General features: G+C 40.1%; 2 protein-coding genes across 3 annotated transcripts; one reads left to right on the forward strand and one right to left on the reverse strand.

The window, feature by feature from the left end:
- Nucleotides 1-295: 295 nt before the first annotated feature.
- On the reverse strand, nt 296-21,494 carry PHF24 (PHD finger protein 24). Of its 2 annotated transcripts, XM_047831225.1 has the most exons (8): nt 21,354-21,494; nt 7,784-8,165; nt 6,956-7,141; nt 3,525-3,603; nt 3,004-3,209; nt 2,496-2,656; nt 1,886-1,981; nt 296-1,565 (listed from the first exon to the last, which is right to left on the reverse strand). In XM_047831225.1, the coding sequence occupies exons 2-8, from the start codon at nt 8,159-8,161 to the stop codon at nt 1,469-1,471; spliced, it is 1,203 nt and encodes a 400-aa protein (XP_047687181.1). In that variant the 5' UTR covers nt 8,162-8,165; nt 21,354-21,494; the 3' UTR covers nt 296-1,468. The 2 variants fall into 2 exon arrangements, with proteins under 2 accessions (XP_047687181.1, XP_047687182.1); XM_047831226.1 differs by lacking the exon at nt 21,354-21,494 and having other exon boundaries at nt 6,956-7,076; nt 7,784-7,911.
- Nucleotides 17,989-113,729, forward strand: SPATA31F3 (SPATA31 subfamily F member 3). Its single transcript, XM_047829014.1, has 7 exons — nt 17,989-18,054; nt 18,517-18,609; nt 21,247-21,930; nt 107,716-107,761; nt 108,260-108,320; nt 109,350-109,837; nt 113,191-113,729. Exons 1-7 carry the CDS (start codon nt 17,989-17,991, stop codon nt 113,652-113,654), a joined length of 1,902 nt encoding a protein of 633 aa, XP_047684970.1. The 3' UTR covers nt 113,655-113,729.
- The last annotated feature ends 30,450 nt before the right edge of the window (nt 113,730-144,179 follow it).

A 144,179-nucleotide genomic window follows, 5' to 3' on the forward strand; every position in this document is an offset into this window, starting at 1 on the left:
GTTAGCTTCTACATGATCAAGCCAACCCCCTCTCTAGTATTCAAATTTGGCTAAACCTAAGTTGTCAGGCTGGAAACAGAACCTGGACTCTGGGGCCAGGGCTGACCCACAACATGCAGTGACTTGAGAACTTAATGAGAACTTAGTAAGGACAGCTGGGGCTCAGACATGTAGGGAGAAGCAGCAACTCAGGCCCTATCTCAGTGATGGGGAGAAGAATGAATCTTCTTCTGTGAGGCCTTGCTCAGACTTTCTCTGATCAAGAGCTGAGATGCAAATCTTCTTCTTAGCTCCAGCTTCTTACCCTCATTGTCAGTGTGGTTGAAAGGAGTCCTCACTGAGGGCTTCTGTGGAACTGCTCTTTCTTGGGCTGTGGGAGAGGCTGGCTCTTGTTCTTTATGCAATGGCACACTTTTTTTTTTCCAGGTCTACAGGTGAGTTGAGGTGGAAAGATGGAAAAGCACAAGGCTTCTCTTTCCTTTTTCCATCCAGACCTTGTCCTCACTGGAGATCAAGCTTCGGGTCTCTGTGGTAGCCAACTTGGATGAGGCATCTAATACAGAGGCCTGTGGTTCTTGCCATCATACTTGTTCTATTCAGGCCCCCTGGGCTCTAGGCCATGTGTTCCCATATGCAAAGCAGGGGCCAGGGTGGCTCATCTTGGTTTTTAACTGTTCTAAAGACTTTTGGACTTGAAAGATGTGGTGAGAGGTTCCTAGAATTCTGGGTTCCTGGGAAGGGCTGCCTTCCCCTCTTCTAATTAGGACTCCACAGACTAGTTACCTTCTCTGTCTCTAGAAATTAGAATTTAAATAAATAAAGGGCTGAAGTGCCAGTGGTGGTCTTCAATAATTTTGTCACCCCAACATACCTGAGGGACATAGCACACACCTACCAGAACAGTGGCTCACCACAGAAGGGATTTTCATTTGGGGAAGAGGGAACCTGTCAGCATCTCTAGGACAACACGTGAGTCTGATGTGCCCTATTATCAAGAATCACTTGGCCAGAGACTTGTCTATAGGAAATCAGAACCGGCCAATAGAAGGAGTAAACAGAGACCCCCCGCCCCCCAATCTATAACCAGGAGCTTCACAAAGGAATTTTGATCCTTTTTCAATGAAGAAGAACCAGGTCTCTGAAGGCATGGACAGCTAGGCATGGGTATATGTGTGTGTATGCACATATGTGTGCAGTGGCAGGTCCAGTCTGTGATGTGAGGGTAGGGGGGTGGGTCCAGGAGTGGATACTGCCACAACTCCCAGGGCTTTTCCTGGTGGCAATGCATTTACTGCCTCTGTTGTGAGGGGAAGAGTGATTTCAGTTCCATAAAGCTTAGTGGCAAATTGAGATGCTGGCAGTGCTCCATCCCCGTAAGTCTCAGGCAGAGGATGGTGGGGGGAAGGGGGAAAGGGCAAAAGGAAAGGAGGGAGAGAACATCACTGTCCCCCAGCTTCTCTGCTCCATGCTATCCTGGGGGTTTCAGATGAATTGCTGCACTGTTGGGGCGAGCGGCCAAGATGTAGACAACATTTTCCTGCAGGAAGGTAGGCCAATCCACAAATCTGGAGTGGGAGCAAAGAACAGGTTTGTGAGATTGGCTGTAGAGCCTGAAGGCTCGTGAGACCTGGTCCCAGTGACAGTACAGCTTGAGCTGAGCAAAACTCAGAGAAGCCCTGGCTTTTGGCTGACATAGGTATTACTGGCTGTGCTTCCAAGTTGACAGACCAGCCAACTGATCCTATATATCTGTGGTCAAATGTATATTCTTGGAGCCTGGTTTTTGGGATAGGCACTTGCTGTTTTGGGGTGGCAGTTAGTAATGCCCACTTATGTGTGTTAAAGGGTAGGGGTGCAGACAGCCCCTTAAGGAGGTTCTACTCACCTGGACTCCTGTTCTGTTGGCAGCAGAGCCTTGTCCTGACTCTTGCTGCTGCTGCTGGCTGGGCTACTATCTGCTATGGGACCCACATGGCTGATACTGTTGGACACAATGATATGTGGTTAGCAGTGGGAAAGTGAAAGGTCTGGCTCCTCCCAAACTCTGGTGAACCCATCCATGGCTCTGGACATGCATGTCCAGGCTTTTCTAATGTTTATTTAGTTTTGAAAGAGAGAGAGACAGAGAGAGACAGACAGACAGCATGAATGGGGGAGGGGCAGAGAGAGGGAGACCACAGAATCTGAAGCAGGCTCCAGGCTCTGAGCTGCCAGCACAGAGTCGGACGTGGGGCTTGAACTCACAAACAGTGAGATCATGACCTAAGCCCAAGTCGGATGCTTGAGCCCCCAGGCTTTTCTGATATGGGGCCACAGTTTGGAGGAGGGGATGCCCTATGCCTTGGCCCAACAGGAGTCACTGTCTAATGCACAGGAGGATCCTCTCCTATCCGTTGACAGAAGAAACAGAGAGGTACCTTTTATGCCAAGGGCCATTTGGCATGGAAAAAGGATAAGGGCATGTGAGTGGGGGCAGGGATTGGCAGGCAGCAAACCTGACACTGCAGGATGGAGCCTCTGCAAGGCGTTTGCAGAACCAAGAATGCTGGGCTCCGCGGCATTCTGCCTCACTGATAGTGTTCCCACTGCCCCGTGCCAGGAAGATGGCCCGGGCTCGCTCCCGCTCCTTGACTGTCAGAAGCCTTAACAGAGAGTTCTGGGGAAGAAGAGACAAGTTAAGATCTTGGAGCTGAAAATATTTTGTAAAATGTCAAGCCATAGAGAATCCTACCTCCATTACCACCTTGGCAGCCTCCCTTTGAAGCTGCCCAGAGGCTTTCTGGTAGCATTAACATTTACAGTTGGGTTCAATGCAAATCAATCTTCCTTGGGCAGTTTCCCCAGCTTAGGCACTGGACCACCTGTTACTGGGTAGAAGGTGAGCCCTTTCCTGGTACTGGTCCCTGCTAAGACAGTACCTAGTGCTCCCCCAACCTACCTGGCATGCTTCCCAGGTCTCTGTCACCCAGTATCCCATCGACATTAACCCCAGCTGGCCCTCACCTGGGGACGCAATTGCTGCAGAAGCAGGAGGGACTCATGGGACAAGAAGTCAGGCCACTCTATGTGTCCTCGATGTTCAGGGTCCAGGGCTGCAAACTGGCGGGCTGCCTGCTCTTCTTGCTCCTCGCTTAGAGCCCTGTCACTGTCCCCCCGCTTTGCTGCTTGGTGGCGGTAGCGCAGGAAGTCCTCCAGTGTCAGGGAGCAATCTGTGGGAGGCACCCCATGCTAGCCATGCCAACCCTTTCCTCAGCCTCTGGGGCATCTGCATTCACCCCTAGGCTACCCTCCAGAGCCCCTACATCCATAGCTTTTGTGGAGTCTTTTTCTCCCATAGCCAGGATAACTGAGGCTGTGGTGGGTGGGGGGGAATGGGTAGGTGTGTGGGTGCCCCTGCTGGCCAACAGGGACCTATTTACCCCTACCCTCCAAATTCCAGAATACTCCTTTTATGGTTCATCCTAGAAAGTATGGAGGAAAAATGTGCCAGCCCCTCTGCATCTGACAGCCCTGTGCAGCCTTACCAGGGATGACTTTACACTGCTGAAAGGTCTCTGTGAGGCTGTACATTTCCTCCTCAGTTAGCAGCAAGTTGAGGTTGTCCTGAAAAAAGAGAAGAGCTGAGTCAGTGGCCATATAGACCAGCAAGAAAGAAAAGCCATGGATCAAGAAGGATGGAAATGGTATTTCAATTTGAAGGCAATTCTGGGATCATCTAATCCCAGCCTCTAATCAGAATCAAGGAGACTGAGTTTCTAGAAAGGGGAAAGGACTTGCTCAGAGTTGACCAACTCTGTGGCAGAATCTTCCCCAGAAGCCTGGTATCCTGATTCTAGACCTGAGTCCCTTTTACGAATACAGGAGTTTAAAAATTATTCTGAGATACCCTAGGGATTCCTTGGAAGTGCCTTAGGAAGCTGCTTCAAGGGAAAAGGAGACAAGTGGGCAAGGTTGTGAATCCCCAACTCCATCAACCACAGCAGCTCCATCTTTATTCATTTTATGTACCTGGCTTCTGTGTTAGACTGTGCTCAAAGAGGATTTCAGTTAAAAAAGAAGTTTAATTCTAACTGATCCTAGTAGGCTGTATTACTTTAAATAATACATAACGGTTTTAAAAGAGATGACATAATGACAAAGTCCCTAAAACCAAATGAGTTTTTTTTGTGGTGCCACAGAAGCTTTAATTCTAAAACAGCACTGATATGTTATTTTCTTAACACTTATATACACTTTTATAGTCTTTAAATTATCAAAGATTGTCTCTAGTAGGTTATTTCTCTCCTAAAATACCAACAAAGAACAGGAACAGACATATCATGAGTATTCATTTGCAGATTTCATAAAGAACTCAAACAATTCTTTCAATAAATGTGGTGTAACACTGTGAGATGTTCAGTGGGGCAGGAGTGTAGGGTGTGTGTGTGTGTGTGTGTGTGTGTGTGTGTGTGTAAGGAAAATAAAGAGGAATGATAAAAGATAAGGGACAGGTAGGCCAAAGCCTGACTGTGAAGTGCCTCAAATGCCCTTTATTTAAGGGCCTCAAATTCCCTTTATTTCTGAGCCTTTATTCAAATGAGCCTTTATTTTGGGGCAAAGAGGAGTCACCAAATGTTTTTTTTAATGTTCATTTACTTTTTAGAGAGAAAGAGAGAGAGAACAAGCAGGGAAGGGGCAGAGATAGGGGGACAGAGGATCCAAAGTAGGCTCTGCACTGATAGCCGAGAGCCTGATGTGGGGCTTGAACTCACAAACCATGAGATAACGACTGATCTGAAGTTGGACACCTAACCGACTGAGCCACCCAGGGGCCCCACCAAATGGGTTTTAAGGGCAGAGTGCCATGGTCAACTCTTTGCTGTATGGAGAATGAATTAGAGGGGCAAAGTCTAGATGCATGGAGAAGTTAGTTGGCTGTCACTATAGTGCAGGTAAAAAAAGATGAGTGGCTAAACTAAGACTTGAGCATGGAGAAGAGAGGAGAGATTGGAGGTATTAGGAGACAGAATCACTTACTGGATGTGAAGGATGAAAGAGAGAAATGAGTTGGTTTTGGTACCTGGGGAGCGGTGGTGGTGGTATTACTATTGACAGAGGCAATAAATGGATGGAGAACAGGTTTTGGGGAAAAGGGGAGTTCGTTTTGGGGCATGCTGAATGTGAAGTACCTGTGAGGCAACAAGATGGATGTAAATCCAAGAGATAAGAAATTCAGGTCTGGACACACAGGTTTGGGAATCATTAGGTTTAGACAGTAGCTGTAGCCACTGAAGTGGATGAAGTAACCCAGGCAGAGAGTGTGTACAATGAGAAAAGATAAATGTAACAACAGAGCCCCAAGAAAGCATTTAGGACTACAGCAAGAAATTAACTAAAGTCATTCAGAATGGTCAGAGAAGATAGGAAGAGTATCAGTAGAGGATACGAGAAGCCAAGAAAAGAGAGTTGCACAATGTAGAAGGTTATATTAACAGTGGTTATACAAATATGATAGGACTTTACTGATTTTCTATTTTCTCTAGTTTCCATATTTTACATAATAACTCTCATAAATACTCAAATCCCTCCAAAAGAGAAGAGGCAATAAGGAAGTGCTACATACCCCAGAGAGGTCAAGTAAGAAGATACCTGAGAAAAAGTCACTAGACTTGACAATTAGGTCACTGGTGACTTAAGAAAGAAACAATTCAGCAGAATGATGGATGCAGAAGCTGAATTATAGGTGGGTGAGTAGCCACAAGGAGCTAATGGAGTCTTTTCAAGAAGCCTGGCTATGAAGGGAAGGAAATAAAGGGGAAGAGCTTGGAAGAAGCCTTTGTAAAAAGTCTGGAAAGTGTTAGTAATGATGGTAGGACCATGACAGAAAGCCAAGAAGGGGGCCATATATTCTGGGGTGGGGGTGGGGGTTAGGACAGAGACACCTTCAACCTGGTCCCACATCAGAATACTGCAGAGCAGAGTTGCTGGGAGTGAAAAGGCTGGTGTTTGGAGGGGTGGTGACTAGAGAAGATGGTGTGTAGAGCAGGGTCTACCATGACATACTTCAGCTGGGGAAAAGATGTGTAAGTGGCTGGAAATAACTGTCCTATACTTCAATTTTGCTTTCTTCTAGGCAGTGGGAAGAAGAGGGGGGATCTGCTGAGATGCTCCTTATTCTGAAATCCGTGAATAATGAAGACACCTGCAGGATAACAGATCAATAAAGCAAGAGTTAAACTCTATTCAGATGTGCTGAGAAATGGATATGAATCTGGCTTTTGTCTTTTTAAAAGTTAGAAGGCATTTATATAGAATTTGCAAAGTTCTGAATCAATAGACCGTTGTTATTTAATTTACATAATGATCATATTAGAGATAAAGAACAAATGCTCCTAAGAATTAGGTGGTAGACCAAATGACAATCTTAGGACTAAGAAGTAAGTGTTCCTATGTTAGAGCCTACACCTATTGGAGGCAAGCTGGTTAGGATTTCAGGTTGGATTTTCAGATGAGTACAATGAATGACAACCACAGACTTAGAGAGAAAGCACTGTTCCAAACAAAAGACTTTTTAGTAATTAAGCCTCATCCTACCCATTGATTCTTCTAGCTCAGTGGTTCTCAACTGGGGATAAGTTTTCTCCCCTAGGACACACTTGGGAGTATCTGGAAACATTTTTGGTTGTTACAACTGGGGTTGGGTGCCACTGACATCTAATGGGGGTAGAGGCCAGGGATGCTGCTAAATATCCTACAATGTATACACTCCCCACAACAAAAAATTATGTCCAAAAATGTCATAATGCTGAGGTAGAGAAAGCCTGTCCTCAAGAGAAAGCTTGAGGATCCATGTGTCTACTATTGGAAACCTCTTTAGGTCACTGCCTAGAAACCAGTGTTCCAAGACTGGGTCTCTAGTAAAAGTGCCAAGTTCCCTGCAGTGAGGCAGCCTACTGTCCCTGTAGTCCAGGCTCACACAGTAGTGGCAGCTCCAGCCGGTTTCTGTGTGGGCTGTCTCGGTCACCTCCGCTGCACTATCTCCTTGGATGTAGCCCATGCGGCGCAGGCAGCCATCATGGAAAACCCTGGTGCAGATCCTGCATGGGAAGAGGCTCTCAGCTGTCCAGACCTCACAGACATCACACATCTCATCATTGACAACCTGAGGAAAGGAATAAATAGGGAGTGTATTCATTCCAGTGTAGGCAGCAAGATCCTATGACCACCAAACACAGAGCTACCTACACGGGGCTGAGTATCCCTGGAGAAGCCCAGAGAAACAGCTCCAACTGAAGGCAGTGTTGAGGTGATGGAGCTTTCTCTTGGAGAGACAAGAATCAGTAAGCTTTTCCATATGCTCAGGCTTCTGTGATCATGTTTCTGAAGAGGGATGCTACTAGGATTTTTGGGGAAAAAAATCTGTTCTGAAAGACTGTCCCAAGCATTGCAGGACACTTAGCATCCCTGGTTTTCTTGGCATCAAAAACCAGTAGCAATTTCCACTCACTGTGACCTTCTTGAATGCCCACAAATTTCTAAATGCCTCCTACAGGGAATACTACTATCCTTGCTATCGTGTCATTCCTTATCACCACTGCCTCATGTCTCTCACAAAACCAATCCAGGATGTAACGTTTTTATTCTTGTAGAAGAAATTCTTTAAGATTGTTCTGGACTCAACTGCACCTTTCTGGAGTTCTTTTGTTTTTGAGTCTCATTTTAACTATACTCAGGCCGTCCTATCCTGCTCTCTGATCCTCAGAAAGTCTAAGACTTGAGGATTGTGCCTTAACTGGATACTCACATGTTCTCTGGGCTCCAAGCAGATATCAGGAGGCTTGTCATCATCCAGCTTCCGGGTAGGGCGGATGAACGCAGGGGGCGTGAAACGATTAGTCCTGTCAAACTCCTCAGGCTCCACTCCACGCCCATCTCGGAGCCTCTCCCAGGCTGCACGGTTGACACTGCTCTCTTCTTGGAGCACTGGAGTGCTTGCCTCTGCTTCTTTCTCCTCCTGTACCTCCTGGACAGAGCCCTCTACGGTGCCACGGCGGGACCCTGGAAGCTCACCGGTGCGTCGGATGGAAGGCCTGTCCCGTAGCCCATCCTTGAAGGCAGACACAGCCAAGCTCACCTTCTGCACCTGCTCCACTGTCTGCCGCTTGGACATCAACACCCCCATGGCTCTGTGGACCAAAAGCAGAGGGGCCCAGACTCAACCAATGGCCATGTTGGGCCAATCAGTTTCAACCATTCACCTAAATGGCAAGATTTTCTGGAGCTTAGTGGCATGGTGAGGTGGAGAGAACACTTGTTAAGGAGTCAAAAGACTCTGCTATTTTTAACTAGCTCTGTGAGTTTGTTTTTCTCATTTATAAAAATGGAAGCTATCTGCCCAGTGCACTTCACAGGGCTGTCATGAGGATAACATTAAAAAATGAGCTTAAAAAGTGCTTAGTAGACTGGGAAGTATTCTACAAATGTGAAATTGTATCTCTGTCTTTCTTGGTGTCCCAAAGCCAATTAGGTCTAGGGGTCCCACGCATTTGTTGAGAAAGTTAGAAACTTCAGAGCCCAAGTCTTTCCTCTGCCCCATGAGACGACCCAAGGCTTAAAGCAAGACTGCAGCAATACATTTCAGACTTCTGACAAGAAACACTCCTCCACTAAGTGCTGTGCACAGTGCATCCAGGGATAATCCACATAAAATGCTCATTTTTTCAGTCACAGTGAATGATCTCCTATTTTTAGGGGACTCCTAATTAGATAGGAAACTCTACCACCCGATCCGTATGGTTAAGGTCACAAACAATCCTTTGCCCCCTCTAATTGCCCCCTCTTCTTTGTGGGTGTGTTTCTCTTTTATAGACAACCTGACCATTACAAGTGCTAAGGTGCTGCTCACATTTTTAAAACTTCACTGTTTTTTTTAAATTTAATGTTTATTTATTTTTGAAAGAGAGACAGAGCACGAGTGGGGGAGGGGCAGAAAGAAAAGGAGACACAGAATCTGAAGCAGGGTCCAGGCTCCAAGCTGTTAGGACAGAGCCCAATGCGGGGCTTGAACCCACAAACCACGAGATCTAAGCCCATCAGACACTTAGAACCTATTTGAACCGATCGGTTTGAACCGATTGAGCCACCCAGGCACCCCACTAGTGTTATTTTTTTTAATGAACTGTTCAATAAAACCTTTACAGATTAAGAAGTAACATTATCCCTGCTCTTCCTTTGCAGTACCAGGGTACCGCACTGTTAAGTGAGGGCATGACATGGCACATTGCAAAGCTGGTTTGCTATTTCCTAGCCTGAAAGGTCTTAGTGGAATTCAGCTGGGGAATGCTTCTTCTAAGTAAAGTGAAAAAGAGAGTCCATTTTAGCCTTTTTCTCAATCCATTATAATCAAGGCTTATTGAACAGCACAATGTGCAAAGCACTAACTACTCATCATAAGACATAGAAGACAGGAGAACAGTCTCACCACTAAAGCTACTTAATATCAGAACTCAAAGAAGAGTGAGACAAAGTACTGGAAATGCCTAAAGGGAGGTTAAGACTACACTACTGGGAGTCAAAGTGGACCCTGAAGAACGGGTAGGAAGCTATTTTCAGTTTGTGTGGGTGAAGAGGTGGCAAAGGGTAGGAGGAAAGGTTAGGGCCAATTAGAAGGCTACTATAATAGTCCAGGCAAGATGTAGAGGATTTAAACTGAAATGATGACAGCAAGAATAATGCTGACGGAGTCTATTTGATACCCTGGAAACAAAATTAGAGAAATTGGTAACTGACTAGATAAAGGGTAAAGGGAGAGAGGGCAGTTTTACGTTCATTTATTTCCCAGCTTTATTGAGATATCATTGACATACAACACGATATAAATTTAAAGTGTACAACGTGATGATTTGATACTTATATATCGCAAAAATGTTTACAATAAGGCTAGTTAACACATCCTTTACCTCACATAATTACCATTTTGTCATTCTTATATTAAGAACATTATAGCTGTACTCTTGTAGCATATTTCAAATATACAAAATAGTATTAACTATGGTCACCTTGCTGTACCTGAGATCCCCAGAACTTACTTATTTTATAACTGAACGTTTGTACCCTTTGACCAGTGCTTCCCCATTTCCCCCTATTCTCAGCCTTTGGCAACCATAATTGTACTCTGTTTCTATGAGTTCAATATTTTTAAAGTTTTATTTATTTATTTTGGGGGGGGCAGAGAGGGAAGGAGAGGGGCAGAGAGAGAGAGAGAGAGAGAGGGAGAGAGAGAGAATCTCAAGCAGGCTCTGTACTGTTAGCATGGAGCCTGATGTGGGGTTTGAACTCATGAACCTCAATATCATGACTTAATCTGAAATCAAGAGTCGGATGCTTAGATGGCAAACAGACACATGAAAAGATGCTCAACATTGCTCATCATCAGGGAAATGCAAATCAAAACCACATTGGGATACCACCTCACACTGGTCAGAGTGGCTAAAATTAACAACTTGGGAAACAACAGATGTTGGCGAGGATGTAGAGAAAGGGGAACCCTCTTGACTGCTGGTGGGAATGCAAACTGGTGCAGCCACTCTGGAAAACAGTATAGAGGTTCCTCAAAAAATTAAAAATAGAATTACCCTAAGATCCAGCAATTGCAATACTAGGAATTTATCCAAAGGATATAGGAATGTTGATTCAAAGGGACACATGCACCTGAATGTTTATAGAGGCACTATCAACAATAGCCAAATTATGGAAAGAGCTCAAATATCCATCAACTGAATGGATAAAGAAGATGTGGTATACATATACAATGGAATACTACTTGGTGATGAAAAAGAATGAAATCTCTGCAACAACATGGATGGAACTAGAGGGTATTATCCTAAAGGAAATAAGTCTGTCAGAGAAAGACAGATATCATATGATTTCACTCATATGTGAAATTTGAGAAACACAATAGATGAACATAGGGGAATGGAAGGAAAAATAAGATACAAACAGAGAGGGAGGCAAACCATAAGAGATTCTTAAATATAGAGAACTGAGGGTTGATGGGGGTGGGCGGTTGGGGGGACAGGGAAAATGGGCGATGGGCTTGAGGAGGGCACTTGTTGGGATGAGCACTGGGTGTTGTATGTAAGTGATTAGTTATGGAAAACTACTGAAGTAGACCATACTGTATATTAGCTAAGTTGGCAAAAAAAAAAAAAAAAAAAAAGAGTTGGATGCTTAACCAACTGTACTCAGGTGCCCTGACTTCAAGGAATTCAGTGTTTTTAGATTCCCTGTATGTGAAATCATACAGTATTTTATTCAGCTTTTCTCTGACTGATTTACTGAGAGGGCAGGAGGGTTTGTTTGTTTTTCTGTTTTTGTTTTTTCCTGACAGGGCAGTTTGAAATCAACTAACTAGTGGAATTTAAGAAACAAAATAACTTGTTCTAGTTCTGGATCTGCTGTGATCCAGGACACCTTCCTTTACTGCCTTGGGCTTTAGCTCTCTGTTAATGATCATGTTTGGATTATGTAGTCTTAAACATTTATAATGTTCATGTTCTTTTATCATATTCTTTTACAAGTAACCCAAACAGGTATCTAGTATGGGTGGGCCTAGGAGTAGAGAGGAGAATGTGTGTATGTTAGTGCTTTTGCTGAGGCTATGGATCCAGAGTATTCTTGAAGAGGCTGGGTCTATGGTCTCCAGACACTGCTCACATGCCTCAAGAGCACCAGCTGTGCTATGGATAGGTAGGAAGCAAGTCTCCCACTTAGAGCAAGAGGTACAGACACACCACACCAAGAGGGAGAATGTAAAACTGACACACAACCCTTTACTGTAGACCTTCTTCACGATCAATTATTTCCAAGGCTACAGGGTTTTCCTCAGAAAACTTTCATGGTATGTTTTTCAAAAGTTTTGACTGTGACCCATAGTAAGAAATATAGTTTATGATGTGACTCTGTAGACATATGGTTATAAACATGTATTCATAAATCTAGAACTGAACCCGTAGTTTTGTGAAACAATCCTACTTATACTACATGTGATGCCCCCTGATATTTTCTATCCTTTCTATCCTATTTCATTGAAACAATCCTGATAGTGACTCTCCCAAATGATTTCATGACTTCGCAATGAGTCTGGACCTGCGATTTGAAAAATACAGCCTTTGAATAATTTTACATTTTTGATTAAAGAACCACATTTTTGTCTTTTGATTTAAAGATGGTTACTTCTAAAAGACAAGGACAACATTGTGGAGTAGTAAGCTTTCCCCGTGACTGCTGTGGTACAAGAACAGAATTCTCAAGCTTGTTATAAGAGTCTGTGGTTCTAGGGGGTGCCTGGCTGGCTCAGTTGGTGGAGCATGCAACTCTTGATCTCGGGGTTGTTTGAGCCCCACATTGGGTGTGGATCCTATTTAAAAAAAGTCTGTGGTTCTAAAACTGATGGTTTCAGAGGGAAGGTGGATGAGGAAATGGGCAAAATAGGTGATGGGGATTAAAGAGTGCACATGTCATGATGGGCACTGGGTGATGCATGAAATTGTTAAATCACTATATTGTTCACCTGAAACTAATATAATACTATGTTAAGTATACTAGAATTAAAATAAAATGATATAAAAGAGTCTGTGGTTCTAACAGAGATGGACAGCTACTAACATATCTTTGACTGAAGAAGACCCTACTGAGAGGCTGATCCTCTTTGACTTGTGCATAAAGGTAAAAGAATATTTACCGGCTAATTTTTTACAATTATAAAAAGGTGGAAATAATGTCAATAGGAGGATTATTAAAAAACCTGTGATATATTCATGCCATAAATAAAGAGAAAAAACTGATTTAATCCAATAGGAACACAAAGATCAGAGCAATGATTCTCACTGGCTGGATCCTGGGGGCAGGTGGGGGATATATATTTGAACTCCAAGAGGAGAGAAGATAGAAGAAGTGAATAAATTATAATACATATTTATATCTGTAAAGAAAATATTAAAGTCATCACTTTTTTTTTTTGTAAAATAGACTACAAAACAGCAGAGCTTGACAGTGTCCTCTTGGTTCTTCGGGAGATACAAAAAGTACTATTGGGAGTAGCCTCCTTCCAGAAGTTGTATTATAAATTTTAGGGATTAGTTACAAGACATTTAAGTTTCTTAGCAAGAAAGTATAGGTTGAAACAAAGTTGAGAAATGCTTATTTGGAGACCTAAAATAACTATACGAAAGTCATTTTTTTAAGAATGATTCATTGGAGGAAAATCAATGGTATGTATTTGGTTCCCACTGGCTTTTTCAGATAATGCAGTAAGAGTTCTCAACAAAGGCCAGCCAATGAAGAGGGTTGCTCTATAAGTGAATTGACTCATTAATAGTGTATCAGCAAATTAACCACAGGCATCTCCCAACACGTTGTAGTCCTGCTACAACCCATTATTCTCTGTAAGGATAACAAGAATCACTATTAAGCTATCTCAACTGTTAATGATGTCACTGCAGTGGTTTGGGGAGTTTATCTTTAAAGGAACTTCAATGAAGACTGAAGATGACATCCACCAGCAAAACAAACATAAAAACAAATTAAAAACCACTTTCCATCCCTGACCACAGGATCCTGGAGTACTTCTATTGCTTTTACCTGAGATGGTTCAGTTTTCTAGGCCACTTTATGTCCCTAAGGACGGAAAATGTAGAGCAGAACCATTAAAAAGAAACCGCCAAAATCCAAACAAGGCCCAAAGTCATTTTGAATAAACATGACTTTGATTTTAAGAGTAAACTGTGAGGACACAATAGAAGTAGGCTTCAAAGAGTGAGGTTTAAACCCTTAATGCTTAACAGAGAGGACCAAACCTGTATACAAAAGACACCTTGATTAAAAGCAAGTGTGTTGAAATATCCATGATGTGCAACTGGGTGTTTGAGAAATTAACAAAATCAGCTCTAATTTCTAGAGAAACAAGTGGTAGTGATTAGTGATGGGTAAAAACAAATGCCTGCTGAGAAAAACCTGGCCCTTCCTGTGCTGGAAGAAGTCGTAGGAAGAAGAGTGAGTTAAAAGGAAATCAAGTTGTAAAGATTCCGCAAATGGTAACTAATGATTACTTCTTTGGCTGATGGGTGGAATTGGGTTTTCCACCTCCTTAACAAAGATGAAAGAAAAATAAAAAGACATTGTCTCAAGAATGATGTTACTGCCAGAGAATTTGTGGTATCTAAGGAAGGCTTGGAAAATAACCTCAGAGGGCAGGAGCAGGGGGGTGGTGAATAACAGGGACCAGAAGGTAGAATAGAGCTGTTTGGCTATATGATCTGGAGGAAATGAAAACAGATGACAAAACCAAAATCCTTCTTTGGGTAAGAGAAGTTGGTCTAGATGTATTTGTCAGGCAGTAAGACATATGTGAGGAGCTTGGTGTGTGTACAAGACACACCCATTCACTGCAGAGCACATGCTTAGAACACAGTGATAATATTTATAAGGGCAAAGTAGTGGGAGTAAGAGGAGGAAGGGTTGCTTCATAGAAGGAGCTGGTGGAGAAGTAAGGAAGGGGAAGGCAGCTAGGGAACCTCTTCCCAAGCTCTCTATAAAGATTTGTACCTATGAGAAGACTGGGAAATAGCCCTCCTAATAGGCAGGAGTCTCCTCATTTGGCATGCTAAATGTAAGGTACATTTACGGTACTTGCTTTCATCGGATTCTTTTTTTATTTTTATGAAAAATTTTTTAATGTTTATTATTTTTGAGAGAGGGAAAGAGAGAGAGCACGCACGCAGGGGAGGGGCAGAGAGAGAGGGAGACACAGAATTGGAAGCAGGCTCCAGGATCTGAGCTGTCAGCACAAAGCCCCGATGCAGGGCTCGAACTCACAGACCATGAGATCATGACCTGAGCTGAAGTCGGCTGCTTAACCCACTGAGCCACCCAGGGGCCCCTGATTCTTTTTTTTAAATTAATTTTGTATCCTGTGACTGTACTGAATTCATTTATCAGTTATTGTAGTTTTTTGGTGGATTCTTCAGGGTTTTCTATATATAATATCATGTCATGTGCAAATAGTGAAAGTTTTACTTCTTTACCAATCTGGATGCTTTTTATTTCTTTCATCTGATTCTTGATATAGGGCTGGCAACTGTTTGAAAAAGGCTCAAAAGCATCTAAAAGTGATTGCTTAGAGGTTACGAGGGCTTTCCTAGGTTGCAACAAGGCAAAGAAAACCTCTGAGTGGAGGGACAAAGGAAAATAACCAGAAAGTGGGTTGAACAGGTGGAAAAAGGAATTTCAGGTTTCCAGTGACATCAAAAGAGAAAAAAAATTATATGGTTCCCATGGTCTTCCACAGAGCATGGGTTCTATAAATCTTTGTTAAATAAATGTTGCAGAGATGACTGAACAACATAAGAAGTTTATTTGAGATCATGGTGTCAGTACCCTTTCTCTTCCTCAACATTGTCCAGAGAGACAACTAAATCTTCAGAACTCAGTTCTAAAAACTACAGACTCATCCGCTCATCTCATCATATCTACTCTGCTTCTCCAGAGGTGGACCCTGAATGGTGGTGGTTCAGGGCTAGCAGGGATGAGAACAAGTAACCATATAGTAGTTATGGGTAATTTCTCTGACCACAGGGGAGAGCTATAGAATTCTGGAATTTAGCCAGTTTGTATAACCACAGTAAGAAAAGAGAGAATATTATCAAGATCAATGGTCTCCTGCATTTATGGTGTGTCCTGTGGCACTATGGCCTGGCCCACAGGGCTGTTGCCGTAAGGGCACAAGTAGGAAGCTTGAAAATCTATATCTTCCCCACTGGAAGATATTTGGGCTGGAGAAATTTAGCATGTGCAGCATCTGCACATGAGAGTGAAAAATTTCAAGGTGGTTGACAGTTGGTTCCAGGAAGCATGTGCCTAAAAGATTGAGAGCCTCAGGGAAAGTCACATACTTAACGTAGAAGGTAATTAGCCACAAGGGTATGGAAAATCAGCAGAACCAGAGTCTAAAAAATGCAAAATGCATAGCACAGACTCTAAGCTCACTGTGGACATCAACATCAATCTCAAGACTTTAAACAAAAGCCATCAAAGAGTTTTGCTTTAGGAATGCAGTGTCTCATGACAGTGCTCTGGGAGCCTGTTCATAATCAACCATTCCTGTTGACTAGTGGTAATTTACAGATTACTTTTAGTTTTCATATCTGCGGACTCTGAAAGGGTCTACCTGGTACCTCCCTCTCTTCTTTCATTCTATTTATCCAGCACAGCAGCACTGGCTTCAGTCAGTCCAGAGAGACATAGTCAGCCTCAACTGCACAGGGCTCCTTTGGGGTTTCCGAGCAGCAGAAGGGCTAAAGAGTGAATAAAAACTGTCTTCCTGAACTCTGCTCAAGAGAGTGATACATGAAGGAGGTCCTGTTTTTAATATTTACTAAAAGCCATCAAAGCTCTAATATACATGAGAACACAATTATGGCATGATCCTTAGCCTCTGGGGGCTTGGGATGAGTCTTCATGAAAAGCTACAGTGCTGGCTTCCCACAGAAGCAGAGCAACAGTTAAGAAATAGCACATCATTAGTGACTGGCTGGTGTGACTGCACTTAGCAAGCAGAGCTTTTCAGCAAGATGGAGAGGCACTCCTGTTCTCTGCTGTAGGCCCCTGAAGCACAGATTCAACCCCATTTAATAAACTTATTACACCTTAATTATATTTACTTGTTTATCGATTCTACAAATATTTGCTGAGTGCAGCCTAGTATGTATCAGGCACAAATCAGGCACTTAATAACTGTTGGTAGAATGAACAAATGGAATCTCACTCAGCCTGTGAGAATGCAGTGTATATGTGTGTGTAGGGGGCATGAGTGTAGGATTTTAAAAAAAGGTGTTGCTTGAGCTAAATTTTGAAATATGAGTGGGAGTTACCCGAGTGGCTAAGGAAAAAAAAAAAAAAGAATTCCAGGAAGAGGTAAAAGCACATGCCAAGGCATGGATTGCTATATGGGGACTCCATCATAGCTCAGGAGGTATGAAGCCAGCTGGTTGCTGGATAGAAATAGGCAAGCAAAACTGCCTTCACATATGAATCAGCCCCACAAAACTTGTTTGAGACAGTATGCTTAAAATATTTGTTTAGAAGGGAATATGTATTTGGATTTCAAGAGGCAAAAAACCCAGATAATTTAATTTTCTGAGGTCAGGTGGTAGGATAGCCCTGATAAGTTACAAAACTGACCAGTGAGCATGTTGCTTGGCTTTTGGACCCATCAGGAAACTCTTCTCCATAGCCTAAGAGCTGGTAGGTGGTGACTGTAGTGAATCACTGGCGCTTTCCCTCTGGGAGACCCATAAATTTGATTAGGAGACTCCAAAAAGGAAAAAAAAACAAACAGGAAAAAGAGAAAGTGAGCCAGGCACCCCACACACTGTTGCTTTAGTAAGAAGACCCCAGGAAGATGAATCATTCCTCAAAAACAAATAGAATCATGTATGTAAAAGGGCTCTAACTGTAACAAGTTATCCAAATATAAGGTATTGTCATTATCATAAGAAGCTAAGAGTGTGGGAAGTTCACTCAAAGCGTATGGGCAAAAGTAATTTGGGGAGGGTAATGTCAGGGGGGTTAACAGTGTAGCTGCCAGAGGAGGCACATAACCTATAGGTACTCTGTAAAGCTATAATTTCCCCTTACTTTTCTTACTCTATAGTAAATGATTAGAGACATGCAGACTGATTCTATGTAACTCCTCAAGGGCAAGCAACTATCATACATATCTAGCATAGTGCCTGGCAAGTAGGTTGCACTTAGTAAATATATATGAATCTCTGAGGGAATTGGAGAGGGATGTTATAATGGAAAAAGTAATCATGTCTCCATCGATAAACTGACGGTCTTGGTTTCTTGGTCCAAAGCTGGTAAGCAATTCCTGTCAGAACTTGGTCATTAAGACTCAGGGTGGAATGGATAATGATATTCCCATCAGGAATGAATAAATCAATCTGGGAAATGAAGACAACAGAAACCAAGAGCATTGTTGGAGAAAAGCAGGTGGGACTAGAAGATAAAGATTCTGTAACTAAAGACAAATGAAATTATTTGCATAAATATGATCCACTTAGGAACAGGTGTACTGGAAAAAATGGAGTATGGGAAATGGGCTGAGGAAAGTCCCATTCATGTTTGAGGAAAAGGAAGCACTGTCAAAAATATGGCAAATGTAGGAAGAAGAAAACTAAGAACATGATCAGAGAAGATGTGGAAGACTAAAGGCTAAGAATGTGATCAGAGAAGATGTGGAAGATTAAAGTCCATAAGTAAAACCCAGGTATATCAGTACATGCACGTGAAGTTCTCTCCCATTTTATTTCCCTTTGGAGAGAGCTTTTTTTTTTTTTTTTAAATGAGTAGATTAAGGCCACCAGGTGACATCCTTCACATCCATTCTGGAATGATTTTACTTATGTTGTGTTTAGCGGAGAGTTAGTACTCTTACGATTTTTGTAATCTTTATGTTTACCCAATGCTGGACATCAGGGAGATGATATTCAAAGTGCAATATTTGGGGAGCACCTGAAGCCACCTAGCAATTTTTCCAGGGACATGAGAGGGTGTGATACCAAGAAGAATGTAAGGAAAAAAACCCCAATGACATATTCTGAATTGGAGCAAAGGTCATATTTCCAGATTTGCAGGCTTGCTCCTTCCTCTTCTTCTTCTTCTTCTTTTTTTTTTAAGTTTATTTATTTTGAAAGAGAAAGCGGGGAGGGCAGAGAGAGGAAATAGAATCCCAAGCACCATCAGTGCAGAGCCCAATGAGGGCCTTGAACTCATGAACAATGAGATCATGACCTGGGCCGAAATCAAGAGTCAGATGCTTAACTGAATGAGCCACCCAGGCACCCCTCCTTCTGATTTTCTTTAAAAAAAAAAAGGGGGCATCTGGGTGGGTCAGTCAGTTGAGTGTCTGACTTCACCTCAGGTCCTGATCTCACAGTTTATGAGTTCAAGCCCCACATCGGGCTCACTGCTGTCAGCTCTGAGCTGGCTTTGGATCCTCTGTCCCCCTCTCTCTGCCCCTCCCCAGCTTGCACTCTCCCCAAAATAAATAAATATTAAACACACACACACACACACACACACACACACACACACACACACATAACCCTATTTATTTTGGTGTGTTAAACTGATGAGAGGGGTGTAAACTGAAAGGGGGATTTTAAACACTTTGTAATGGAGAAGTGATGAACTAATGTAAACCTTTGTCAGAATTTACTCCATTGAGGGAGCTGTGCCTGAGGTGCCACACCCATGCATCAGGCAACCACTGAGTTTAAAAAGAAAAGCTAACAATTGGCAAATCAGCTTGTTTTGTTTTCTCACAAGCCTGATCTTTCCTAAGTAACCCCAGGAGCCAAAGACAGCCACTTCTATTAAGGGAGGATGTCACTAGGTTTGGCTATGTGGAAGAAGGATAATAGGGGAACAGGAAAACTCTTTCAGAATGGTTCTCTGATGAATACATTGCTTACTTCCCTCACCACCCCATTTTTGGACAAGAAACCAGACTCTATCCTTGGTCCCAAATTTGCACCCTTAGGATTCAGGTGGAATGAAAGCACTAACACAGCCAAAGGGGTGAGATGAGGATGCATCACTGTGTTAGGTGCAGACCCTTTGTCCCCCCAGAAAATGGACTCCCAATAAACCTTCCTTGGCTCTGCACCTTTTCTGCCCTCCTCATCATCATGCAGAAGCACTTTGGGGAAAAAGTGTCCTGCATGTTATCTGTGGACCAAAGTCTGTTGGTGCATGTAGTCAGAGGGCCACAAAGCTACTATGAATCATGTTTCCTAAAAGTGACCCTGTCTCTCCCACCTCTCCCCCAAGGATTCTGCAAGCTGGGAGGGTAGTCTTAGAACACCATCCTCTGAAGCATTCCTCTTGTTCCCCAGCCAAATCCTATCAAAGACCACACCCAGAGGCTTCTTCCCAGCCTCAATTAAGTCCAGAGACAACCAGAGGCCTCCTTACAGTGGGGTTGCCAGTGAAGGAAGCCACACCCTGAAATCTGGGGAAATCAGTTCCTGCAGCAGTCTCATCCCCAATTAAACACTCCTCATTCACTTATTTAGGCATCACATTTACTGACCATGTCCTATTGCATATATATTGCATATACTATTGCATTTTTTTTTTTTACTATTGCATATACCATATACTATGCCTGGTATCTTAATGCAACTTAACAAATATACATTCTTGCTTCTGCCTCTCCTTGACACTTTTTCCCAAATAAAATTTGAAAACCGATCTCAGGATTCCAAGCTTTGTGACCTTGGGCAAATTGCTAAACCTCTCTGAGTCTAAAGGCCTAACGTTGAAAAGGGGATAATTGCATAATGCTGTTGTAAGGATTATATGAGATGTTAAACACCTCTGGCATTGTACTTGGTATATGGGTGCTCAATAATCCTACATATCTTTTCTTCCTTCCTTCAAAGGACTTTCTCTTCCAGGACCTGCCAGCATCAATTATTCCACCTATCTTACTGCTTGCTTATGGATAGTCAAGCCCAGGGCCCCAAGTCTCCTATCTTAGCTTCAGAGGGCTCACTTGTCCTCCCTTCCCTTATGTCCTTTGCTCTAATAGAAGTTCCTGCCTCCACAAATATCCAGCTTCGAGACAACCTGGGCTACCACGGAAAATACATTTTCTAATGGGGTCGGGGAAGGAATGGACAAAGGCAGCAGCCCCACAGGGCCCCAGCCTCTCGATCACCTTGGAGGGGCACAATTTAGGGCACACTGAGCCCTAAAAAGGTCAAGGCTAAAGTCCTTTGGGCATATGGGAAGTTACTCCTGGCCTAGATCCCGCAGCAGGGTCCTCTCCTTCCAGTCAGAGGTTCATTCCAGGCAGTTCCAGGGCACAGTCTAAGGTATTCCTTTATACAGCGGTCCTCTGTGGGGTCCATCCCCACCGCGCAGGCTCCTGAGGCTCCCCTGTGTTCTCAAACGGTCTTCCACTGAGACACCACCAGAGACCACCCTTGCCCTCCGGTAGTTACACAGAAGGTCTCTGTGGGTAGACAGTGCCTCCACGCTGTGCCTCCCCATGGCAGCAAATGCAGAGACAGCCCTGGGAGTCTCCGTTCACACAGGGGTCCTCCATGGGGGCGGCTCCCTGCACGCCTCCGGAACTTTCCCAAGGGGCAGAGGCAGGGACACTCGGGGGGTTATCTACTTACACAGGGACTCCCTTAGGGGCGGCTCCCGCACAACACCTCAGAGTCCCCGGAGGGTTGTCCGCGGCCCGCAGACCCGTCCCGTAGGGTGCCTGCCGTGTCCCCGCCGCCCCCGCCCCCGCTTACCGGGACCGTCAGGGTGCGGGACGCGGGTCCGGGTCCGGCGGACTCTACACCGCGGACCCCGCGCCGCCCATGGCCACTCGGGAGCCGGCGTGCTGGGGCCGAGCGCCGGGAGCAGGCGGCGCAGGCGGAGCAGCAGGCTGAGGCGGCGGCGGCGGCGGCGGCGCGCGCGCTCCCCAAGCACGCACACCCACCCTCCCTGTCTCCCGCCCCGTGCGGCTGCGGCGCGTGCGCCCGCGCCAGAAGACCTCCGCGGGCCGGTGGGCGCGCGTCGCGCTCCGCCCTCCCGCGCCTCGAGGCACGGCCCTCGCAGCTTAGCTTGGCGACCTCGCGCAGGAATGAGGCGCTGAGGGACCGCAGGAAGGCGGCGCCCGGCTCCGACGACCTGTGGGTCCGGGTGCCAGTGGGCGCCCCCGACCAGCTCCCCGCTCTGCGGCGCCGGGTCTTCGGCAGCCGGGCAGCCGACGGCAAGGTCAGTGCCGGCCCGAGGAGGCGTCTCGGAAGGGGGCTCCGCGGCGGCTCGTGGCTCCTGCCCGCCCGCCGAGGCGAAGCGTCCTGCAGCCCGCACCTGCCTGGGGAGGTGAGAATGACTCATCCAAGCGGCCTCGGCCGGGGGGCCCTCTCCTCTCTCGCCAAGCCCAGCTGCCCAGTCAGGCCTCCGGGGGGACGACCCGCGCGTTAGGGCACTCACCTTCGCAGTACCCCACTGCGGAGTGTCTGAATGAGGCTTCACAAAGCGCCCTGCTGCCCCCACTCTTCCTGCGTGCTGCTTTCAGAGGTTATTGGTCTTCCATCTCCAGCAGCAGGCAGTACTGTAATGTAACCCACTTTTTGCTGCAGAAGCCTCATCCCTCAGACTATCAGAATAGCCAGCTTGTCAGGAGGCCAGAAGTCCTGAGAGCTATAACACGCATTACACCAAACAAACTGTATACTCTGAAGAGGGCAAGAAAAAGATCAAGTCATAAAGCACTTAGCAACAAATTATAAAGAAATAATTGAAGTTATGCAAATGATATGCCAAAAACCCTCTGTAATTTCATTTACATTTTTAAAAATATACTTTATTGTCAAATTGGCTTCCATACAACACCCAGTGCTCATCCCAACATCATTTTTAACATACCTTCATTTTCTTGTGCATTCAAATACTATCTCAAATACAATTCACATTTTCTGAGCATCTAGTATTTGTCCTACACTGTACTAGGTGCTATAGGGGATTTAAAAAAAAGGGGGGGGGACTCGTTTTGTCCTTAAGATCATGGCACTTACCAAAAGGGAATATAAGGTCGATACAGTACAATATATTGCTGTCACTTTTAAACAAAGTGCCAGATGCTATTCTAAAAACTTTATATTAAGTCATTAATTTTTATTCCATTCCTTTGAGGGACTGTACGTTGTTTCTGCATTTTGCTGGTGATGAGAATAAGGCACAGAGAAATTAAACAATTTGCCTAAGGTCACATAGCTAATATATAGTGGAGATGAGACTGAAGTCTCTAAATTCTGACTTCAGACCCCCAAGTTTCTAACTATTTTACTGTACTGCCAATGAGAAGGGAAAGGATACTAATCATTAATGTATGGAATTCTAAAATTAGTACTTATTTCTGGGGAACCAGTATTCTTTTTTGCTTGTGAAAGTAACACAAAAGAACAAACAGCTTTCCATATAGTCTGGAAGCCCCAAACCTTCTTTAGAATTACATCATACTAACAGTTTCACATATATGGTTGTCTGAACTGTTTTCAGTAACTTTTATTTCCAGGCTGTTTGACAGGCTTATATGGAAGAAGAGGCTGTAATAATATCACCAGAGAAATGTCTGGTGGTTAATACCTTCATTCAAAAAAATGTATTTTGTGCTCCTACAGTATGTCGGGCATTGAGCTGAGAACCGGAAGGGGTGCAAATAAGATTAAGACACAGTACGTTCCTTCAAGAAGTTGTAATCTCACAGAGGAAGCAAGCATTGACAGAAAACCATAATATAAAACAGAATGAGTTGTGCTCAGTGGAGGAATGAAATGCAATGGGAGTTCCAAGGAAGAGGGAGACCGATTACTTCATGAAGGGAGGAGCTTGGGTTAGGGAAAACACATGATTGTCATTTATTTTTAAAAGTTTTTATCTATTTTGAAAGAGAGAAAGAGCATGCGAGTGGGGGAGGGGCAGAGAGCGAGGGAGAGAGAGAATCCTAAGCAGGCTCCATGTTGTTAGTGCAGAGCCCAACGCGGGACTCAGTCTCACAAACTGAGATCATGACCTGAGCCGGTATCAAGAGTCGGTCACTTAACCACCCAACTGAGCCACCCAGGTACCCCACACAATTGTCATTTAATTTATTGTTGATATTTAAGTATTACAAACAGGATAAAAATTTATCAAATTCCTTTATTTCTTCTTTTAAATGTTTATTTATGTTTGAGAGAGCACAAACTGGGGAGGGGCAGAGAGAGAGGGAGGGAGGGAGACACAGAATCTGAAACAGGCTCCAGGCTCTGAGCTGTCAGCGCAGAACTGACAGCTTGAACTGTGAGATCATGACCTCAGCCAGTCAGAAGCTCAAGCCACTGAGCTACGCAGGCGCTCCTAAATTCCTTTATTTTTTAAAAATTACATGCAGGGTCCTCATTTTCAGAAAAGAGCTTTTTACTATAAGGATTGTTTTGAGTATGGAGAGGTTAGTCAGTGCAAACTTTTTATTTTTTAAGTTTATTTTGAGAGAGAATGAGAGCACAATCAGGGGAGGATCAGAGAGAGAGAGAGGGAAAGAGAGAGAGAGTTCTAAGCAGGCTCTGTACTTCCAGTGCACAGCCCAATGAGGGCCTTGAACTCACTAACCATGAGATCATGATCTGAACTGAAACCAAGAGTCCACCACTTAACCTACTGAGCCACCCAGGCACCCCCAGTCAGTGCAAACTTTTTGAAGATGGTTTGCCTTATCTCCTCTAGTGAGGGGGACAGAATAGAATTATGATGCACAAGATAAATTTCAAGGTCAATGGAATAGCAAAAGAAGCAGCAAGTGGTTTGCATTTCCCTGACAATTAGTGATTTTAAAACATCTTTTCATATGAATACTTCATATGTCAGCCATCTGTGTGTCTTCCTTGGAAAAATGTCCGTTCAGGTCCTCTGCCCATTTTTAAGTGGGCTCCACACCCAACATAGGGCTTGAACTCATGACCTGAGATCAAGAGTTGCATGCTCTACTGACTGAGCCAGCCAGGCACAGCACTCTAGCCATTTTTAGTTGGATTACTTGCTTGTTTGTCTTTGGTGTTGATTGTATAAGTTCTTTATATATTTTGGATATTAACCCCTTTAGATATATCATTTGCAAATATCTTCTCCTATTCAGTAGGTTGTCTTTTTATTTTGTTGATGGATCCCTTTCTGTGAAGAAACTTTTATTTTGGTATAGTCCCAATAGTTTATTTTTGCCTTTGTTTCCCTTGCCTGAGAAGACTTATCCATAAGTATGTTGCTAAGACCAATGTCCCAGAGATTACTCCCTATGTTTTATTTTAGGACTTTTATGGTTTCAGGTCTTACATTTAGGTCTTTAGTACATTTTGCATTTGGTTTTGTGTATGGTGCAAGAAAGTGGTCCAGTTTCATTCTTTGAAATAGCACCTCAGACTGGTTAAAATGACTAGTATTCATTAAAAAAATTTTTTTTAATATGAAATTTATTGTCAAATTGGTTTAAAATGACTAGTATTCAAAAGACAAGAAACAACAAATGTTGGCAAGGATGTAGAGAAAAGGGAACCCTGAATAAATTGTTAGTGGGAATGTGTGTTGGTGTAACCACTGTGGAAAACAGCATGGAGCCTCCTCAAAAAATTAAAAATAGAAATAGCACATGATTCAGTAATTCCACTACTAGGTATTTACCCAAAGAAAGCAAAAACATTAATTTGAAAAGATATATGCACACCTATGTTTATTGCAGCATTATTTATAATAGCCAAGATATGAAAGCAATCCAAGTGCCCATTGGTAGATGAATGGATAAAGAAGATGTAGTGTGTGTATACACACACACACACGCACACATATATGCACACACTACAGTATTACTCAGCCATAGAAAAGAATGTAATCTTGTCATTTGTGACAGACAGCATGGATATACCTAGAGGATATTATGCTAAGTGAAATAAGTCAGAGAAAGACAAATACCATATGATTTCACTTATATGTGGAATCTAAAAAACAAAATAAGTGAATAAACAACAAACAAACAAATAACAGACTTGTAAATGAAGCGAACAAACTGGTGGTTACCAGAGGGGTAGGTGGGTGGGCAGATGGTAAAATAGGTGAAGAGGATTAAGAGGTACACACTTCCAGTAATAAAATAAATCATGGAGATTAAAATTATAGCATGGGGAATATAGTCAGTAATATTGTGATAACATTATATGGTGACAGATGGTGACTACACTTACTGTGGTGAGCATTGAATAATGTATACAACTGTCAAATCACTATATTGTACACCTGAAGGTAATACAGCATTGTATGTCAACAGTACTTCAGTAATAAGTATGTATTTTTAAAAAAGAAAAAGCAGGGTGGAAGTGAACAATGTAAGTCTGGGGGCAGCCAGGACTCTGACTAGACAGAGTCAAAGTTTGCTAGAGAGTGGCCTGTAACACAGAACTGCTCTTGCAAGATAGGGATTGTGTTTTCAGCTGTTTTTTACTTCATCTTTTAATTATGACGAACATATGCCACAAATATTCTGGGATGGTCTGTGTTTAGAAATTAGATGCCATTGGGGCGCCTGGGTGGCTCAGTCGGTTAAGTGTCCGACTTCAGCTCAGGTCACGATCTCGCGGTCCACGAGTTCGGGCCCTGCGTTGGGCTCTGGGCTGATGGCTCGGAGCCTGGAGCCTGCTTCCGATTCTGTGCCTCCCTCTCTCTCTGCCCCTCCCCCGTTCGTGCTCTGTCTCTCTCTGTCTCAAAAATAAATAAACGTTAAAAAAAAAAAAAAAAGAAATTAGATGCCATTATGCCCATAAGTTCCTGTCAGTAAGATTGACAAATAATGGTCAGCATATCCATGTTAGTGTCTGGAGAGTAGAAAGCATTGTCTATTCAACAAATATTTAATAAGGAGTTTGGAAAGGCAGAGAAAGGCTATTTGATAAAGAACTCTAAATACTTAGATGTTTTAATAGGGTAGGTGATAGGGAGCCCATTCAAGTTTTTGAGCAGGTAGGTAGTTGTATGTTGAAGTCTACCGTAAACACTTAGAAGTGTTATCTTTTAGATAAAGGACTGAATGAAAGTGCATATGATTTTCTGTCTGTTCAAACAAAATTTTAAAATATAAATACGAGAATGAGTGTATTTTCTCTTAGTTCTTAGAAAACTCCCTGTTGGAATATTGAGGAGACTATGGGGGGTGGGAAGTAATCAGAATGCCACTGAATCCTATTTTGTCCTTTTCATATTCTGGTGGGTGACCTCCAGTGGAAGATAATCAGTGCACCCTTTTTGCTTACAATACACATCTGTTGGGGGCAACTACCTAGCACACAGTTCCCCTTTGCTGTGAGTGCCTGTAGTACACAAAGATAAGATCCCAGTCACCTTTTCAGACTTAGGCACCTCATCACCTTGCTGCTGCCTATTGATCCAGAAGTAGACACCCAACTTAAATTTGGTGCTGTTATAGTATATCCTAGGAATTTGAAACTCAGAACCAAGCAACACATGGTAATTCTATGTTTAACTTTTTGAGGAACTGTCAAACTGTTTTCCACAATGGCTGAACCATTTTACATTCCCACTGGAACTGTATGAGAATTCCCTTTTTTTCTATACCCTTAACAACACCTATTATTTTTCTATCTTTTTTTTCTTGTTATAGACATTGTAGTGGATATAAGTGGTGCCTCATGGTGGTTTTGATCTCCCTCATGACAAGTCAAGTAGTGCTGAGCATCTTTTCATGTGCTTGTTGGCTATTCTTATGTTGTCTTTAGAGAAATGCCTGTTTAAGTCATTTGCCCAGTTTTTGTTTGCTTTTTGTTGTTGATGACTTCTAAGAACTCTTTATGTATTCTGGATACTAGATTGTTATCATACATTTAATTTGTAAATATTTCTCTCAATCTGTAGATTGTTTTTTTAAAAATTTTTTAATGTTTATTTTTGAGAGAGAGAGAGAGCAGGGGAGGGGCAGAGAGAGAGGGAGACACAGAATCCAAAGCAGGTTCCAGGCTCTGAGCTGTCAGCACAGAACCCTACATGGGGCCCCAACTCACGAACTGTGAGATCATGCCCTGAGCTGAAGTTGGTCACTTAACTGACTGAGCCACCCAGGCGTGCTTCATTCTGTAGATTGTGAATATACTGTAAATCACTGAATTGTTCTCTTAAAATGTTTAAATTTGTGTTATGTGAATTTCCTCTCAATTAAACAAAACAAAAACAAAAAACAAAGCAAAAGAACATGCAGCACAGAGCTTGGGAATTGCTAGAGTTAGTGGGCATCCTGAAGAGAAGACTCACCCACTGTTGCTGCTGGGGCCCCAGGGCTATGTTGGTCAGTCCCTGCTCTTCCTGCATGTTGGTTCTTCTCTTTCCATTTCTTTTCCTCATGCTTCCAGTCAGTTGAGGGACAGTTTGGCTATTTCCAGTTTTTGGTGACTATGAATAAAGTCACTATAAACATTTACATACAGGTTTTTCTGTAGTAAGTTTTCATTTCACCTGGGTAAATACCTAGGTGTATGATTGCTGGGTGTTATGGTAAGTGTATGTTTGACTTGATAAGGAACTTACAAAGTGTTTTCCAAAACGGATATATCTTTTTGCATTCCCATCAGCAATGTATGAGTGTTACAGTTGTTCTACATCCTCTCCAGTACTTGGTATTGTCAGTTTTTTGTTTTGTTTTTGGCCATTATAATAAGTTTGTATCTGTATCTCATTGACTAGTGATGCTGAGTTTTTTTCCTATGCTTATTTGCCATCCATTTAACATTTTTGATGAGGTGTCTGCTTAAGTCTTTTGCCTGTTTTAAAAATTGGGTTGTCTTCTTATGTTTGAGTTTCAAGAGTTCTTTATATATTTTGGATACAAGTTCTTTTTTAGTTAATGATTTACAAAAATTGTCTCCCAATTGATAGCTCATCCTTTCATTATCTCAACAGTGTCTTTTGCAGAGCAGAATTTTTAATTTGATAAAATCCAATTTATCAATTTTATCTTTTATAGGTATACTCTTGGTGCCATATCTCAGAACTTTTTGCCTAACCCAAGATCACAAAAGAGTTTGTCCTGTGTTTTACAGGAAAGAAAGAAAAGAAGTTTATAGTTTTATGATTACATTTAGGTCTGTCATCCATTTTGAATTAATTTTTGTATAACGTATGTGGAATGGTTTGACATTCATTCATTTATATATGGATGTCTAACTGTTCTGGCACCCTGTATAGAAAAGGCTTTCTTCTTTGAATTACCTTTTCACTTTGTCAGAACTCAATTGGCCATTTTTATGTGGGTCAATTTCTGGACTCTTTATTCTGCTTTATTTTTTATTTAAAAAATTTTTTTAGGGGTGCCTGAGTGGCTCAGTCAGTTAAGCGTCCAGCTTCACCTCAGGTCATGATCTCGCGGTCTGTGAATTCAAGCCCTGCATCAGGATCTGTGCTGACAGCTTGGAGCCTGGAGCCTGCTTCAGATTCTGAGTCTCCCTCTCTCTCTTCTCCTCCCCTGCTCATGCTCTGTATCTCTCTCAAAAATAAATAAACATTAAAAAAATTTATTAAAAAAGTTAAAAAAAATTTTTTAAAGTGTTTATTTATTTTTGAGAGAGATACAGAGCATGAATAGGGGAGAGGCAGAGACAGAGAGGGAGACACAGAATCTGAAATAGGCTCCAGGCTCTGAGCTGCCAGCACAGAGCCCAACATGGGGCTTGAACTTGGGAATTGGGAACAGTGAGATCATGACCTGAGCTGAAGTCAGATGCTTAACTGACTGAGCCACCCAGGTGCCCCTCTCTTCTCCCTTATCGATCTATGTCTTCATCCTTTTGTCTTTAGCATGTTGTCATCTTTATTAGTATAACTTTATAGTAAGTCTTAAAAGTCAGGTAGTGTGAGTCCCCAACTTTATTCTTTTTCAAAATGGGTTTGGATATTCTAGTTCCTTTGCCTTTCTGTATACATTTTAGAGTCAGCTTATTTATTTGTACAAAAAAAATACTGTTGGAATTTTAAATGTAATTGTGTTAAATCTTTAGATCAGTTTGGGGAAAATTGTGAACATTAACTCTTACAAACCTATTAACATGGTATATCTCTTAATTTATTTAGGTTTCCTCTGATTTCTTTTATTGGTGTTTTGTGTTTTCAATATATAGATCCTGCACATATTTGTTATACTTACATATTTCATATTTCTTGTGCAGTTTTCAGAATTTTAATTTTTGATTACTTATTGCTAGCATAGGGACATACAATTGGTTTTTATTGTTTCTGTATCCTCTGACCTTGATAAACTCATATGTTCTAGGGACTTTTTTTTAATGTTTTTATTTATTTTTGAGAGAGAGACAGAGTACCAGAAGGGGAATGGCAGAGAGAGAGAGACACACACAGAATCTGTAGCAGGCTCCAGGCTCTGAGCTGTCAGCACAGAACCCGATGTGGGGCTCAAACCCATGAACTGTGAGTTCATGACCTGAGCCGAAGTCAGATGCTTAACTGACTGAGCCACCCAGGCGCCCTTCTAGGAATTTTTTTGTAGATTCCTTGAGGTTTTTCATGTAGACAATCTTATTGTCTGTGAACAGAAACAGTTTTATTTATTACTTTTCAATCTGTATGCTTTTAATTTTTTTCTTTTATTATTGTACTGGCTAGGATTTCAGGATGATGTTGAATAAGGGTGGTAAGCTCAGACATCCAATCTTACAGGAAAAGCATTCATGTTTTCAACATTAAGTTATGTTAGCTGTAGGTTTTTTTAAATAAAAGTTCTCTCTCAGTTTCAGGGAGGCCACAGTGGCTGAGGATGGCCTCCAACAATAGCCAGCAAGAATCTAGGGCCTTCAATTTTCTAGCCACAGGAAATAATTCTGCCAACCATCTGAGTGAGTTTGGAAGCTTATTCTTTCTTAATGATATTAATTTCCTATTGCTGCTGTAACAAATTCCCACAAACTTAGTGGCTTAAAACAACACAAATTTATTATTTCATAATTTTGAGGATCAGGAGCCCTAAATAAGTCTTAGGGAACTAAACATCAAGGTGGCAGCAAGGCTATATTCCTTCTGGAGGTTCTGGGGAAGAGTCCATTCGTTGCTTTTTCCAGATTCTATAGGCCATTGTATTCTCTGGTTTGTGGCCCCTTCCTCTGTCTTCCAAGCCAGAAATGGCTGGTCATATCTTTCTCACATCATATCACCTTGACTTCTTCCATTGTCACATTTCTTTTCCTAACTTGCCTGCCTGCCTGTTTATCTTATAAGGATCCTTGTAGTTACATTGGGCTCACATAGATAATCCAGACTAATCTCCCCATTTTAAGAATCTTAATTTTTAAGAATCTTAATCTAAGGGGCACCTGGATGGCTCAATCGGTTAAGCCTCTGACTTCAGCTCAGGTCATGATCTCACAGTTCTTGGGTTTGAGCCCCGTGTCGGGCTCTGTGCTGATAGCTCAGAGCCTGGAGCCTGCTTCCAATTCTGTGTCTCCCTCTCTGCCCCTCCCCCGCTCATGCTCTGTTTCTCTCTGTCTCTCAAAAATAAATAAACGTTAAAACAATTAAAAAAAAAAGAATCTTAATCTAAGCCTCTATGGCTCAGTCAGTTGGGCGTCCGACTCTTGATTTCGGCCTTGGTTGTGATCCCAGGGTCATGGGATCAATCCCTGCATTGGGTTCTGTGCTGGATGTGGAGCTTGCTTAGGATTCTTTCTCCCTCTGCCCCTCTGGCCTACTCCTGCTATCTCTGTCACTCTAAAAAAAATAATAATAACTTTAATTTAGTCATGTCTATAAAGCCCATTTGCTATATAAGGTAGCATATTCAGAGTTTCTGGGGACTAGGGTGTTGGCATCTTTGGAGAACCATTATTCTGCCTACCACACCAGTCAAACCCTCATGAGAACACAGCCCAGCCAATACCTTGATTGCAACTTTTTGAGACTCTAAACGGCATCCACCTAAACCAAGCATGAATTCTTCACCCACAGAAAGTGTGAGGTAATAGATGTGTAATGAATGTGTTGTTTTAAGCCACTATGGTTGCAGTAGTTTGTTAAGCAGCAGTAGAAAACTAATACAATGGGCATGTACTTGTTAATAATTTTTCTTCATTATCCTTTTAACATCTGTAGGATCTGTAATGGTGTCCCTTATTTTATTTCAGATATTATTAATTTGTATCTTTTCCCCCCACCCTTGGTCAGTCTGGTTAGAGGTTTGTCAATTTTATTGATCATTTCAAAGATCAGCTTTTGTTTTCGTTGTTTTTTCTCTATTTTTCTATTTGTAATTTTATTATAAAATTGCTCTTTATTATTTTCTTTTGCTTTCTTTGGGTTTAATATGCTCTTATGTTTTTTTAGTTTAAGGTGGAAGCTTAGATTTTTGTTCTGAGACATTTCTTCCTTCTTTTATGATTTTAAATTGAGATATAATCTGTATACCGTAAAACCCACCTGTAAAAAATGCAGTTCAATAGTTTTAGTATATTCACAGTGTTGTGCATTGGTGACCAGTATTTAATTTCAGAACATTCTTCCTTATTAATATAAATATATACAAATTTTAATATGTTGTATTTTCATTTTCTTCAATTAAAAAATATTTTCTTGTTTCCCTTGAGATTTATGCTCTGTGCATTGGTTACTTATAGTGTCTTGTTTAATGTACAATTTTAGGATTTTCCCAGATGCTTTTCTGTCACTGATTTCCATTTATTTCATTATGGTCCAAGAACAGACTCTGTATGATTTCAGTTCTTTTAAATTCATTATGGTTTATTTTGTGGCCTAGAAATATGAAATATGTCTATCTTGGTGAGTCTTTCAAGTGCTATTTATTTATTTTTAAAAACTTTAAATGTTTTAATTTATTTTTGAGAGAGAGAGAGAGAGTGAGTGAGCAAGGGAAGGGAAGAGAAAAGAGGGAGACACAGAATCCAAAGCAGGCTCCAGGCTCTGAGCTGTTAGCACAGAATCTGATGTGGGGCTTGAACTTGTGAACCATGAAATCATGACCTGAGCTGAAGTCAGAGGCTTAACTGACTGAGCCATCCAGGAGCCCCAACAAGTGCTCTTTAAAATAATTTTGTTAGGAGGGCATCTGGGTGGCTCAGTCAGTTAAGCCTTCGACTCTTGATTTTTGGCCCAGGTCATGATTTCATGGTTGTGAGATTGAGTCCCAAGTCAGGCTCTTCTCTGAGCATAGAGCCTGCTTGGGATTTTCTCTCTCCCTCTCTCTCTCTCCTTCTGTCTCTGCCCCTCCCATTCCCCTGTGCGTGCACTCTCTCACTCTCTCTCTCTCTCTCTCTCTCTCTCTCTCTCTCTCAAAATAAATAAATAAACATTTTTTAAAAACCCACTATTTTAAAAGAATTTTGTTAGCTGGAGTACTCCCTAAATGTCAATTGGGTCAAGTTGGTTGATAGTGCTCTTCAGGTCTTCTATATCCTTACTGAGTTTCTATTTACTTGTTCTGTTGATTACTGAGAGAGTGGTGTTTAAGCCTTCAAGTATACTTATGAATTTGACTTGTAGTAATACTAGTTCTTGCTCTGTGTATTTTGAGCATCTGTTATTAGGTACATACACCTTTAAGATTGTGATGCTATCTTTGTGAATTAACCCTTTTATCATTACATAATGTGGCTCTTTTTCCCGGTTAATGGTCCTTGTTCTAAAGTCTACTTTGTTTTTTGCTGTTTTTTACTTTTGTTGTTGGGGTTTTTTTATTTTAGAGATAGAGAGAGAGAGAGAGAGAGAGCAGAGAAGAGGGGCAGAGGGAGAGAGAGAGAAAGAGAGAATCCCAAGTAGGTTCAACCCCTAGCACAGAGCCCAATATGGGGCTTGATTCTGGGATCATGCCCTGAGTCACAATCAAGAGTTGAACAGTCAACCAACTGAGCCACCCAGGTGGCCCTCTGAAGTCTACTTTGATTTTAATGTAGGCACTCCAGATTTATTTTGATTAGTTTCCACTGGTACTTATTTTTTCCATCTTTTAACTCTTTATGTATGTTTTGTTATTTAAAGTGGACTTCCTGTAGATAGTATTCAGTTGGTTATTATTATTTTTATTCAGTCTGACAATGTCTATTACTTTTTAAATGTTTTATTATTTATTTGTGAGAGAGAGAGAGAGGCAGAGTGAGAGTGGGGGAGGGGCAGAGAGAGACAGAGACTTAGAATCCAAAGCAGGCTCCAGGTTCCAAGTTGTCAGCAAAGAGCCTGATGCAGGGCTCAGAGTCACAAGCTGTGAGATCATGACCTGAGCCGAAGTCAGACACTTAACTGACTGAGCATCCAGGTGCCCCAACAATGTCTATTGTTTAATTCGTGTGTTTATGCTATTTATATTTAGCATAGTTATTGATTCATGGATTTAGGTCTCTTCCTCTTCATGTTGCTTATTCATTGATTCAGCAATTATTTTTAACATCTTTATTGATAATTTACATACCATAGAATCCACTCAAGTGTACAATTTAATGATTTTTTAATATGAAATTTATTGTCAAATTGGTTTCCATATAACACCCAGTGCTCATCCCAACAGGTGCCCTCCTCAATGCCCATCACCCACTTTCCCCCCCCGACCCCCCATCAACCCTCAGTTTATTCTTAGTATTTAAGAGTCTCTTATGGTTTGCCTCCTTCCCTCTCTGTAACTTTTTTTTTACCCCTTCTCCTCCCTCATGGTCTTCTGTTGAGTTTCATAGATCTCACTATATATGGGTGAAAACAAATGATACCTGTCTTTCTCTGCCTGACTTAACAATTCAGTGATTTTGAGTACATTTCTAGAGTTGTGTGACCATCACCACAATTCTTCAGTCTTAGAATAGTTTTGCCATCACTAAAAGATCCTTCTTGCTATATACAGTTACTCCTTGTTCCTAACCCCAGTCAACCATAAGTCTACTTTCTGTCTGTGTAGATTTGCTTTTTCTGGACATTTGATATAAATAGAGTTGTATAATATATGGCCTTTTGCATCTGGATTTTTATTTTTTAATTTAATTTTTATTTTTTATTTTAGAGAAAGAGCATGAATGGGGGAGAAAGGGAGAGGGGAGGAGAAGGGAGAGAGAGATAGAAAGAGAGAGAGAGAGAGAATGGATCTCAAGTAGGCTCAATGCTCAGTGAGGAGCATGTCACAGGGCTTGATCCCATGATGCTGGGATCATGACCTGAGCCAAAATCAAGAGATCACAGCCAACTGACTGAGCCACCCAGGCATCCTTGCATTTGGAATTTCAACTTTAACATGTTTCTGAGTTCCATCTGTGTTGTAGCATGTATCACTTCTTTCCTTTTTATTGCCTCCTAGTAGTCCATTGTATGGATGTCATGTTTTTTGTTTATCCATTCACCAGTGGATAGACATTTGGATTAATTCATGAAGTTTTTGTCTATTTGGCCATTTATTTCTGGAGTCTCAGTTCTGCTTATTGATCTATATGGCTGTCCTACTAGTATTATGCTATCTTGATTACTGTAGCTTCAAAATAGTTTTGAAATCAGAAAATACAAGTTTGTTCTTCAAAATCTTTTTTTTCTATTTTGGGTTCTTTGAATTTTCACATAAAATTTAGTAGTCAGCTTGTAAGTTTCTGCAACAATGACAGCTTTTATTTTAATAGGGATTGCACTGGATCTATAGATAGATTTGGAGAGAATTGCTATTTAATAATATTTTCTAATCTATGAAAATGAAATCTCTCTCAATCTATTTAGCACTTTCTCTTAGCAATGGTTCAGAGTTTCCTGTATATAGTTTTTATTTATTTTTTTGTTAATTCCTAAGAGTTGTTTTCTTAATTTGATTTTTGGTCACTCATTGGTGGTATTTAGAAATGTAGTTTTGCATTGATCTTCAATCTCATGACCTTACTGAATTCATTCATTAGTTTTACTAGTTTCTTGTTTGTTTGTTTTTTATTCCTTATTTGTTGTTGTTTTACACACAGGATCGTATTATCTATGAATAAAGATAGTTTTACTTCTTCCCTTCCAATATGGATGTCCTTTTATTTCCTTTTCTTGCCTAGTTCTACTGACTAGAATCTTCAGTACAAGTTACATATCAGTGGTGGGAGCAGACATCATTGCCTTGCTCTTAATTTTAGGGGGAAATCACCCCATATTTCACAATCTCCATAAGTATGATGTTAACTATGGATTTTTCATAAATGTCATTTATCAGGTTGAGAAAATTCTGTTGTCTTCCTAGTTTGTTGAAATTTTTTTCACAACAGCAGGGCTCTTATCAGGTTCTATTTTTGTCACACAGCAGTTAAATTACAGGTTATTGAACCTTGGGTCATGTCTGTCAATTAAAGAGAATCCCCCTGGCCCTCAACTCTTGTACTTGTCAACCTACGACTAAGTTAAAATTGAGGATTTCCAGGAAAGGAAAAAAAACAAAAAACAAAAAAAACCAACAACAACACTCCCTTGAAGCAGACAACAAGGCAAAGTAGATAGCTTCCACCCAAGACCACAGAACAAAATTCTGCTAGATCCCCTGTCTTTTACTAGAACTGATTTTTATAACAATTATTATGATATTACTGCTTTACAAACTAGCACAAAACATTCATACTCATGTTCCTTTTTCTGTTAGAGATTTTATCTACTCACTAAGACCTACTCAATGCATACCCTCCTTTACTAATCAAAATGATTATTGGTTATGTAGCCACTTAAATGCTCAGGAAGACTCTCAGTTAATATTAGAACCAGCTTGAGGGTGCCTGGCTCAGTTGGCTAAGGGTAAGACTTTGGCTCAGGTCATGGTCTCATAGTTCATGAGCTTGAGCCCTGAATGGAGCTCTGTGCTGACAGCTCAGAGCCTGGAGCTTGCTTTGGATTCTGTGTCTCCCTCTCCGTCTGCCCGTCCCTCACTCACACTCTGTCTCTCAAAAATAAATAAACGTTAATTTTTTAAATTAGAAAATATTAGAACCAGCTCCTATATGTGCTTGGATGATAGGAAAATGGCTTTACAAAAAGATTTGATGTCCATCCCTTGGCCATTCAGCTAATACTTATGGCCAGTTAATCTGGTACTGGGCGAAGTTTGGAAGCCAAAGGATGGCCCATAACCCCTGCAAACTTCATTGTTGGCAATTTGTCCCAATGCATAGAAAGCCTAATGGTGCTGGACCTAATATAGGGCATGTTCTTTTTTTTTTTTTTTTTAATTTTTAAAAAAAAAATTTTTTTTCAACGTTTATTTATTTTTGGGACAGAGAGAGACAGAGCATGAACAGGGTAGGGGCAGAGAGAGAGGGAGACACAGAATCGGAAACAGGCTCCAGGCTCCGAGCCATCAGCCCAGAGCCCGACGCGGGGCTCGAACTCACGGACCGTGAGATCGTGACCTGGCTGAAGTCGGACGCTTAACCGACTGCGCCACCCAGGCGCCCCTCATTTTTGCTTTTAATTCCCTTGCCTTTGGGGATGTGTCGAGTAAGAGATTGCTACAGCTGAGGTCAGAGAGGTCTTTTCCTGCTTTCTCCTCTAGGGTTTTGATGGTTTCCTGTCTCACATTCAGGTCTTTTATCCATTTTGAGATTATTTTTGTGAATGGTGTGAGAAAGTGGTCTAGTTTCAACCTTCTGCATGTTGCTGCCCAGTTCTCCCAGCACCATTTGTTAAAGAGACTGTCTTTTTTCCATTGGATGTTCTTTCCTGCTTTGTCAAAGATTAGTTGGCCATACGTTTGTGGGTCTAGTTCTGGGGTTTCTATTCTATTCCATTGGTCTCTGTGTCTGTTTTTGTGCCAATACCATGCTGTCTTGATGATTACAGCTTTGTAGTAGAGGCTAATGTCTGGGATTGTGATGCCTCCTGCTTTGGTCTTCTTCTTCAAAATTACTTTGGCTATTCGGGGCCTTTTGTGTTTCCATATGAATTTTAGAATTCCTTGTTCTAGCTTCGAGAAGAATGCTGGTGCAATTTTGATTGGGATTGCATTGAATGTATAGATAGCTTTGGGTAGTATTGACATTTTGACAATATTTATTCTTCCAATCCATGAGCAGGGAATGTTTTTCCATTTCTTTATATCTTCTTCAATTACCTTCATATGCTTTCTATAGTTTTAAGCATACAGATCTTTTACATCTTTGGTTAGATTTATCCCTAGGTATTTTATGCTTCTTGGTGCAATTGTGAATGGGATCAGTTTCTTTATTTGTCTTTCTGTTGCTTCATTGTTAGTGTATAAGAATGCAACTGATTTCTATACATTGATTTTGTATCCTGTGACTTTGCTGAATTCATGTATCAGTTGTAGCAGACTTTTGGTGGAGTCTATCGGATTTTCCATGTATAATATCATGTCATCTGCAAAAAGTGAAAGCTTGACTTCATCTTTGCCAATTTGGATGCCTTTGATTTCCTTTTGTTGTCTGATTGCTGATGCTAGAACTTCCAACACTATGTTAAACAACAGCAGTGAGAGTGGGCATCCCTGTCGTGTTCCTGATCTCAGGGAAAAAGCTCTCAGTTTTTCCCCATTGAGGATGATGTTAGCTGTGGGCTTTTCATAAATGGCTTTGATGATGTTTAAGTATGTTCCTTCTATCCCGACTTTCTCAAGGGTTTTTATTAAGAAAGGGTGCTGGATTTTGTCAAAGGCCTTTTCTGCATCGATTGACAGGATCATATGGTTCTTCTCTTTTTTTTTATTAATGTGATGTATCACATTGATTGATTTGCGAATGTTGAACCAGCCCTGCATCCCAGGAATGAATCCCACTTGATCATGGTGAATAATTCTTTTTATATGCTGTTGAATTCGATTTGCTAGTATCTTATTGAGAATTTTTGCATCCATATTCATCACGGATATTGGCCTGTAGTTCTCTCTTTTTACTGGGTCTCTGTCTGTTTTAGGAATCAAAGTAATACTGGCTTCATAGAATGAGTCTGGAAGTTTTCCTTCCCTTTCTATTTCTTGGAGCAGCTTGAGAAGGATAGGTATTATCTCTGCTTTAAACGTCTGGTAGAACTCCCCTGGGAAGCCATCTGGTCCTGGACTCTTATTTGTTGGGAGATTTTTGATGACTGATTCAATTTCTTCGCTGGTGATGGGTCTGTTCAAGCTTTCTATTTCCTCCTGATTGAGTTTTGGAAGAGTGTGGGTATTTAGGAATTTGTCCATTTCTTCCAGGTTGTCCAATTTGTTGGCATATAATTTTTCATAGTATTCCCTGATAGTGGTTTGTATCTCTGAGGGATTGGTTGTAATAATTCCATTTTCATTCACGATTTTATCTACTTGGGTCATCTCCCTTTTCTTTTTGAGAAGCCTGGCTAGAGGTTTGTCAATTTTGTTTATTTTTTCAAAAAACCAACTCTTGGTTTCGTTGATCTGCTCTACAGTTTTTTTAGATTCTATATTGTTTATTTCTGCTATGATCTTTATTATTTCTCTTCTTCTGCTGGGTTTAGGCTGCCTTTGCTGTTCTGCTTCTATTTCCTTTAGGTGTGCTGTCAGATTTTGTATTTGGGATTTTTCTTGTTTCTTGAGATAGGCCTGGATTGCAATGTATTTTCCTCTCAGGACTGCCTTTGCTGCATCCCAAAGCATTTGGATTGTTGTATTTTCATTTTTTTTGTTTCCATATATTGTTTAGTTTCTTCTCTAATTGCCTGGTTGACCCACTCATTCTTTAGTAGGGTGTTCTTTAACGTCCATGCTTTTGGAGGTTTTCCAGACTTTTTCCTTTGGTTGATTTCAAGCTTCATGGCATTGTGGTCTGAAAGTACGCATGGTATAATTTCAATTCTTGTATACTTATGAAGGGCTGTTTTGTGACCCAGTATATGATCTATCTTGGAGAATGTTCCATGTGCACTCGAGAAGAAAGTATATTCTGTTGCTTTGGGATGCAGAGTTCTAAATATATCTGTCAAGTCCATCTGATCCAATGGATCATTCAGGGCCCTTGTTTCTTTATTGACCGTGTGTCTAGATGATCTATCCATGTCTGTAAGTGGAGTGTTAAAGTCCCCTGCAATTACCACATTCTTATCAATAAGGTTGCTTATATTTGTGATTAATTGTTTTATATATTTGGGGGCTCCCGTATTTGGCGCATAGACATTTATAATTGTTAGCTCTTCCTGATGGATAGACCCTGTAATTATTATATAATGCCCTTCTTCATCTCTTGATACAGTCTTTAATTTAAAGTCTAGTTTGTCTGATATAAGTATGGCTACTCCAGCTTTCTTTTGGCTTCCAGTAGCATGATAAATAGTTCTCCATCCCCTCATTCTCAATCTAAAGGTGTCCTCAGATCTAAAATGAGTCTCTTGTAAACAACAAATAGATGGGTCTTGTTTTTTTATCCATTCCGATACCCTATGTCTTTTGGTTGGCGCATTTAATCCATTTACATTCAGTGTTATTATAGAAAGATACGGGTTTAGAGTCATTGTGATGTCTGTATGATATATACTTGTAGTGATGTCTCTGGTACTTTGTCTCACAGGATCCCCGTTAGGATCTCTTGTAGGGCTGGTTTAGTGGTGACAAATTCCTTCAGTTTTTGTTTGTTTGGGAAGACCTTAATCTCTCCTTCTATTCTAAATGACAGACTTGCTGGATAAAAGATTCTCGGCTGCATATTTTTTCTGTTCAGCACATTGTAGATCTCGTGCCAATCCTTTCTGGCCTGCCAAGTTTCAAAAGAGAGATCTGTCACGAATCTTATATATCTCCCTTTATATGTTAGGGCACGTTTATCCCTTGCTGCTTTCAGAATTTTCTCTTTATCCTTGTATTTTGCCAGTTTCACTATGATATGTCGTATAGAAGCTCGATTCAAGTTACGTCTGAAGGGAGTTCTCTGTGCCTCTTGGATTTCAATGCCTTTTTCCTTCCCCAGTTCAGGGAAGTTCTCAGCTATTATTTCTTCAAGTACACCTTCAGCACCTTTCCCTCTCTCTTCCTCCTCTGGGATACCAATTATGTGTATATTATTTCTTTTTAGTGTGTCACTTAGTTCTCTAATTTTCCCCTCATACTCCTGGATTTTTTTTCCCTCTTTTTCTCAGCTTCCTCTTTTTCCATAACTTTATCTTCTAGTTCACCTAGTCTCTCCTCTGCCTCTTCAGTCCGAGCTGTCGTGGTTTCCATTTTGTTTTGCATTTCGTTTAAAGCGTTTTTCAGCTCCTCCTGACTGTTCCTTAGTCCCTTGATCTCTGTAGCAAGAGATTCTCTGCTGTCCTCTATACTGTTTTCAAGCCCAGCGATTAATTTTATGACTATTATTCTAAATTCACTTTCTGTTATATTATTTAAATCCTTTTTGATCAGTTCATTAACTGTTGTTATTTCTTGGAGATTCTTCTGAGGGGAATTCTTCCGTTTGGTCATTTTGGATAGTCCCTGGAGTGGTGCAGACCTGCAGGGCACTTCCCCTGTGCTGTGGTGTATAACTGGAGCTGGTGGGCGGAGTCGCAGTCAGACCTGACGTCTGCCCCCAGCCCACCGCTGGGGCCACAGTCAGACTGGTGTGTGCCTTCTCTTCCCCTCTCCTAGGGGCGGGATTCACTGTGGGGTGGCGTGGCCCGTCTGGGCTACTTGCACACTGTCAGGCTTGTGGTGCTGGGGATCTGGCGTATTAGCTGGGGTGGGTAGGCAAGGTGCACGGGGGCAGGAGGGGCAGGCTTAGCTCGCTTCTCCTTAGGTGATCCACTTCAGGAGGGGCCCTGTGGCAGCAGGAGGGAGTCAGACCAGCTGCTGGAGGGGTGGCTCCACAGAAGCACAGCGTTGGGTGTTTGCGCAGAGCAAGCAATTTCCCTTGGAGGAACTGGTTCCCTTTGGGATTTTGGCTGGGGGGTGAGCGAGGGAGATGGCGCTGGCGAGCGCCTTTGTTCCCCGCCAAACTGAGCTCTGTCGTCCCCGGGCTCAGCAACTCTCCCTCCCTTTGTCCTCCAGCCTTTCCGCTTTCCGAGCAGAGCTGTTCACTTATGACCTCCCAGATGCTAATTTGCGCTTGCTGTTGGAACACACTCCGTCCGGCCCCTCTGCTTTTGCAAGCCAGACTTGGGGGCTCTGCTTGGCCGGCAGGCTGCCCCTCCGCCCCGGCTCCCTCCCGCCAGTCCGTGCAGCGCGCACCACCTCTCCGCCCTTCCTACCCTGTTCCGTGGGCCTCTATCGTCTGTGCTTGGCTCCGGAGACTCCGTTCTGCTGGTTTCTGGTGGTTTTCTGGGTTAGTTAGGCAGGTGTAGGTGGAATGTAAGTAATCAGTGTCAAGACGCGCGGTGAGCCCAGCGTCCTCCTACGCCGCCATCTTCCTATCCCAGAACATTTAAATTATCAGTCAAGGTAGGTTTTTTCTTTAAAAAAATTTTTTTAAATAAATTTTTTAAATTTACATCCAAGTTAGTTAGCCTATAGTGCAACCATGATTTCAGGAGTAGATTCCTTAATGCCTCTTACCCATTTAGCCCATCTCCCACCCACAACCCCTCCAGTAACCCTCTGTTTATTCTCCATATTTAAGAATCTATTATATTTTTGTCCTGCTCCCTATTTTTATGTTGTTTTTGCTTCTCTTCCCTTATGTTTGTCTGTTTTGTATCTTAAAGCGCTCATATGAGTGTAGTCATATGATATTTGTCTTTCTCTGACTAATTACACTTAGTATAATACCCTCTAGTTCCATCCACGTAGTTGCAAATGGCAATGTTTCATTCTTTTCGATTGCCAGGTAATACTCCAGTGTATATATATATCACATCTTCTTTATCCATTCATCTATTGATGGACATTTGGGCTCTTTCCATACTTTGGCTATTGTTGATAGTGCTGCTATAAACATGGTGGTGCATGTGCCCCTTCTAAACAGCATACCTGTATCCCTTGGATAAATACCTAGTAGTGCAATTGATGGGTTGTAGGGTAGTTCTTTTTTTAATTTTTTGAGCAACCTTCATTCTGTTTTCCAGAGTGGCTGCACCAGTTTGCATTCCCACCAGCAGTGCAAAAGAGATCCTCTTTCTCCGCATCCTCGCCACCATCTGTTGTTGCCTGAGTTGTTAATGTTGGCCATTCTGACAGGTGTGAGGTGGTATCTCTTTGTGGTTTTGATTTGTATTTCCCTGATGATGAATAATGTTGAGCATTTTTTCATGTGTCATTTGGCCATCTGGTTGTCTTCTTTGGAAAAGTGTCTACTCATGTCTTTTGCCCATTTCTTCACTGGGTTATTTGTTTTTGGGGTGTTGAATTTGATAAGTTCTTTATAGATTTTGGATACTGACCCTTTATCTGATATGTTGTTTGCAAATATCTTCTGTTCTGTCAGTTGTCTTTTAGTTTTGCTGATTGTTTCCTTCACTGTGCAGAAGCTTTTTATTTATTTTTATTTTATTATTTTTTTAATTTTATTTTTTATTTTTTAAAATTACATCCAAGTTAGTTAGCATATAGTGCAACAATGATTTCAAGAGTAGATTCCATAGTGCCCTTTACCCACTCAGCCCATCCCCCCCTCCCAGAACCCCTCCCGTAACCCTCAGTTTGTTCTCCATATTTATGAGTCTCTTCTTTTTGTCCCCCTCCCTGTTTTTATATTATCTTTGTTTCCCTTCCCTTATGTTCATCTGTTTTGTCTCTTAAAGTCCTCATATGAGTGAAGTCATATGATTTTTGTCTTTCTCTAATTTCACTTAGCATAATACCCTCCAGTTCCATCCACCTAGTTGCAAATGGCAGGATTTCATTCTTTTTGATTGCTGAATAATACTCCATTGTATATATATATACCACATCTTCTTTATCCATTCATCCATCGATGGACATTTGGGCTCTTTCGATACTTTGGCGATTGTTGATAGTGCTGCTATAAGCATGGGGGTACCTGTATCCCTTCAAAACAGCACATGTGTATCCCGTGGATAAATGCCTAGTAGTGCAATTGCTGGGTCATAGGGTAGTTCTACTTTTATTTTTTTGAGGAACCTCCATACTGTTTTCCAGAGTGGCTGCACCAGCTTGCATTCTGAAGTTGCTTTTTATTTTGATGAGGTCCCAGTAGTTCATTTTTGCTTTTGTTTCCCTTGCCTCAAGAGATGTGTTGAGTAAGAAGTTGCTACAGCCAAGGTCAAAGAGGTTTTTGCCTGCTTTCTCCTTGAGGATTTTGATGGCTTCCCATATTACATTTAAGTCTTTCATCCATTTTGAGTTTATTTTTGTGTATGGTATAAGAAAGTGGTTCAGATTCATTTTTCTGCATGTCGCTGTCTAGTTTTCCCAGCACCACTTGCTGAAGAGACTGTCTTTGTTGCATTGGATATTTTTTCATGCTTTGTCAAAGATTAGTTGGCCATACATTTGAAGGTTCATTTCTGGGTTTTCTATTCTGTTCCATTGATCTGAGTGGCTGTTCTTGTGTCAGTACCATACTGCCTTGATGATTATAGTTTGGTAATACAGCTTGAAGTCTGGATTGTGATACCTCTTGATTTGGTTTTCCTTTTCAAGATTGCTTTGGCTATTTGGGGTCTTTTTTGGTTCCAAACAAATTTAGGATTGTTTGTTCTAGCTTTGTGAAGAATGCTGGTGTCATTTTGATAGGGATTTCATTGAATATGTAGATTGCTTTGGGTAGTATCGACATTTTAACAATATTTGTTCTTTCTATCCAGGAGCATGGATTATTTTTCCACTTTTTGGTGTCTTCTTCAATGTCTTTCATAAGCTTTCTGTAGTTTTCAGTGTATAGATTTTTCACCTCTTTGGTTAGATTTATTCCCAGGTATTTTATGGTTTTTGATGCAATTGTAAATGGGATCAATTCCTTGATTTCTCTTTCTGTTGCTTCATTGTTGGTGTATAGGAATACAACCGATTTCTGTGCATTGATTTTATATCCTGCCACTTTGCTGAATTTAAGGATCAGTTCTAGCAGTTTTTTGGTGGAATCTTTTTGGTTTTCCATATAGAATATCATGTCATCAGCGAAGAGTGAAAGTTTCACCTCCTCCTGGCCTATTTGGATGCCTTTTATTTCTTTGTGTGGTCTGATTGCTGAGGCTAAGACTTCCAATACTATATTGAATAACAGTGGTGAGAGTGGACATCACTGTCTTGTTCTTGACCTTAGGGGGAGAGCTCTCATTTTTCCCCATTGAGGATGAAATTAGCAGTGGGTCATTCGTATATGGCTTTTATGATCTTGAGGTATGATCCTTCCATCCCTATTTCCTGAGGGTTGTTATCAAGAAAGGATGACGTATTATGTCAAATGCTTTCTTTGCATATATTGAGAGGATCATGTGGTTCCTGTCTTTTATTGATGTGATGAATCACATTGATTGTTTTGTGGATATTGAACTAGCCCTGCATCCCAGGTATAAATCCCCCTTGGTCGTGGTGAATAATTTTTTTAATGTATTGTTGGATCCGGTTGGCTAATGTCTTGTTGAGGATTTTTGCATCCATGTTCATCAGGGAAATTGGTCTATAGTTCTCCCTTTTTTGGGGTGTTTGTCTGGCTTTGAAATCAAGGTAATGCTTGCTTTATAGAAAGAGCTTGGAAGTTTCCCTTCAATTTCTATTTTTTGGAGCAGCTTCAAGAGAATAGGTGTTAACTCTTCCTTAAATGTCTGGTACAATTCCCCTGGAAAGTGATCTGGCCCCGGACTCTTGTTTTTTGGGAGATTTTTGATTACTAATTCGATTTCTTTACTGGTTATGGGTCTGTTAAAATTTTCTATTTCTTCCTGTTTCAGTTTTGGTAGTGTATATGTTTCTAGGAATTTGTCCATTTCTTCCAGATTGCCCATTTTATTGGCATACAATTGCTCATAATATTCTCTTCTTATTGTTTTTATTTCTGCTGTGTTGGTTATGATCTCTCCTCTTTCATTCGTGATTTTATTTATTTGGGTCCTTGCCTTTTTCTTTTTGATCAAACTGGCTAGTGGTTTATCAATTTTGTTAACTCTTTCAAAGAACCAGCTTCTGGTTTCATTAATTTGTTCTACTGTTTTTTTGGTTTCTATAGCATTGATATCTGCTCTAATCTTTATTATTTCCTGTCTTCTGCTGGTTTTGGGTTTTATTTGCTGTTATTTTTCCAGCTCTTTAAAGTGTAAGGTTAAGTTGTGTATCTGAGACCTTTCTTCCTTCTTTAGGAAGGCCTGGATTGCTATATACTTCCCTCTTATGACAGCCTTTGCTACGTCCCAGAGGCTAGGGGCTGTGGTATCATTTTATTGGCTTCTATGTACTCTTCAATTTCCTCTTTAACTTTTTGGTTAGCCCATTCATTTTTTAGTAGGATGTTCTTCAGTCTCCAAGTATTTGTTACCTTTCCAAATTTTTTCTTGTGGTTGATTTCGAGTTTCACAGTGTTGTGGTCTGAAAATATGCATAGTATGATCTCGATCTTTTTGTACTTGTTGAGGACTGATTTGTGTCCCAGTATGTCATCTATTCTGGAGAACATTCCATGTGCATTGGAGAAGAATGTGTATCCTGCTGCTTTAGGATGAAATGTTCTGAATATATCTGTTAAGTCCATCTGGCCTAGTGTGTTATTCAAAGCCATTGTTTCCTTGTTGATATTGTGTTTATATGGCCTGTCCATTGTTGTAAGTGGGGTGTTGAAGTCCCCTACTATTATGGTATTAGTATCAATGAGTTTCTTTATGTTTGTGATTAATTGATTTATACATTTGGGTACTTCCGCATTTGGAGCCTAAATGTTTACAATTGTTAGGTCTTCTTGGGGGATAGAACCCTTAATTATGATATAATGCCCTTCTTCATCTCTTGTTACAGTCTTTATTTTAAAGTCTAGATTTTCTGATATAAGTATGGCTACTCTGGCTTTCGTTTGTTGACCATTAGCATGATAGATGGTTCTCCATCCCCTTATTTTCAATCTGAAGGTGTCTTTAGGTTTAAAGTGGGTCTCTTGTAAATAGCATATAGATGGATCTTGTTTTCTTATCCATTCTGTTACCCTGTGTCTTTTGATTGGAGCATTGAATCCATTGTCATTTAGAGTGATATTGAAAGATATGAATTTATTGCTATTGTGTTTCTTGTAGAGTTGGAGTTTCTGGTGGTGTCTTCTGGTCCTTTCTAGTCTTTCTTGCTTTTGATCTTCTTTTTTTTCTGTTTTTTCCTCTCCTCAGAGAGTCCCCCTTAAAATTTCTTGCAGGGCTGGTTTAGTGGTCAAAAACTCCTTTATTTTTGTTTGGGAAACTTTTATTTATTTATTTATTTATTTTTAAAATTTTTTTTTCAACGTTTAGTTTTATTTTTGGGACAGAGAGAGACAGAGCATGAACGGGGGAGGGGCAGAGAGAGAGGGAGACACGGAATCGGAAACAGGCTCCAGGCTCTGAGCCATCAGCCCAGAGCCTGACGCGGGGCTCGAACTCCCGGACCGCGAGATCGTGACCTGGCTGAAGTCAGACGCCCAACCGACTGCGCCACCCAGGCGCCCCTGTTTGGGAAACTTTTAATCTCTCCTTCTATTTTGAATGACAGCCTTGCTGGATAAAGAATTCTTGGCTGCATATTTTTCCTATTCAGCACATTGAATATATCTTGCCACTCCTGTCTGGCTTGCCAAGTTTCTGTGGATAGGTCTGCTGCAAACCAGATCTGTCTTCCCTTGTAGGTTAAGAACTTTTTTTCCCTTGCTGCTTTCATGATTCTTTCCTTGCCTGAGTATTTTGTGAATTTGACTATGATATGCCTTGTTGATGGTTGGTTTTTGTTGAATCTAATGGGAGTCCGCTGTGCTTCCTGGGTTTTGATGTCTGTGTTCTCCCCAGATTAGGAATGTTTTCTGCTATGATATGCTCACATAACCCTTCTACCCCTTTCTCTCTCTCATCATCTTCTGGGACCCCTATGATTCTGATGTTGTTCCTTTAATGAGTCACTGATTTTTCTCATTCTTAAATAGTTCTCTTTATGCCTTAGTCTCCCTTTTTTTTCCTGCTTCATTATTCTCTATGTTTGTCCTCTGTATCGCTGATTTGCTGCTCTGCCTCATCCATCCTTGCCACTGTGGCATCCATTCGAGATTTTAGCTCAGTTATAGCATTTTTTATTTCATCATGACTAACTTTTACTTCTTTTATCGCCATAGAGGAGGATTCTAATCTATTTTCGACCCCAGATAGTATTCCTATTATTATGATTCTATATTCTGTTTCGCACATATTGCTTGTATATGTGTTGGTTAAGTCCCTGGCTGTCGTTTCTTCCTGTTCTTTCTTTTGGGGTGAATTCCTACATTTCATCATTTTGAAGGAAGAAAAGGAATTAATAAGGTAAAAAAATTAAAATTAAAAAATTAAAAACAACACACACACACAAATCAAATAAATGATGCTAGATCCTAGGTGTTTTGGTCCAGTTATTAATAGGAGCTTGTTAGATTAGAGAAAAAAGGGGGGGGGGAGAGGGAAAAAAAAGGAAAACATCTGAAAATTTGATAAAATGAATACAATGAAATAGAGTAAAATGAAATTGAAGTAAAATAGAATTTGAGAAATTTACAAAAAAGTAAAAATATAGTAGCAAAATATTAAATAAAAATATTTTTAATAAAAATTGAAAAAATAAATAATTTCTCTTTATTCAAGAAAAAGAAAATTGAAAAAAAAAGAAAATTGAATAGATGGACCAGTGAACAGACTGAAATATGATTAAAATGACATAGTTTTCCCCTAGAAGTCAAACTATGAAGTACTTGGTATCCATAAACTAAGCAGGCAGAGAGATTTGTGGTGTTCCTGAAGAGTGGGTTTGGCCCAGGTGGGCAGGGCTTAGTGAAATGGCTCTGTTCTCCACTAGATGGCACAGCTTAGCTTACTGGGATGATTGTTGTGGTGCTTGAGGTGTGTATGCACATGCGCGGGAGGAGTGAAAATGGGATCACCCAGCTACCCAGCCTCTAGTATCAGAACTCTGTGCTCTCCCCAACCAACAATCATGTATCTGTCCTTTGTCTCTGGCTTCTGTCCACTCTCCGCTTTTACATTGTCCGTGACCAAGCCGTCAGGTAGCCAGACGGCACCTCCCTCCTGAGTTTTATGTCAAATGCGGCTGTTTGCCGACTCCTCACTTCTGAGGGACTGCAGCTTTGACCCACTTAGATCCTCTGGGGAAGGTCTCACTGAGCAATGGCTGGGTGCTGGCTGCATCCAGGAATGTTCATGGGACTGTGCTGCTGCTGATGCCCAGAGACTGCAGCTCGGTGCCAGTCCACTCCAGAAAAAGTTCTCACAATTGTGTAGCAACATCGTTTCAGGGATTATGGGAAACCACAACACACACCTGGCACCAGCCTTCACCCTTAGCGACCTTGTTCCAGCACCAGTGAATGTGGTTGTTCTCTGGTGTCTGCTGGGACCAGGTACACATAGCCTCTACTAAATGTCCTTCCAGCAGTGGAACCTCTTTTCCCTGTCTGTCCTGAGGACCTCCTGAACCCCACTCTGCTCCTGGGGATTCGCCCTTCCTACCAGAGCACCGCCAGGTATTGAGCTGTGGAGTTTCAGACTCTGCACTCCCCCTGTTTATAGAGTCTTAATGGAATAAACCCTTTCTTTTCTGCTTTCTTCTTTTTCCTTTTTTAGTTCAGTCTCTGCGGCTGTTTCCACTTTTCCACTTTCTCTCCAGGTGCTTTTGGGGGGGGGGGGTTCTTTTCCCACACTCTTCCCCCCGTCTCTGTTGTCTCTCTGCAAGCAAAAACAGTTTTCTGCCTTCCACAGCTTCTCTCTCCCCAAGTTGACCACTCTGTGCCATCTACCTGCTGAGTTCTGTGATTCAGGTTGTGCAGATTGTTTTGTTAATCCTCAAATCAGTTTTCTAGGTGTGCAGGATGGTTTAGTGTTGATCTGACTGTATTTTATGGATGCGAGATGCAAAAAAACTTCCATGCTTTTCCACCATCTTGACTCCTCCAGTCAAGGCAGGTCTTTTATGCTAAGGTACGGGTCCTAACCGGGAAAACCTGGGACCCTGATGTATAAGATAGGGACATCTGGATGGATGCTTCTAAGGATTTTGGCTCTAAAGACTCCCCTAAGAATTTGCACAGTTGGCCTACTATTCCATAATAAGATTGATAGACATTGTATTGTATTATAAATTGTATAATCCCTTCTCCCATAAGGCAGCAGGTCCCCACTTCAGGAGCCCTACCCCCTCTCCTGGGTGGTAGGCCAATAACTTGGGGTTCAATACTAGCACAACCTGGCCAGGGAAATGCCGGAACTGGTAAGGGAGGAAAAATGTTATACACTGAAGGATCTGCAAGAATTAGCTAGCAGAAGCAAGGTGGTATACTTGGGGTTGTATTTTGAGGGTGATTTATCAGGGGTTGGAATGTAAGACTGGATAATCAAGAATCCAAAGACTTAGGGACACTTTTGGGGGGTTGCAGGATTTAGCACACTGGCAAGAACCCCAGGGGATGAGGTGGTTCTTAGAGTCTTTAAGAAAGGAATAGCCAGTGTTGAATGAAATAGAAATGTTTGAGCTATCCTGGCAGATAGTAGAAGGAAGCAGCTAAGGAAAGTGGGCAAGCAGGTATAGCTATGTTATATGACACCACCAAACATACCAATTGATTTTGTTCTATGGGAGAGCTTAGAAGACACACCATTCATGAGGCCGTCAGGAAAACACTGGTGAGAATACCATCAGCATCATAGTGGCAGCTCTTCTCTGCAGGTCAGGGATGATTGTAGGAGAGGTGGTTACAGAGTGGGGCTCATTAATATCCATGAGGATGATGAGCTTCAATGTAATAGAGGCCACAATAATTATAATGACCTTTGAGGCCCGAGGGTAGAGCTAAGGGACTAGAGCTGCACAGAATTGTAGAGATGGTAATAGAGAATTATGTCTCTAGGAGAAAAAGAGGTAACAATACCATGGCAAGTACATACTGTGATGATTCTCGTAGTTCTTTTCTGAAAGGGACCTCTGGTAGTTTACTCGGGTGGTTGTATACTGGGGAAGGGAAAATGCTCAGACATTTTGAGGACTATTAGACACACAGTTTGAGTTGACATTGATACCTGGAGACCCAGAGCATCATCATAGTTCTAATAGAGTGGGGGTCTATAGGGACCAGGTAATAAATTAAATCCTTGCTAAAGTCTGGCTCAGAGTGGCCTGCTAGGTTTGTGGACACACCCAGTGGTTATTTCATCTGTTTCTGATTGCATTGATATACTTAGATGTTAGAGTAACCCTCATACTGGGTTCTTAGTCTGTAGAATAGAAGATAGAGTGAGGTATGCCAAGTAGAAACCTCCAAAATTGTTCCTTCACCTTACTTCTTTTCCCAGCCAAGATAGTAAATGGGAAATAATATCACATCCCTGAGAATGACTGAAGACTATTGCTGGTTTAAACAAGCAGTAGCTTTCGTCACAGCTACTGTGCCAGGTATAGTCTAATTGCTAGGGCACATGGATAAGTCTTCAGATATATGATATATGTCCATTATCTGAAAAAAGCAATTCTTTTTTTCCAAATCCAGTCAGGAAAGAGGATCAGAAACAGTTTGTATTAATGTGGGATGGCCAACAGTATTTATTCATTTACACTTTGGCCTTAGGGCTATGTCAGCTTCCCTACCCACTGCCACAATATAGTTTGATGAGATCTGGGCTGTCTGGGTGTCCCACAGAACCATCACACTGATCCATTTCATTGATGGCATGCTGATGTGCTCCAGGTAATGTGGTAGGAGATAAACCCTACCAAGATTAAGGAACCTGCCATTTCAGTGAAGGTTTAAGGAATCTAATGGTCTGGAGTATGTTAGGATAGCTCTCCAGAGTAAAAAAATGCTGCATCTTTTATCCTCTACCACGAAGATGGAAGCACAGTGCCAGAAGCCCTCTTTGGGTTCTGGAAGCAATATATTCTACAACTAAGATCATTGCTTTGGTTCATATACCAGGTAACATGGAAGGCTGCCAGCTCTGAGTGAAACCTGGAGAAAAAAAGAGCTCTGCCGATAGGATCTGGAGAACCCAATGATGTTGGAAGTGTCAGTGATGGGAAAGATGCAACGTGGAGTTTTTGTTAAGCTCCAGTAGGAGAATCATAATGCAGGCCCTTAGAATTCTGACTATTGCTGCCTCTGAATGTTCAACTTGTCAATAGTAGAGATCTATGCTGAGCTCTCGATAGAGCACTATTTGAGGAAACCAACCAGTTACTTGGTGGCAAGTCAACTACAGTGGGCCTTGGGCAGTGGTTCATCCTCCAGAGATAGGTGACTTATTTAGGGTATGAGTTTGCCTTTTCTGCCTATAGTTCCTTGGCCACCATCACTATTTAGGGGCTTATGGAATGCCTATTCTAGAAGCAGAGATTCTCACACAGCTTAGCATCCACACATGGAACCTACTTCACAGTAGAGGATGTGTGAAGTGGATCCATGGTCATGAGTCCACTGGTCATATGATGCACCATCCAGGGGCAGCTGGCCTTAGAAATGTTGGAACAATTTTTGTTTATTTTTTATTTTTTTAATTTTTTTTCAATATACGAAATTTATTGTCAAATTGGTTTTCATACAATACCCAGTGCTCATCCCAAAAGGTGCCCTCCTCAATACCCATCACCCACCCTCCCCTCCCTCCCACCCCCCATCAACACTCAGTTTGTTCTTAGTTTTTAAGAGTCTGTTATGCTTTGGCTCTCTCCCACTCTAACCTCTTTTTTTTTTCCTTCCCCTCCCCCATGGGTTTCTGTTAAGTTTCTCAGGATCCACATAAGAGTGAAACCATATGGTATCTGTCTTTCTCTGTATGGCTTATTTCACTTAGCATCACACTCTCCAGTTCCATCCACGTTGCTACAAAGGGCCATATTTCATTCTTTCTCATTGCCACGTAGTCCTCCATTGTGTATATAAACCACAATTTCTTTATCCATTCATCAGTTGATGGACATTTAGGCTCTTTCCATAATTTGGCTATTGTTGAGAGTGCTGCTATAAACATTGGGGTACAAGTGCCCCTATGCATCAGCACTCCTGTATCCCTTGGGTAAATTCCTAGTAGTGCTATTGCTGGGTCATAGGGTAGGTCTATTTTTAATTTTCTGAGGAACCTCCACACTGTTTTCCAGAGTGGCTGCACCAATTTGCATTCCCACCAACAGGGCAAGAGGGTTCCCGTTTCTCCACATCCTCTCCAGCGTGTATAGTCTCTTGATTTGTTCATTTTGGCCACTCTGACTGGGGTGAGGTGATATCTGAGTGTGGTTTTGATTTGTATTTCCCTGATAAGGAGCGACGTTGAGCATCTTTTCATGTGCCTGTTCGCCATCCGGATGTCTTCTTGAGAGAAGTGTCTATTCATGTTTTCTGCCCATTTCTTCACTGGATTATTTGTTTTTTGGGTGTGGAGTTTGGTGAGTTCTTTATAGATTTTGGATACTAGCCCTTTGTCCGATAGGTCATTTGCAAATATCTTTTCCCATTCCGTTGGTTGCCTTTTAGTTTTGTTGGTTGTTTCCTTTGCTGTGCAGAAGCTTTTTATCTTCATAAGGTCCCAGTAGTTCATTTTTGCTTTTAATTCCCTTGCCTTTGGGGATGTGTCAAGTAAGAGATTGCTACAGCTGAAGTCAGAGAGGTCTTTTCCTGCTTTCTCCTCTAGGGTTTTGATGGTTTCCTGTCTCACATTCAGGTCTTTTATCCATTTTGAGATTATTTTTGTGAATGGTGTGAGAAAGTGGTCTAGTTTCAACCTTCTGCATGTTGCTGTCCAGTTCTCCCAGCACCATTTGCTAAAGAGACTGTCTTTTTTCCATTGGATATTCTTTCCTGCTTTGTCAAAGATTAGTTGGCCATATGTTTGTGGGTCTAGTTCTGAGGTTTCTATTCTATTCCATTGGTCTCTGTGTCTGTTTTTGTGCCAATACCATGCTGTCTTGATGATTACAGCTTTGTAGTAGAGGCTAAAGTCTGGGATTGTGATGCCTCCTGCTTTGGTCTTCTTCTTCAAAATTACTTTGGCTATTCGGGGGCTTTTGTGGTGGAACAATTTTTTAAAGGTACAACTGAAGTGCCAGATTTGTGATAACACTCTAAAGCAATGGGAAATATATAAGGAAAACTTCTGGTGCTACATCCCCAATGAGAAGGATACATGGGTCTGGGAACCAAGAGATGCAAGCTTATCAATTACTCACAGTGACCCCGTGGAGGATTTTGTACTCTGTATACCTGCGGCTCTCAGCTTTGCAAAGTTGGAGGCCCTGATTCCCAAAGAAGGTGTACTCTTGCCAGGGGACACAGCAAGGATCCCACTGAACTATAATCTATGGATGCCATGAGGACAATTTCAGATTCTTTGTGTCCAGGGACTAGACTGGATTGGCATAGGTAGTTGACCCTGATCATCAGGAAAAGGTAAGTCTGCTTTTATACAGTAGGGACAGGGAGGGAATATGTGTGGAATCTATGTGATGCATTTGGGCATCTCCTGGTATTCCCTTGACCCTTGAATGGACACATGCAGCAACTCCAGCCTGAGAAGAGTGTGATTACCAGACCCTTCAGAAATGAAGGCTTAGGTCACACTACCAGTAAGCCATCAAGACCAGGCAGGGTGACAGATGACAGTGAGGAGAATTTAGAATGGAAAATCCAGAGTATGGGTATCAGTTGTGGGCCTGAGATCAACAGCAGTGATCAGGGCTGTAGTTCATTCCATTAACCTGGCCCTTCTTCACAAAAAAAGGCCCCTGGGAATGAAGGAAGAACTGCTCCACAATCGCTTGTAGAGAGGGAGATGTGTGCAACCGTGAGAATGTGCCTTTCTTGTCTCTGACTGTGGGGAGCATAACTGATTGATGCCCCCAGCTGCTATATTGTAAGTACACTACCGCATTTGCTCTGAGGCTATGTTTCCTGTGGTCTGTTTCTAGCCAGTGAGGTGCACAGCAGGGATATTGCACCAGGCCCTTTCCTGTGAGGCAGAGGACGCCTCTGACTGATGACTTTGGCCTGAGGATTCTATGTTAGCTTTGCAGAAACTTTCTGAAAGCTTCATGGCAGTCTAAAGCTCTTCCTATCCTACTTTACTTCTTTCCCTTTCTCCTTCCTATGGGTCAGACGTGTGTCATTGTCTGACAGATCTCATCCTTCTCTAGCTCCCTCCCCATTTTCTTTCAGAGGCACTCTCAACCAATTTCTTGCAAGTCTAATCTGATCTTGATGCTTACTTCTTGGAGGACCTGAATGAACACAGGTAGCTATAAATTTACCCATTGTATAGATGAAGAAACTATACTTCAGAGGGATTAAGTAACCTGCACAAAGTTAAACAGCCACCTAGTGGCAGAGCAATGATATAAATCCAGGATTATCTGGCTTCAAAGCCTGAGTACCTAGATGTCATATTCTTGTTTTTCTGCCTCTGCCCTTTCTGTTTGATTCATTCTCCCTTAGTCTCCTGGAAGGGCTTTTGAATATTCTAGTCTGTCTCTACCTTGCAAAGGCAGGAGGAGTTTTTGACTGCACTTGTATCAGAATGTGAAAGGAATAACAGTTGTACTCCTGGGATTGGTAGTTCTTGAGGTTAAAGAGTCCCCCTAGGGAAGGAGAAACTCAGAGGATATGGTTGGGGCAGTTTTGTTGAGCTTTCCCTCCGCTGCCTGGAAAGTCTCCTTGGAGAGTTAAATTGTGAAAGTTTAGTTTTATAAGAGAAACCATATGCCTTTATACTCATTATCTTATTAGAACATGTCCCTCCCTCACACAAAATCTTCTAGGATTTAGTAAGGTTTCTTTTTTTATTAAATAAAACACAAAATTTTTAAGGTGAACACTGAAATGAAAACCAAGGGCTGTCTGGACTTTGTGGCTCAGGTACTATGTCTGTGGAATTAATTCATTTTTTCCTGATGAGTTTATTTGTTCTCCTTTCACTGTTTCTCTTCCCAGTTTTTCTTGAACTCACCACATCAATTCCCACCATTCCACTGAGAATGTTCTTGGGAAGGTCCCCAGTGGCCTTCAGGTTATGAAATCCAATATTCACTTTCTCAGTTCCCATATTGCTTGTCCCTAGGCAATGTTAACATAGTTGATCACTCCCTAATCTTACCTTAAAAATGATCTTCATATTCACCTATCTTTGGAGACACCACCTTTCACTGTTTTTCTGCCTATATCATGAACTGCTCCTTGTCATATTTCTTATTATATTAGAGTGCCCTAGGATTCAGGCCTCAGCAAACTACTTCTATATTGGGCCAGATACTAAATATTTTTGTTTGGGGGCCATATGGTCTCTATTACAACTACTCAAGAAGCCATAGATAGTATAGTAGTTCCCCATTATCTGTGGTTTCAGTTACTCACGGTGTGGTAGCAGATGTTCCTCCTGTTATAACGTCAGAAGGTCAGTAGTAGCTTAACAGTACTTCACAATGCCTATATCATTTACCTCATTTTGTCTTATCATGTAGGTATTTTATCATCTTACATTATCACAAGAAGAATGAATACATATAGTAAGATATTTTGAGAGAGACCACATTCATATAACTTTTATTACAGTATATTGTTAAAATTATTCTTTTTTATTATTAGTTATTTTTGTTGATCTCAGTGTGCCTGATTTTTACTTTTTTTAATGTTTATTTATTTTTGAGAGATAGAGACAGAGCAGGAGCAGGGGAGGGTCAGAGAGAGAAGGAGACACAGAATCTGAAGCAGGATTCAGGCTCTGAGCTGTCAGCACAGAGCCTGATGTGGGACTTGAACTCACAAACTGTGGGATCATAACCTGAGCCAAAGTCAGACACTTAACTGACTGAGCCACCCAGGCACCCCTAGTCCTAGTGTGCCTGATTCTTAAATTAAACTTTATCATAGGTATGTATGTATAGGGAAGTGTGTGTGTGTGTGTGTGTGTGTGTGTGTGTGTGTACACACAGTTTAGTACTGTCCACAGTTTCAGGCATCAGCTGAGGGTCTTGGAACATATCCCTTGAGGATAAGGTAGTGGGGGACGACTCTACATAAGTGAATGTTGAATTGATCATTGTCAAGATTGCTATATTTATTCAGTGCTTATGATGAGCCTTGCATTGCTAAGTAAACAATAATTTGTCAACTTGGTATTTCAGCATAGTTATCTGAACATGACTGGAGCTCAGAGGGAGGAAAAGTTCCCTTCCTGTGTACATAAGGGCAAAGAATTCTGTTTTGAAATGTCTATTTCTCTAGGCCCTGTGCCAAATTTTATTTGAAATTCAGGGATTTTGAAAGTCTCAAGTCTCCATCTGAACTCTTTTTTCTTGTAATGTCAGTATTCAGCCTTTGCTAATGACCTGAGAGTAGGAAGTACGTAGGGGTAAGGAGGAGAAAAGCTTCAGCTGCTGGGGGGAATGTGGGGCAGCTTCTTAGTAGGGTCTAAGAAAGAGGTTACTTTATTTGTTGAGATGTAGTGATTAAACTCCCAAAGTGCATTTTGAGAGACAGTTGCACACAGGAATAAAGATGACAATTAAAATTAATTACTGTTGTTGTAGATGTTTGCATTTCTATAGCAGTTTGTATTTACTAAGAATTTTGTAATCAGTTATTAACTCTCCCTTACCAGAGCCTTGTGACATGGGCAACATTACTACAGATGTTTGTTTCGTCCTCTGGGAAGAAATATGAGCTTCTTTAGCCAAATACTAGGATTAAGGAATCAAAATCCTTATTGCTGCTCTTTCACTGACTGTGAAAAGAGTCACTGTGTGATTTTGAGAATCCAAATAATGAGAACTTGAACATTGTCTTACTCTGTGATTTTATTATGAAGAATAACTCATGAAGATGGTTCGGGGTTTGGTAAATTAAAAAAGGTATGTAATAATATTTACCTCTCATATTTATTTTCCTCTAGGTTTTATTTTTTTTAATTTTTAATTTTTTTAAGTTTATTTATTTTGAGAGAGAGACAGAGAGAGAGCACGAGCAGGGGGAGGGGCAAGAGAGAAGGGATCCCAAGAAGGCTCTACACTTAGTGTGGAGCCTGACATGGGGCTTGAACTCATGAAATGTGATATCATGAGTTCTCATGATCATGAAATCAAGAGTCGGATGCTTAACCAACTGAGCCACCCAGGTGCCCCATTTTCCTCCAGGTTTAAAAAAAATAAAATTAATAATAGCATTTATGGAGTATTTTTACATATCAAGTACTTAGCCTAGTACCTAGCATATTAATAAACCCTTAATAAAAATTGATAATAAAAATTATCAATACTGTAATAAAACTTACATAATATATGCATTATTTTTGCTTCCATTCGATTGCAGTCACATTACTGTCTTTGGATGAAGATGCATGCAGATGTACACTCACTTATTCAATATTTGTTGAGTGACTACCATTTATCACGCAGTGTTCCTGGAGCTAGGGATATAGCAGTAAACAAAAAGGAGTTCATACTCTGATGAAGTTTATATTTTGGCAGGAGGGGGAGGACTCACATTATCGTGGTGGAGAGGCTTATATTCCAGTGGGAGTTAGGCCAAGATAGAGAGGGTAGAAGCATGATTAGGATATATTTAGAAAATATGTGGAGAACTTTTTTCTGATTTTTATATAAAATAGTATTTTATTATAGCAGTAGATTAAGAACAAGCTATTAATTTTTATAAAAATATTTAAATGCATACTTGTATATTTTATTTTAAAAACAAATATACTGGGGCACTTGGGTGGCTCTGTCACTTAAGGGCCTGACTCTTGATTTTGGCTCACATCATGATCTCATGGTTGGTGACATCAAGCCCTGCATGGGTCTCTGCACTGCTGATAGCATGGAGCCTGCTTGGGATTTTCTCTCTCTGCCTCTTTTGTATTCTTTGGGTAAATACCCAATAATAGAATTATTGGATCATATGGTAATTCTATTCTTAATTTTTTGAGGAACCTCTGTATTGTTTTCTACAGTTTTCTGGCAGTTTGCATCTCCACCAGCAGCACACAGGGTTCTTTTTCTCCACATCCTCACCAAACTTATTTATTATGTTTTTTATTTTAGCTATTCTGACATGTGTGAACTGATATCTCATTGATATGAGATGGTTTTGATTTGCATTTCCTTGATGATGAGTGATATTGAATTTTTTCATGTGTCTGTTGGCCATCTGTATGTCTTTTTTGGAGAAATGTCTACTCATGTCTTCTGCCCATTATTTAATTGGGTTATTTGGTTTTTGGGCGTAGAATTGTATGAATTATCTATGTATTTTGGATACTAACCCCTTCTCTTATTCAGTAGGTTGTCTTTTTGTTTTGTTGATTGTTTCCTTTGCTGTGCAGAAGCTTTATATTTTGATGTAGTCCCAATAGTTTATTTTTGCTTTTATTTCCCTTGCTATAGGAGACATATCTAGAAAAAATCTTCAAGCTTTTTTATTACATGAAGCCCACAGGATTCCTGGTTCTTCTTTTAATGGTGAGGCCTCCATGCTCTGCCTTTCTGTTGGAAAACCCTGTAAGGGTAAGAAACAAGAGAACATTATAGGGGAATACTCCCAGAAGATGTCTCTGATCTTGGATTCCTTCTGTTTTACCAAAGGAAAATTCAAACAGGTTAGCCTCTGACATGAAGAGACCCAGGCATAAGTCCACAGCAGCATGTAAGTACACTGAGAAACCTGCACAAAAATAGACCATCTCAGGCACTCAGAACTTAAACTTCAGGCTTGGATTAAGCTCCTAGACACATTAGGGAGACAACCAACAATTATTCTATTTTACATGGAAATGCTAATTTCACTTGCAAAAGAGAAGTACTAAAATAGTATTATGATTATAATAGTAGAAATGTAGGAGTATGAAATTTGTAATGTTATAGACAAATTAAGCATGAAATGCAAATACCACAGTAGAGTGGGCTGGGTATCCAGATTTCAGCTGAAATTCTCTGAAAGGGTTACAATGGCTAGCTAGTGCCACTGATTAAAGGGCCCTAGAGTAGAGTGTTAGGAGAAGGAACAAGTATAAAGAGAGGATATAGACAAAAGGTAAAGTGGCCTTAATGTTTTTGACCTCTTCTTAGCTCTTCTCAGGAGGCTGTTCATAGATTTGAATATTTATAGTTGTGTATTCTCTTACTGGAGTATGGGTACATGAGAGCTAATTTAATAACTATTGGTTTTAAGACTGCCACTTATGATGACTGTGAGTGGTAGCTTGAAGACTGTCGTAGCGTTCTTGGGCTTATATACCAAAATATAATAGACTGGCTGGCTTATAAACAACAGAAATTTATTTCTCACAGTTCTGGAGGTTGGAAAGTCCAGGATTGAAGTGCCTGTAGATTCATTGTCTTGTGGGTAAGGGGCATTAAGGAATCTACTACTGAAATCATTGCTTTACTGTATGCTAATTAATTTGGATATAAATTTTAAAAAATAAAAAATAAAGTTAAAGAAAAAAAGATTTAAAAACCAAAAAAAAAAAAAAAAAAGGAATTCTTGGCTGCATATTTTTCTGATTCAGCACAGTGAATATATCCTGCCACTCCTTTCTGGCCTGCCAAGTTTCTGTGGATAGGTCTGCTGCAAGCCTGATCTGTCTTCCCTTGTAGGTTAGGGGCTTTTTTCCCTGGCTGCTTTCATGATTCTCTCCTTTCCTGAGTATTTTGTGAATTTGACTATGATATACCTTGTTGATGGTCAGTTTTTGTTGAATCTAATGGGGTCCTCTGTGCTTCCTGGGTTTTGATGTCTGTGTCTTTCCCCAGGTTAGGAAAGTTTTCTGCTATGATTTGCTCACATAACCCTTCTACCCCTTTTTCTCTTCCTCTTCTGGGACCCCTGTGATTGTGATGGTGTTCCTTTTTAATGAGTCACTGATTTCTCTGATTCTTAAATTGTGCTCTTTTGCCTTAATCTCCCTCTTTTTTTCTGCTTCATTTTTCTCTATAGATTTGTCCTGTATATAGCTGATTCTCTGTTCTGCCTCATCCATCCTTGCTGCCGTGGCATCCATCCATAACTGCAGCTTAGTTATAGCATTTTTAATTTCATTCTATTTTTTTAACTTCTTTTATCTCTGCAGGAAGGGATTCTAATCTATTTTCGACTCCAACTAGTATTCTTATTATTGTGATTCTAAATTCTGGTTCAGACATCTTGCTAGTATCTGTGTTGGGTAAATCCCTGGCTGTCGTTTCTTCGTGCTCTTTCTTTTGGGGTGAATTCCTTTGTTTTGTCATTTTGAAGGGAGAAAAGGAATTAATGAGATAGAAAAATTAAAATAAAAAATACTTAAAAATTTAAAATATTAAAATTAAAAAATTAAACACACAAACAAAAAAAATCAGATAAATGATGCTAGATCCTAGGTGTGTTTTGGTCTGGGTGTTGAAAGTGGTTTGGCAGAAGAGAAAAAAAAGGGGAAAAAAAGGAAATCTTTTGGGAATTTGAAAAAAATGAATACACTGAAGGAGACTAAAATGAGATGATGGGAGTAAAATGGAATTTGAAAAGTATTACACAAAAATAAAGAATATAGTAGAAAAAAGTAAGGAAAAATATTTTTAATATAAGATAATAAAAATGATTTTTTTCTCTTTCTGTATTCAAGAAAAAGAGAAGAAATGAAAAAAAAATCATTTGAAAATTTGAAAAAGTGAATACACTGTAGTAGACTAAAACAAAATGATGGAAGTAAAATAGAATTTGAAAAAATTTACATAAAAGGAAAAAATATAGTAAGAAAGTAAAGAAAAATATTTTTAATAGAAATTAAAAGTAAAAATGAAGTTTTTCTGCATTCAAGAAAAAGAAAAGAAATGAAAGAAAAAAAGGAAATCGTTTGAAAAGGTGAATACACTGAAGTAGACTAAAATAAAATGATGGAAGTAATAATTAGAAAAAATTTACACAAAAGCAAAAAATATAGTAAAAAATTAAAGAAAAATATTTTTAATAAAAATTGAAAATAAAAATGAATTTTTTTTCTGTATTCAAGAAAAGTGTAAAAGAGAAAAAAAAGAAAATATTGAATGGATGGACCTGCTAACAGACTAAAATAGGACTTAAATTACTTTGTTTTCCCCTAGAAGTCAGACTATGTAGCGCTTTGTAGTCCATAAACTAGGTAGGTGGTGAGACTTGTGTTCCTCAAGAGCGAGGTTGGCCCAGTTGGGCAGGGCTCAGTGTAATGACTCCATTCTCCACTAGATGGCGCTGCTAGTCTACTAGGGTGGATTGTTACAGGGCTCGTAGTTGTGTATACGCATGCGCAGGAGCAGTGAAAATGGCATCACCCAGCTACCCTGGCGCTAGTATCGGAATTCTGTTCTCCCAGATCAGCAGTCGAGCACCGTCCTCTGTCTTCAGCTCTCGTCTGCTCCCTGCTTGTTCACTGTCTGTGACCAGGCCCTAGGCAGTACCTCTCTCCCAAGTTTTGTTTCAGATGTGGCTATTTTCCCTGGCCCCTTACTTCTGAAGGACTGTGGCTTTGATCCATTCCGCCCCTCTGTGGGAGAGTCTCACTGAGCAATGGCCGAATGAGCAATGGCCAAATGTCAGCTGCATCCAGGAACGCTTGCTGAACCCTGCTGCTGCCGGTGCCCCAAGATTGCGGCCAGGTGCCAGCCCGCCCCAGAAAAAGTTCACGAGATAGTGTAGCAGCAGCTTTTCAGAGATTATGGAAAATCACAACACACATCTGGCACCAGGCTTCACCCTCAATGACCTTGTTCCAGCACCACCAAATGTGGCCGTTTTCTGGGGTCTGCTGGTACCAGGTGGCTTCAACCGTCTCTACCAAATGTCCTTCCAGCAGTGGAACTGCTTTTCCCCGTGTGGCCTGAGAACTTCCCAGGCCCCACTCTCTATTCCTGGGGATTCGCCCTTCCTACCAGAGCACCTCCAGGTATGGAGCTGCGGAGTTGTAGACTTTGCACTCCTCTTGTTTACAGTCTTAATGGAATTTAAACCCTCTCCTTTCTCCCTTTTTAGTTTAGTCCCTGTGGCTGTTTTCAATTTTCCACTTTCTCTCCAGCTGCTTTTGGGAAGGGGTGCTTTTCCCATATTCTCCCCCCCCCCCCAGTCTCCGTCCTCTCTCTGCCTGCAAAAGCGGCTCCCTGCCCGCCCCTGGCTTCTCCCTCCCCAAGTTCAGCTCTCCTGCCGCATATCTGCTGAATTCTGTGGTTCAGGTAGTGCAGATTGTTGTATTAATCCTCCAATCAGTTTTCTAGGTGTGTAGGATGGTTTAGTGTTGGTCTGGCTGTATTTCATGGAAGTGAGCCACACAAAAAGCTTCCATGCTGTTCCCCCATCTTGGCTCCTCGTACCCTATTGGAAATTTTTTGATTATTGATTCACTCTCCTTGCTGATAATTGCTTTGTTGAAATTTTCTATTTCTTTCTGCTTCACTTTTGATAGGTTATGTTTCTAGGAATTTATCCATTTCTTCTAGATTGTCTAATTTGCTGAAATATATAGTTTTTCACAAAATTCTCTTACAATTGTTTGTATTTCTGTGGTGTTATTTCTCTTTCATTTATGATTTTGTTTACTCGAGTCCTCTCTCTCTCTTTCTCCCTCCCTCCTTCTTTTTATGAGTCTGGCTAGAGGCTTATCAGCTCTGTTGATCTTTTCAAAGAATTAGCTCCTGGTTTCATTGATCTCTTCTATTGTTTTTTGTTTGCTTGCTTCCATATCATTTATTTCTGCTCCACTCTTTATTATTTCCTTCTTTCTGCTGTTTTTGGGATTTGTATATTTTTTTATTTTATTTTTTTAAATGTTTATTCATATTTGAGAGACAGAGCATTAGCAGGAGAGGGGCAGAGAGAGATGGAGACACAGAATCTGAAGCAGGCTCCAGGCTCTGACCTTTCAGCACAGAGTCCAACATGGGGCTTGAACTTAGAAACCTTGAGATCATGATCTGAGCCATAGTTGGACACCCCACCAACTGAGCCACCCAGGCACCCCAGGGATTTGTTTGTTGTTCTTTCTAGCTTCTGTAGGTGGAAGGTTAGGTTGTTTGAGATTTTTCTTGCTTGAAGTAGGCCTGGATTGCTATAAACTTCCCTTCTAGAACTATTTTTGTTGCATCTCAAAGGTTTTGGACCATTGTGTTTTCATTTCTTCCATGTAATTTTTCATTTCTTCTTTGATTTCTTGGTTAACCCATTCATTGTTTAGTAGCATGTTATTTAATTTCCATCTATTTGTGCTCTTTTCATACTTTTTCTTCTAGTTTCATAGCATTGTAGTCAGAAAAGATGCATGGTATGACTTCGATCTTTTTTTGAATTTGTTGAGACTTGTTTTGTGGCCTAACGTGATCTATTCTGGCAACTGTTCAGTGTGCACTTGAAAAGAATGTGTATTCTGCTGCTTTAGGATGGAATATTCCAAATATATGTGTTAAATACATCTGATCCAGTGTGTCATTAAAAGCCACTGTTTCCTTGTTGATTTTGTTTAAATGATCTGTCCATTGATGTAAGTGGGGTGTTAAAGTCCTCTACTATTACTGTATTGCAGGCAATTAGTTCCTTTATGTTTATTATTAACTGTTTTGTGTATTTGGGTATCCCCATATTGGGTTCATAAATATTTACAGTTGTTATATCTTCTTGTTGGATTGTCCCCTTTATTATTATACAGTGTCCTCCTTTGTCTTTTTTTTTTTTACAGACTTTGTTTTAAAGTCTATTTTGTCTGACATAATTACTGCTGTTTTAGCTTTTTTGACATCAGTTTGTATGATGGATGTTTCTCTCTCTTCTCACTTTCAATCTGCAGGTGTCTTTAAGTCTAAATGAGTCTCTTGTAAGCATCATATAGATGGGTCTTGTGTTTTCATCCACTCTGTCACCCTATGTTTTTTAACTGGAGCATTTATTCCACTTACATTCAAAGTAATTATTGATTGAAATGTATTTCTTGCCATTTTGTTACCTGTTTGGTGGTGGTTTTTGTAATTTTTTTCAGATCCTTTGTTCTCCTTCTGTCTTTCATGGTCTGCTGGTTTTCTTTAGTCATATATTTGGATTCCTTACTCTTTATTTTTTGCATGTCTATTACTGTTTTTTGATTTGTGGTTACCATTCAGTTTATACATAACAAATTCTGCATATAGGTGTCTTTTCTAAGTTGATGGTCACTTAATTTAGAACTTATTCTTTACTTCTCTCAGCTCCATGTTTCAGATTATTTGGTCTATTTTATATCCTCTTATTTTGTGCTTCTCTTGATTATTTTTTTACAAATATACTTTTTTTTTGCTTTTGTGCCTCCTATTTTTATTACTCTTACTTATGGTTTTTGTTTTCCACTCAGAGTACTTTTTTTAATTTTAAAGATGCATTTTATATATTTTTCCAAATTTTTATTTAAATTCTAGTTAGTTAAAAAAAAAAAAGGTTAGAGTGGGAGAGGGCCAAAGCATAAGAGACTCTTAAAAACAGAACAGACTGAGGGCTGATGGGGGATGGGAAGGAGGGGAGGATGGGTGATGGGCACTGAGGAGGGCACCTGTTGGGATGAGCACTGGGTGTTGTATGGAAACCAATTTGACAATAAATTTCATATATTTAAAAATAAAATAAAATAAATGAAAAAAATAAATTCTAGTTAGTTAAATACAGTGAAATACTGGTTTCAGGAGTAGAATTCAGTGATTCATCAATTACATACAACACCCCGTGCTCATTATAACAACTGCCTTCCTTGATATCCATCACCCATTAGCCCATCCCCCGCCCACCTCCCTCCATCAACCCACAGTTTGTTCCCTATTTTATTTATTTATTTTTTTTTTTTTTTTTAATTTTTTTTTTCAACGTTTATTTATTTTTGGGACAGAGAGAGACAGAGCATGAACGGGGGAGGGGCAGAGAGAGAGGGAGACACAGAATCGGAAACAGGCTCCAGGCTCCGAGCCATCAGCCCAGAGCCCGACGCGGGGCTCGAACTCACGGACCGCGAGATCGTGACCTGGCTGAAATCGGACGCTTAACCGACTGCGCCACCCAGGCGCCCCTGTTCCCTATTTTAAAGGTCTCTCTCCTTTCACTCTCAAAGAGTTCCATTTATTTATTTATTTATTTATTTATTTATTTATTTATTTTTAAATATGAATTTATTGTCAAATTGGTTTCCATACAACACCCAGTGCTCATCCCAACAGGTGCCCTCCTCAATGCCCATCACTGATCCTACCCTCCCTCCCAACCCCCATCAACCCTCAGTTCCCAGTTTTTTAGATTCTCTTATGGTTTGGTTCCCTCCCTCTCCAACTTTTTTTTCCTTCCCCCTCCCACATGGGTTTCTGTTAAGTTTCTCAGGATCCACATAAGAGTGAAAACATATGGTATCTGTCTTTCTCCATTTCCACCCACATTGCTACAAAAAGCCATATTTCATCTTTGTCATTGCCAAGTAGTATTCCATTGTGTATATAAACGACAATTTCTTTATCCATTCATCAGTTGATGGACATTTAGGCTCTTTCCATAATTTGGCTATTGTTGAGAGTGCTGCTATAAACATTGGTGTACAAGTGCCCCTATGCATCAGTACTCCTGTATCCCTTGGGTAAATTCCTAGCAGTGCTATTGCTGGGTCATAGGGTAGGTCTATTTTTAATTTTTTGAGGAACCTCCACACTGTTTTCCAGAGTGGCTGCACCAATTTGCATTCCCACCAACAGGGCAAGAGGGTTCCCGTTTCTCCACATCCTCTCCAGCGTGTATAGTCTCTTGATTTGTTCATTTTGGCCACTCTGACTGGGGTGAGGTGATATCTGAGTGTGGTTTTGATTTGTATTTCCCTGATGAGGAGCAACGTTGAGCATCTTTTCATGTGCCTGTTGGCCATCTGGATGCCTTCTTGAGAGAAGTGTCTATTCATGTTTTCTGCCCATTTCTTCACTGGATTATTTGTTTTTCGGGTGTGGAGTTTGGTGAGTTCTTTATAGATTTTGGATACTAGCCCTTTGTCCGATAGGTCATTTGCAAATATCTTTTCCCATTCCGTTGGTTGCCTTTTAGTTTTGTTGGTTGTTTCCTTTGCAGGGGAGAAGGTTTTACCTTCATGAGGTCCCAATAGTTCATTTTTGCTTTTAATTCTCTTGCCTTTGGGGATGTGTCAAGTAAGAGATTGCTACAGCTGAGGTCAGAGAGGTCTTTTCCTGCTTTCTCCTCTAGGGTTTTGATGGTTTCCTGTCTCACATTCAGGTCCTTTATCCATTTTGAGTTTATCTTTGTCAATGGTGTAAGAAAGTGGTCTAGTTTCATCCTCCTGCATGTTTCTGTCCAGTTCTCCCAGCACCATTTGTTAAAGAGACTGTCTTTTTTCCATTGGATATTCTTTCCTGCTTTGTCAAAGATTAGTTGGCCATACTTTTGTGGATCTAGTTCTGGGGTTTCTAATTCATTCCATTGGTCTATGTGTCTGTTTTTGTGCCAATACCATGCTGTCTTGATGATTACAGCTTTGTAGTAGAGGCTAAAGTCTGGGATTGTGATGCCTCCTGCTTTGGTCTTCTTCTTCAAAATTACTTTGGCTATTCGGGGCCTTTTGTGGTTCCATATGAATTTTAGGATTGTTTGTTCTAGCTTCGAGAAGAATGCTGGTGCAATTTTGATTGGGATTGCATTGAATGTGTAGATAGCTTTGGGTAGTATTTTAACAATAGTATTGATTGGGTAGTATTTTAAAATACAAACATTTTAACAATATTTATTCTTCCAATCCATGAGCACAGAATGTTTTTCCATTTCTTTATATCTTCTTCAATTTCCTTCATAAGCTTTCTATAGTTTTCAGCATACAGATCTTTTATATATTTGGTTAGGTTTACTCCTAGGTATTTTATGCTTCTTGGTGCAGTTGTGAATGGGATCAGTTTCTTTGTCTTTCTGTTGCTTCATTATTAGTGTATAAGAATGCAACTGATTTCTGTACATTGATTTTGTATTCTGTGACTTTGCTGAATTCATGTATCAGTTCTAGCAGACTTTTGGTAGAGTCTGTTGGGCTTTCCATGTATAATATCATGTCATCTGCAAAAAGTGAAAGCTTGACTTCATCTTTGCCAATTTGGATGCCTTTGATTTCCTTTTGTTGTCTGATTGCTGATGCTAGAACTTCCAACACTATGTTAAACAACAGCGGTGAGAGTGGACATCCTTATTGTGTTCCTGATCTTAGGGGGAAATTTCTCAGTTTTTCCCCATTGAAGATGATATTAGCTGTGGACTTTTCATAAATGGCTTTTATGATGTTTAAGTATGTTCCCTCCATCCCAACTTTCTCGAGGTTTTTATTAAGAAAGGGTGCTGAATCTTGTCAAATGCTTTTTCTGCATCAGTTGACAGGATCATATGGTTCTTTTCTTTTCTTTTATTAATGTGATGTATCACATTGATTGATTTGCAAATGTTGAACCAACCCTGCAGCCCAGGCATGAATCCCACTTGATCATGGTGTATAATTCTTTTTATATGCTGTTGAATTCGATTTGCTAGTATCTTATTGAGAATTTTTGCATCCATATTCATCAGGGATATTGGCCTGTAGTTCTCTTTTTTTGCTGGGTCTCTGTCTGGTTTAGGAATCAAAGTAATGCTGGCTTCATAGAATGAGTCTGGAAGTTTTCCTTTCCTTTCTATTTTTTGGAATAGCTTGAAAGGATAGGTATTATCTCTGCTTTAAATATCTGGTAGAACTCCCCTGGGAAGCCACCTGGTCCTGGACTCTTATTTGTTGGGAGATTTTTGATAACCGATTTCTTTGCTGGCTATGGGTCTGTTCAAGTTTTCTATTTCTTCCTGTTTGAGTTTTGGAAGCGTGTGGGTGCTTAGAAATTTGTCCATTTCTTCCAGGTTGTCCAGTTTGTTGGCATATAATTTTCATAGTATTCCCTGATGATTGCTTGTATCTCTGAGGGATTGGTTATAATAATTCCATTTTCATTCATGATTTTATATGTTTGGGTCATCTCCCTTTTCTTTTTGAGAAGCCTGGCTAGAGGTTTGTCAATTTTGTTTATTTTTTCAAAAAACCAACTCTTGGTTTCGTTGATCTGCTCTACAGTTTTTTTAGATTCCATATTGTTTATTTCTGCTCTTTATTATTTCTCTTCTTCTGCTGGGTTTGGGGTGTCTTTGCTGTTCTGCTTCTATTTCCTTTAGGTGTGCTGTCAGATTTTGTATTTGGGATTTTTCTTGTTTCTTGAGATAGGCCTGGATTGCAATGTATTTTCCTCTCAGGACTGCCTTCGCTGCATCCCAAAGCGTTTGGATTGTTGTATTTTCATTTTCGTTTGTTTCCATATATTGTTTAGTTTCTTCTCTAATTGCCTGGTTGACCCACTCATTCTTTAGTAGGGTGTTCTTTAACGTCCATGCTTTTGGAGGTTTTCCAGACTTTTTCCTGTGGTTGATTTCAAGCTTCATAGCATTGTGGTCTGAAAGTATGCATGGTATGATCTCAATTCTTGTATACTTATGAAGGGCTGTTTTGTGACCCAGTATGTGATCTATCTTGGAGAATGTTCCATGTGCACTCGAGAAGAAAGTATATTCTGTTGCTTTGGGATGCAGAGTTCTAAATATATCTGTCAAGTCCATCTGATCCAATGGATCATTCAGGGCCCTTGCTTCTTTATTGACCGTGTGTCTAGATGATCTATCCATTTCTGTAAGTGGAGTGTTAAAGTCCCCTGCAATTACCACATTCTTATCAATAAGGTTGCTTATATTTGTGATTAATTGTTTTATATATTTGGGGGCTCCCGTATTTGGCGCATAGACATTTATAATTGTTAGCTCTTCCTGATGGATAGACCCTGTTAATTATTAATAACGCGCTTCTTCATCTCTTGTTACAGCCTCTAATTTAAAGTCTAGTTTGTCTGATATAAGTATGGCTACTCCAGCTTTCTTTTGACTTCCAGTGGCATGACAGATAATTCTCCACCCCCTCACTTTCAATCTGAAGGTGTCCTCAGGTCCAAAATGAGTCTCTTGTAGACAGAAAATAGATGGGCCTTGTTTTTTATCCATTCTGATACCCTATGTCTTTTGCTTGGCGCATTTAGTCCATTTACATTCAGTGTTACTATTGAAAGATATGGGCTTAGAGTCATTGTGATGTCTGTAGGTTTCATGCTTGTAGTGATGTCTCTGGTACTTTGTGGTCCTTGCAACATTTCACTCACAGAATCCCCCTTAGGATCTCCTCTAGGGCTGGCTTAGTGGTGATGAATTCCTTCAGTTTTTGTTTGTTTGGGAAAACCTTTATCTCTCCTTCTATTCTGAACTACAGACATGCTGGATAAAGGATTCTCAGCTGCATATTTTTTCTGTTCCTCACATTGAAGATTTCCTGCCATTCCTTTCTGGCCTGCCAAGTTTCAGTAGATAGGTCTGCCACTAGTCTTATGGGTCTACCTTTGTAAGTTAGAGCGTGTTCATCCCTAGCTGCTTTCAGAATTTTCTCTTTATCCTTGTATTTTGCCAGTTTCACTATGATATGTCGTGCAGAAGATCGATTCAAGTTACGTCTGAAGGGAGTTCTCTGTGCCTCTTGGATTTCAATGCCTTTTTCCTTCCCCAGATCAGGGAAGTTCTCAGCTATGATTTGTTCAAGTATACCTTCAGCCCCTTTCTCTCTCTTCTTCTTCTTCTGGAATTCCTATGATACGGATATTGTTCTGTTTGATTGCATCACTTAGTTCTCTAATTCTCCCCTCATACTCCTGGATTTTTTTTTTAATCTCTCTTTTTCTCAGCTTCCTCTTTTTCCATAATTTTATCTTCTAATTCACCTGTTCTCTCCTCTGCCTCTTCAATCTGAGCTGTGGTCGCCTCCATTTTATTTTGCACCCCATTTATAGCATTTTTTAGCTCCTCATGACTGTTTCTTAGTCCCTTGATCTCTGTAGCAATAGATTCTCTGCTGTCCTCTATACTATTTTCAAGCCCAGCGATTATTTTTATGACTATTATTTTAAATTCATGTTCTGTTATATTGCTTAAATCGTTTTTGATCAATTCATTAGCTCTTGCTACTTCCTGGAGTTTCTTTTGAGGAGAATTCTTCCATTTTGTCATTTTGGATAGTCCCTGGAGTGGCGGAACTGCAGGGCACTTCCCCTGTGCTGTCTGGAGTAACTCGTGTTGGTGGGCGGGGCCACAGTCAGACCTGATGGCTGTCCCCAGCCCACTGCTGGGGCCACAGTCAGACTGGTGTGTACCTTATCTTCCCCTCTCCCAGAGGCAGGGCTCACTGTGGAGTGGTGTGGCCCCTGTCTGGGATACTTGCACACTGCCAGGCTTGTGGTGCTGCTTCGATGGGATCTGGCATATTAGCCAGGGTGGATCTGCAAGGTGCACAGGGACGCGAGATGCAGGCTTAGTTCACTTTGCCCTCGGTGGTCCCCTGTGGGAGGGGCCCTGCAGCACCGGGAGGCAGATCTGTCAGAGGGATGGATCCATACAAGCACAGTGTTGGGCGTTTGTGTGGTGCAAGCAAGTTCAGTGACGGGAACTGGTTCCCTTTGGAATTTCGGCTGGGGGATGGGAGAGGGAGATGGCGCTTGCCAGCGCCTTTGTTCCCTTGCCGAGCTGAGCTCTGTCTTCTGGGGCTCAACAACTCTCCCTCTCGGTGTCCTCTTGCCCTCCCGCTCTCCGAGCAGAGCTATTGACTTTTAACATTCCAGATGTTAAGTCCCACTGGCTGTCAGAACTCACGGAGTCCGGCCCCTCCGCTTTTGCAAGCCAGACTTGGGGGCTCTGCCTTGCCGGGCGAGCTGCCCCTCCACCGCCCCGGCTCCCTCCCGCCAGTCCGGGTAGCGCGCACCGCCTCCTCACCCTTCCTACCCTCTTCTGTGGGCCTCTTGTCTACACTTGTCTCTGGAGAATCCATTCTGCTAGTCTTCCGTCGGGTTTTCTGGGTTATTTAGGCAGATGTGGGTGGGATCTAAGTGATCAGCAGGATGAGGTGAGCCCAGCGTCCTCCTACGCTGCCATCTTCCTCGAGAACCTCTCTGAATATTTCTTTCAATGTACTGTTGGATTCAATTTGCTAATCTCTTGTCTAATGACGTATCTGTAAAGGGATAGTAGCCAAAATCTAAAAGGAATTTATCAAACTCAGTATCCCAAAAATAAATAATCCAGGTAAGAAATGGACAGAAGCATGAACAGACATTTTCCATGGAAGACATCCAGATGGCCAACAGACACATGAAAAGATGCTCAGTGTCACTCATAATCAGGGAAATACAAATCAAAACCACAATGAGATACCACCTCACAGCTGTCAGAATGGCTAAAATTAACAATACAGGAAACAACAGATGTTGGCAAGGATGCAGAGAAAGGGGAACCCTCTTACATTGTTGGTGGGAATGCAAACTGATGCAGCTACTCTGGAAAATCAGAGTGGAGGTTCCTCAAAAAGTTAAAAATAGAACTACCGTACGACCCAGCAATTCCACTGATAGGTATTTTCCAAAGGATACAACAGTACTGATTTGAAGGGGACATACACCCATCATTATCAACCTTAGCCGAACTATGGAAAGGGCCCAAATGTTCACTGACTGATGAATGGATAAAGAAGATGTATTTTTACACAATGGAGTTTTAGCCATAAGAAAGAATGGAATTTTGCCATATATAATGACATGGATTGAGCTGGAGTGTATTATGCTAAGTGAAATAAGTCAGAGAAAGACAAATACCATATAATTTCACATATGTGGAATTTAAGATACAAAACAGATGAACATGGAAGAAAAAAAGAGATGGAAGCAAACCATAAAAGACTCTTAACTATAGAGAACAAACTGAGGGTTGATGGTGGAAGGTGTGTGGGGGGTGAGCTAAATGGGTGATGGGTATAAAGGAGGGCACTTGTTTTGATGAGCACTACGTGTTATATGTAAGTGATGAATCACTAAATTCTACACCTGAAACCAATTTTACCATATATGTTAACTAATGTTTGTTTATTTTTTAAAATTTTCTTAACGTTTATTTATTTTTGAGACAGAGAGAGACAGAGCATGAACAGGGGAGGGTCAGAGAGAGAGGGAGACACAGAATCTGAAACAGGCTCCAGGCTCTGAGCTGTCAGCACAAAGCCCGATGTGGGGCTCGAACTCACAGACCGTGAAATCATGACCTGAGCCAAAGTTGGCCGCTTAACCGACTGAGCCACCCAGGCGCTCCAACTAACTAAAGTCTAAATAAAACTTGAAATCCAATGAAGATGAACTAGAAACATTTTTATATGAAAGAAAACTAAGGGAATTTGTTGCCAGCAGACCTGCTCTTAAAGAAATGCTGAAAGAAGCTCCTAAAGAACTGAAAGGACATGATCCCAGGAAGAAACTTCGAACTTCATGTATTAATCAAGAATAACAGAAAGAGTATATATCAGGGTAAATAGGCTACTTTTCAATTTCTATCAAAATATGTAAGAATGTTGAAAGCAACAATTATAACATTGTATTTATATGTAATACATAAGACAGCTTTTATAAAGGGAGAGGATAAGGGACCTTTGTGGTTGTTAAGGCTTCTGTGTTTCACTTGAAGTGATAAAATATTAAATTGAAATAGGCTGTGAGTACTAGGTATGTGTATTATCGTCACTGGAGCAACCACTAAAAAATAATGCAAAGCTATATAGCTAAAAACCCAATAACTATATTATATAGATAAATTAAAACAGAATACTAATACATATGCAAAAATTCCAAAAGAGGCTAGGCCATAGGAAAAAAGGAGTAAAAAAATATAGAAGACAAACAGAAAAATAATATAGTAGTACACCTAAATCCAACCATTTCAGTTATCGTAGTAAATGTGAATGGTCTATGAATGCAAATTAAAACACAGAAATTCTCAGATTGAATTTTAAAAAGACCAAGCTATAGAACTATATGTTGCTTTCAAGAAACCTACTTTAAATATAACTATTCATATATGGAGTCACACACACACAAGTTGAAAAACATATACAATGGAAACACTAACCAGAAAAAAGCCAGATAGTTCTTTAATATCAGAAAAGTAGACCTCAGAATGAGGAAAATTAATAGCAGTAAAGAGGAAAATTATATAGTGATTGATGGGTCAATTACCAAAGAAGATATAACAATTTTAAATGTATATGTAGCTAACAACAGAGCTCCAGAATACATGAGGCAAAAACTGATAGAACTGAAAAGAGAGACAAATACAAATGCACGTGTATAGCTGGAGACATCAGCACTCCTCTCTGTAATAGGGAGACAGAAAGTTAGCAAGGATACAGAAGACATCAACAATGCTATCAAACAATCTGACCACACATTTATTTTTTTATTTAAATTCCATTTAACATACAGTATAATATTAGTTTCAGGTGAACAATATAGTGATTCAACACTTCCATACAACACCCAGTGCTCATCACAGTTTGCCATTTTGGTTTGCCTCTCTCTTTTTTTCCCTTTTGCCCATTTGTTTAATTCCACACATGAGTGAAATCACTGGTATTTGTCTTTCTCTGACTGACTTATTTAGTGTAGGAAAATACTCTCTAGCTCCATCGATGTCATTGCAAATTGGCAAGATTTCATTCTTTTTATGACTAATATTCCAGTGTGTGTGTGTGTGTGTGTGTGTGTGTGTGTGTGTGTGTTTGTATTTGGGTAAATAGTACTACAATTGCTGTGTTGTAAGGTAGTTCTATTTTTAACTTTTTGAGGAAACTCCATACTGTTTTCCAGAGGGGTTACGCTAGTTTGTATTTCCACCAACAATGCAAGAGGGTTCTTCTTTCTCCACATCCTCACCAACATTTGTTTCTTATGTTGTTGATTTTAGCCATTCTGACAGGTGTGAGGTGATATCTCATCATGGTTTTGATTTGTATTTCCCTGATAATGAGTGATGTTGAGCATCTTTGCATGTGTCTATTGGCCATCTGTATATCTTCCTTGTAAAAATGTCTATTCATATGTTCTGCCCACTTTTTAATTGGATTATTCTGTTTTGGGGTATTGAGTTTCATAAGTTTTTTACATATTTTGGATACTAACCCTTTATTAGCTATGTCATTTGCAAATATCTTCTCCCATTCTGTGGATTGCCTTTTCGTTTTGTTGACTTTCTTTTGCCATGCCGCAACTCTTTATTTTGATGAAGTCCCAATAGTGTATTTTTGCTTTTGTGTTCCTTGCCTCAGGAGACATATCTAGAAGGAAGTTGCTATGGCTGATGTCGAAGAGGTTACTGCCTATGCTCTCTTCTAGTGTTTTCATGGTTTCAGTCTCACATTGACATGTATAGAACACACCACCCAACAAAAAGCAAAATGCCCATTCATTTCAAGTGCATATGGAATAATTCATCAAGATAGAACATATCTGGGCCATAAAACAAAATTAAGATTTTAAAAACTGAAATTGTACAAAGTATATTATCTCACTATAAGATACTTAAACTAGAAGTGATAGTTTAATGACTAAAAAGATATCTGGAAAATCCTCAAATATTTGGACAAAATGTTGATGAAAGAAATTAGAGAAGACATAGATAAACAAAGAGACATATTAAGTTCAAAGATTGGAAAATTACTATTGTTAACATTTCAACTTTGCCCAAACTGATCTGTTAATTCCCCAGAAGAACTTTTTTGTAGATTTACATGGAAAGGCAAAGAAAGAATACCCAAAACAAGTGAGGAAAAGAAGAATAAAGTGGAGGACTCATGTTACCTGGTATCAAGACTTACTGTATAAAGCTACAGTAACCAATACAGTGTGGTATCAGATTTAAAAAAGACACAAAAATCAATGGAATAGAATACAGCAGTTAATAAACTGCAGCTTGTGGTCCAAGTCTGACCCACTGCCTATTTTTGAAAATAAGGTTTTATGGAACACATTCATGCCCATTTTACATATTGTACATATATGGCTGCTTTCATGCTAAAATAGCAAAGTTGAGTAGTTGTTACAGACCATATGGCCTGAATATTTACTATCTAGTAGCCTTAAATATTTACTGTCTGGCCCTTTAAGGAAAAAAAGTCAATTCCTGAAATAGAGAGTCCAGAAATAAACTCAACACATAAATGGCCAAGTGATTTTTGACCTAAGTGAAAAGCCAAAACAATAGAAAAATGACAGTCTTTCAACAAATGGTGCCAGAATAATTGGGCATCCATTTGCACCCCACCACCACACACACAAAAAAAGCCTAACTGAATCTTGACCTATACTTCACACATTCCAAATTAACTCAAACTTGAACAGAGACCTAAAAGCAAAGTATAAAATTATAAAACTCTTAGAAGAAAACATAAAAGACTTTTGTACTTTGAGCTGGGCAAAGAGTTTTTAGATACACCATCCAAGCAAAAGCCATAAAAGGACACATTGATAAGCTGGACTTCATCAAAATTCTAAACTTCTGCTTTTTTGAAAGATATTGTTAAGAGAATGAAAATACAAGCCACAGACTGGGAGAAAATACTTGCAAATCAGATATATGATTAAAGACTTGTACCCAGAATATATATAAAGAACTCTTGAAACTCAACAGTACTAAAATAAATGGCCCAATTAAAAAATGAGCCAAAGCCCTTAACAGATACCTCACCAAAGAAAATATACAGATGGCAAATAAGCATATGAAATGATGCTCCACATAGTATGTCATCAGGGAAATGCAAATTAAAACAATGAGATACCACTATACAACTATTAGAATCACCAAAATCTGGAACACCAACGACACCACATGCTGGTGAGGGGTGAGGCAACAGGAACCCTCATACATTGCTGGTGGGAATGTGAATTTATATAGCCACTTTTGAGGACAATTTGGTGGCTTCTTACAAAATGGGACATACTCTTACTATACTAGCAACTGTGCTCGTTGGTATTTATTCAAAGGAGTTGAAAACTTATTCCACACAAAAACCTGCAGCTTTATTCATAATTGCCAAAACTTGGAAGCAACCTAGATGTCCTTCAATAGGTAAATAGATAAATAAACTGTGGTAACCCAGACAATGGAATATTATTCAGCACTAAGAAGAAATGATCTATCAAGCCATGAAAAGAAATGGAGGAACTTTAATGCATATTACTAAGTGAAAGAAGCTAATCTGAAAAGGCTGCATACTATTTGATTCCAACTATTTGACATTCTAGAAAAGGTTGAACTATGGTGACAGTAAAAGGATCAGTGGTTACCAGAGGTTGGGAGTTGGGGGAGGAATAAATACGCAGACTACAGAGAATTTATAGGGCATTAAAAATACTCTGTATGATACTATAATGATGGACACATGTCATTATACATTTTCTCAAACCCATAGAAAGTGCAACACTAAGAGTGGAACCCTAGTGTAACTGTGGACTTAGCGTGATTATGATGTGTCACTGTAGGTTCATCAATTGTAACAATTGTACCACTCTGGTGGGGGATATTGATAATGGGAAAGGTTATGCATGTGTGGAGGCAAGAGTATATAGGAGCTTTCTGTACCTTTCTCTGAATTTTTCTGTGAACCTAAACTGCTCTAAAGTCTTTTGGGCTGCCTGGGTGGCTCAGTCAGTTAAGCGTCCAACTCTTGATTTCAGCTCAGGTCATGATCTCACGGTTCATGAGTTTCAGCCCTGTGTCAGTCTCTGTGCTAATAGTGTGAGCTTGCTTGTGATTCTCTCCCTGCCCCTCCCCTGCTCATATGCACTGTCTCTTTCTGTCTCTCTCCCATAAAGTAAATAAGTAAAGTTTAAAAAAAAGCTAAATTATGGGAATGCAAGCTGGTGCAGCCACTCTGGAAAACAGTATGGAGGTTCCTGAAAAAACTAAAAATAGAACTACCCTACAACCCAGCAATTGCACTACTAGGCATTTATCCACGGAATACACGTGTGCTGTTTCGAAGGGACACATGCACCCCCATGTTTATAGCAGCACTATCCACAATAGCCAAAGTATGGAAAGAGCCCGAATGTCCATCAATGGATGGATGGATAAAGAAGATGTGGTATATATATATACGATGGAGTATTACTCGGCAATCAAAAAGAATGAAATCTTGCCATTTGTGACTACATGGATGGAACTGGAGGGTATTAAGCTAAGTGAAATTAGAGAAATACAAAAATCATATGACTTCAGTCATATGAGGACTTTAAGAGACAAAACAGATGAACATAAGGGAAGGGAAACAAAAATAATATAAAAACAGGGAGAGGGACAAAACAGAAGAGAATCATAAATGTGGAGAACAAACTGAGGGTTACGGGAGGGGTTGTTGGGGGGGTGGGTTAAATGGGTAAGAGGCACTAAGGAATCTACTCCTGAAATCATTGCTTCACTATATGCTAACTAATTTGGATGTAAATTTTAAAAAATAAAAAATAAAAAAAAAAGAACTATGTAGGAGAAGCTGTGGGCATAGAACTTGATAGGGTATATAGCAAGTAACCGAGTTTTGGTGCCAAGGATGGGAGAGAGACCAAGGTTTTGAGTCTCGGGGTCATTGTTAGCAAAAGTACGTGATATAAGAGAAAGAGCCGGGGAAAGAATGGAGAAGAGTATTAGATTCTGAACATACAGGATTTGGGGTCTCAGTGGATGGAAGGAAAGACTGGTTAGAAGCTCAAGGAAGACATCAGAGTTAGGGATCTTGATTTGAGAGGCATCTGGACAGAGATGCGAGTTAAAGCTATGGGAATGGGTTAAGATCACTATGAGAAGGAAACAAAAAGAAACAGACCAAAGCCTGAACCCTGGTAGGAAAACCAAGAGAACACAGTAGGATCACAGACAAGGAACAGATGGTTCAAAGAGGGCGTGATTCATAGGGTCACTGGCTGCAAAGACATCAAGGAAATTACAGACTCAAAAAGGGCCACTGGTTTCGCCCAGTGACAAATAGGTCATGGTGGCCCACAATTACATTGCCAGAGGTGGCAGTAGTAGACAAGCAGTCAGGGAGGAGGACCCAGGAGAGCTCAGTAGCTACAATGGTTGATGGCTGTGGCCATTTTTGTTTTGTTTGGGAAAATATGAACAGGTTATAGGCCCAAGTAGGAAGAGTATCTAAGAAAATAACAAGATGGGATGGAAGAGAGGAGGTCAGGGGCACCAGAGGAGAAAAGGATCAGGCATTTCTTCTACTGAGATGGGAGAGAAGCAGGCAGGGACAAAGCTAGGAAAAAGTTTAAGGTGAAAACAATGGAAACATAGGTATTGTTTCAAAGGTACTATACACATGACTATATTATTTTTCTTTTTAATCAAAAACTGCTTTTTTGGTGAAATTAATATGACTCAGGACAAAGGTGGTTTCCAAATCTGACTAATCATTAAAGTGAATTGTGAAACTTTTCAAAAATACATGTTTCTAGGCCCAAACCCAGTCACACCAAATCAGAATCTCTGGTGGAGTGGCCCAGGAATCTGCATTTAAAGCCCTTTCAGTGATTCTGAAGGTTAGCTGGGTATGGGACCTCCTGAGTATGGTTTTCAACCAAGGATGTGTATCAGAATCACAGGGGCAGGTACTGGTTAACTGAGACTGCAGAGCACAGCTATTCATGTTTCAAAAAGCTCCCCAGATGATCTGATGTACACCCTGGTTAAGAACCATGGTAAAGAGATTGGACTGAAAAAATAAACTAATTGGACAGGGAAAAAAAAAACCCTAAAACCACAATGAAATACTAACATAAACCCAATAGAATGCGTAAAAAACAAACCAAAACAAAACTGACAATATATTGCTGGTAGAGATACAAAATGGTACAGCCACTTTGTAAAACACTTTTCCAGTTTCTTAACAAATTTATGATATTTACCATACCACTCAGTAATCCCAGTCCTACTTATTACTAAATTGAAATGAAAGCCTGTGTTCACACAAAAACCTGTATGGGAATTTTTCTCATTTTTCTCTCAACCTCAGCCTTGATCCTACTTCCAGATTGTTCAACTGCTTTTGGTTTCTCAGCTTGACTCTCAGCTTTGCTTACAAACTCTTTATAACTTTTAATTTTAAAAGTTTTAATTTGCATTTCCTTAATGAGTAATAATATTGATTTGCATTTTTTCTCTGTGCTTATTTGTCATCTCTACGTCTTCTTTGGTGACATGTCCATGCAAGTCTTTTCCCATTAAAAAAAAATTTTTTTTAATTACAGATATTTCAAAGTAGTAAATTTGGTGTCAAGAGTTCCCATTGATTTTTTTTTCACTTAAAAAAAATTTAAATCTTAGCAAGACAGTTCAGAGAGTATCTGAAAGTATTATCATCATTGTTATACCATGCAACCTTCTTAAAATGATACATTTTTTAAAGAGAAATACATACTTTTTTTTAGAATGAAAAAGAAATAAATTCAGTTTATTGTTTCAGGTTAAAAATCTCAAGATTATACAATAACCCTCAAAAGCTTCTACTTTATTTTTTAAAATTTATTTAAAACTTAAAAAAAATTGTATGTTAAATATAATTTATTGTCAAATTAGTTTCCATACAACACCCAGTGCTCATCCCAACAGGTGCCCTCCTCAGTGCCCATCACCCACATTCCCCTCTCCTCCACCCCCCATCAACCCTCAGTTTGTTCTCAGTATTTAAGAGTCTCTTATGGTTTGCCTCCCTCCCTCTCTACTTTTTTTTCCCCCCGTTCCCCTCCCCCATGGTTCTCTGTTAAGTTTCTCAGGATCCACATATGAGTGAAAACATATGGAGAAATACAAACTTTCCATGTACATGAACAATAATACAGTAAAAAGAAAACCCCTTTTTCCTATTTAATTATTCTGTATCTTTGAAAAATTTTAAATATCACTGAATAGTTTAATTTAAAACTCATAAGCTTTTGAATACTGGAGTACTGGTGACCAAACCATGAGTGATTTTTTTGTTTACAAAGTTACTGAGGTGTTCACACCTATAAAATTCTTGTGTTGGAAAAAAATACATAAAACATATCCTCTAAAATGTCTTCTATAAGTAGCAAAGATCAATATGTAAGCCTTAAGATACCACTTCAGAGTTAGAGACAGAGGAAGGGAAAATCCTTAGCAGTAGTATCTTGGTAAATTTTCTTATCAAAAAATTTTTTAATAAAATGCTTGAAGTCTTAGTATTTCTAATTACAGTATACTAAATAGTTTTACTACTTTTTTCATTTCCCTATTCATTATTACTGGCAATAAGAGAGTTTTTAATGTTTTGAGAAAACAATTTTAAAGTTCACTAAATAACTGTAAATTTCCCCATTGATTATTTAAGATCACTTTACCTGGTTTCAGCTTGCACAGTCCTTTTTATGGTCCCAGGCTACTGTGCAAAGTAAGAACTGCCTGTGCTGGAAAATGAATTACCTTAAGAATCATTTATATTGATTAAACTTGTAGTTTTCATATTGTGCTATGCAAAATCCTGGGTTCTAGCAAAGTGTTCCAGGACTTTCAAACAGTTCACAAGTATTAATTTTAATTTCATTTTTAAAGTGTAGTTTATTTTTCTTTTCTTTTTTTTAATTTTTTTTCAACGTTTTTATTTATTTTTGGGACAGAGAGAGGCAGAGCATGAACGGGGGAGGGGCAGAGAGAGAGGGAGACACAGAATCGGAAACAGGCTCCAGGCTCTGAGCCATCAGCCCAGAGCCCGACGCGGGGCTCGAACTCACACACCGCGAGATCGTGACCTGGCTGAAGTCGGACGCTTAACCGACTGCGCCACCCAGGCGCCCCTTTATTTTTCTTAATGAACTGGGTTTTTTTTGGAAATTTTGGATGTATAGAAAAATTGAAGTGCTAAAAGTCCCTTCCCTTCCTCAGCCCCCTCACACATTTTCCCTTGTTACTAATTATTATATTATTATGGCACACTTGTTATAATTAATGAACAATATTAATACATTATTATTAATTAAAGTCCAAATTTTAGTCAAATTCCAATATTTTAAAAAGTTTATTTATTTTGAGAGAGAGAGTAAATTGGGGAGAGGGGCAGAGGGAGAGCACGGGGCTCATGAGATCACGACCGGAGCCAAAATCAAGAGTCAGACACTTACCCAACTGAGCCACCCAGGTACTCCTCAAATTTCCATAATTTTTAACTAATCCTCCCTACCTGTTTCTGGATCCTATCCAGGATAGTACATTTCATTTAGCTGTCATGTCTCCTTAGGCTCCTCTTGGCTGTGCCAGTTCCACAGACTTTCCTTGTTTTTGATGTCCTTGACAGTTTTGAGGAGTACTGGTCAGGCAGTACAAGGTAGAAGATGTCCCTCTATTGGAATTTGTCTATTGTTGTTCTCATGATTAGCCTGGGATTATGGAGGTTTGGAGAGGAAGATGACACAGGTAAAGTGCCATTTTTATCACACATTAACTATTTTTTTAAATGAATATACATGGAATTTGAGAAGCTTAACAGAAGACCATAGGGGAAGGGAAGGGAAAAAACAGTTTCAAACAGAGAGGGAGACAAACCATAAAAGACTTAAATACAGAGAACAAACCAGGGTTGATGGGATATGGGAGAAAGGGAAAATGGGTGATGTGCATTAAGGAGGGCACTTGTTGGGAAGAGCACTGGCTATTGTATGTAAATGATGAATCATGGGAATCTACTCACAAAGCCAAGAGCACTGTATACACTGTATGCTAGCTAACTTGACAATAAATTATATTTAAAAAAAAGATGAATATACAAGGCACCTGGGTGGCTCAGTCAGTTAAGAGTTCAACTTAGGTTCAGGTCATGATCTCACGGTTTGTGAGTTTGAGCCCCACATTAGGCTTTGTGCTGACAGCTCAGAGCCTAGAGCCTGCTTTGAATTCTGTGTCTCCCTCTCTCTCTGCCCCTCCTCCACTCGCACTCTGTCTCTCTCAAAAGTAAACATTTTAAAAAATTTTTAAGTAAAAAAATGAATATACAATATCTACTTCTTTTTTTAATTTTTTAAATGTTTGTTTATTTTTGAGAGAACGAGTGAGGACAATTCAGGGAGGGGCATAGAAAGATGGAGACACAGAATCCAAAGCAGGCTCTAGGTTCCAAGCAGGTTCTAGGCTCTGAGCTGTTAGCACAAAGCCCAACATGGAGCTTGAACCCACAAACAGTGAGATCATGACCTGAGCTGAAGTCAGTCACTTAACTGACTGAGCCACCCAGGTGCCCCATATACAACATCTGCTTCTTGATGGTGCCATGGCCCCTGCACTCCTGCCAGGCTCTGCTGGCTGCTAGGGGAACAGGACCAGTAGGCAACAGTGCCCCAGAAGAAAACTAACATTTAAGTATAGGTTCTAGTCCAAAATGGCCCCATAGGAAGACCTTGAACTCACCTTCTCCACGAGACATACCAAATTACACCCATTTATAGAGCAGTTCCTCCTGAAGAAGAACCAAGGGCCAAATGAACAGCTTCTGCACAATGAAAGATAGAACAGCAAACAAGAACAGCAAGAGAGATGAAGACAAGGGAATCTGCTGTGTAGACAGCCAAAGGATCTCCCAGCTTACACCCACTTCAGCTTCAGCTATCTTGCCAGGGTGCCTTCTGTGTGGAAAGACTCAGGACCTCCCAGGCTGCACACAGCCTCAGCTCCACCTGCTCTGCCAGCACACCCCAGCACAGAGTACCCAGGTATCCTCCAGCACCCACCCACTTCAGCTTCAGCTGTTCTACCAGGGCACCCACTGCACAGAAACTCCCAGGACCTCCAAGCCCACACTGTGCTTCAGCTCCAACTGCCCTACCAGGGTACTCTTTGCACAGACAACCCTGGGACACCCTCAAAAACACCCACTTCAGCTTCAGCTATCCTGCCAAAGTGCCCTTTATGTGTAAAGCCTCAGGACACCCTGGCTTGCACCCACTTTAGCCTTAGCTCTCTGGCCAGGACATATGCAATGTGGGGAGTCCAGGGACTGTACCAATACATGCCCACTTCAGCTATAGCCGTCCTACCAGGGTGCCCACTGTGTGGAGAGCTCCAGGACTCCAAGCTCACATCAGCCACAGCTCTAGCCAGCCAGTAAGTCACCAAGCACACACAATATACAAAGGGGGTATCCATATATAAGACCATTCCTTCAGGTTTAGGAGAAGCAGTTGTTCCACCTAAGCCATAGAAACAAACACAGAAAGTCAAAACAGAGAAGAAAGGGGAGACAGAGAAATATGCTCAAAAAGAAAAAAAATGACAAAGTCTTAGAAAAAAATTAAACAGAGATAAGCAATATACTGTATAAAGAACTTAAAGTAATGATTGTAAAGATACCAAGCTGGAGAGAAGATTAGAACTCAGTGAGGCATTCAATAAAGAGAAAATGTAAAAAAAGATTTGTCTCTCTCTCTTTCCTCTTTGACACCTGAAACTAATATTACACTGTATGTTAACTAACTGGAATTTAAATAAAAACTAAAAAAAAAAACCCAGAAAATATAAAAAAGAACCAATCAGAGTTGAAGAATATAGTAACTGAAACAAAAAATACACTAGGGGAAATCAACTGTAGATTAGTGGATGCAGAAGAAATTATCAGCAATCTGGAAGACAGGATAAAAGAAAGCACTTCAGTGAACAGCAAAAGGAGAAAAGAATTTTTAAAAAATGAGAATAGCTTAAAAGACCTCTTAAACAATAGCACATGAACATTCACATTATAGGGATCCCAGAAGAAGAAAGAGAAAGGGACAGAAAATTTATTTGAAAAAATAACAGCTGAAAATCTCCCTAGTATAGGGGAGGAAATAGACATCTGGGTTCGAGAAGCACAGAAAGTTCCAAAAAAGATGAACCCAAGGAGATCCATACTACAACACATAATAATTAAAATGTCAGAGGTTAAAGAAAAAGACAGAATTTAAAAAGCAACAAGAGAGAAGCAAAAATCTACCTATAAGAGAAACTCTAAAAGGGCATCAGGTGATTTTTCAGCAGAAACTTTGCATGAGAAAAGGGAGTGACACAATATTCAAAGAGCCAAAAAGGAAAAAACTGTAGCCAGAAATACTCTATCCAGCAAGGCTACCATTCAGAATAGAAGGAGAAATAGTTTCCCAGATAAAATAAGGAAAAAGAATTCATGACTACTAAACCACCCTGCAAGAAATGTTAAGAAGAACTCTTTGAGACTCCTTGAGAAGATGGCAGCACATGAGGACACTGGGCTCACCTCATCCTGCTGATCACTTAGATCCCACCCACATCTGCCTAAATAACCCAGAAAACCCGACGGAAGACTAGCAGAATGGATTCTCCAGAGACAAGTGTAGACAAGAGGCCCACAGAAGAGGGTAGGAAGGGTGAGGAGGCGGTGCGCGCTACCCGGACTGGCGGGAGGGAGCCGGGGCGGTGGAGGGGCAGCTCGCCCGGCAAGGCAGAGCCCCCAAGTCTGGCTTGCAAAAGCGGAGGGGCCGGACTCCGTGAGTTCTGACAGCCAGTGGGACTTAACATCTGGAATGTTAAAAGTCAATAGCTCTGCTCGGAGAGCGGGAGGGCAAGAGGACACCGAGAGGGAGAGTTGTTGAGCCCCAGAAGACAGAGCTCAGCTCGGCAAGGGAACAAAGGCGCTGGCAAGCGCCATCTCCCTCTCCCATCCCCCAGCCGAAATTCCAAAGGGAACCAGTTCCCGTCACTGAACTTGCTTGCACCACACAAACGCCCAACACTGTGCTTGTATGGATCCATCCCTCTGACAGATCTGCCTCCCGGTGCTGCAGGGCCCCTCCCACAGGGGACCACCGAGGGCAAAGTGAACTAAGCCTGCATCTCGCGTCCCTGTGCACCTTGCAGATCCACCCTGGCTAATATGCCAGATCCCATCGAAGCAGCACCACAAGCCTGGCAGTGTGCAAGTATCCCAGACAGGGGCCACACCACTCCACAGTGAGCCCTGCCTCTGGGAGAGGGGAAGATAAGGTACACACCAGTCTGACTGTGGCCCCAGCAGTGGGCTGGGGACAGCCATCAGGTCTGACTGTGGCCCCGCCCACCAACACGAGTTACTCCAGACAGCACAGGGGAAGTGCCCTGCAGTTCCGCCACTCCAGGGACTATCCAAAATGACAAAATGGAAGAATTCTCCTCAAAAGAAACTCCAGGAAGTAGCAAGAGCTAATGAATTGATCAAAAACGATTTAAGCAATATAACAGAACATGAATTTAAAATAATAGTCATAAAAATAATCGCTGGGCTTGAAAATAGTATAGAGGACAGCAGAGAATCTATTGCTACAGAGATCAAGGGACTAAGAAACAGTCATGAGGAGCTAAAAAATGCTATAAATGGGGTGCAAAATAAAATGGAGGCGACCACAGCTCAGATTGAAGAGGCAGAGGAGAGAACAGGTGAATTAGAAGATAAAATTATGGAAAAAGAGGAAGCTGAGAAAAAGAGAGATTAAAAAAAAAAATCCAGGAGTATGAGGGGAGAATTAGAGAACTAAGTGATGCAATCAAACAGAACAATATCCGTATCATAGGAATTCCAGAAGAAGAAGAAGAGAGAGAAAGGGGCTGAAGGTATACTTGAACAAATCATAGCTGAGAACTTCCCTGATCTGGGGAAGGAAAAAGGCATTGAAATCCAAGAGGCACAGAGAACTCCCTTCAGACGTAACTTGAATCGATCTTCTGCACGACATATCATAGTGAAACTGGCAAAATACAAGGATAAAGAGAAAATTCTGAAAGCAGCTAGGGATGAACACGCTCTAACTTACAAAGGTAGACCCATAAGACTAGTGGCAGACCTATCTACTGAAACTTGGCAGGCCAGAAAGGAATGGCAGGAAATCTTCAATGTGAGGAACAGAAAAAATATGCAGCTGAGAATCCTTTATCCAGCATGTCTGTAGTTCAGAATAGAAGGAGAGATAAAGGTTTTCCCAAACAAACAAAAACTGAAGGAATTCATCACCACTAAGCCAGCCCTAGAGGAGATCCTAAGGGGGATTCTGTGAGTGAAATGTTGCAAGGACCACAAAGTACCAGAGACATCACTACAAGCATGAAACCTACAGACATCACAATGACTCTAAGCCCATATCTTTCAATAGTAACACTGAATGTAAATGGACTAAATGCGCCAAGCAAAAGACATAGGGTATCAGAATGGATAAAAAACAAGGCCCATCTATTTTCTGTCTACAAGAGACTCATTTTGGACCTGAGGACACCTTCAGATTGAAAGTGAGGGGGTGGAGAATTATCTGTCATGCCACTGGAAGTCAAAAGAAAGCTGGAGTAGCCATACTTATATCAGACAAACTAGACTTTAAATTAGAGGCTGTAACAAGAGATGAAGAAGCGCGTTATTAATAATTAACAGGGTCTATCCATCAGGAAGAGCTAACAATTATAAATGTCTATGCGCCAAATACGGGAGCCCCCAAATATATAAAACAATTAATCACAAATATAAGCAACCTTATTGATAAGAATGTGGTAATTGCAGGGGACTTTAACACTCCACTTACAGAAATGGATAGATCATCTAGACACACGGTCAATAAAGAAGCAAGGGCCCTGAATGATCCATTGGATCAGATGGACTTGACAGATATATTTAGAACTCTGCATCCCAAAGCAACAGAATATACTTTCTTCTCGAGTGCACATGGAACATTCTCCAAGATAGATCACATACTGGGTCACAAAACAGCCCTTCATAAGTATACAAGAATTGAGATCATACCATGCATACTTTCAGACCACAATGCTATGAAGCTTGAAATCAACCACAGGAAAAAGTCTGGAAAACCTCCAAAAGCATGGACGTTAAAGAACACCCTACTAAAGAATGAGTGGGTCAACCAGGCAATTAGAGAAGAAACTAAACAATATATGGAAACAAACGAAAATGAAAATACAACAATCCAAACGCTTTGGGATGCAGCGAAGGCAGTCCTGAGAGGAAAATACATTGCAATCCAGGCCTATCTCAAGAAACAAGAAAAATCCCAAATACAAAATCTGACAGCACACCTAAAGGAAATAGAAGCAGAACAGCAAAGACACCCCAAACCCAGCAGAAGAAGAGAAATAATAAAGAGCAGAAATAAACAATATGGAATCTAAAAAAACTGTAGAGCAGATCAACGAAACCAAGAGTTGGTTTTTTGAAAAAATAAACAAAATTGACAAACCTCTAGCCAGGCTTCTCAAAAAGAAAAGGGAGATGACCCAAACATATAAAATCATGAATGAAAATGGAATTATTATAACCAATCCCTCAGAGATACAAGCAATCATCAGGGAATACTATGAAAATTATATGCCAACAAACTGGACAACCTGGAAGAAATGGACAAATTTCTAAGCACCCACACGCTTCCAAAACTCAAACAGGAAGAAATAGAAAACTTGAACAGACCCATAGCCAGCAAAGAAATCGGTTATCAAAAATCTCCCAACAAATGAGAGTCCAGGACCAGGTGGCTTCCCAGGGGAGTTCTACCAGATATTTAAAGCAGAGATAATACCTATCCTTTCAAGCTATTCCAAAAAATAGAAAGGAAAGGAAAACTTCCAGACTCATTCTATGAAGCCAGCATTACTTTGATTCCTAAACCAGACAGAGACCCAGCAAAAAAAGAGAACTACAGGCCAATATCCCTGATGAATATGGATGCAAAAATTCTCAATAAGATACTAGCAAATCGAATTCAACAGCATATAAAAAGAATTATACACCATGATCAAGTGGGATTCATGCCTGGGCTGCAGGGTTGGTTCAACATTTGCAAATCAATCAATGTGATACATCACATTAATAAAAGAAAAGAAAAGAACCATATGATCCTGTCAACTGATGCAGAAAAAGCATTTGACAAGATTCAGCACCCTTTCTTAATAAAAACCTCGAGAAAGTTGGGATGGAGGGAACATACTTAAACATCATAAAAGCCATTTATGAAAAGTCCACAGCTAATATCATCTTCAATGGGGAAAAACTGAGAAATTTCCCCCTAAGATCAGGAACACAATAAGGATGTCCACTCTCACCGCTGTTGTTTAACATAGTGTTGGAAGTTCTAGCATCAGCAATCAGACAACAAAAGGAAATCAAAGGCATCCAAATTGGCAAAGATGAAGTCAAGCTTTCACTTTTTGCAGATGACATGATATTATACATGGAAAGCCCAACAGACTCTACCAAAAGTCTGCTAGAACTGATACATGAATTCAGCAAAGTCACAGAATACAAAATCAATGTACAGAAATCAGTTGCATTCTTATACACTAATAATGAAGCAACAGAAAGACAAAGAAACTGATCCCATTCACAACTGCACCAAGAAGCATAAAATACCTAGGAGTAAACCTAACCAAATATATAAAAGATCTGTATGCTGAAAACTATAGAAAGCTTATGAAGGAAATTGAAGAAGATATAAAGAAATGGAAAAACATTCTGTGCTCATGGATTGGAAGAATAAATATTGTTAAAATGTTTGTATTTTAAAATACTACCCAATCAATACTATTGTTAAAATACTACCCAAAGCTATCTACACATTCAATGCAATCCCAATCAAAATTGCACCAGCATTCTTCTCGAAGCTAGAACAAACAATCCTAAAATTCATATGGAACCACAAAAGGCCCCGAATAGCCAAAGTAATTTTGAAGAAGAAGACCAAAGCAGGAGGCATCACAATCCCAGACTTTAGCCTCTACTACAAAGCTGTAATCATCAAGACAGCATGGTATTGGCACAAAAACAGACACATAGACCAATGGAATGAATTAGAAACCCCAGAACTAGATCCACAAAAGTATGGCCAACTAATCTTTGACAAAGCAGGAAAGAATATCCAATGGAAAAAAGACAGTCTCTTTAACAAATGGTGCTGGGAGAACTGGACAGAAACATGCAGGAGGATGAAACTAGACCACTTTCTTACACCATTGACAAAGATAAACTCAAAATGGATAAAGGACCTGAATGTGAGACAGGAAACCATCAAAACCCTAGAGGAGAATGCAGGAAAAGACCTCTCTGACCTCAGCTGCAGCAATTTCTTACTTGACACATCCCCAAAGGCAAGAGAATTAAAAGCAAAAATGAACTATTGGGACCTCATGAAGGTAAAACCTTCTCCCCTGCAAAGGAAACAACCAACAAAACCAAAAGGCAACCGACGGAATGGGAAAAGATATTTGCAAATGACCTATCGGACAAAGGGCTAGTATCCAAAATCTATAAAGAACTCACCAAACTCTACACCCAAAAAACGAATAGTCCAGTGAAAAAATGGGCAGAAAACATGATTAGACACTTCTCTAAAGAAGACATCCAGATGGCCAACAGGCACATGAAAAGATCTTCAACGTCACTCCTCATTAGGGAAATACAAATCAAAACCACACTCAGATGTCACCTCACGCCAGTCAGATTGGCCAAAATGAACAATTCAGGAATCTATAGATGCTGGAGAGGATGTGAAGAAATGGGAACCCTCTTGCACTGTTGGTGGGAATGCAAACTGGTGCAGCCGCTCTGGAAAACAGTGTGGAGGTTCCTCAAAAAATTAAAAATAGATCTACCCTATGACCCGGCAATAGCACTGCTAGGAATTTACCCAAGGGATACAGGAGTGCTGATGCATAGGGGCACTTGTACCCCAATGTTTATAGCAGCACTTTCAACAATAGCCAAATTGTGGAAAGAGCCTAAATGTCCATCAATTGATGAATGGATAAAGAAATTGTGGTTTATATACACAATGGAGGACTACGTGGCAATGAGAAAGAATGAAATATGGCCTTTTGTAGCAATGTGGGTGGAAATGGAGAAAGACAGATACCATATGTTTTCACTCTTATGTGGATCCTGATAAACTTAACAGAAGACCATGGTTGAGGGGAAGGAAAAAAAAAAGTTGGAGAGGGAGGGAGCCAAATCATAAGAGACTCTTAAAAACTGAGAACAAACTGAGGGTTGATGGGGGGTGGGAGGGAGGGTAGGATGGGTGATGGGCATTGAGGAGGGCACCTGTTGGGATGAGCACTGGGTGTTGTATGGAAACCAATTTGACAATAAATTTCATATTAAAAAATATTCACAATCAAGTGGGTTTATTTCTGGGCTGCAAGGGGTGGTTCAATATTCACAAAGCAATAAATGTGGTATACCACATTAATAAAAGAAAGGATAAGAACCATATGGTCCTCTCAATAGATACAAAACATTTGAAAAAATACAACATCCACTCTTGATAAAAACCCTCAACAAAGTAGGGATAAATGGAACATAACATCTTAAAGGCCATAGAGAAAAGACTCATATCTAGTATCGTTCTCAATGGAGAAAAACTGAAAGATTTTCCTTTATGGTCAGGAACAAGACAGGGATGGACAGTCTCACTATTGTTATTTAACATAGTACTGGAAGTTCACCTTTATTTTAAAGGACATTTTAGCCAGATACAACATTGTGGATTGATAGTGGATTCTTTTTAACACTTTAAAGATGTTGTTACACTGTCTGCTGGCCTGTATCATTTTTTATAAGAAATCCAGTCATTTGAACAGTAACATATTGTTTTCAAGTGTTCTTTGGTTTTAAGAAGCTTGATTATGGTGGGTCTAGGCATGGATTTCTTTTAGTGTATCCTGTTTGGGCTTCACTGAGCTTTTTGAATGTGTAAATGTATAACTTTCATTAAATTTGGGCAATTTTCACCCACTTTTTTTTTAAAAAGAGAGGGGGGCACAAGTGAACGAGGGAGAGAGAGAGAGAGAGAGAGAGAGAGAAGTGGGGCTCACCCATATTGGGGCTTGTGTTCACCCAAAGCGAGGCTTGAGCTCACCTGAAGCAGGGGTTGAGCTCTCCCAAGCTGGGACTTGAACTCATGACCTGAGCTGAAGTCAGATGCTCAACGACTGAGCCACCCAGGTGCCCAGCCATTACTTTTTCAAATATATTTTCGGCGCCTGGGTGGCGCAGTCGGTTAAGCGTCCGACTTCAGCCAGGTCATGATCTCGTGGTCCATGAGTTCGAGCCCCGCGTCGGGCTCTGGGCTGATGGCTCGGAGCCTGGAGCCTGTTTCCGATTCTGTGTCTCCCTCTCTCTCTGCCCCTCCCCCGTTCATGCTCTGTCTCTCTCTGTCCCAAAAATAAATAAATGTTGAAAAAAAATTAAAAAAAAATATATTTTCTATGCCAATGATACATATATTATGTATGTATATACAGTAAAACCTTGGTTTGTAAGCATAGTTCATTCCAGAAATATGCTTGTAATCCAAAGCACTTGTATATCAAAGCAAATTTTCCGAAAAGAAATAATGGAAACTCAGATGATTAGTTCCACAACTAAAAAATATTCATATAAAAGTGACTACAATACTATAATACAAAATAATAAAGAAAAATATATAAAGTAAAATAAACCAATTAACCTGCACTTAACCTTTGAAAACCTTCATGGCTGGTGTGAGGGAGACAAGGGAAAGGAGGGTTACTGTGTAGGATGACTTTCACTATCACTAACAGAATCACTGCTGTCTCTTGGTTCAATGGAATCTTTTTCTTTTTGTGCAACTTTAACAAGGAATTTATCCAATGACACTTGCTTTTGCCTCTTTTTGAGGATTTTGCAGAAATGTGACATTGTGTTGTCCTTAAACAGATTCATTGCTCACATTGCTACAGCCTTATTAGGGTGGTGCTTTTCTACAGAATTTTGCACTGTTTCCCATATCTTACACATCTCCCTAATCTCATTTGAAGTGAGGGATTCCTATGCCTTTTTTTCTTCCTCCTCTGCAGATGAGATGCAGACGTGGACTTCTTATAAAATCTTGCAATTCTGGCCACTCACATACTTCATTCGTACTTTTCAATGATTTCCTTCTTAACTTCAACCACAATCATTTCCTTCTTACCACCTTTCTTTTCAACCTTTTTTCTGCAGGGGGGGCATTATATATACTTGCATGGATGTTGACTACAGCACAATATTAGTAAACTCTTGTCATATACTGTATTTAATATAACTGGCAATAAGGCAGCAAAGGAAAGGGTCTATAACTGCAAGCAGCCTGACCTAGAATAAAGCAAAGCATTCCTAAGCTTACTCTTGTATGGAAAAGCAAAGGGCTGTCTGTAGGTACTTTGAAGTGACAAAAAAATACACTAGTGCCAGTTGTGGGCACCTTCCAACATTCTGAAAAATCACTGATTTCTGCCAAATACCGTGCCCTGAGACTGAATATCCAAGCATGGGAGCCGATCACCCACAATCCTGCAGCAAGAGAGGGAGAGAACCATTGGCTCAGTTGTGATCATATGACATTAAGCATCACATACTACTCGTATTGCAAGACAATGCTCATTGAATAAGTTAAGATTTATTAGAAACGTTTGCCTATAGAACACTCACAGAACAAGTTACTCGCAATCCAAGGTTTTACCGTATTAGTTTAAATAAAATGGTAATTATATCTTTTCAAAGGAGTTTAAGAAATTCTTACAATTCTAGAACTCATAAGGATATAACATATTAGCCAAAATTGTATTTCCAGATTCTTTTTTAAATATTTATTTATTAAAAAAAATTTTTTTTAACGTTTATTTATTTTTGAGACAGAGAGCATGAATGGGGGAGGGTCAGAGAGAGGGAGACACAGAATCCGAAACAGGCTCCAGGCTCTGAGCTGTCAGCACAGAGCCCGACGCAGGGCTCAAACTCACAGACTGTGAGATCATGACCTGAGCCGAAGTCGGCCGTTTAACCGACTGAGCCACCCAGGTGCCCCTAAATGTTTATTTATTTAGAGAGAGTGCGCACAAGAGTGGAGGGAGCTGCAGAGAGAGAAGAGAGAGAATCCCAAGCAGTGTCTGCAGTATCAGCAGAAACCTGATGTGGGGCTCGATCTCACGAACCATGAGATCATGACCTGAGCCGAAATCAAGAGTCAGACACAACTGACTGAGACACCCGGGTGCCCCATATTTCCAGATTCTTAACTAACTTTAAAACTTTAATATAAAATTAAACAGATGATCAGGTTAATTAATAAACAATCTCTGGATACCTGGATTATTTCTAAGAAACAGATGTGGAGGGGCACCTAGGTGGCTCAGTCAGTTAAGTGTCCGACTCTTGGTTTTGGCTCAGGTCATCATCTTAGTTTGTGAGATCAAGCCCCGCCTTGGGTTCCATGCTGGCAGCTCCGACCTTGCTTGGGATTCCCTCCCCTATCTCCGCCCCACCCCTGCTCACGTGCGAGTGTGTGCTTTCTCTCTCTCAAAATAAATAAACTTTTTAAAAAATTAAAAAAAAAGAAACGTAGAAATACTGCTCACTAAGCATAATTTTGATTTGTTCTCATTTCTTAGAATGGCAATATATTAACAAATATGAAAAAATATGCAAGTGCACTGGATGATTGTTTACTACCTCAGTTTTCTTAAGAGGATATATAGTAAATGCCTATGGAAAAAAACTAGCTAAATCATTTTGCATTTCTTTTAGTTTTCTCCTATGTCTGGAGAAAATTTGGTTACTTTCATTAAAGATGATAATTTATATACTTTGTTGATTATGCCAGGCATTTTTTCTGTTTCGCCAGTAATTAGAACAATGCCTTTAACCTACACAAAAGCACCCAATTAAATTTTGATGAATCAGTTAATGAATTTACTATGGCAGTGACAGTAAAGACAAAAGTCCAAGACTTACCCTAAAATATCTTTACAACAAGAGGTACTCCCTTTCCCAATTTAAAAACATTTGATTTTGGGGTGTGGGTGGGTTATGGTATTAGCTCCATACATTAGAAGAGAAAGGAAAACTTACAGAGAGAGAAAACTTCAATGAAGAAAGGAATAGAACCGGGATGATAAGGAATGAAAGGAAGAAATAAAATTTGATTTTTGACAATGAAAAAGAAAAGAAAAAACTGAAAGAAAATAAAGGGAGGACAAATGAAAAGAGATAGAAAGTGATGGATAAAAGATGGCATTTTGAAACATTAGCCTTTTACTAATAAATGTATTCTTAGAAAAAGAACTTCTAGGTCCATGGGACAATGAATTATCAACTATTTAAAATACTAATAATGTGTAATAGTTTCATATTTGGGTTTCAGACAGGTTCCCCTCAACATCTTACTTTCTCCCCCCCACCCAGTCCCCTGCCTTCGCCACCCTTCTAATCCTTGCTCTGTCATTCCTTCCTGTCCTCTCAGGACTGCATGTGCACACACCTAAAGAGATCAAAATATCTATAGAGAAATGCACCCACACAGACGTTTATACCTAGAAACACATATGGTCAGATTCAGGAGACCCACCTTCATAATTTATGTCCACATGATACAGAAAAATACACCCACAAGGAGATATCCACAACCTCAGTTTCCACATGAAGACAAAATGAAGTCTAAACCTCACCACATTGAGATCAAATATATAAAAAATAAAATGTACCCAGAATGAAATAAATATTTCAAAAATCCTTCTGTTATCCCCACATATCATTACACAGAAACACCAGCAAACTCTGTGTGCATACCGACTCCTGGCATTTAAATCACTTTCTCTTCTGATCCCACACATTATAATTTTCTCTCTGTTTCAAGCACCAGCTTAAATGCCATTTGCTGCATGAAGGTTTCTCAGATCACTTCAGCCAAAAATAATCTCTCTCCTCTTTATAGGAGACTTATATAGCCATTTGTCTATGCCAGGCACACTCTGAGATAATTTGAGTATTTTTGTATAACTGTCTATTATTTCCTATCAAGCTGAAAACATACAACTTTTAAGTGTTCAGGATAACATTTATTACCCCCCCCACGTGTTATTCATTAAATAGCCTTTAATAGATACTACTTTATACTAATGGAGGAAAACTAAGGCACACATGAGGAAGGGAGCTTAGACTGAGAAACAGTGGCCCTCACTTTCCTCTGTGATGAAGCTGGGGACTGTGGTCATTGCAGAAGCCTGATGTTTAGGATTGTTCTCCCTGCCTCTGCAGCTGGTTAGGAGGATGGAGACTACTGACTAAGAGGATCAGAAAAGGGAGGAGTAAAAGTCAGCGTTCCTCAGATTTACAATTAAAAAAACTCCCATCTTGTCAAACTCTGAGACAATTGGTTTCTTCAGGATGGACAGACGGTAATCAAACTGAAAAGAATGTGGGGCATGGGGCTGGGTCAGTCAGTGGAGCGTGTAACTCTTGATCTCAGGTTTGTGAGTTTGAGCTCCATGTTGGGTGTAGAGATTACTTAAAAATTGAATCTCTTTAAAAAGAATGGAGGGAGATGGGTGGGAGATGGGCTAGATGGGTGATGGGTATCAAGGAGGGCACTTGTTGTGATGAGCACTGGGTGTTGTATGTAAGTGATGAATCACTGAATTCTACTCTTGAAATCAATATTCCACTGTATGTTAACTAAAATTTAAATTAAAAAAAAGGAGGCATAAATTGTAATACTAATATACTAATTTACACTGGGAAATATAATCCCATGAGACCTCTCACACTCCCACTTGCTGGCCAGGGCATTCTCTTCTTATAGGTTTATTTACATTGAAAGGTACATTCTGCTCAGTGAGAAGCCTGTAATCAAGCCAGGAGTGTGAATGGGACAATCTTAGAAAGGGTCCCCTTTCTTCCTTGTGTTCCTGCATTCTTAACCTTCATTTATAGTTTACTGTCTATGTTAGGTCTTTGCTAGAGCTGACCAAACTTACCTATTGTAGGCAGATTTTTCACAATATCATCCACATAGAATTGCTTTAAATTTTATGGGACTTTTGTTATCACCCCATTTCACTCCCCCCTCCCCACAAGAGCTCTTTCATTTTTAACTGAAATCTGTCGTATATAGGAATTAAATTTTCAGCACATTTAGAAGCATTTCTTTAAATGGGAAAAAAAGGTATATCTTTTTAAAACATTTTTGAAATCAAGACAAGTTTCATTTTTATAAAGTTTCTTCTAGATATGTTATTTAAGGCAGAGGGAAATGTATTATTTTCTTTCATTGGATGGGTCACTTTAATAACATAGTAATATTTAATAGAATAACATTTTATATAAGAATAAAAATTCATTTCTGTAATCATAGTAACATGCTACTTGTAAGATACGAAATTTAATCATTTTGATTATAAAAAGCTTTATATGTATATTAATTCAAAAGCGTTTTTACATATTTATTTATTTATCTCCTGTCTTCTGACAGTTTTTAGTTGTTAGTAAGGTATTTAAAAGCATTTTACTTTGGAAGATTCTATTTTTAATTATCTTTTTAGTAAGGCAAATTTCAAATATATTACAATTGTTAAGAGAATAACATACCTTCATATACATGTCACCCAACTTCAATATTTGACATTTATAGGGAACATAAGTTGTTTCTTCTATACCACCACACTATTCCAACTCCACTTATTTGAGAGAGAGAGAGAGAGAGAGAGAGCAAGCAGGGGAGAGTGGCAGAGGGAGGGAGAAAGCAACCCAAGAAGACTTCATGCCTAGCGGTGAGCCCAACAGGAGCTCCATCCCTTCTCCCGGGGATCATGAGCTGAGCTGAAATCAGTAGATGCTCAACCAACTGAGCCACCCAGGTGCCCCTCAACTCCACTGTTTCGAAGTAACTCCCAGAATCAGAGTTATATCAGTATATTTCAGTATGTAAAAATATACAAACTTAAAAATGAGTGTACAATGATTATCAAATCTAGAAAGTTCACAATAGTTTCTTAATATCATCAAATATCCAATCAGGGCTGGATTAAAGTCTCTTGAATTTCTGTGTCTTTTAAAACAGAGGTTCTGCTCTATTGCTGTCACTTTTTTTCTATATAATTTTTCTGGCTGAAGAAGCTAGATCAATTACCTGTATTCTTGATTTCAGTAATTGCATACCTATGGTTTAGAATATTTCTATGTCTTCTGTATTTCCTATTAATTGGTAGTTAGATTCAGGGTTTGATCAGATTTAAGTTCAATTCTTTTTGACAGGAATACTTCATAAGTGGTGTTGTATACTTCCTTTAGAAAATACATAATACCTGGTTATCTGTTCATGGTGTCAGTAATGTTTTTGATTAATGACTAGATCCATTAATTCATTAGAGTTTTCACCATGTTGATTTTGAAATTTTAAGTTTTGATAAAACCCTGTTTATTAATTTGTTCTTTTATGAATTGTACTTTTGGTGTAATATCTGAGAAATCTTTGCCTAACCCAAGGTCACAAGGATTTTCTCCTGTGTTTTCTTCTAGAAGTTTTATAGCTTTAGGTTTTTAGTTCTTTGATCCTTTTTATTTTTATTTTTTTAAGTTTATTTATTTACTTTTGAGAGAAAGAGTATGAGCAGAGGAGGGGCAGAGAGAGGGAGAGAGAATCCCAAGCAGGCTCCGCACTGTCAGCATGCCTGACTCAGAGCTCAAACTCACGAACCATAAGATCATATCCTGAGCTGAAAGCAAGAGTCAGATGCTTACCCAACTGAACCATCCAGGTACCCCAACTTTTTATTTTTGAAGAAACCATTCATTAGAAGGGCTACATCCAGAAAGACCTAAATGTTAAGACAGGAAGCCATCAAAATCCTAGAGGAGAAAGCAGGCAAAAACCTCTTTGACCTTGGCCATAGCAGCTCCTTACTCAACATGTCTCTCAAGGCAAGGGAAACAAAAGCAAAAATGAATTATTGGGATCTCATCAAGATAAAAAGGTTCTGCACTGCAAAGGAAACAATCAGCAAAACTAAAAGGCAGCCGATGGAATGGGAGAAGATATTTGTAAATGACATATCAGATAAAGGGTTAGTATCCAAAATGCATAAAGAGTTTATCAAACTCAACACCCAAAAAACAAATAATCCAGTAAAGAAATGGGCAAAATACATGAATAGACACTTTTCCAAAGCAGACATCCATATGGCTAACAGACACATGAAAAAATGGTCAACATCACTTATCATCTGGGAAATACAAATCAAAACCACATTGAGATACCACCTCACACCTGTCAGAATGGCTAACATTAACAACTCAGGCAACAGCAGATGTTGGCGAGGATGCAGAGAAAGAGGACCCTTTTGCACTGCTGGTAGGAGTGCAAACTGGTGCAGCCACTCTGGAAAAAAGTATGGAGGTTCCTCAAAAAAACTAAAAATAGAACACCCTACGACCTAGCAATTGCACTACTAGGTATTTATCCAAAGGATACAGGTGTGCTGTTTTGAAGGGGCACATGCCACATCCCAATGTTCATAGCAGTGCTATCAACAATAGCCAAAGTATGGAAAAAGCCCAAATGTCCATCAGACATTTGACATCAGACATCAGACAGATGAATGGATAAAGAAGATGTGGTGTACACACACACACACACACACACACACACACACACACACACACAATGGAGTATTACTCAGCAATCAAGGAGAATGAAATCTTGCATTTGCAACAACACAGATGGAACTAGAGTGTTTTATGCTAAGCGAAATTAGAGAAAGACAAATATCATATGACTTCACTCACATGAGGACTTTAAGATACAAAACAGATGAACATAAGGGAAGGGAAGCAAAAATAATATAAAAACATGGAGGGGGACAAAACATAAGAGACTCTTAAATATAGAGAACAAACTGAGGGTTACTGGAGGGGTCATGGTTGGGGGGATGGGCTAATTGGGCAAGGGGCATTAAGGAAGACACCTGTTGGGATGAGCACTGGGTGTTATATATAGGGGATGAATCACTGGATTCTACTTACATCATCATTGCACTACATGCTAACTAACTTGGATGTAAATTTAAAAAAATAAAAATGAATTTGCAAAAAAAAAAAGGACTACATCCAGTTGAATTTGTTTACACTGACAATTTATCTACTAATAATACAAAATCTCAGCAAATGCAAATGGCATTCCATGAATAATTCCACAGTTTAAACATTTCAATTTTATTTTTTTAAGTTTTTATTTTAATTCTGGTTAGTTAAAACACTTCAATTTTAAATGACATGTGTAAAGACCTCTTTTTTTTTTAAGTTTATTTATTATTTTGAGAGAGGAAGAGAGAGCAAGCACTGTCAGGACAGAGCCTGATAGCAGGACTCAAACTCGTGAACGGTGGGATCATGACCTGAGCCAAAATCAAGAGTCAGATGCTTAACTGACTGAGCCACCGAGGTGCCCATGACCTCTTTATTCATATATTAATCCTGATTTTTTAAAAGAAATATCCATATTTCCTATGGAAAAATTATGTAGACCCTCTCTAAAAAACTTAAAAAGATAATATCAAAAAGTAAGCTGTAAATACTGTCATGTATTTTGCTATACTGCCCAAGTCTTAGCACAAGAAGAGCTGCAAATCTTATATACTTGCATAAAGACTTTTGCCCCACAATCAAATGCCTGTCATTTTTTTCATTGTAAAAGGTACATAACATAAAATTTACCATTCGAACCATTTTTAAGTGTACAGTTCAATGGCATTAAGACATTCACATTGTTGTGTTTCTGATCCATTTTAAATCTGTATTTGTACATATATTGTGAGAAGAATGGATTGAAATAAATCATGCATCATTGTGAAAAATCGTATGTTCATATATGTGTGAATCTAAGGACTCTTTCTTCTGTTCCACTGATCTATTTATCAATATTTATGCCAATATCACACTGTTGATTATGATAGCTTTATATTTATCAAATCAGGGAGTAATAGTCCTTTGTATTAGAGTTATCCAGACAGAAAGAACCAATAGAATATACATGTGAGATTTGTTGTAAGAAATTGATGTGATAATGTGATAATGAAGAAGTCACACAACCAGCCATCTACAAGCTAGAGACCCATGAGAGCCAGTAATGTATTTCTAGTCTGAGTGTAGAAGATTGATATCCCAATTCAAAAACCGGAAGAGAGCATATTCTCCTTACCATACATTTTGTTCTTTTCAGGCCTCCAACGGGTTGGGTGAGGCCCACCTGCATCAGAGAGGGCAATCTGCTTTACTCAGTCTACCTATTCAGATGTTAATCTCATTCAGAAATACTCTCACAGATATACCCAGAGTAACATTTAGGCAAATATCTGGGCATCCCATGTCCCAATTAAGTTGACACATAAAATTAACAATCACACCCTAAACTTTATTCTTTTTTTTTTCTTCAAATTTTGCTATCCAAGGGCCTTTGTACTACCATACAAATTTTAGAATTCTATTACCAGTTCCTGCAAAAGAGCCTTCCAGGATTGCACTGACTCTGTAGATCAATTTGAGAGAAATGACATCCTTTTTTTTTTTTTTTGACGTTTATTCATTCTTGAGAGACAGAGCATGAGTGTGGGAGACATAGAGTGAGAGAGGGAGACACAGAATCCAAAGCAGGCTCCAGGCTCTGAGCTGTCAGCACAGAGCCTGATGCAGGGCTCGAACTCATGAACTATGAGATCATGACCTGAGCCAAAGTCGGACACTTAACCAACTGAGCCACCCAGGCGCCCCTAATGACATCTTAACAATACTAAGTCTTCCTTCCCATGAACAAAGTATACCTCTCCATATATGGGGTCTATAAATTTCCTTAGAAGTATTTATAGTTTTCATATTTATACTTTTATAGTGTAAGTCTCTCACATCTTCTGGTAGATTTATTCCTAAATTTGTCATATTTTTGGTAATATTGTAAATTGTATTTAAAAAAACTTTAATTTCTGACTGTTGCAAGCACATAAAAATCCAACTGGTTTTGGTACATTGATCTTGTATCAGCCTTGCTAAATTCACTTACTAGTTCTAATAGCTTTTTAATAGATTCTATAACACTTTCTGCGTAAACAATCATGCTATTTGCATATTAAGGCAGTTTTACTTCTTCTTTTTCAATATGGATGCTTTTATTTCTTTTCTTGCCTAATTAAACTGGCCAATACATCTAGTGCAATGTTGAAAAGAATGGTTGAGAGTGGATGTCCCTGATCTTAAAGCAGAAAGTATTGTCTTTCCCCATTAGTGAGTTTTTTGGTAGATGTTCTTTATCAGACTGTGAAAGGTCCTTTCTATTTCAAGATTGCTAACACTTTTTATGAAGAATGGATGTTGGATTTTTTGTCCAATACTTTTTCTGCATCTATTGAGATAATCATATGGTTTTTTTAGTTTTTTTAACTTGTTGGATTTCAGTGATCAATTTTTGACTGCTAAACCAACCTTGCATTCCTAGGAAGAAGTATCTTGGTCATTATGTATTATATATTTTATATATTGTTGGATTCGAATGGTAAAATATTCTTAAAATTTTTTGTGTATGTGTTCATGAAGAATATTGGTCTTTAATTTTCTATTCTTGTAATGTCTCTGTTTAGATTTGGTATCAAGGCAATGCTGGTCTCAATTAATAGGTAAGTATTCCCTTGTCTTCAAATTTTTGGAAGAATTTGTGTATAATTGGTACTATATCTTTCTTAAATCTCTGGTAGAGTTCACCAGTGAGGAAATATGGTCTTGGCGTTTCCTTCATAGTGATTTTTTTTTACGATAAGATTTTAACTAAAAATCCTCTTTAAATAGATGGATGTATGGTTATTTGGGTTATCTGTTTCTTGTTGAGTAGGGTTTGATGATTTGTGTCACAGAATTTGTTTAGTTAAGTTGTCAATTTACATATGTTAAATTTCATTTATTTATTTATTTATTTATTTATTTATTTAGAGGGTGCAAGTGAGTGAGAAGGAGAGAGAGAGAGAGAATCCCAGTAGCCAAGACATGGAAACAACCTAAGTGCTCATCAATAGATGAATGGAAAAAGAAGATGTGATTATATACATATAAGGGGTATATTATTGAGGCATAAAAAAGAAGGAAAAATCTTGCCTTTTGCAACAGCATGAATGAATAGTGAAGGCATTATGCTAAGCAAAAATAAATAATGAAAGACAAATATTATATTATCTCACTTACATGTGTAAGCTAATAAACTCTTCAACCTGAGAACAGTTTGGTGATTATCAGTCAGTGGCAGGTGGTGGAGAGTAGAGGAAAAGAAAGAAGGTGGTTAAAAGGTACAAACTTCCAGTTATAAGATTAATAAGTTCTGGGGGTCTAATATATAGCATGGTGACTATAGTTAACAATACTATATTGTATATTTGAAAGCTGCTGAGAGTAGATTTAATTTCAAAGTTCTCATCATAAGAAAAAAAATTGTAACTATGTAGGAGATGAATGCTAAACTTATTGTGGTAATAGTTTCTCAATATATACATAAATTACTATGACGTACACCTTAAATTAATACAATGTTATATGTTAATTATATCTCAGGATAACTGGGTGGCCGGTGCTGTTGCTAGTATCTCCCAAATATACATCCAGACCTTAGTGCTTTATTGCTTGAGGATTATTTTTGATATTAATATGCAGGTTGCTGGGCCCTGCCTCTAAATATTCTGATTCATTAAGTCTGGGATGAGGCCAGGAAATCTATATATTTTACAGGCTTCCCAGTAATTCTGATGTAAGGCCAGGATTGAGAGCCACTGGAACAGATGACGTTTTAAAGTTTCTGTCAGTGAGAGTTCCCTGGACTAGGAGAATTGAGTGTGCAGGTGCTGCCCTCTAGTGTCTCTGGCTGCTTGTTACACTCACTGTATACTGTAATCTGCTGCATGAGCACTGGTGGTCTTGCTGCCTGACACTTCTCTAGGGCTTCCTGTCCAGCGCCCTGCAAATCTTAACTCTTGGGCATTAATAAAAACGCTCATATATAAAAATGTTGCTGCTGAATATCACAACTGTGATTCTCTGTTCCCGGTACCTTGGCACATCTAAGATGTTCAACAATACTTCCTGATGAGACACAGCAAAACTCCTTTGTAAGGTTTGTGTGGAGGGACAAACTCACATCAGTGGCCTGTCTCTCAGGATTTTTCTGTATGGAGTTGTGATATGACCCATGGTACATTTGAGTCAATAAATTAACAGTTTCCTGAAGAAATTCTACTATTACAATAATTGTACCAATGTAGCACAATCATGGAAGCAGAGTCTGGCTTTAGCAAGTTTTCTAGAAACAAATGAATATGAATCTATAGTTGTGTAGCCCTCCAGAGTCCATAGAGTATTTTCAGGTACCTCCTCTCCCTTGTTTGCTGTTCACTCTAAACATAAAGCAGAAAGAGCAAATGTGAAGATCCATGCCCACATCATTGATGTGGTCATTACATGAATGTGCCTTTGTTTGGGAAAACACTGGTTCCACTGTCCTAACCACTCAAGAACCCTTTATCACTGAGTATCAAATCAGTAAATAAACCTGTACTAAAGGTCTACCCTGAAAAAACACATAAGATCGTCTTTGGCTCTAACTCCTGAGCTCTGAGACAGAGGAGCAAGGGTGGGCGAGTTGCCGCAGAGGAGTTTGCAGCAGATGGTTTTAATGGCTTAGTGGGATGGCAGTGGCTGTGGGCTATCTGTAGGGTGAATAGTGCACTGGTTGGAGCAGGTGCAAAGTTTGCAGAATTTGATGGTTTTGCCTTGAGTGAGAGCTTAGGCTAATGGGAGACTGAGAACTGTTTCAGCAGTAAAAAGGCTGCAGCAGCTGTAGAAAGCAGGGGCTGGTTTGATAGGAGATACAATATTTGTTCACCTCCTTTTCATCCCATTGGTGAGGATGAGTGTCCTGGAGGTCTGGGGATGGCTGAACTCACAGCACTTGACACTGGACCTATGAGACTGACAGCAGTTTATTAATCACATATAATCACAGCCCAGGAGAAGAGGACACCAAACACCATACAGGGCCACGTTAAGTCAGGTTAATGGAGGGCAGAACTTTTGCAGTAGCATAGAGGGCAGCCACAGCTGCAGGGAGCAGGAGCAGGCTGGGTAAAAATAATAAAAATAAAAGATTCAAGCTACATTGTAGGTATATCAACCTGCTACTAAAAAGCTTATGCAGGGGCACCTGGGTGGCTCAGTCGGTTAAGCATCTGACTTCAGCTTGCGTCATGATCTTATGGTCTGTGAGTTTGAGCCCCACATCGGGCTCTGTGCTGATAGCTCAGAGCCTGGAGCCTGCTTTAGATCCTGTGTCTGTCTCTCTCCCTGCCCCTTCCCTGCTCGTTCTCTCTCTCTCTCTCTCTCTCTCTCTCTCTCTCTCTCTCTCTCAAAAATAAACATTAAAAAAATTTTAAGCTTATGTAAGCTACTTTTTAACTGATTTTTGTTCACTTGTCATTCAGTGCTCTGTGGTTGAAAAAGTCTTCTCATTTTTGTGTTATGGAATTTGCAAGTTCAGGAGAGATGTTAAAATGACTCAAATTTATCCATCATCAGGGTGAGACTATTCTTAAATTATCTTAAATGTAAGGATGTATTTGTTTTAATTCTGTTCTATTAAAAGGACACTTAAGAAAAACAATCACTATTCTATATTTCTTTCAAATCATTTTTGGAGTATTTTTCCCTTGTAGCTAATAAAAATCCCTCATACTAATGATTGGTACAGGGTTTTTGTTTTTTTTTTTGCCTTTTGTATCTTAAACTGTGGTGTATATACTTAACATACAATTTATTTTTTTAACTATTTTTAAGTGTATAGTTCAGTGTCACTGAGTACATTTATAATGTTGTGTGCTGTCATCACCACTATCCTTTTTCAGAACTTTTTCATCATCCTAAAGAAAAACTCTGTACACACTGAATAATAACTCCTTAATCTCCACTTCCCCAACTCCTAGTAAGATTGATTTTTTATTCATGTGAAGTAGTCTTATCTTTGTAACTCAGTTTTTAAGTGTCTTGAGAGCAGGCAGATAACACAACTCAAATGTCTTTGTGCCTTTGACACTTGCCCAGCTTAGGGATAAACACAGATTGAATGCTCATTACATCTGTTTAGTGGTGGACTGGGTGCTGGAGGAAGGACCAAATAGCACTTTCAGAGATTTTGAGCCCAACAATTTTGTGGGTGTGGGACCATTCTCATCAGGGCAAGAACTTAAGGAAATTCAGAAGTCCTAGAATGTTGGAGGCATTTCACATTGTTGACAGGGGCCATAAAGTTAACATTCAACCAAAGAAACTACAAGTTTGTAGCCTTTAATCAAAAATTTTACCAATGATCCATCTCCATGAATAGGCAGGATGCTATAAGATCTGTAGAGGCTGTTCTAGAAAATCAAGCTCCAGAAGTGAGCCTCAATTATGTGCCTCCTGGAAGGCAGTATTTACAGTCTTTTCCCACCCATCCCAAGCTTGACCATAGACTGGGAGGAATCCTCCTTTAACTCTCAGAAAGTTATTTTAAAAGATATTATCTAGGGGCACCTGGGTGGCTCAATTGGTTGAGTATTGGAATCTTGATTTTGGCTTGGGTCATATTCCCAGAGTTGTGGGATTGAGCCCTACATGGGGCTCTGTGCTGAGCATGGAGCCTGCTTAAGATTTTCTCTCTCTTTCTCTCTCTCTCTCCTTCTCTCTCTCTCCTTCTCTCTGTCTCTCTCTGTCCCTCCCTCCACCCCTCTGCCCCTTCCCCCTCTTGTGCACTCTCTCTGTAAAATAAGTTAAAAAAAAAAAGACAACAGCTATATCCTTTCCTTGACACATCAAACATGATCCTCTTCTTGAGCCTCTTAATACTGACCATCAGTTGCCTGTAACATCAAAATCCTCACTTTCTAACACTTAACAAGATAATGGATGTCCTATCCTCTTGTGTGTTTTTTAGTTATCCTCCCAGTACAGGTGATGTAGTTTATGGAGTTATTCTGACCTAATCACTCTCTTATAGTGCATGCAGTATACATAAAGATTCATTTACTTAAGGATAGATGACAGATTTTTGTCTTTTTTAAAGTTTATTTATTTATTTTGAGAGAGAGAGAGCATACACATACTGCACTCAAGCGGAAGAGAGGCAGAGGGGAGAGAATCCTAAGCAGGCTCTGTGCTGACAGCACAGAGTCTGACATGGGGCTTGAACTCACAAACCGTAAGATCATGACCTGAGCCAAAATCAAGAGTCAGATGCTTAGCTGACTGAGCCACCCAGGCACCACACCAGATTGTTGTCTTATGGAGAGAACTGAGCCATCAGGTTATAGGGAATAGAGCATGAAAGTCTATACTGCCCATGATGTTGGCACCTCTAGGCCCAGATTCTGCAGGTCATACAGAGACAACCAGAGACCTTCATCTGAAACACTGAATCACATGAGCTTCTCCTAGACAAATAAAGGCCTGTGATGCTCTGCATGCCTTTTGAAATAGGAGAGCTTTGTGATGTAGTCTGGTGATCTGGTTCCATCTTCTGTGAGGCAGAGATGACAAGGTCTAGAATTTGGGGGCATTAGGTGCCAAGTTCTTGAAAGTCTAGGAAGAGAGATGGCTCGTCAGGTTTAGATTATGTTGAGCCCTACCTTTATTCTGTGGGATGTTGGATATCCCTTATATGCTTATGGCTCCATTATTATTATTGCATTAATTATTTGGCAAGTGAAAAAGAGCCACCAAGAATTTAGGTTGGGACCTAACAGGAGCTGTTGCCGGGTAGGGAAACACAATGACCATGACTGAACCAATTAAGCCGCAAACAAGAAGATTTTATCTCCTTACTTTTTCCTGTGACACTTACTCCTACTTTTTTATGGGGTTTTCTCAGTGAATCCAAGAAGAGCTCAAAATTTGGGTGATTCTTCTGGTTGGGAGACATTGAGGGCCTGGATAGCTAAAGTCCTTTGGCTACTGGACTTCTTATCCTTTAATCTGTTCCTCTTTTCTCCTGTCTCTTTAAGACCTCCCCCACAGGACTTGTTCAGAGAATGGGGGTGGAGGTTATGGAGTATGGAAGAGCCTCAAAATAAATTAGAAATAAGAGAAGGGAAATGATGGAGTGAAAAAGATAGAGTAGGGAAAAGAATGGTAGGAGGATGTATAAAATTGGAATACAAAAAACATTTGGGAAATATTTACAGGTTTCGTTTGTTTCATTTTAGACACAAAGAGTAAAGGTGCCCAGCTTAATACTCTAACGTTTTTGTTTTCAAGCGTCACCGGAGAGTCAAACAAAGAGCTAAAGATAGAACATCAAGAGGTAAAGTTCTAGTTTTCCCTCTGACTCCCTTCACTATAGGCAAGATTCCCCTGATTCATGTCCCCTGGTGCCAGGAACCAGGTGCTCTAACCACTGAAGGGTCTAATTGCCTCAGCTGACAAATTCTTCCAGATTTTCTTGGGTGTAAGATTCTCCATCTTACCCTATCTGCTGGTAATGAAGAATGAGGAAGTAGGACAGAAGCCCTTACTAATTTTTTGATCCTGTGGAAATCACTTCATCTCTCAGTCTGTGATTCATGAAATGGGTCCTGCCTCACTCACAGTGTGGTTTTGATAATCAAATGAGATTAGGTCCAGGACAGCATGATACAACTGGTTAAGTTGTACACAGACATGCCTGAGATGATTTACTGTTGGGTTTTCGAATCTCCTCTTACTCAAATGCCTTCAACTTCCTATAGGACGTCCCTTCAACTTCCCATAGGACGTCCCTGTATCCTCTCATTCCTTGTAACACTGTCTCTTGGTTTCTCAGCTAGGAGACTTTCCTGGGAAGAAGCTGAGAAGCCATGGGAGCTGCTCTCTGTCATGAAAAGGTGACCACTTGCTCTTTGCAGTCTCCAAACTCCAGCCTGGCCCATCATCATTTCTGTGCTTGGCCTGGGGAAGGGATGAGGAGAGGGATAATGGCTGGGTGGGAGTAAGACACAAGTGGACACTGAGCACAGTTGAGAGGGTTGCCAGGGCAGAGGGGGACCAGGTGTCTCAGGAGAGAGGAGTCTCCCAGTTCTGCTATGGGCTCAGTTCACAGTGGTCCTGGAACTCAGGATTTCACTAGTATGTAATTCATTAAAGACTCTACATGAGTTTGCACTCAGCCACAAGACAAGTTATCCAGTCAAGAGAATAGACAAATGTGTGCATAACTAAATGTCCATTGTCATATTCCCTTTACAGTTACAATCATTCAAGGGCAGACCTGTGGAACCTGTTGACATTACCTCCATGGTTTTGTCTTGGGGGAGGCCAGTTCCTGGGACAGCCCTCAGGAAAGACCCTGTCATCTTATCTTCTTCTTAAAGTCTCTAGAGAATGGAACTGGCTCTGAAGGGATGCTATGAACAGGAGCTGGGACACCCCATAGTCCCCAGAATGTAGAGTTCCCACAAAGACCTCATTTCCCACAGTTTAGAAATACTGAATACAGGCTGTGGCCTTCTTAACCCCAAAGGAGACTGACTCCAGAATCTACCTGGTCATGTTCCCAGTGATGCCCCATCAGCTAACCATTGGCTTCCCCTCCACCCCCACCTGGTTCCCTTCTCCTAGTTCAGCTTCTCAACACAGGTCAACAGAGAACTCACCTCACCTCCCAGTCTGTCATGGCCCTGTGCTCCCATGAGCTGTCTGAGACCTTGCCCAACAAGGTCCAGACCCTCAGTCCAGCCCAATATAACCTACCAGTGGCATTTTCCTTGGAGGAAAAGGAGATGGGTAAACACCCTGGGGGTACAAGCCCCCAAGGTTTCCAGGACTAGGGGAAAGCAGGCCCAATCTCCAGGCCATACGCATTCAAAGAGGCAGGTGTCACTCCATCAGTAATGGTTGCCATCTTCCCTTCCCAGCCAGGGCTGGCTTCCTAAGGAGGGAAGTGTTCGGCGGCTCCTGTGTGCAGATCCTTCCTGCCCCATTTGCAATGCTGTGGCTCTGGAGATTCAGCAGTTGCTGGCGGGTGAGAACACCCTGATCTCTCCCCCTTCATCAGGGCCATCACAAGGCTCCTCTTGCCTAGAGATTTTGTCCATGTCTAGTCTCTCTTTGGAGCAGAGTCAGGGTTCCCTGCACTCCAAAGATCTTCCACTTCCATCTGTAACCTCCACAATGTCACAATTAATGGATCAGAAATGCTTAACACACTCAGCTGCTCAGAGAGCCAGTGTCAGCATCCCAGACCACCAGGCTGAATGCCTCCGGCAAAAAAAGGGATTTCAAGTGCCAGATGTGCCCTGGGATGCAGGAGCTCTGTCTTCTTCAAGCCTTGAGGAGCCTAGGACTCCTGTGATTCAGCAGGACAAGAGGAAGAGCCACTCCGAAGGTGTACTAAAAAAACAAGGTCAGCTGCCCTTGAATATCTGATTCTCTCTTTTCCTAAATCCAGAGCTCATGAGCCTAAAACTACCCCCATTGCCTTACATTTTCCTATTTCCCAAAATCCCTGAGACATGTTTATAAATGCATGCAAGATCTTTAGAAGAATTCCTGTGGCAGCTTATAACACAGCCCCAAATATTTTCCAAGCCTGGGGGGGGGGGGAACCATTTATTTCATCTTAAATGCTACCTCTAAGGCCTCTATTGAAAATATGGGCTATTTCTTGAGCTGGTTTCATGAAAGTTGAGCCAGTCCACCCAAACTTTCTGGGTTATTGAAGGATCCACTGTGAATCAAGAGCAAATATTGCTGCAAGCAAATCCCAAACTCCATTGCTCTGGCTCTACCCTCTACCACATTTCAGTTTCTAAGTGGTCTCTGCCCATTGCCTTGGGGACCCACTGAGGCCTCAGTGTGCTATCTGCAGCAGAAACATAGCTACCTTGCTATGGTTCCTCTTTTCTGCACAACGAGTCCCTGGTCTGCCCATAAAGATTTCTTCACAAAAGGGGGGCCCCAGTCCCTTTTTCCTCAATAATTTCTTTTTAATCTCTGTACTGATGAAAATTTCTTCCATATAAGTTAGCCCCGCCTTCTTCCACATTCCCCAATTTGGGCCTCTCCATCTGACTATCAACAAACTGCTATCAATCTCCCATTTCCTCTTCTGGCCAAGTGTGAAGCCTTAGAGTGGCACCAGCTGCAAAGGCAGCCCCAGCTTCCGTGGAGGTTGCCAGCTGTTGCCCAGAAATATCTGCAGATGCAAAAAGCCATACAACATAAGCCCTGAGACATGTTTCTGCCTGTCTCTATGGATCTACCGGTTAGGAGAACCCATCTCAGTCCTTAAGAGAGAGGTGGTGTTTCCCTAGAACATGCTCAGAGCTGCTAGAGTTGTCCCTTCAGAAGCGGTTGATTTAGCAGGTTGATTCACTATTGCTGGGGCCTGCCCCAGAAGATCCAGAAGTCCATCCAGTTGCTCCTGTCCCCTGCTGACCAGCAGCCCCTGCCCCAGAGCAGCACACTGACCAGCATAAGTGTCCTGTAGCTTTAAGACCTAGAGGCCAGGGGGACAATGACCTGTTCTGATCCATTGTGGCAGCAAGGACAGTTCACAGTTGCTTGCCCAGGCTAAGGCAATGTTGCAGAGCTACATTTACTATAATTGTGGGAAGATCTGCTAGGGCATTGTTCCTGCCCATATTTGCAGCTGTGGGACTGCAAATCATTGGGTCTGCCACATTCCAAGGGTCCTGGCAGCGGCTAGGTTCCCTTGTGCCCCAGAAAGTAAGTTCCTAGACATGGAGCAATCAGCCTCTACATGGATCAGGGATTGATGTAGTTAATTCTGATAGGCCTTGATCAGTAGCAACAAGCCTCACCTGATGCTGTCACTGATCATCCTGATCAGCACCTGCCTGGGTATCTTCCCAAGAAGCCACTGAGAAACTGGAGACAATTTTGGCCTCCCTGTCAGGGCTTTCAGCTCTTTATTATGTGGCTTTCTTCAAGGCCATAGCCCTGGCAATCACTAGCCAATTTGCAATCATAGAGATATGCCTGGGGCTGTTGAGGGCCCAGTAGAACCTATGGCTCACTAGCACCTAAAAAGCAATGTATAAGTCCTGGGTCAGGCTTTCCAGATGCCAATGAGACTTGTGCAGACAGTGTGCAGAGACTTAAATGGAGATGGTGCCTTTAGAGAGCCAGATATCCTGCTGGCCCTGCTCATTCAAAATACCCATCTTGGTGAAACTAAATTTTTATCTGAAAAAGAAATTCCTGGAGATATATTTGGGAAGTCCTACAAAGACAAGGGAGTCCAAGGAAAAAGTTGTGGCTGTCCCAAGGAATATCTGTGGCTACAAGTCCTTTAGGAGTCTAAACAACCAAAGAGGGGCGCCTGGGTAGCTCAGTCAGTTAAGTGTCCAATTTTGGCTCAGGTCATGATCTCACAGTTCATAAGTTTGAGCCCTGTGTTGGGCTTTGTGCTGACAGCTCAGAGCCTGGAGCCTGCTTCGGGTTCTATGTCTCCCTCTCTCTCTGCCCCTCCCCGCTTGTGTTCTCTCTCTCTCTCTCTCAAAAATAAATAAAACATTAAAGAAAATTTAAACAGTGAAGGAAAAACATTGCTTCAGGATCTTCCCATCCCACCAGGTGTTCCATGTGCTCCAGAATGGTCCACCTTAAAGAAGAGCTTGCAGTTAACTAAGGCAGTGTCAGGGAACGAAAAGCATGCTAGTCCTTATGGTCCTGCCCACTGGGCCTCCAAGATCTTACAACCCAGTGGGGACATGAAAGGGGCCCAAGTGCTTTGTGTGCAGCTGGAGGTCAGTGTGAACAACCTTGGCCTGGAGGAACCCTGGAACTCTTAGCCCCTGCAAGGGTGAGGACAACTCCCTGCCCAGCAGAGAAAACAGAGGACCCAGGAAAAGTGAAGCAGAAGAGAATCACAAACAAGGGAGTGCAGCAGTGAGGCTGTCCCCAGCTGGATAAAACGTTTACTCTGCTGAGGTTCAGGGGCTAGGAGGGACTCTTATAAATAGAACCCTCAAAGCCCCTGACTTCCCAAATGTATCTCCAGGATCTTTCTTTTTTATTTATTTATTTATTTTTTAAACATTTATTCACTTTTGAGACAGAGCGCAAGCAAGGGAGGGGCAGAGAGAGAGGGAGATACAGAATTCCAAGCAGGTTCCAGGCTCTGAGCTGTCAGCACAGAGCCCCTCAGAACCCAGTGCAGGGCCTGAGCCCACGAACTATGAGATCATGACCTGAGCTTAAGTTGGATGCTCAACTGACTAAGCCATCCAGGTGCCCCTCTCAGGATCTTTCTTAAGTAAAATTTCAGTTAGGTCAGGATGGTTGCCTTGAGTGAGTTGGAACTAGCAAGAATCTGTCTGGGTCTGCAGAGCCACCATTTCCATACTCTCAGCTGATGATTCCTTTCAGCACCTTCACCAGTTTCTTCCTCACTGTTAGTTCCTAGAGCATCCCCTAGGATACCTTGGGTCAAAAGGCCAGATGAGAATGGTCTGTAAAGCTGTTAAAGCAAGCTGAATGACCTCACCCAAACAAGGATTCTTCAGAATGCCAAAACTGGAGTGACCAGAGCTTAATGGGTCAGACCTTACATTATCAACTTACTGGGCAATTATTTCCTGGGCCAAATTTTACAAGCTCAGCATTTAAAGGGGCTACATTTTTGAGATCCAAACTTTGAAGGGCCAAAATTTATAGGGCCACACTTTCTGTGGTCAAGAACTGTAGGATCTGATAAAAGCAGCCCATATTCACAAGATCCCATTCTTCTAGAAGCTGCAGAAACTTGCTTGGGAAATAAGATGAAGCTCTTTCCATACTGGATTAACCCCAAGGTGAAAGGTCAAGGGCATAAGGAATCCATTCTCTCTAAGGATGAGACAGTGGCTAAAACCATGACAAAAAAGGTTGAGAAGAGTCCACCCTCCACCAAACACCCTGTGAGAGGAGCCAAGTGGGAGAAAAAAACAGAAGAGGAGGGCATAACCTTCTTTGATGTCCCCCAGTCTCAGGACAATGAACTCAAGCAACAACCCCTTCAGTCCAGATGCTCTTGGCTCCTGGGCCTTCCCCACAACAACTCCAAGCACTGTCCTCAGCTGACTGGTGACACTCAACCAGAACATCCACCCCAGATCTCAGCTCTTACCTTGGCAGAAGGTACTGGTCTATACAAAGAGAATACCCAATCCACGAAAAAGGAATTCATAGGTTCCCAATCCTCTGCATTCCCATGAAAAGAGGTTGTCATCATCATTTCTGTTAATGTGCAGGTGAAACAGGACCCTCTCCAAATATACTCTATACCTCTAAGCAAAGAACCACCTGTTTGTCCTCCTTATTTTCAAGGCTGTATGTGATGAAGAAAGTAGAGAAGGTAGATAGTAATTCCTATATGGCATAGGAGCTTAGACTCATATTTCAGATAGGTCAGCATTTCACACCACTCTTTCAGTCCCACCTTGGACTGTAGATAGAGGGACTTGAGCAGAGAAGGAAGACTCTTGTCTAAGGTGCATTGAAGGTGCATCAGGCTTGAATTTTATCATGTCTTGCCATGCCATCTATGGGTCCCAGAGAAACAATGTGGGCATGATGACAGTATAAGAAGTAGTGGCCAGGAACGTAGTACATTTTTGGCCTATACGCATAATTCACCAATAACTTCTATATATGCTCACAATCTGAAGGGAAGGTTTTTAGGAAGTATCATAGTGCTCCATCCTTGATAAACACAAAAGCACATAGATAATATGACATGTGCCAGGAGCAAATGATGGGATCTCTCCTCTTTGTGCCCTGTTGTTATTCATTAAATATTTAAGGGCTAACCCATCTGGGAGTCTGCTGTAGCCTGTTGCCAATTTGATCCCCATTGCCTTTTAGTTGGATGGGATAAATGCCTGCTAGAATGAAGATCAGTTGATGAGAAGGTTCCCAAAAGGGTTACAATAAAAATGACTTTGACCTGAGTCTTTCAATCAACAGTTCAAATATTCATCTCCTTACTATGTGCCAGGTAATATGCCAGATACAAGGAACACAATAGTGAATACTACACAGGACTTCCTCCATTGAGTTCATGGAATCACGGAGTATATAGTCAAATAAAAATTAACTAAAAGCAGTGTGATAAGAACTGGTAGAGGAAGTAGGTGAAAATACCCAGGAGGGAACTTAACCTAATTTGGCAGGAGGAGGGGGTTTATGGAAATTTTCCTAGAAGAGGTGATATGTAGATTGAGCTTCAAAGGGTAAGAGGAAGTTAGCCAGGAAGCACATGGGGCGGGGGGTGTCTCTGGGTTTCCCCATGCTGAGAGTACAAAATGAGCAAATGTATGGTGTCAAGCAAATAGGCACGCTATGTAAGAGAACAGTGATTTGCTAGAGAAGTGCTTATAATCAATCAAAGGCATATTAAAATGTTTGAGGGATCAAAATGAAGTTGCCAAGATGGAGAATGGGTGGCATTCACTCATGCAGTTTTTCATTCCTTCAACTAATATTGAGAACCTACTATACGCCACATACTTGTATAGGCACTGAGTATACAGCAATGAACACAAGAGGAAAAAACAAATTCTTTAATGAGCTTATATTGATGGTACACTAGGAAGGAAGATAAAAGAAGCATGATTTTAAAATATAATATGTAGAAGATGACCAAATGTATGCAAAAAATCAGGATAAGAGGTTTGGGGAAGACTTAGGTGGGGTGCAGTTTTAAATAGGAGGTTCAAGCCAGGTCTCATTAAAAAATTAGCGTGGGCATGGACTAGAGAGAGATGAGAAAATAAATCACTTGAATGAGGAAATTTCAAGTCAGAAACATGAATTGTCTGGAGGCTGGAGCATGCCTGAGGTAGTCCAAGGAAGGACAGTGAGCCTGAAGCAGAGTAATCTAGGGGGAAAGTAATAGAGGACAAGGTCAGAGCAGTAAAGGGGCCAAATGGGGAAAGGCCTAGAAGATCAATGCAAAGACACTGATTTTTTCAGTAAATGGAAGTTGCTGTTAGAAGATCTCCTTAGATCTAACTAATGTTTTACTTTATTTTATTTTTCAATATAAAAATGATTTTATTTCTATTATACACAATGAAATAGAGGTTAAAATTTCAAAAAATACCATTTTCAATAATATCAATGTATGGAAATACTTAAGAATAAATCTGACAGGGAAGAGCCAAGATGGCAGAACAGCGTGGAAGTTTTCTGTGTGTCTCACGTCCATGAAATACAGCCAGACCAACACTAAGCCATCTTGCACACCTAGAAAACTGATCTGAGGATTAGCAACAAACTGCACAACCTGAACCACAGAATTCAGCAGGTACACAACGCGGAGAGGTGAACTTGGGGAGCGAGAAGCCACGGGAAGGAAGGTGCTTTTGCAGGTGGAGAGAACACGGAGAAGGGGGGTGGAGAATATGGGAAAAGCATCCCTCCCCAAAAGCAGCTGGAGAAAAAGTGGAAAATTGGAAACAGCCACAGGGACTAAACTAAAAAGGGAGAAAGGAGAAAGGAGAGGGTTTAAATTCCATTTAGATGTAAACATGGGGAGCTCAGAGAGTCTGCAACTCTGCAGCTCAATACCTGGTGGTGCTCTGGTGGGAAGGGCAAATCCCCGGGAGCAGAGTGGGGTCAGGGAGGTCCTTTGGCCTCACGGGGAGAAGCCATTCCATTGCTGGAAGGACATTTGGTAGAGGTTGTGAGGCAACCTGAGCCCAGCATACACCAGAGAATGGCTGCATTCACTGGTGCTGGAACAAGGTCGTAAGGGGGGAAGACTGATGCCAGATGTGTGTTGTGATTTTCCATAATACCTGAAAAGCTGCTGCTACACTATCTCATGAACTTTTTCTGGGGCAGGCTGGCACCTGGCTGCAGTCTCGGGGCACCGGCAACAACAGGGTCCAGTGGGCGTTCCTGGGTGCAGTCGACATTCAGCCATTGCTCGGTGAGACCCTCCCACAGAGGGGCAGAACGGGTCAAAGCCACAGTCCTTCAGAAGTAAGGGACCAGGGAAAACAGCCACATCTGAGACAAAACTTGGGAGAGAGTTACTGCCTGGGGACTGGCCATGGGCAGTGAAAAAGCAGGGAGTGGACGAAAGCTGAAGACAGAGGATGGGTGCGCGATTGCTGATCAGGGAGAACAAAGTTCTGATACTAGAGACTGGGTAGCTGCCATTTTCACCGCTCCTGCGCATGTACATACGCACCTAGTAGCACCACAACACTCCACCCAGTAGGCGAGTAGCGCCATCTAATGGAGAACGAAGCCGTTACACTGAGCCCTGCCCAATTGGGCAAACCTCGCTATTCAAGAACACAAGTCTCCCTGCCTAACTTAGTTTATGGACTATAAAGTACATAGGGGAAAACAAAGTAATTTCAGTCCTATTTCAATCTGTTAGGTCCATCTATCCAATTTTCTTTCTTTCTTTTTTTTGTTCTCTTTTTCACTTATTTTTCTTCAATACAGAAAGAAAAAATTCATTTTTATTTTCAATTTTTATTAAAAATATTTTCCTTTAATTTTCTTACTATATTTTTTCCTTTTATGTAAAATTTTCAAATTCTATTGTACTTCCATCATCTTATTTTAGTCTACTACAGTGTAGACTAAACTTTTTTAAACTTTCAAACAATTTCTTTTTTTCTCTTTTTTCTCTTTTTAATTTCTTTTCTTGAATACAGAAAGAGAAAAAAACATTTTTATTTTTAACGTTTATTAAAAATAATTTTCTTTAATTTTTTCTACTATATTCTTTACTTTGTGTAAATTTTTTCAAATTCTAGTTTACTCTCATCATCTCATTTTAGTCTACTTCAGTGTATTAATTTTTTAAAATTCTCAAATGATTTATTCCTCCCCACCCCTTTTTATCTTTAATCTGTCAAACCATTTTCAACACCCAGACCAAAACACACCTCGGATCTAGAATCATTTAAAGGATTTTTGTGTGTGTGTGTGTGTGTGTGTGTGTGTGTGTGTGTGTGTATTTAATTTTAATATTTTTATAATTTTAATTTTTTAATTTTTTTTTAACGTTTATTTATTTTTGGGACAGAGAGAGACAGAGCATGAACGGGGGAGGGGCAGAGAGAGAGGGAGACACAGAATCGGAAACAGGCTCCAGGCTCTGAGCCATCAGCCCAGAGCCCGACGCGGGGCTCAAACTCAGGGACCGCGAGATTGTGACCTGGCTGAAGTCGGACGCTTAACCGACTGCGCCACCCAGGCGCCCCTAATTTTAATTTTTTAAATAAAAATTTTCTACCTCATTAATTCCTTTTCTCCCTTCGAAATGACAAAATGAAGGAATTTGCCCCCAAAGAAAGAACATGAAGAAATGACAGCCAGGGATTTAACCAACACAGATACAAGCAAGATGTCTGAACCAGAATTTAGAATCACGATAAAAAGAATACTAGCTGGAATAGAAAATCGATTAGAATCCCTTTCTGCAGAGATAAAAGAATTAAAAAATAGAATGAAATTAAAAATGCTAGAACTGAGGCGCAATCACAGATGGATGCAGTGGCGGCAAGGATAGATGAGGCAGAACAGAGAATCAACTATACAGAGGACAAACTTAGAATAATGAAGCAGAAAAAATAGAGGGAGATTAAGGCAAAAGAGCATGATTTAAGAATCAGAGAAATCAGTGACTCATTAAAAAGGAACACCATCAGAATCAGAGGGATCCCAGAAGAGGAAGAGAGAGAAAAAGGGGTAGAAGCGTTATGTGAGCAAATCATAGCAGAAAACTTTCCTAACCTGGGGAAAGACACAGACATCAAAATCCAGGAAGCACAGAGGACCCCCATTAGATTCAACAAAAACTGACCATCAACAAGGCATATCATAGTCAAATTCACAAAATACTCAGGAAAGGAGAAAATCATGAAAGCAGCAAGGGAAAAAAAGTCCCTAACCTACAAGGGAAGACAGATCAGGTTTGCAGCAGACCTATCCACAGAAACTTGGCAGGCCAGAAAGGAGTGGCAGGATATAATAAATGTGCTGAAACAGGAAAATATGCAGCCAAGAATTCTTTATCCAGCAAGGCTGTCATTCAAAATAGAAGGAGAGATTAAAAAGTTTCCCAGACAAAAAAAAATTAAAGGAGTTTGTGACCACTAAACCAGCCCTTCAGAAAATTTTAAGGGGGACTCTCTGAGGGGAGAAAAGATGAAAAAAAATATATATATATATATATATTATACATATATACACATATATACATATATACGTGTATACACATATATATGTATATATGCACATACACATATACGTACATATAAATATATATACATATATATTGTATATATACGTGTATATATAATATACATATGTGTGTGTATACGTGTGTATGTGTATACACACATATACATATATATAAAAATAAGTAAATACCAAAAGCAACAAAGATTACAAAGGACCAGAGAACACCACCAGAAACTCCAACTCTACAAGAAACATACTGGCAATAAATTCATATCTTTTAGTACTCACTCTAAATGTCAATGGACTCAATACTGCAATCAAAAGACATAGGGTAACAAAATGGATAAGAAAATAAGATCCATCTATATACTGTTTACAAGAGACCCACTTTAGACCTAAAGATACCTTCAGATTGAGAGTAGAGGATGAAGAGAAGTAAGGGGATGGAGAACTATCATGCTAATGGTGAACAAAAGAAAGCCGCAGTAGCCATACTTGTATCATACAATCTAGACTTTAAAATAAAGACTGTAACAAGAGATGCAGAAGGGCATTATATCATAATTAAAGTGTCTATCCACCAAGAAGACCTAACAATTGTAACATTTAGGCGCCAAATGTGGAAGTACCCAGATATATAGATCAATTAATCACAAACATAAAGAAACTCATCAATAGTAATACCATAATACTAGGAGATTCAACACCCCACTCACAGCAATGGACAGATCATCTAATCAAAAAATCAACAAGGAGGGGCGCCTGGGTGGCGCAGTCGGTTAGGCGTCCGACTTCAGCCAGGTCACGATCTCGCGGTCCGTGAGTTCAAGCCCCGCGTCGGGCTCTGGGCTGATGGCTCAGAGCCTGGAGCCTGTTTCCGATTCTGTGTCTCCCTCTCTCTCTGCCCCTCCCCCGTTCATGCTCTGTCTCTCTCTGTCCCAAAAATAAATAAACGTTGAAAAAAAAAATTAAAAAAAAAATCAACAAGGAAACAATGGCTTTGAATGACACACTGGACCAGATGGACTTAACAGATATATTCAGAACATTTCATCCTAAAACAGCAGAATTATACATTCTTCTCCAGTGCACATGGAACATTCTCCAGAATAGACCATATACTGGGACACAAATCAGCCCTAAGTAAGTAGAAAAAGATAGAAATCATACCGTGCATATTTTCAGACCACAACGCTATGAAACTTGTAATCAACCACAAGAAAAAATTTGGAAAGGTAACAAATACTTGGAGACTGAAGAACATCTACTAAAGAATGAATGGGGAACCAAGAAGTTAAAGACGAAATTAAAAAGTATATGGAAGTCAGGGGCGCCTGGGTGGCTCAGTCACTTGAGCATCCAACCGGTTCACATCACAATCTCATAGCTCATGGGTTCGAGCCCCACATCAGGCTTTGCACTGGCAGCACAGAGCCTGCTCTGGATATTCTGTCTCCCTCTCTCTCTGCCCCGCCCCCACTCACATGCTCGCACACATGCGGGCATGCACTCTCTCTCTCTCAAAAATAAAAAAAAACATTTAAAAATTTTTAAAAAAATAAAAACAAAAAAAAAAGTATAAGGAACTCAATGAAAATGATAGCACCACGACCCAAAACCTATGGGACGCAGCAAAGGCAGTCATAAAAGAAAGTATATAACAATCCAGGCCTTCCTAAAGAAGGAAGAAAGGTCTCAGATACACAACCTAACCTTATGCCTTAAGGAGCTGGAAAAAGAACAGCAAATAAAACCCAAAACCAGCAGAAGACAGGAAATAATAAAGATCAGAGCAGAAATTAATGCTATCCAAACCCAAAAAACAGAACAGATCAATGAAACCAGAAGCTGGTTCTTTGAAAGAATTAACAAAATTGATAAACCATTTGATCAAAAAGAAAAAGGCAAGGATCCAAATAAATAAAATCACGAATGAAAGAGGAGAGATCATAACCAACACAGCAGAAATAAAAACAATAAGAAGAGAATATTATGAGCAATTGTATGCCAATAAAATGGGCAATCTGGAAGAAATGGACAAATTCCTAGAAACATATACACTACCAAAACTGAAACAGGAAGAAATAGAAAATTTTAACAGACCCATAACCAGTAAAGAAATCGAATTAGTAATCAAAAATCTCCCAAAAAACAAGAGTCCGGGGCCAGATCACTTTCCAGGGGAATTATACCAGACATTTAAGGAAGAGTTAACACCTATTCTCTTGAAGCTGCTCCAAAAAATAGAAATTGAAGGGAAACTTCCAAACTCTTTCTATGAAGCCAGCATTACCTCGATTCCAAAACCAGACAAAGACCTCACTAAAAAGGAGAACTAAGACCAATTTCCCTGACGAACATGGATGCAAAAATCCTCAACAAGATATTAACCAACCGGATCCAACAATACATTAAAAAAATTATTCACCACGACCAAGGGGGATTTGTACCTGGGATGCATGGTTGGTTCAATATCCACAAAACAATTAACATGATTCATCACATCAATAAAAGAAATGACAAAAACCAAATGATCCTCTCAATAGATGCAGAGAAAGAATTTGACAAAATATAGCATCCTTTATTGATAAAAACCCTCAAGTAGGGATAGAAGGAACATACTTCAAGATCATAAAAGCCATATATGAACGACCCAATGCTAATATCATCCTCAATGGGGAAAAACTGAGAGCTCTCCCCCTAAGGTCAGGAACAAGACTGGGATGTCCACTCTCACCACTGTTATTCAACATAGTATTGGAAGTCTTAGCCTCAGCAATCAGACAACACAAAGAAAGAAAAGGCATCCAAGTCGGCCAGGAGGAGGTCAAACTTACACTCTTTGCGGATGACATGATACTCTATATGGAAAACTGAAAAGATTCCACCAAAAAACTGCTAGAATTGATCATGAATTCAGCAAAGTTGCAGGATATAAAATCAGTGCACAGATATTGGTTGCATTCCTATACACCAACAATGAAGCGACAGAAAGAGAAATCAAAGAATCAATCCCATTTACAGTTGCACAAAAAAACCATAAAATACCTAGGAATAAATCTAACCAAAGAGGTGAAAAATTTATATGCTGAAAACTATAGAAAGCTTATGAAAGAAATTGAAGAAGACACAAAAAAATGGAAAAAGACTCCATGCTCCTGTATAGGAAGAACAAATTTACAAAGATATAAAAGATCTGTATGCTGAAAACTATAGAAAGCTTATGAAGGAAATTGAAGAAGATATAAAGAAATGGAAAAACATTCCATGCTCATGGATTGGAAGAATAAATATTGTTAAAATGTCAATACTACCCAAAGCTATCTACACATTCAATGCAATCCCAATCAAAATTGCACCAGCATTTTTCTCAAAGCTAGAACAAGCAATCCTAAAATTTGTATGGAACCACAAAAGGCCCCGAATAGCCAAAGTAATATTGAAGAAGACCAAAGCAGGAGGCATCACAATCCCAGACATTAGCCTCTACTACAAAGCTGTAATCATCAAGACAGCATGGTATTGGCACAAAAACAGACACAGAGACCAATGGAATAGAATAGAGACTCTAGAATTGGACCCACAAAAGTATGGGCAACTAATCTTTGACAAAGCAGGAAAGAATATTCAATGGGCAAAAGACAGTCTCTTTAACAAATCATGCTGGGAGAACTGGACAGCAACATGCAGAAGGATGAAGCTAGACCACTTTCTTACACCATTCACAAAAATAAACTCAAAATGGATAAAGGACATGAATGTGAGACAGGAAACCATCAAAACCCTAGAGGAAAAAGCAGGAAAAAAAGACTCTCTGACCTTAGCTGCAGCAATGTCTTACTTGACACATCTCCAAAGGCAAGGGAATTAGATGCAAAAATGAAATATTGGGACCTCATGAAGATAAAAAGCTTCTGCCCTGCAAAGGAAACAATCGACAAAACTAAAAGGCAACCGATGGAATGGGAAAAGATATTTGCAAATGACATATCGGACAAAGGGCTAGTATCCAAAATCTATAAAGAACTCACCAAACTCCACACCCAAAAAACAAATAATCCAGAGAAGAAATGGGCAGAAGACATGAATAGACACGTCTCTAAAGAAGACATCCAGATGGCCAACAGGCACATGAAAAGATGTTCAACGTCACTCCTCATCAGGGAAATACAAATCAAAACCACACTACGATATCACCTCACACCAGAGTGGCTAAAATGAACAAATCAGGAGACTAGATGCTGGAGAGGATGTGGAGAAACGGGAACCCTCTTGCACTGGTGGTGGGAATGCAAATTGGTGCAGCCGCTCTGGAAAACAGTGTGGAGGTTCCTCAAAAAATTAAAAATAGATCTACCCTATGAACCCAGCAATAGCACTGCTAGGAATTTACCCAAGGGATACAGGAGTGCTGATGCATAGGGGCACTTGTACCCCAATGTTTACAGCAGCACTTTCAACAATAGTCAAATTATGGAAAAAGCCTAAATGTCCATCAACTGATGAATGGATAAAGAAATTGTGGTTTATATACACAATGGAATACTACTTGGCAGTGAGAAAGAATGAAATCTGGCCTTTTGTAGCAATGTGGATGGAACTGGAGAGTGTTATGCTAAGTGAAATAAGTCATACAGAGTAAGACAGATACCATATGTTTTCGCTCTTATGTGGATCCTGAGAAACTTAACAGAAGACAATGAGGGAGAGGAAGGGGAAAAAAAAAGTTGGAGTGGGAGGGAGCCAGACCGTAAGAGACTCTTAAAAACTGAGAACAAACTTAGGGTTGATGGGGGTGGGAGGAAGGGGAAAGTGATGGGCATTGAGGAGGGCACTTGTTGGGATGAGTACTGGGTGTTGTATGGAAACCAATTTGACAATAAATTTCATATTAAAAAATAAATTAATTAAAAATAAATAAATAAATCACTATACTCTAAATAAATAAATAAATCTGACATATGATGTGCAAGAACATTGAAAACCAGAAAACATAGCTGAAAGAAATTAAAGAACTAAATAGATGGAGAGATATACCTTGTTCCTAGACTGAAAGACTCAATGATGTTAAGACTGTAACGTTAAGATGCTGTAATTCTCCCCAAGTTGATCTATAGATTTAATGCAATATCAGGTATAATACCAGTAGGCTTTCCCTCTCCCGCATATATACACATGATTTTATTAAGTTTGTCATAGTTGAATTTTCCTACAATGCTAAAGTAATTAAAAATGTTAAGAATATTTAAAATACGTGTACAAAAATTCATAACATTGTGTAAGTTAAATATGTTATTTACATCAGCACCAGAAATTATTATACTTTTAATAATCTAGGTTTAATTGAAGCAAAATAATAAAAAACATATTTTTAAAAAGTAGAATGCTTAAGTAATGTTTTAAAGGGATCACTTAGTCTGTGTTGTTAACAACAGTGTTGGGGGTAAAGACTTGGGTAGAAGCAGGGAGATTAGTTATGAAATTATTCCAGTAATGATAGTAGCAGAGGAGACTAAAGTGTTTTTTTAATGTTTATTTCTTTTGAGAGAGAGAGAGAAAGAGAGTGAGCAGGGAATGGGCAGAGAGAAAGGGAGACACAGAATCTGAAGCAGGCTCCAGGCTCTGAGCTGTCTGCATAGAGCCCAACGCAGGGCTCAAACTCATGAACTGCAAAGTCATGTCCTGAGCTGAAGTCGGATGCTTAACCAATTGAACCACCCAGGCTCCCTGAGACTAGAAGTGTTTAGATGCTGGATTCATTTTGAAGTAGAGACAATAGGATACTGATATCCATTTACTGATAGATTGGATGTGGACAGTTAGAAGAAATAAAACATCAAGAATAACACCAATGTTTTGGCCTAAACATCTGGCAACATGGAGTTGTCATTAACTGATGTGAGAAATGCTAGGACAGGAGTAGGGTGGTGTGTGTGATTAGTGGTGTTGGTGGTAGTGGGGTAATCAGGAGTTCACTTTTACACAGAGATAGATATTGGACTTTCAAGTGTATATGTTGAGTAGATGATTTGGGCATAGGACCTTGTAGTTCAGAGAAGAGATCTGGCACACAGACAGACAACTAGATAAATAGATATACACTGATAATGATTGATTGATACATGATAGATAGATAGATAGATAGATAGATAGATAGATGCATTTAAAATCATGAACCATGAGAGTGGGCTGGGGAGACACATAAACTATTACATTAGTGTGATGAGTGCTATCATGTGTGGAGTCCTGTCCCAGGAGGAGGTATTCAGCTGACAAGGATGGGGTCACATGAAGGTTTCACAATAAAAATGACCTTGAAAGGCATCTTACATTCAACAGTTAAAATATTTGAGTACTTACTATCTTTCAGGAACTATGACAGTCACCAAGACATAGGCCTTGCCTCCATGTAGATCATGATCTCATAGGGTAGACGGTCTCACAGGCCCAAATTGTCTAATCAAAATAAACACATGGATGTCCAATATTAATCTCAAAAGTGAACTCCTGGTTTCCTATTCCCACTGAATCACACATACCAGACCTGACAGAAAGACAGAGACTGCTGTGAGTGAATGGGATGAATCTCTGTTTTGGACACCTCGTATTTCTCAGGAGGTGGCACCTCTGTTTTCTCCCCCTTCTGACCTACCACACAGGAGCCAAAAGCTAGAGGAAGTGCAGGAAGTGCTGTAGTCTCCCGATGATGTGGTATGGGGGACTGTGGGACACTCTTGCCTCACTGATTCCTAAGGAAATCCAGGATGACTCAACAGCTCATCAAACCAAGAGACGGTGGCAAGACTTCTCTTCCACTGATAGAACCCCAGCACTCGGCACAATGTGTCCGCTGCTAGCTAGAAAATACAGGATGGGAAGAGGCATGAATGTGCCCCTCCCCTAAATGGTGTGTGCCTAAGGGATGGGGGCCCAGATACTTTTGTGGCCCTCAGGTGAGGAGGCACAAGGCCCAATCCTGCTGAGGCAACACCCTCCAAGTATTTTTGTAAAGCATCCAAGAGATCATAGGAGGTCTTATGACAGGCACATTCTCCTGCCTGGGGGAAATTGGGCAGAGAGCCACGTAGGAGGATGTCCAGGACTCAGAAGGGTCACAGCAGCATCAAGTGAAAAGCCGAGGTTAATGTGCACACATCCTGGCTTAGGTGGAGCAGGTCCTTTCCATGATCCCCCACAGGCTCCTACCTGCCCCCAGCAGATGTCTGTCATGGAAAAATGGAAGTTTCAAACAACTGACCACAACTACTTGACTTTAATTCCTGCTCACCCTGGCAGGGAAGTTACAGAATACTCTGAGCACAGGAGTGAGTGTATGAGCCTTCATCTCTTTGCTCTTGTTCAACTTGGTCATGCCAGCCTCTTGCAAGAAGGGGACGAGGATTCCACGAGCATAATTGGAAACTCCCTGCCCTATTCAAATTCCCAAACTGTTGGAGATGCTCAGATTCAAGGGCTCAGTTATCTTTGCTTGTCCACTCAAAACTGTAGTCTCTCTACTCTGTAGGTCTTTGGGTAAAATATCCCCTACCCCTAAGTTCCTACATCCTCTGCATCTCATCTTCCTTTCCATAGCTTCATCGCTATTTTGGCCTAACTTCCCATTGCCACCCTATCTATACTTGCCCCTCCCTGTCCAGGCTGAATCCCTGGAAGGATGATAATAATATATAAATGTAGTAGTGAAAAACTGCAAGTTACAAAAATAATATTATAGTCTCATCTTAAAAAAATTAATATGGGCACCTGGGTGGTTCATTTGGTTAAGCATCTGACTTCGGCTCAGGTCATGATCTCACAGTTCATGATTTCAAGCCCTGCATCAGGCTCTGTGCTAACAGCTCAGAGTCTGGAGCCTACTTCAGATTCTGTGTCTCCCTCTCTCTCCCTGCCCTTCCCCCACTCATGCTCTGTCTTTCTCTAAAATAAATAAACATTTAAAATGTTTTTAATTAATAGATTTTATTTTTAGAGCAGTTTTAGGTTTGCAGAAATATTGAGCAGCAAATACAGGAATTCCCATATACCCATTCCCATCCTTGGCCACATACAGTTTCCTCTGTTATTAACATCTTGTATGTAGTGTGGTATATTTTTTAAAATTGATGAGCCAATACTGATGCATTATTGTTAACCAAAGTTCATAGTTTACCTTAGGATTTATTTGTGTTATACATGCTATGGGTTTTGACCAATATATAATGATGTGTATCCACCATTAAGGTATCATACAAAATAGTTTCCATATCTAAGAATCCCCTATTCATCCATTTTTCCCTCTCCTCAAACTCTTGGCAACCACTCTCCTTTTTTTGAAATTGTGGTAAAAGATACATAACATGAAATTTACCATTTTAACAAGTTTTAAGTGTACAATTCAGTAGCATTAAGTACATTCACAATGTTGTATAACCATCATCACTATTTCTAAAACTTTTTCATCAACCCAAACAGAAACTCTGTACCCATTAAATAGTAACCCACTATATCACCCCACCCTACCCAGCATCTTGTAACTTCTATTTTCTATCTCTGTCAGTTTCCTTATTTTAGATACTTCATATAAGAGGAATCATGCAATATTTATCCTTTTGTGTCTGGCTTATTTAGCTTAGCATAATGTATTCAAGGTTCATCTATACTGTAGCATGTATCAGAATTTAATTTTTTATGCTAACTATTCCATTTTGTGTATATATTACATTTTGCTTATCCATTTATCCATTGATGGGCACTTGGATTATTTCCACTTTTAACTACCATGAAAAATGCTGCTAAGAAAACTAGGGTGTAAGTATCTGCTTGAGTCCCTGCTTTCTATTCCTTTGAATATGTACCTAGAAATGAAATTGTTGGATCATATGGTAAATCTTTAACTTTTAGAAAAACTGCCACCAAATTGTTTTCTCCCCTGCATTTCCACCAGCAATGAATGAGAGATCTTATTGCTCCATGTCCTCACCAGCATCTGTTGTTGTCAATGGCCTGGATTTTGGCCATTCTATTAGGTATGCAGTAGTATCTTATAGTGGTTTAAATTTTCAATTCTCTGGTAACATATAATGTGAAATATCTTTTGATATGCCATCTGTATCTTTTTTGGTGAGGTTTTGTCTATTTAAAAAAGTTTTTATTTTATTTTTTGAGAGAGCATTGAAGTGGGGGAGGGGCAGAGAGCACCGGGGACAAAGGATGTATGATCTGAAACAGGCCTTGTGCTGATAGCAGCGAGCTCATGGAGCCCAGGGAGCCCAGTGAGCCCAGCAAGCCCAGTGCTCAAACTCACAAACTGTGAGATCATAACCTGAGTCAAAGTTGGTCACTTAACCAAAACCCCTCTTTTGTCCATTTTTAAATTGAGTTGTTCAGGTACCTGGGTGTCTCAGTCAGTTAAGGGACCAATTCCTGGTTTTAGCTCAGGTCATGATCTCACAGTTTGTGAGTTCAAGCCTTGCATGGGGGTCTGCACTCACAGTGCAGAGCAGGGGAGGAGCCAACATGGTGGAACAGCATGGAAGTTTTTTGTGTATCTCATGTCCATGAAATACAGCCAGACCAACACTAAACCATCCTGCACACGTAGAAAACTGATTGGAAGATAAGCACAACAATCTGCACAACCTGAACCACAGAATTCAGCAGGTACGTGGTGCAGAGGGGTGAACTTGGGGAGCAAGAAGGCACAAGAAAGGAGGTGCTTTTGTGAGTGGAGAGAGAAGAGAGACTGGGGTGGGGGGAGAATATGGGAAAAGCACCATCCCCAAAGGCAGCTGGAGAGAAAGTGGAAAATTGGAAATAGCCGCAGGGGCTAAACTAAAAAGGGAAAAAGGAGAGAGTTTAAATTCCATTAAGACTGTAAACAGGGGGAGCACAAAGGTTGCAACACTGCAGCTCAATACCTGGTGGTGCTCTGGTGGGAAGGGTGATTCCCAAGAACAGAGTGGGGTCCGGGAGGTTCTCAGGCCACAAGGGGAAAAACGGTTCCACTGATGGAAGGACATTTGGTAGAGACTGGTAAAGCCACCGTGTCCCAGCAGACCCAGAAGGTGGCCACGTTTGCTGGTGCCGGGGCAAAGTCATTAAGAGTGAAGACTGGTGCCAGATGTGTGTTGTGATTTTTCCATAATCCCTGAAACACTGCTGCTACACTATCTCATGAAATTTTCTGGGGTGGGTTGATACATGGCCACAGTCTTGGGGCACCGGCAACAACAGGGTCCAGCGGGCGTTCCTGGGTGCAGCCGACATTTGGCCATTGGTCAGTGAGACTCTCCCACAGAGGGGCAGAACAGGTCAAAGCCGCAGTCCTTCAGAAATGAGGGGCCAGGGAAAAGAGCCGCATCTGAGACAAAACTTGGGAGAGAGGTGCTGCCTAGGGCCTGGTCACGGACAGGGAAAATGCAGAGAGTGGACAAAAACTGAAAACAGAGGACAGGTGTGTAACTGCTGATTGGAGAGAACAGAGTTCCGATACTGGAGACTGGGTAGCTGGGTGGCACCATTTTCACCACTCCCTTGCATGCGCATTACGAACACCACAACACTCCACCCAGTAGGTGAACAGCGCCATCTAGTGGAGAACAGAGCCATTACACTGAGCCCCGCCCAACTGAGCAAACCTTGCTATTCAAGAACACAAGTCTCACTGCCTAGTCTATCACTATAAAGCGCTACATAGTCTGACTTCTGGGGGAAAACGAAGTAATTTCAGTCCTATTTCAATCTGTTAGCAGGTCCATCTATTCACTTTTCTTTCCTTTTTTTCTCCTTTTACACTTCTTTTGTTTTTCTTGAATACAGAAAGAGAAAAACTTCATTTTTATTTTCAATTTGTATTGAAAATAATTTTCCTTAAAATTTTTTACTATATTTTCTACTTTTGTGTAAAATTTTTCAAATTCTATTTTACTTCCATCAATTTATTTTACTACTTGTGTATTTACCTTTTCAAATTTTCAAGCAATTTCCTTTTTTCTCTTTTTTTTTTCCGTTTCTCTTTTTCTTGAATGCAGAAAGGGAAAAACTTCATTTTTACTTTCAATTTCTTTTTTTTTAATGTTTATTCATTTTTGACAGAGAGAGAGAGAGACAGAGCATGAGTGGGGGAGGGGCAGAGAGAGAGAGAGACATAGAATCTGAAACAGGCTCCAGGCTCTGAGCTGTCAACATAGAGCTTGACATGGGGCTCGAACTCACAGACTGCGAGATCATGACCTGAGCCAAAGTCGGACACTCAACCGACTGAGCCACCCAGGCGCCCCTTACTTTCAATTTCTATTCAAAATATTTTTCTTTAATTTTTTTCACTATACTTTTTGCTTTTATGTAAATTTTCCAAACGCTATTTTGCTTCCATATTATTTTAGTCTAGTTCAGTGTATTCATTTTTTCAAATTCTCAAACAATTTCCTCCCCCCCCTTTTTATCTCTAATCTGTCAAATCACTTTCAACATCCCGACCAAAACACAACTAGGATCTAGCATCATTTATTCAATTTTGTGTGTGTGTGTTTAATTTTTTAATTTTAATATTTTTAATTGTAATTTTTCTACATCTAATTCCCTTTCTTCCTTCAAACTGACAAAATGAAGTAATCCACCCCAAAAGAAAGAGCACAAAGAAACAACAGCCAGGGATTTAACCAACACAGATACAAGCAAGATGTCTGAACCAGAATTTAGACTCATGATAATAAGAATACTAGCTGGAGTCAAAATAGATTAGAATCCCTTTCTGCAGAGATAAAAGAAAAATAGAATGAAATTAAAAATGCTATAACTGAGATGCAATCACGAATGGATGCAGCAGCAGCAAGGATGGATGAGGCAGAACAGAGAACCAGCTATATAGAGGACAAACTTATAGAGAATAATGAAGCAGAAAAAAAGAGGGAGATTAAGGCAAAAGACCATGATTTAAGAATCAGAGAAAACAGTGACTCGTTAAAAAGGAACACCATCAGAATCACAGGGATCCCAGAAGAGGAAGAGAGAGAAAAAGGGGTAGAAGGGTTATGTGAGCAAATCATAGCAGAAAACTTTCCTAACCTGGGGAAAGACACAGACATCAAAATCCAGGAAGCACAGAGGACCCCCATTAGATTCAACAAAAACTGACCATCAACAAGGCATATCATAGTCAAATTCACAAAATACTCAGGAAAGGAGAAAATCATGAAAGCAGCTAGGGAAAAAAGTCCCTAACCTACAAAGGAAGACAGATCAGGTTTGCAGCAGACCTATCCACAGAAACTTGGCAGGCCAGAAAGGAGTGGCAGGATATAATAAATGTGCTGAATCAGAAAAACATGCAGCCAAGAATTCTTTATCCCGCAAGGCTGTCATTCAAAATAGGAGAGATTAAAAGTTTCCCAGACAGGATGGCAGAACAGTATGGAAGCTTTTTGTGTGTCTCATGTCCAAGAAATACAGCCAGACCAACATTAAACCATCCTACACACCTAGAAAACTGATTGGAGGATTAACACAACAATCTGCACAACCTGAACCACAAAATTCAGCAGGTACACAACATGAAGAGTTGAACTTGGGGAGCAAGAAGCTGAAAAAGGTAGGGAACCCCATTTGTGGGCTGAGAGAGGATGGAGACTGGGCGGGGGGAGAATACAGGAAAAGCACCCCTCCCCAAAAGCAGCTGGAGAGAAAGTGGAAAATTGGAAACAGCCACAGGGACTAAACTAAAAAGGGAGAAAGGAGGAAGGAGAGGGTTTAAATTCCATTAAGACTGTAAACAAGGGGAGCAAAAAAGCTGCAACTCCGCAGCTCAATACCTGGTGGTGCTCTGGTGTAAAAGGTGAATCCCCAGGAACAGAGTGGAGGCCGGGAGGTTCTCGGACCACACAGGGAAAAGCAGTTCCACTGCTGGAAGGACATTTGGTAGAGACTGTTGAAGCCACCTGGTCCCAGCAGACCCCAGAAGGCAGCCACGTTTGCTGGTGCTGGGGCAAGGTCATTAAGGGTGAAGCCTGGTGCCAGATGTGTGTTGCAGTTTTCCATAATCCCTGAAACACTGATGCTACACTGTCTCGCGATCTTTTTGGGGGGTGGGCTGGCACCTGGCTGCAATCTTAGGGCATCGGCAGCAGCAGGGTCCAGTGGGCATTCCTGGGTGCAACCAACATTCAGCCATTGCTCATTCAGCCATTGTTCAGTGAGACCCTCCCACAGAGGGGTGGAATGGATCAAAGCCACAGTCCTTCAGAAGCAAGGGGCCAAGGAAAACAGCCACATCTGAGACAAAACTTGGGGGAGAGGTACTGCTTGGGGCCTGGTCACAGAGAGTGGAAAAGCAGGGACTGGATGAGAGCTGAAGAGGAAGGATGGGTGCGTGACTGCTGATCCGGGAGAACAGACTGGTGCCTGGGTGGCGCCATTTTCACCGCTCCTGCGCATGCGCATAAGCACCTACAATCTCTGCAACAATCCACCCCAGTAGGCTAGCAGCGCCATCTAGTGGAGAGTGGAGCTGTTACACCAAGCTCTGCCCAACCGGGCCAACTTCGCTCTTCAAGAACACAAACCTCCACGCTGGCTTAAGGTATGGACTACAAAGAACTACATGGACTGACCTCTAGGGGAAAACAAAGCAATTTTAGTCCTACTTCAATTTGTTGGCAGGTTCATCTATTCAATTTTTTTCTCTTTTTCCTTTTTCTCTTTTACAATTCTTTTCTCTTTTCTTGAATACAGTAAGAGAAAAATTCATTTTTTTCAATTTTTATTAAAAATATCTTTATTTTAATTTTTATTACTTTAATTTTTATTACTGTCTTTAATTTTTATTACTATATTTTTTACTTTTGTGTAAATTCTTTCAAATTCTACTTTACTTCCATCATTTCATTTTAGTCTACTTCAGTGTATTCACCTTTTCAAATTTTCAAAAATTTCCTTTCTTTCTTTTTCATTTTTCTTTTTAATTTCTTTTTTTCTTGAATGCAGAAAGAGAAAAACTTCATTTTTACTTTCAATTTCTTTAAAAAATATTTTTAATTAATTTTTAGTACTATATTTTTTCCTTTTATGTTAATTTTTTCAAATCCTATCTTACTCCCATCATTTTATTTCAGTCTACTACAGTGTATTCACTTTTTCAAATTTTCAGAAGATTTATTTCTTTTCTTTTGTTCTTTTTTTTTACCTTTTTTTCCTTTTCATTTCTCTTTTTTCTTAAATACAGAAAATGTAAAAATTCATATTTCTTTATAATTTTTATTAAAAATACTTTAATTTCTTATACTATATTGCCTACTTTTCTGTATATTTTTTCAAATTCTACTTTACCCATATCATCTCATTTTAGTCTACTTTAGTGTATTCATTTTATCAAAATCTCAAACAATGTCTTTTTTTTTCTCCACCCCCCTATTTTTTTCATTTCTCTAATTTGTCAAACCACTTTCAACACCCAGACCAAAACACACCTCAGATCTAGCATCATATATTCCATTTGTGTGTGTGTGTGTTTAATATTTAATTTGTAATTTTAATATTTTTTAATTTTAATTTTTTTAATTTCAATTTTTCTACATTAATTCTTTTTCTCCCTTCAAAATGACAAAAAGAAGGAATTCACCCCAAAAGAAAGAGCACAAAGAAACGACAGCCAGGGATTTAACGAACACAGATACTAGCAAGATGTCTGAACCAGAATTTAGAATCACGATAATAAAAATACTAGTTGGAGACAAAAATAGATTAAATCCCTTTCTGCAGAGATAAAAGAAATAAAAAATAGTCAGAATGAAATTAAAAATGCTATAACTGAGATGCAATCACGAATGGATGCAGCGGCAGCAAGGATGGATGAGTCAGAACAGAGAATCAACTATATAGAGGACAAACTTATAGAGAATAATGAAGCAGAAAAAAAGAGGGAGATTAAGGCAAAAGAGCACGATTTAAGAATTAGAGAAATCAGTGACTCACTAAAAACGAACACCATCAGAATCACAGGGGTCCCAGAAGAGGAAGAGAGAGAAAAAGGGGTAGAAGGGTTATGTGAGCAAATCAGCGGAAAACTTTCCTAACCTGGGGAAAGACACATCAAAATCCAGGAAGCACAGAGGACTCCCATTAGATTCAACAAAAACTGACCATCAACAAGGCATATCATAGTCAAATTCACAAAATACTAAGGCAAGGAAAGAATCATGAAAGCAGCTAGGGAAAAAAGTCCCTAACCTACAAAGGAAGACAGATCAGGTTTGCAGCAGACCTATCCACAGAAACTTGGCAGGCCAGAAAGGAGTGGCAGGATATATTCACTGTGCTGAATCAGAAAAATATGCAGCCAAGAATTCTTTATCTAGCAAGGCTGTCATTCAAAATAGAAGGAGATTAAAAGTTTCCCAGACAAACAAAAATTAAAGGAGTTTGTGACCACTAAACCACTGTGACCACTGCAAGAAATTTTAAGGGGGACTCTCTGAGGGGAGAAAATATGAATATATATATATATATATATATATATATATATATATATATATATACCTCAAAAGCAGCAAGAGATTAGAAAGCACCAGAGAACACCACCAGACTCCAACTCTACAAGCATCATAATGGCAATAAATTCATATCTTTCAGTACTCACTCTAAACGTCAATGGATTCAATGCTCCAATCAAAAGACATAGGGTAACAGAATGGATAAGAAAACAAGATCCATCTATATGCTGTTTATAAGAGACCCACTTTAGACCTAAAGGCACCTACAGATTGAAAGCAACGGGATGGAGAACTATCTATGAAGCTAATGGTCAACAGAAGAAAGCTGGAGTAGCCATACTTATATCAGACAATCTAGACTTTAAAATAAAGACTGTATCAAGAGATGCAGAAGGGCATTATATCATAATCAAGGGGTCTATAGACCAAGAAGACCTAACAATTGTAAACATTTAGGCACCAAATGTGGAAGTACCCAGATATATAGATCAATTAATCACAAACATAAAGAAACTCATCAATAGTAATACCATAATAGTAGGAGACTTCAACACCCCACTCACAGCAATGGACAGATCATCTAATCAAAAAATCAACAAGGAAACAATGGCTTTGAATGACACACTGGACCAGATGGGACTTAACAGATATACTCAGAACATTTCATCCTAAAACAGCAGAATATACATTCTTCTCCAGTGCACATGGAATGTTCTCCAGAATAGACCATATGCTCAGACACAAATCAGCCCTAAGTGAGTACAAAAGGATCGAGATCATACCGTGCATATTTTCAGACCACAATGCTATGAAACTCGAAATCAACCACAAGAAAAAATTTGGAAAGGTAACAAATACTTGGAGACTGAAGAACATCCTACTAAAGAATGAATGGGGAACCAAGAAGTTAAAGAGGAAATTAAAAAGTATATGGAAGTCAATGAAAATGATAGCACCACAACCCAAAACCTCTGGGACGCAGCAAAGGCGGTCATAAGAGGAAAGTATATAGCAATCCAGGCCTTCCTAAAGAAGGAAGAAAGATCTCAGATACACAACCTAACCTTATGCCTTAAGGAGCTGGAAAAAGAACAGCAAATAAAACCCAAAACAGCAGAAGACAGGAAATAATAAAGATTAGAGCAGAAATTAATGCTATCAAAACAACAACAACAACAAAAAACAGTAGAACAGATCAACGAAACCAGAAGCTGGTTCTTTGAAAGAGTTAACAAAATTGATACACCACTAGCCAGTTTGATCAAAAAGAAAAAGGCAAGGATCCAAATAAATAAAATCACGAATGAAAGAGGAGAGATCACAACCAACACAGCAGAAATAAAAACAATAATAAGAGAATATTATGAGCAATTGTATGCTAATAAAATGGGCAATCTGGAAGAAATGAACAAATTCCTAGAAACATATACACTACCAAAACTGAAATAGGAAGAAAGTAGAAATTTTGAACAGGCCCATAACCAGTAAAGAAATTGAATTAGTAATCAAAAATCTGCCAAAAAAGAAGAGTCCAGGGCCAGATGGCTTTCCAGGGCAATTCCTCCAAACATTTAAGGAAGAGCTAACACCTATTCTCTTGAAGCTGTTCCAAAAAAAAGAAATGGAAGGAAAGCTTCCAAACTTTTTCTATGAAGCCAGCATTACCTTGATTCCAAAACCACAGAGACCCCACTAAAAAGGAGAACTAAGACCAATTTCCCTGATGAACATGGATGCGAAAATCCTCAACAAGATATTAGCCAACCAGATCCAACAACACATTAAAAAAATTATTCACCACGACCAAGTGGGATTTATACCTGGGATGCAGGGCTGGTTCAATATCTGCAAAACAATTAACGTGATTCATCACATCAATAAAAGAAAGGACAAGAACCATATGATCCTCTCAATAGATGCAGAGAAAGAATTTGACAAAATACAGCATCCCTTCTTCATAAAAACCCTCAAGAAAGTAGGGATAGAAAGAACATACCTTGAGATCATAAAAGCCATATATAAATGACCCAATGCTAATATCATCCTCAGTGAGGAAAAACTGGGAGCTCTCCCCTAAGGTCAGGAACAAGGCAGGGATGTCCACTCTCACTACCATTATTCAACATAGTATTGGAAGTCTTAGCCTCTGCAATCAGACAACACAAAGAAATAAAAGGCATCCAAGTCAGCCAGGAGGAGATCAAACTTTCAAACTGGACATCGGCATGCAGAAGAATGAACCTGGACCACTTTCTTACACCATACACAAAAATAAACTCAAAATGGATGAAAGACCTCAATTTAAGACAGGAAGCCATCAAAATCCTCAAGGAGAAAGCAGGCAAAAAAAAAAAATCCTCAAGGAGAAAGCAGGCAAAAAAAAAAAAAAAAAGTTGGCCACAGCAACTTATTACTCAACACGTCTCCAAAGGCAAGGGACAAAAGCAAAAATGAAACACTGGGACCTCATCAAAATAAAAAGCTTCTGCACGGCGAAGGAAACAATCAGCAAAACTAAAAGGCAACCAACAGAATGGGAGAAGATATTTGCAAATGATGTATCAGATAAAGTGTATCCAAAAATCTATAAAGAACTTATCAAACTCAACACCCAAAAAATGAATAATCCAGTGAAGAAATGGGCAAAAGACATTAATAGACACTTCTCCAAAGAAGACATACAGATGGCCAACCGACACACAAAAAAATGCTCCACATCACTCATCATCAGGGAAATACAGATCAAAACCACAATGAGATACCACCTTACACGTGTCAGAATGACTAACATTAACAAGTCAGGCAACAACAGATGTTGGCGAGGATGCGGAGAAAGAGGATCTCTTTTGCATTGTTGGTGGCAATGCAAGCTGGTGCAGCCACTCTAGAAAACAGTATGGAGGTTCCTCAAAAAATTAAAAATAGAACTATGCTATGACCCAGCAATTGCACTACTAGGCCTTTATCCATGGGATACATGTGTGCTGTTTCAAAGGGACACATGCACCCCCATGTTTATAGCAGCACTATCAACAATAGCCAAAGTATGGAAAGAGCCCAAATGTCCATTAATGGATGAATGAATAAATAAAATGTGGTGTTTATATATTTTATGTATATATATATATATATATATATATATATATATATATAGAGAGAGAGAGAGAGAGAGAGAGAGAGAGAGAGAGAGAGAGGGAGGGGGGGGGAGTATTACTCGGCAATCAAAAAGAATGAAATCTTGCCATTTGCAGCTAGGTGGATGGAACTGGAGGATATTATGCTATGTGAAATTAGTCAGAGAAAGACAGAAATCATATGACTTCACTCATATGAGGACTTTAAGAGACAAACAGATGAATATAAGGGAAGGGTAACAAAAATAATATAAAAACAGGGAGGGAGACAAAACAGTAGACTCATAAACATGGAGAACAAACTGAGGGTTACAGGATGGATTGTGGGAGGGGGGATGGGCTAAATGGGTAAGGGGAACTAAGGAATCTACTCCTGAAATCATTGTTGCAGATCTGGATGTAAATTCTAAAACATAAAAAAATTATTTAAAAAAACAAATTAAAATTTAAACTCAAAATTAAAATTTTTAATTAAAAAAAAACACACAACCCTTCACTGCGGACCTTCCTCATGATTGATCAATTATTATTTCCAATGCCACACTGTTTTCATCAGAAACCATTTGTGGTTAGTTTTTCAATTATTTTTTACTGTTACCCTTAGTAAGAAATGAAATATAGTTTATGATTTGACCCTATATACACATATTTATAAACATGTGTTCATAGATCTATTAACTGAACCCAAAGTTTTGTGAAACAATCCTTTTACTACATGTGATGCTCCCTGATATTTTCTATCCTCTTTATCCTATTTCATTAAAATCAATTCTGATAGTGACTCAAAAGGCTTCACGACTTCCCAATGAGTCTGGACCTAAAATTTGAGAAACACAGCCTTAGGGTAATTTTACATTTTTGATTACAGAACTACACTTTTGTCTTGATTTAAAGACGGTTACCTCTAAAAGACAAGGGCAACATTGTGGAGTATAAGGTAAGGTTTCCCCTTGACTGGTGTGGTGCAAGAACAGAATTCGCAAGCTTGTCTTAAGAGTCTGTGTGGTTGGAAGTTCTCACAGAGATGGACAACCACTAATATAACTTTGACTGAAGAAAACCCTACTCTATATGACAGGCTGACTCTTTTTGACCTGTGAATATATGTAAAAGAATGATTTATTAGAGCATTGTTTTTAGTGATTTAAATGTGGAAACAATCTCAACAGGAATACCAAGTCTAGAGCAATGGTTCTTAAATGGTAAACTGGCTGGATCCTGAGCAGTTGGGAGGTGTCTATAAGAAACTCCAGGAAGAAGGGGAGAAATGAGTGGATTGAAAAAGTCTATCAATTAGAATATACATATTTATATTTGGAAAACAAATATTAAAACACATCAACCTTTTCTTTTTTGTAACATAGACTATGAAACAGCAGAGGTTTCCAGTATCTTCTTGGTTCTTGGGAAGACAAAAAAGGTACCAGCTCTCAAAATAGTTTAGGGAAACCCCCTCCCAGAAGTTATATCAGAAGTTTAAGGGAGCAGTCATAAAATTTTTACATTAAAAAAAATGGAGAAACACTTGTTCAAAGACCTAGAATAAACATACTTGAAAAATCAATTTTCAAGAATTACTCCTTGGAGGAAAATCAGTGGTAATCATTTTGTTCTTATGAGCATTTTCAGATAATGTAATAAAAGTTATTGAACAAAGGCCAACCAATTAGGAAACTTACACTTTAAGTGAACTGACTCATTAATAGTGTATCAGTAAGGAGTGCCTGGGTGCCTTAGTAAGTTTTATTCTGACTCTTCAGCTCAGGTCATGATCCCAGGTTCATGGGATTGAGTCCTGCACCAGGCTCCGTGCTGAGTGTGGATCCTGTTTGGGATTTTCTCTCCCCACCCTCCCCTCTACCGCTCTCCCCTGCTCACTCTCTCTCTCTCTAAAAGAAAAATAAATAAATCATTTTTAAAATATTTTATGAGCAAATTAACCACAGGCACCTCCTAACACATTTTAGTCCCGCAACAACCATTATTCTCTATAAGGAAAACAAGAATCACTATTAAGCTATCTCAGTTGTTGATCATGTCATTACAGTGATTTGGGAGACTGTCTTTAAAGGAATTGCATTGAGCTGAAACTGACATCTACCAATAAAACAAACAAAAAACCACAACTCCCCCCACCACACTTCCCTCCCAGAAAAACACCCCAACACTTTCCAGCCCTGACCACAGACTCTAAGAAGAATTCTGTTCCTTTTACCTGAAATGGCTCCTTTCCTAGCCACTTTTTAGAACCCTTAAATAAAACATCAAAATCCAAATAAGATCTCAAGTCATTTTGAAATAATGTGGCCTTGATTTTTTTTTAATTTAACATTTATTTATTTTTGAGACAGAGAGAGACAGAGCATGAACGGGGGAGGGGCAGAGAGAGAGGGAGACACAGAATCGGAAACAGGCTCCAGGCTCTGAGCCATCAGCCCAGAGCCTGACACGGGGCTCGAACTCACAGACCGCGAGATCGTGACCTGAGCTGAAGTCAGACACTTAACCGACTGAGCCACCCAGGCACCCCAATGTGGCTTTGATTTTTGACAGGAAATGGTGACGACACAATAGAATTAGGCTTAGTGAATGAGGTCAAAGTTTTTAATGATTAATGGAGGAGAGGATCAAACCTATATATAAAAGATATCTGGTCTTTTTAACAAATGGTGCTGGGAAAATTGGGCAGCTACATGCAAAAAAAGTGAAACTGGACCACTTTATTATACCTTATACAAAAATAAACTCAAAATAGATTAAGGACCTAGATGTGAGAACTGAAACCATAAAAATCCTAGAAGAGAGCACAGGCAATAATTTCTCTGACATCACCATAACAACATCTAGTTATGTCTCTGAGGCAAGGGAAATAAAAGCAAAAATAAACTATTGGGACATCAAAATAAAAAGCTTCTTCACGGCAAAGGCAATAACCAACAAAACTAAAAGACAACTTATCAAATGGGAGAAGATATTTGCAAATGACATATCTGATAAAGGGCTAGTATCCAAATATATAAAGAACTTATACAACTCAACACCAAAAAAAACAAATAATCCAATTCAAAAACAGAAGATATGAACAGACATTTCTCCAGACAAGACATCCAGGTAGCCAACAGATACATGAAAAGATGCTCAACATCACTCATCATCAGGGAAATACAAATGAAAACTACAATGTAGTATCACTTCACACTTGTCAGAATGGCTAAAATCAAAACCACAAGAAACAACAGGTGTTGGAAAGGATGTGAAGAAAAAGGAACACTCTTGCACTGTTGGTGGGGAGGCAAACTGGTACAGCCACTATAGAAAACAGGGAGGTTCCTCAAAAAGTTAAAAACACATCTACCGTATGATCCAGAGGCAAACTGGTACAGCCACTACAGAAAACAGGGAGGTTCCTCAAAAAGTTAAAAACACATCTACCGTATGATCCAGAATTGCACTACTGGGTATTTACCCAAAGAATACAAAAACACTAATTCAAAGGGACACATGCTCCCCTATGTTTATAGCAGCATTATTTACAAGGGCCAAATTATATATATATAATGTATATATAAAAAATATATAGAATGTATATATAAAAAATATATAGAATATGTATATAAGAATATATATATATATATATATATATATATATATATATATATATAATGGAATACCATTGAGCCATAAAAAGAATGAAATCTTGCCATTTGCAACAACATGGATGGATTTAGAGAGTATAATGCTAATCAAAATAAATCAGAGAAACAAATACCATATGATTTCACTCATGTGGAATTTAAGAAACAAAACGAATGAACAAAGGAAAAACAAGAGACAAACCAGAAAACAGACTCTTAACTATAAAGGATAAACAGGTGGTTACCAAGAGGAGAGATGGGTCAATGGATGGGTGAAATAGGTGAAGAGGATTACAAGTATACTTATCTTGGGGCACTTGGGTGGTTCAGTTGGTTAAGCATCCAACTTTGGCTCAGGTCATGAGCTCACAATTTGTGAGTTAGAGCCCTACATGGGGTTCTTTGCTGTCAGTGTGGAGCCTCCTTTGGATCCACTGTCTCCCTCTCTGCCCCTACCCTGCTTTCATGGGTGCACACGCTCTCTCTCTCTCTCTCTCTCTCTCTCCCTCAAAAATAAATAAACATTAAAAAAAGATCACACTTATCTTGATGAGCACTGAGTAATATATGAAATTGTTGAATCATTATATTGCACACCTTAAGTGAATATAACACTGTATGTTAACTTCACTGCAATTAAAAATTGAAAACAAGTTTAAAATGGACCAAAAAAAGACACTTTGATTCAAAGTGAGTGTTCTCAGATATCCAACATCTGCACATGGAATATTTGAAAAATTAACAAAATCAGCTTAAATTTTCAGAAAAACAAGTGGTAGTGGTTAGTGACAAGTAAAAACAAATGTCTGGGAAGTCCCAGCTAATGTAAGAACACACAAAAAGGAAATGAAAGGTAGACAGACTGCAAAGGAAAAAACCAGACTATTTTTGTTCACAGATGACATGAATTTTTATGTAGAAAATCTGAAACAACTGACAAAATTGGAATAAGCAATTATAGCAAGGTTGTAGGATATAAGCTTAATTTACAAAAGTCCATTGCTTTCATATGTACCATCTATATGAGGAAAACTACAAAAATCTGATAAACAATATAAAAAACCTAAATAATAGATATTCCATTTTCAAGGAAAAGGAATCCTTAATACTATCAATAAACTGATTCTAAAGTTTATATGGAGAGGAAAAAGACCCAGAATAGTGAGCTCAATTTTGAAAGAGAAGAGCAAAAGAGCAGAGGGACAAAAAGGTATAAAGATAAAAAGACCATCTGGTTGTATGAACTAGAGGAAATGAAAGCAGAGGACAGCCTGAATCTTTCCTTGGTACTGTTTCAGCCAAAAAGTCTGTCTAGATGTCTTTCTAAGGTATGAAGATATACATGGCAACTTGGGTTGTGTGTTTATGTGTGTACAAAATATATTCTCTGCGGAGAACTTTCTTATTTATAAGGGCAAAGTGGGAAGAGGGGTGCTGTTCTGCATCAGGAGGGAAAAAGGGAATCAGAAGGCAATTTAGAAAACTCCTTCTGTGCCCTGCCAGTTTGAATTGAAGGGGGTGGAGATTTTATGGACCCAAGGAAGGGTGTGGGGCTCAGATTTTGCCGACCCTACGATACCTATCCTGTTCTGCTGTAACTTGTGATGTTCTTCAAGAAAAAGGAAGAGGGGCGCCTGGGTGGCGCAGTTGGTTAAGCGTCCGACTTCAGCCAGGTCACGATCTCGCGGTCCGTGAGTTCGAGCCCTGCGTCAGGCTCTGGGCTGCTGGCTCGGAGCCTGGAGCCTGTTTCCGATTCTGTGTCTCCCTCTCTCTCTGCCCCTCCCCCGTTCATGCTCTGTCTCTCTCTGTCCCAAAAAAAATAAATAAAAACGTTGAAAAAAAAAATTTAAAAAAAAAAAAAAGAAAGAAAAAGGAAGAATGGGCCCAAGGCAATTCCGAGATGATGAGGGCCACAGCTTCTGTTAAAAAGCCAAATGGACTGAGGACTTGGGGGCTGGGCTACCCTCACAATGAATCACCCAGATCTGATTTAGATGATGGTCAGTTGAAACTTTGGAATTGATACTTTAGAGTTGATGCTGAGTCAAGTTAAGACATGTGGGACTGTTGGTATGGAATGAATGTATTCTGCAGGCAAAAAAGATGTGACTTGTGGGGGCATAGGCAGGGGTTGAATGCTATGGACTGAAAGTGTTGTCCAAAATTTATATGTTGAAGCCCTAATCTCCATTGTGATGGTATTTGGAAGGGGGTTTGCTTTGGGAAGTAATTTGGTATAGATACTATCAGGAAATTGTGCCCCATGATGATATTAGTGTCCTTCTAAGAAGAGGAAGAGACCAGAGTACCCCCTCTCTCTGCCATATGAGAATACAGCAAAAAGGCATCCATAACCTGGAAGAGGGTTCTCATCAGAATCTACTGATGCCTTGATCTTGGACTTCCAAGCTGCCAGAAGAGAGAAATAAATGTCTCTTGTTTAAAAAAAAAAAAAAGGAACCTCTCTCTGTAAAGCTAAATAGCTAAGTAAATATCAGCGATCTCTTGAAAAATGAGAGGGCTTCATTAGGCAAAAGCAAAGCAAAAGAAATATCTCAAAGGGAGGACAGGTGAAAGCAACAAAAGAGGGTCCAAAAGGCGGAAAAGAAAGCCCCAACTTTTCATTGAGATCAGGAGAGAGGAAATCTAGATGATTTTTGCTGGCTTCCACAGAGCATGTGTTTTATATATCTTTGTTGAATGAATGCCACATCAATGACTGGGCAATAGAAAATGTTCAAAAGCATGGTATCAGTACCTTTTCTTTTCCTCAATATGGACCAGAGAGATTGATCAGACCAAATCTTCAAAATTCAATTCTAGAAAATTCTCATCACATCTACTTTACTACCCCAGAGGCAGAGCCTGAATGATGATTCAGGATAGCAGGGATGAGAATAGGCAATCTCTATAGTAGCTACAGGTGATTTCTCTGACCACAGAGGAGATCTACAAAATCGTGAAATTTAGCCAGTTTTCCACAACCATAATGATAAGAGAGACAAAAATCACCAAAGTCAAAAGTTATCTGCATTTAGGCTGTATCCTGGGGCACTGTGACCTGGCCCACAGGAAGGAAGCTGCCCTAAAGGCATATGTAGGAAGCTTGAAAATGCATCTCCTCTGTCCTGGGTTTGAGCTGGAGAAATTTATCACAAGCAGCATGTGCACATAACAGTGAAAAATTTCAGGGTGGTCAATAACTGGCTTCTGGATGTGACTTAATGACTGAGAGCCTCAGGGAAAGCCACATACCTAACATAGAAAGTGGAAAA

The sequence above is a fragment of the Prionailurus viverrinus genome, chromosome D4 (genome assembly GCF_022837055.1).
Source record: "Prionailurus viverrinus isolate Anna chromosome D4, UM_Priviv_1.0, whole genome shotgun sequence".
Classification (NCBI taxonomy): domain Eukaryota; kingdom Metazoa; phylum Chordata; class Mammalia; order Carnivora; family Felidae; genus Prionailurus; species Prionailurus viverrinus.

Bases quoted from the DNA above. Each gene is read 5' to 3' on its own strand.
- SPATA31F3 (XM_047829014.1), top strand. From the start codon at position 17,989: ATGAAGACAACAGAAACCAAGAGCATTGTTGGAGAAAAGCAGGTGGGA. The intron at 107,762-108,259 runs GTAAAGTTCTAG...TTGGTTTCTCAG, and splicing joins TAAAGATAGAACATCAAGAG to CTAGGAGACTTTCCTGGGAA. The intron at 109,838-113,190 runs GTCAGCTGCCCT...CCATTCTTCTAG, and splicing joins AGGTGTACTAAAAAAACAAG to AAGCTGCAGAAACTTGCTTG.
- PHF24 (XM_047831225.1), bottom strand. From the start codon at position 8,161: ATGGGGGTGTTGATGTCCAAGCGGCAGACAGTGGAGCAGGTGCAGAAG. The intron at 2,657-3,003 runs GTGAGGGCCAGC...CTTCTTCCCCAG, and splicing joins TGCAGCAATTGCGTCCCCAG to AACTCTCTGTTAAGGCTTCT. The intron at 1,982-2,495 runs GTTTGCTGCCTG...TGTGTCCAACAG, and splicing joins GCTCCATCCTGCAGTGTCAG to TATCAGCCATGTGGGTCCCA.